The sequence below is a fragment of the Myotis nattereri genome (genome assembly GCF_964212035.1).
Source record: "Myotis nattereri genome assembly, chromosome: 2".
Taxonomy (NCBI): domain Eukaryota; kingdom Metazoa; phylum Chordata; class Mammalia; order Chiroptera; family Vespertilionidae; genus Myotis; species Myotis nattereri.
This window is the reverse complement of record NC_138076.1, coordinates 189,138,336-189,260,231: the sequence shown is the minus strand read 5'-3', so window position 1 is coordinate 189,260,231 and position 121,896 is coordinate 189,138,336. Positions and strand designations below refer to the sequence as shown.

General features: G+C 40.0%; 4 protein-coding genes across 6 annotated transcripts; 1 reads left to right on the top strand and 3 right to left on the bottom strand.

Annotated features, from left to right (window-relative positions):
• Positions 1-4,242: 4,242 nt before the first annotated feature.
• Positions 4,243-71,960, bottom strand: GUCY2C (guanylate cyclase 2C; the record flags this gene model as incomplete). The annotated part of the gene is made up of 27 exons (XM_081084147.1): positions 4,243-4,883; positions 5,979-6,055; positions 7,953-8,047; positions 9,512-9,610; positions 12,068-12,242; positions 13,998-14,190; positions 18,352-18,510; positions 20,972-21,063; positions 23,575-23,663; positions 24,883-25,020; positions 26,968-27,100; positions 28,906-28,992; positions 33,056-33,160; positions 33,613-33,684; positions 34,330-34,392; positions 35,284-35,389; positions 36,070-36,151; positions 41,117-41,228; positions 44,870-44,955; positions 48,844-48,979; positions 52,560-52,677; positions 55,190-55,286; positions 56,706-56,827; positions 57,898-58,113; positions 61,151-61,215; positions 62,629-62,741; positions 71,744-71,960. The coding sequence occupies 27 exons, from the start codon at positions 71,958-71,960 to the stop codon at positions 4,709-4,711; spliced, it is 3,222 nt and encodes a 1,073-aa protein (XP_080940273.1). The 3' UTR covers positions 4,243-4,708.
• A 14,513-nt stretch (positions 71,961-86,473) lies between these two features.
• H2AJ (H2A.J histone) lies at positions 86,474-87,150 on the top strand. Its single transcript, XM_081083819.1, is given in 2 exon segments — positions 86,474-86,953; positions 86,956-87,150. Coding segments are annotated over 2 exon segments (498 nt in total). The 5' UTR covers positions 86,474-86,586; the 3' UTR covers positions 87,087-87,150.
• An 8,856-nt stretch (positions 87,151-96,006) lies between these two features.
• WBP11 (WW domain binding protein 11) lies at positions 96,007-111,357 on the bottom strand. 3 transcript variants are annotated; one of them, XM_081083792.1, is made up of 13 exons: positions 111,200-111,357; positions 109,791-109,934; positions 109,021-109,052; positions 107,818-107,911; positions 105,442-105,638; positions 104,430-104,563; positions 103,802-104,001; positions 103,060-103,251; positions 100,411-100,512; positions 99,934-99,993; positions 99,703-99,841; positions 98,483-98,665; positions 96,007-97,008 (listed from the first exon to the last, which is right to left on the bottom strand). In XM_081083792.1, the coding sequence occupies exons 2-13, from the start codon at positions 109,852-109,854 to the stop codon at positions 96,858-96,860; spliced, it is 1,548 nt and encodes a 515-aa protein (XP_080939918.1). In that variant the 5' UTR covers positions 109,855-109,934; positions 111,200-111,357; the 3' UTR covers positions 96,007-96,857. The 3 variants fall into 3 exon arrangements, with proteins under 3 accessions (XP_080939918.1, XP_080939916.1, XP_080939917.1); XM_081083790.1 differs by having other exon boundaries at positions 99,703-99,993; XM_081083791.1 differs by having other exon boundaries at positions 99,703-99,993; positions 110,962-111,338.
• Positions 111,358-113,979: 2,622 nt separating this feature from the next.
• On the bottom strand, positions 113,980-114,657 carry SMCO3 (single-pass membrane protein with coiled-coil domains 3; the record flags this gene model as incomplete). The annotated part of the gene is made up of 1 exon (XM_081080814.1): positions 113,980-114,657. The coding sequence occupies one exon, from the start codon at positions 114,655-114,657 to the stop codon at positions 113,980-113,982; it is 678 nt and encodes a 225-aa protein (XP_080936940.1).
• Between the last annotated feature and the right edge of the window lie 7,239 nt (positions 114,658-121,896).

Sequence of the window (121,896 nt, the reverse complement as noted above, 5' to 3'; positions counted from 1 at the left end):
TGCATATTTGTTGTTCATAATTTGTATCTTTACCTTTTTCTTCCTCTTCCTCTTCTTAAAGGATACCTTTCAGCATTTCATATAATCCTGGTTTGGTGGTGATGAACTCCTTTAGCTTTTCCTTATCTGTGAAGCTCTTTATCTGACCTTCAATTCTGAATGATAGCTTTGCTGGATAAAGTAATCTTGGTTGTAGGTTCTTGGTATTCATCACTTTGAATATTTCTTGCCACTCCCTTCTGGCCTGCAAAGTTTCTGTTGAGAAATCAGCTGACAGTCGTATGGGTATTCCCTTGTAGGTAACTGAGTTTCTTTCTCTTGCTGTTTTTAAGATTCTCTCTTTATCTTTTGCTCTTGGCATTTTAATTATGATGTGTCTTGGTGTGGTCCTCTTTGGATTCCTTTTGTTTGGGGTTCTCCGCGCTTCTTGGACCTGTAAGTCCATTTCTTTCACCAGGTGAGGGAAGTTTTCTGTCATTATTTCTTCAAATAGGTTTTCAATATCTTGCTCTCTCTCATCTTCTGGCACCCCTATAATTCTGATGTTGGTACGTCTGAAGCTGTCCCAGAGGCTCCTTACACTATCCTCGCATTTTTGGATTCTTTTTTCATTTTGCTTTTCCGGTTGGGTGTTTTTTGCTTCCTCGCATTTCAAATCATTGACTTGATTCTTGCGCTCCTCTGTTCTGCTGTCGGGAGTCTGTATAATATTCTTTATTTCAGTCAGTGTATGCTTAATTTCTAGTTGGTTCCCCAATATAACATCGAGGGTCTCATTGGTTTTCTTGTAGATCTCATTAAGTTTATCGGCGGCTTCTAAACAGTTCTTGAGAGACCTTAAAAGTGTGGTTCTGAACTCTAGATCTTCCATTGACAATTTTGTCCTGTTTCTTTGTCTCCGCATTTTGTTATGCTTCCTTGGTGCACCCCCTAGTGGTCTTTGTTCGTGGTCTTATAGTTAAATCTTGATTGTTGTAGCTAATACCAGGGAGGGTTTGACCTCCAGGCCAAGTGGCTATGAGAATCAGCTGTGTCAGCAGTGAGAGAACTTCTGTCCTCTAGGGAGGTGCTAATCTGGCGTTTGCCTGAGGCTATCCAGCAAATGCCTCTGTGCAGGGCTTGGGCGGGGCGGGTCGCACAGGATCAACAGGGTGGGCCAGAGAGAGCAGTTATGGCGGCTCTCAGTCCTGTCCCCAGGGGCTCTGCCTCTCTGAGTCCCAGCACCCGCTGCAAAGCTCGGAGAGAAAGCTGCACTCGCTCTGACCGAAGCCAGGCAGTCCCGCTTCTCCCGTTTGAGTCTGGGTCCCTAAAGACTCGCCCGGATCTGGAGCTCAGAGTCTGCGACTCCCTCCCGATTGAAAACGCCAACCGCGCCCTCCGCCGCCAGCCCGCTCCGTGCACTCCGCACCTCAGAATTTGACTTCAGCACTGCGCCTCCTCTGAGTGTACGTATGCGTTTCTCTTTCCTCCTAGTTGTAGGACTTCCACTCAGCCAGCGTTCCAGTGGTTCTGGGTGATGTCCGTTCCATCTTTTAGTTTCACTTTTGAAGTAGTTGTTCAAAGCAGCAAACTCCGGCATTAACCTATGCCGCCATCTTGGTTCTCCGATAATTCTTAAAACTGATGATGACTATAAAGGGATTCATTAGCTATAGTCCTTCTAAATTTGTGTACATTTGAAAAATTCTATAACCAATCCTATATAATAAAAGCCTAGGTAGCATCATGCCCTTGTGAGACATCATCACGTCATCACAAGATGGCCGCCAGAAGATGGCTGGCAGGGGAGGGAAGTTGTGGGCGATCAGGCCAGCAGGGGAGGGCAGTTGGGGGCAACCAGGCCTACAAGAGAAGACAGTTGGGGGCAATCAGGCAGTTAGACGTCAATACAGCTGGCAGGGGAGCAGTTAGGAGGTGATCAGGCTGGCAGGCAGAAGTGGTTAGGGGCAATCAAGCAGGCAGGCAGGTGAGTGGTTAGGAGCCAGCAGTCCCAGATTGTGAGAGGGATCCCAGATTGGAGAGGGTGCAGGCCGGGCTGAGGGACCCCCGCCCCCCGCACGAATTTCGTGCACCAGGCCTCTAGTAGTTAAATATAAAGCAACTAGAGAAGGGAAAAATGGAAAGTAGAGGTTATTTGTTGAGAACCTAATGTGACCGACACTGTGCCAGGTGCTTGGTAAATTTCAATTAAAAAAATCTTAGTAACAACCCCTTGAGGTGGATATTATGATTCATGGTGATTAATGAAACATCAGGAGCTTGGAGACATTAATTAATTAACTCACAGCTAGAAAAGAGCAGTGCAAGAATTTGACCCTTGCTTGGGTTCCATTCTTAGTTGATGTCATCACTGGTATCCCATAACCATATTGCTAAGTGGACAAGCTGGACAAGCCGAGGCCACACATCTGTTTAAAGGCAGAGAAATGTTTCACAACCTTGTAGGTTCTGTAATAGAAGACAAACATGAGCCTGCTAGTGAGATGTTTTAGCAATGCCCCTTAGCTTTAAAGATGCTTTTGAGTTTTTCTTGTTGATGTTGAAGTTGCTAAATTTGTCTGCTGTCAAGAACATTGCTTTGTACCAAAACCTACTTATCTCTTTGATAATTCTTAAAACTGATGATGACTATAAAGGGATTCATTAGCTATAGTCTTTCTAAATTTGTGTACATTTGAAAAATTCTATAACCAGTCCTATATAATAAAAGCCTAGGTAGCATCATGCCCTTGTGAGACATCATCACATCATCACTGCCCTCCCCGTGCCCAGTTCCTGAAATAAGAAGAGATGCTCCTAAATGAATGACCAAGAATGCTCATGTCACAACTTCATCTCTATGCAGAAAATCTCCTTGTGCAAGATGCTGAGGCAGATTATACACCTCCAGACTCCAAGAAAGGACTCTTGCTGCATATTAGTTCTCAACCTGTAAATCAGGAGATAATTTATTCTATTACGATTTGATTTTCTGCTTTTCCAGGAGATGGAAAAGACGTTTCTGCATCTCTGAGTGGTTTCCATGGCAGAAGCCTGGGGAGGGGGAAGTGTTTGAAGTAGTTGTTTTAGTTCTGAAGGTTAACGCCAGAAGTGTTACAAGCTTGTCTTGCTTGCCTTTGCTGATTCCAGTTTGCTAACACCACTTGACTTTTCCATTTCCCCAGAAATTTCAAGCAACTGAGTCGTGCAGGGATGCCATAAGAAGGGCCCGAGATGGCTGATGGATGGCAGGAAAGGGATATCTGCAGAGTCTGAAGTTCTGTATCTTTATAGTTAAAGAGGATTTGACTTTATCCCAGACCTCAGATAGCTGCAGGCCCTGCCTCCCGTGGTAGAGGCCTAGACAAAGTCTCCTCAGGTGGGGCAGCGGTACGGAATGTCAAGGTTCTTAGCCCTGAGCAGCAATGCTAGCTTTGCTCTGCTTCCGTGTGGGTGGATTTAGGCAGCTTTTCAGGGAGCACAAGATGGGGCTGGTGCACTTCAGGAAAATGGGAGGAACAGGTGGAAACACATACACAGACTCAGTAAGCTTTCAACTATTAACTATAGGGTGCCCCCCAAAAGCATACACACACACTGAATAATTAGAAAGGCAGTGTTTATTAAAATACACTTCATTTTCAAAATTGAGCTATCAGCTGTTAAAGTGTATATATATATATGTATATATATATATATATATATATATATATATATATATATATATACATATATATATATGACACTCTGTATATATTAACCCTAATTATAGCATATCAATCCTAATATACAGCATATTTTCTGCAGAAATTATGAGTTAAATAAAATTTAATGGAAATAAGATACTTAAAATATAATTTACAATTTAAAATATCCTATCAATCATGAATACAGAAGAAAAAAGTGCCAGTAAAGAAAACAAAAACAATATAAATGAAATGAGAACAAAACTCCCCAACTTCGAGATAGTACATCCATTCCTCTTTCCCAGGTTGAAGCTCCCTGAAGCAAGTGATCAGGCTCCAGAGGGAAAAGTAATTTACTTTTCCAGAATGTTCCAGAATATTCTTATAAAATGTTCCAGACAGGCAGCCAAAGCTTGTAACTGGAACCCAAGTTCGGCTGTCTGCCACCACAAAAACCAAACTTGTGAGACAGATGCTGGTGAAAAAAGAAAGAGGTTTTATTCAAGTGCCGGTCACCTGAGGAGATGGGGGACTCTTGCAACAACGCCCAGCTCAACATCTCAGAGCAGGCAGGGGTTTTAACGAGGAGGGAGGGGCAAAGCAGAACAAAGAGACCAAGGGGTGAAAAGTTCTCTACGTGCAGGCCACACAGTCCATTCCAATAAGGACCTCGAAACTGGTCAAATGATGGTCTGTGTGTGTCACCCTGGTCTTTGTCATCCTGGTTCTATAGCTGAAGGTCAGCAAATCGCCCGGAACTGGGATGACTGAAGGTCGGAGTCTGTATCTGAAGTCAGTTCCTAGGATTCTTATACAAACACGCTTTTATAAGTTATAGATCAGGCAGAGTCAATATTTATAGAAACAAATAGAATGGTGGGTGGGTTAGGTGGGTTATGATACCCACTGTTAGAGGCTCAGTAAGAGGTATCTGAGTCTTGTGTTCCACTGAGGTCTCCGGGAAATGAAGGCTTCGGGACCCTGGAGGTCGCTGCCTGAGGGCATCTGTTCTTCATTTGCCTGAGTCCTTGGGCCTCATAGGTTTAGAAATAGGTGGTCTCCTTGTCTGTGGTGTTCAGCTGCAAGTATTCCAGGGAGCCTTTTTTGTAGCTGGCTACACGCATGGGCCTTCGGTTTCTTATCCCCGCAGTCTGTCTTTTCTGCAAAGAGTTGGCAATCATGTCTGAAAACTCAGCCTGCAAGCGCTGTTGATTCTCCCTGGGAAGTGAGTGGGGAGGGAAAATAGAACTTCTCAGCAACTCATACAGAATATTTCTTTGCTCCAGAACAATCCGCTCAGTTTACCCAGCACTTATCAAAGGCTTCTTCTGTGCTAGACACAGGAAGTCCAATAAACAGGCTTGCCTTGGATGACCATACGGGACTGTTAGCCTGCTCTGTGCAGTTGAATATATAGAAAAAGCAGAATATATTTCAAACTGAAAACTGTTGTTTCAATTTCAAAGTGAAACACCATGCTGCTAGAACTTGGAAGCGCTGTTAGGTTCACCCATGCCACTGCAGGGAGGGGGCCAGAAGCCAGAACGATGCTGGGCCCCTGCAACCCAACCCTGAAAACGTGTTGGTCCCACACATTCCTAGGAGTGTCTGGGGAGGACTTGGAAAGAATGGAGGGTTTCAGGAATTTGGAATGGACATGGAGCAATCCTAGGAAGAGGCCAGGTCCCCTGGGCCCCAGGGAAGACCTGGGTGGTTTTGGCATCTATAGGCTTGCCATCTGTCTGGGTCCAACATCTAGGAGTCTGCAAGACGGGGTTTCTCTACCACAGCCAATGCCACAGCAACAGCCACGTGACTGACTGCAGCAACCACTGTGCAACTTGGTGACCATTTGAGTCAGCTTTAGGGGAACTGAGACTGTCAGACCTGGAACCTGTCTTCCTCATCTCAGGGAGGACATACATTCCATGGGAAGACCCAGAACCACAGCCCCAGGGATGGGGTAGATCCCGTTTTCAACTTGTGGCCCAGCAGAGAGCTGCAGACAGGGGTGGAGATGCAGAGTGCCCCTTCCCCTCCAGCGTGCCTTACTCTTATCAGAACCAGACAGGCAGGAAGTGAGCTCTCAACCGTCCTCTGTTCTCCGGGGCATGCCTGGAATACCCAGCTTCTAGCAGCCAGAGAAGGGAGGTTTCTAAACTTCTCACACATGTAGTCCTCACATTTAATACATCATTGACACTGTCAAAGCACTTGCCAAAAATCAAGTCTGATTGATACGTTGGCTGTACGAAGCCCAACTTACAAAGCCAAGACCTCCACTCCCCTCCCCCGCCACAGCCAGCAGCTTACACAGTAGGAGGGGTTGGCAGGTTGTATTCTTGGTCCTTCATCCCAGTCAGCCAGTAGGTGGTCTCGGTTCCTTTTCCCTAGTGAGACGGGAGAGGTGAGAACCATGGAGGCCAATGAGACAGTTCAGTTCTAGCCCACTGTTCTGACAAGTGTCTGTTTCTAAGAAACATTTCCCCTCTGAGCTCCTCATCAGTGCCTATATTTCAGTGCAGCGTACCTTCCTGGTATGATCTGCCTTACATACGGACAGAGCTTATTTCCAAATGCCTTTTATTATTTTTATTTTGTTGTTGTTAATCCTCACCCGAGGATATTTTTTCCCTTGATTTCTAGAGAGAGAGAGAGAAACATTGATGTGAGAGAGACACATCGATTGGTTGCCTTCTGCACAAACCCTGGCTAAGGCCAGGATTGGAGCCTACAACCAAGGTACATGCCCTTGATAGGAATCAAACCTTTGACCTTCAGTCCACGGGCTGACGCTCTAAACACTGAGCCAAACCAGCTAGGGCTCCAAGTGCCCTTTTAAAAACAAGTCTCTTGCCCTTGCTGGTAGCTCAGTTGGTTAGAGCATTATTCTGATACGCCAAGGTTGTGGGTTCAAGACCCAGTCAGAGCACATACAAGAATCTACCAATGAGTGTATAAATAAGTGGAACAACCAATTGATTTCTCTCTTTCTCTTTCTCCCTCTAAAATCAATAAAAACAAGTCTCTCAATCACCAGACATGTTTCCTTCAAAGTAGAGTCCCCAAAGATTTTAAAATATCACTATGACAACATCACAAGAACTCTAAATTAAAAAGGAAGAAAATTCATCTAAAGTTCTGTTATGCCAACAAATCTGACTGGTTTTCATTATCCACATTTTCTTCTGGTTCATTTTGCCATGAAGTTTGCCACAAACGTTTTGCCACAGTTTCCCCACCTAAAGTGTGTAAACTATAAATACATGTGCATCATAATAAACACTTATTGACATTTTTCTGGGCCCATCTGGAGGCTATAAAATGAATGGAAACTTACTGAAAATCCTGGTTTTGCTAGAGCTGGTATTTGAAAAGGAAAGTGGATGGATATATATATATATATATATATATATATATATATATATATTTAAAATCACTCATCTTTAAAAATAGCGGGTTTTTTAATGTTTTTGAATTGTAGTAATCCATAAACCGCTTCTATCTGGGGAGAAATGCTTGGTGTAGAAAATGTATTTCTGGAGGATTAAAAAGTGAGTGTGATGTTAGGACCCTACTACATAAAAGGAGGCTTAAGTTGCAACCACAGAGTAAAGGCTAGAAGTGCTATGGCTACTGGGGACAGATGATCTTACTGGCAATAGTTGGCTGCAGACCAATTGTGAAAAGATTGTAATGACCTTCAGAAAGCAGCCTGAGAGCTAAGTGGAGGCATTTGGTGGCTTTGGAGGCCAGCTTGCCATCTCTTGTCCAGAGCTTTGAATGATAAAGCAACTGGCTGGAGAGGTGGCCTTAGAGCTGCAGCATCTTGAAGTAAGAGCAAGGACAGCATCTTGAAGTAAGAGCAAGAACACAAGAAGACAGGGACATTGACTGTAGTTAAATTACTCCTGGACGGGACCGTGCCTCTTGGGTATGAAGGAGGAATTGGGGGCAAAAGTTGGGTACCTGTGGAAGAAATGGTGGCAGCATTTTATGACATAGTGGTCATAGTTCAGAACATGAAAAGGGCTCATTGAAGTAAAGAGAGGCTGAGTTCATATTCTTTGGCGGTGGCTTCTCCTACATGGCATAGTGGGTGCCCATCGTGGGGATGGTCAGTGATCATTACAGGGACAGAGGAAGATCCATGCAGGGAGTACAGAAAAGGATTCTTCATCGTATGTTCCCCAGTATTACTGACCATTGGGTGTCCAGTCTCAAAGGAAGTGGCCCCTGGGGGTGTGTGAGTGGCTTTTCTGGGTACTGTCTCTGTGGGTCCCTCACCTTTAAGTACGTTTCTCCTCTCACTTCATACAAGAACTGGCACTCGGTTCTCTTCAGGATGGCTATGGTGGAGCCACTCACATGGATTCTCAAGGCTGGAAAAGCAAAACAGATCAATGAAAATCTGGTCCATTTGAAATCTGTTATATGGCCACATTTGTTTTCCCTTGATTCCGGACATTCACTTTAGTAAAAGGCGAAAGATTTATGCGGTCTGAAGAGAAACCAGAGCATCCGGACATTCACTTTAGATGTTCTTGACGGCTCAGATATTTTAGTGAAAGAACAATTAAAAACACACCCAGTGCAATAAATATCACACGTGGGAACAAAGAGGGTCTGGCACTGTCTCCCGGGTGCAGAGTGATGGAGCTCCTGGGTTGTGCTCCATGGATTCTCATTCCAGCTCAGAGTAATAGCCCCAGGACCCTGTTTTAGATTTAGCTTGTGGTGCTGAGCTTGAGAGCTGGCATGTGGGTCCCCATGTAAAAGTCCCAATAAGTAGCCAAAGTGTTGGTGACAAGGTAAAGATTCAGGAGACAGTTATAGGGTCTTGATTTTCTCAAATTTTACTCTTCTGGGATATTGTTATCTTCCTGACAACTAAGTGGTGAGGATTTACTTCCATCCCTCAGTCCATTGCTGTATATCACCTTTCCCATTACGGGTGCCACAGACAATAACAATAGTAAGAATAATAGCACCCCCATATTGTATGCCTACCATCTATCAGAGGATTGCTAAGTGATTAACATATATCCTCTCCAATCCTTCCAGCAAGGTTGGTATCCTATTCTCAAATTTTTGATGCCTAGGAAAATGAGGCAATTCCCCCACTACCTTAACACAGACAGTGATTTGCATAGTTATAGTTTTAACACAGGTCTTATAAACCTATTCTTTCCTTTACATCATGATTTTCCAGTATGAACCAGTATCAGATTGTCAGTAAATTGCCAAAATACTGTTCTAACACCTATATTTTTGCAATGTCTGGCCACATCTACCAATGCTTTTATTCACTCTTGTATATATTTCTGTTACTATCACTGTCATCAATATTTATTTAGCATCTACTACATGCAACACACAGTGCCTCTACCTTGCTAGGCAAATGCAATATAGGTTTTTGCAGATAACAAATACATTTTTCTTTACTAAAACCAATTCCCAGGAAAACCAAATAAAAGAGAAATAGGAAAATGAACCAAGTTTTATACTCCATACCTAGCCTACTGATTTTTTTTTTTTAACTTACATGGATCTCTGCTAAAGTTAATGACTATTCCAGGTAGAGCATGCCTGAATGCATTGCTAAATAAACCCAAACCAATAGAAGCGACCTAAAACTGAGCCAAAGGAAAAAATAATGATCAGTAAACAGTCGCAACAAAAGCAAATGTAGCAAGGCCTGGAATGACAGTCTTGTGGTCATTCAATGTGAAGAAGGGCCATTCATTCATCATCTCACTGGCACTTCTTGAGCACGATATCCTACAATTCCCTCCTGCTGAAAGACAGAATCTTTGTCCTCTAAGAAACGCAATCTCCCTTCTTACGGAGGCCAGTGGATTCCATCCTAGAGGCTGTGTTGACGGTGTCTCCAAATAGGCAATAACGAGGCATCTTGATCCCCACGACGCCCGCGGCACAGGGACCTGGAAAGGGCAGAAAGCAGGAAGTGGAGGAATGGAAATCACAGAGAGGAATGAAGGTGCCACCATGCTGAATACTCCACTTGATGGAGGCATGTCTGAGGGTGTGAATAATGACCTCGAATGAAGAATGTATTCAATGAGGGAGACATCATTATTCAACCCATGCATGCTTTCAGAAAGTATTTTGCTCTGGCATAGAAAAGTACATTTGCACAAAGCAAGACGGCATCGGATCCAGGCTGAAAGGTGGGAAGTCATTCTGAATATTTCCAATAGAAGCTGTAGGATGAAGACTATCCCAGTGTTTGCTCACTGTGCTGAGCCACACAGCCCTGAGCTCTGAACTGCCGGAGGTCCCAGTACACTTGAAGGCTCAATGGCCCAAGTTTGTCTTATTTTACTTTGATTTGGTAGGGTAGCATTTCTTGGATCAATGGCATGATGACGGAAGACCCAGAAGACAAGGATCTGGCAGAATTTTCCCTGAGCATTTCATGTGCCATGTGAATGCAGCGGATTGGGGGAGCACAAGAACATTCCAGCAAAAACAAAGCCGAGGAAGACTGTGCACTGTGTATACCAGGTGGGGAGGAAGGGTTGTTTATACAAGCATTTGTGTGGAATGACTGAATGCAAGGGGTTAAAGATTTTAGAGGTTAAAGATTAACTCAGAAACTACAAAAACAGGCGTTGGATAGAAGTAACTACTGGTTTTCTAGTTTGGCTGATTTCTAGTTGGGTTTTGATGTATGTAAGTTGAGTTTCTTTATAGATTTATCCTAAAAACGTTGTGTTTATGATTAAAAAAAAATACAAAATACTGGACTCCCCCTGAGTGCTGAGCTTTTCCCTGTTAGGTTGGGTATAAAATAAACAAAAGATAAGCAAACAGAAAAAAAGCAAACAGACAAAAGAATAACTCCAGCAGGAAAGGTACAGCAGAGGCAGCTGCTAGATGAGATTTCTGATCTGGGCCTTAGGTCTTGTCACAAGTGGCTCTTCAGAAACCGAGTGATAACACTGAGGAGGGCCTGGACATGGGAAAATCCTTGCAGATATTAGTTAGTCTTGTTTTCAGCTATTAGTATTTAACTTGGGCCCTTTCATTTCTTAGGGTTAAACCCTAGGATCGTACCTAGATAGTAGGTATGCGTGCCTACTATCTATCCTTATTTCAGCCCAATAAGGTAGCGCTGGGGCCCTGGTAGTCCGCTCAGACCTTGAGGGAGAGAGAAGGGGCCAGGACCCAGAGCTCCAGTCTCTCTGACTTGGTTCGGCCAGACCTGCTGCTGTTCCTTCCTCTGGCGATTTGCAATGGCTCAAAGCAGACAGAATGCTGTTGCTGGCTGAAGAGATGCCCAGCAAGTTCCCTCGTGTGTATATGGAAACATCTAAGACATTTGGCTGTGGACACATTCGGGGAAGGCTACAGCTGTGTCCCGGGCAGTGAACACGTGGTAGCAGTTCTTAACGTCTATTGACTGTCACTTTGAGAATCTCACTGATTTCTTAATCAATCAGTATTTACTGCCAGGCTTTGAGTCAGGTGCTGTGGATACAGGATGACTTTTGTAAATGCAGTTGTCTGGTCCTGGCCACAAAGCCTGGAGCGATCTCTCCGGTTTTCTATACTGTGGCTCTTCTGCAAGGCTTGAAGGCAGAAAGAGGAGCAATGACAAGAAATTACAGGGAGATGTGAGTTAATTTAACACAGGAAAGACTGTCTTCTGATTACAAATATTTAATAATGGAGTGACGTGGCTTTGGATGCAGTGAGTTTTCAGGAAATCCTGGAATTGTTCTAAAAGTGGATATGAAATTACTAGTACTTATCTTGGAACCTGTAAAGATAATCTATGTCCTATAAAGGATTAATCTAGATGATTTCTGAGGTCCTTTCCAACTCTGTTTTTCTAGAACAATTGTAACTCATCTTTTCAAATCTCTACATTCAAGGGTGAGTAACTTTCATGGTTTTTGAAGTGGCTCATGTGCTTTCTGTACCAATGACAGGGGTGGCTGTAGGGGGCATAAATGCCCTTTTATTAGAAGAATTTGACCAGCCATCCCCTCCCCACCCTCATAGACAGTCTAATCCATTTAAGATACCATAATATTTTAGTGGGGGAAATACTGAAGTTGGGAGCAGGGGAGAGGGAGGGAATGGGAAGGAGATAAATGAAACACTAAATATAGTGACTTAACCAGGAAATCTGGAGCTTGTTATTTTAGGACGTGGTGGTGTTTATCATTCTAGGAGTCAAAGGTGTTTCCTAGAACTCTCTAGGGATGGGTCTAATTATGTCAGGATGTGTCATGGACCTCATTTTTGGCAGACAGATCCAAGAGTAAACCTCACGCGAACACTGATCACATCTGAAGACTCCACACTTTCTGATTGAGTTGGTGCACGGAGATACATATGGTTCCCATTTGCTACAATGCTCAACCCCATACCAGAGTGAACTCCAATGCGAATCCAGATCGGGAGGCCGGGAAGATGCTCCAGCTCGAAGGTCCCCATGAAGCTGAGAATATCCAAGGCCATCTTGGCAATGTCCACTGCGTGCCGATTGCCGTTTCTCTTAGGCAAGCCGCTAGCTACCATGTAGGCATCACCAATGGTTTCCACCTGTGAAAAGAGTTTCTGATCTGTGAAGCTGCCCCTTCAAAAGGCACAAGAAATTAAACCTAAGCAGTTCATCACACATCAAATACAAAAAACCCCTCAGTATGAGCCCTGTACACTTTTTCTGGGACCAGTTTAAGAGCACTTCTATGCTCATTTCTTTAGGGTTTCTATAGTCTAGTAAAATGGATGATAAAATAGCTGTAGATGTTTTTATGTAAGTACTTCACAATAATGTAAATCACCCAGAGGTGTTGGCAATTCTACAAATGTTTAAATAATCTGAGTAGCTATATATTGTTTTAGAAAGACCTTTATTTACGAGAAAAGTCATTTTCAGCACTTTGCCAATTTTCACATACTATTTGAAAAAAAAAAATTGTAGTTTTTTCCAAGATAAAATACACATTCTTGTAGTATGGTGACTCTACACACTTTTCTTATAATAAGTAGTAGATTTATATTAACAGTACTGTATAAACATTATTCTTTGATAAATGTCCTCTCCTCCCTTTTAATTTTATTTTCACAATCATATGTATAGTTCACATTTATTGGTTAGTTAACTTCTTTTTGTCATATATCTCTAAAATGCATAATCATTTTCTGTCTAACAAGGGCTATTGTTAATATGACTTTCTGAGGGAGTCCTCTCTGTGAGTAATAACCAGTATGACAGCGTATTATAGCAATGAGTTCTAAGCTTTACTTAAGGATACAGTGTTCCAGGCATATTCTTTATCTAAATAATCTTTACAATAACCCACTGAGGTGGGTATTGTTATCATCCCATTTTACAGATAGGCAAACTGAGACCTGATGAAGTTAAATATATTTTAAGAGATCACATGGTTCGTAAGGGGCAAATTGGGATTTGAATGAAGAGAGCTATTTCTAAAGCTACTTGTTCCATATGGTATGCTGCTTTTCTAACATGAGAATGTGGGAATTCAATTCCCCTTTACTCTTCTGACTCAGACTTAATAGCCTAGAACTCGTCAGCATGCCAGTCATGTAATAGATCCAGTTGTGAACTTGTAGAAAGTTCTCTCTCTTCTTCTGTGGTCTTTTTTTTTATTATTTATTTTATTTTTTTATTGATTTTTTACAGAGAGGAAGGGAGAGAGATCGAGAGTTAGAAACATCGATGAGAGAGAAACATCGATCAGCTGCCTCCTGCACACCTCCTACTGGGGATGTGCCCGCAACCAAGGTACATGCCCTGGACCGGAATCGAACCTGGGACCTTTCAGTCCGCAGGCCGAGGCTCTATCCACTGAGCCACACCGGTCAGGGCATGTGTTCTTTTCTGAATGATGCTGCTATTTCAACAAGATATTCCTGTTCTACTTATTATAACTCCAGTGTCTTGCAATTAGTCTGAACACTATCCATTTTTTGAAGATGATTTGAGAGGATATAATTTTCTCTAAATTTAGTACCCAAAATTCATTCCTGCTGAACTTTATGTTGTTGTTTTTTTTCAAACTACTTAAAGTCATATGGTCATTTTGACTTCTGGCCCTTCTTTTTAATTTTTTCCTTTATTGTTTAAAGTATTACATGTCTTCTTTTCCCCCCAACTTTTCGCCCTTCTTATTCTTTTACTTCCCTTCATTTTGAGCTCAGATTCAACCACTGATGCATTAAATCATAATTTAGGAAGGACAAGATCTGAGAAGTAACAGGAACAACCAATTCTGGCTCTGCTGACCTGGGGCCTCAGGTTCGTCTCAGCCTGTTAGGTGAGGTGGTTACCTTGTACACGTCATGGTGATCGAGAATGTGGTCAAAGCTCTTATAGATGTCATTCAGCATGTCCACCACTTCCATGGGGGTGCTGTATTTGCAGATAGTGGTGAAACCTACGATGTCACTGAAGTAGATGGTAACTTCCTCATATAGTTCAGGCTCCACAATGCCTTTCTCCTTCAGGGACTTAACCACTAGCCTAGATGAAAGGAAAAAATTTGCCATCAACTTTAGTAAATATTTTTTTCTTCTCTTACATAAATATTTAAGACAGTAGTAATTGTCCACCAGGAATTCTAGAATTTGGGATTGCCAGTAAACTGGGTGGCTAGGAAGCAAAGATAAGTTGCATATACCATATATTACATACATACATACACATATAATACATGCATTTGAACTCAGATGACTATAAGCAGGTTCAGCATTAACTTAGTACTTGACTGTTGAACCTAATACACATATACACATGCTACTACATAACATTCTTGCCCACTTTTTACCTCTCTACTCATAGCTTCTTCTAGACATAACTCTATATCCAGAAGCTGAGAGGGAGAGTGTGTCATTAATGTAAGGGCTTGAGTGACTATAGCTATCAGATCTTTCTCATCATCAGAATCAATGGTTTTACCTCCTTGACATATTTAACATGACATTGTTTGTTATCACTATGAAGGAATATGCACTTAAAAATGAACTTGTATGTAGTATGGACCAGAATTTATTTGATATATTCTGAACCAGATTTGGGTTCTTTAAAAAGCAAAGTCAATTACCATGTAAACAAGTTAAAATTATGCTAAAACTGAAGAAGTCAAGTAGGAGCAACTTAGAATATCTTTGTTGAAGAGATATAAAGAGCAGTTTATCAGATTCAGAATTAAGAGAGAAGAACTACAAGAAGGGGCTGCATATTCCCTTATGTGCCAGGTGACTTTTCATTTCCCCCAGCCCCATCATGAGCTGCATGCTCCGCCCTTGGGGTCACTCTGTAAAGCAGCAGTTCTCAACCTGTGGGTCGCGACCCCTTTGGGGGTTGAACAACCCTTTCACAGGGTTTGCCTAAGACCACTGGAAAACATATATAATTGCATATTGTTTTTGTGATTAGTCACTATGCTTTAATTATGTTCAATTTGTAACAATGAAAATACATCCTGCATATCAGATATTTACATTACGATTTATAACAGTAGCAAAATTACAGTTATGAAGTAGCAACAAAAATAATTTAATGGTTGGGGGTCACCACAACATGAGGAACCATATTAAAGGGTCACGGCATTAGGAAGGTTGAGAACCACTGCTGTAAAGAATCTGAGTATGGGACCACTAGAACCAGAACCTGGAAGCTGGGAGGTACCATAGAGGTCATTGAGAAGAAATCCCTTGTGTTCACAGATGAGAAAGCTGAGGCTTAAAAGTATGACTTTTACAAGGTCCCACGGCCATTGAGAGCAGAGCCAGTCCAGAACTCAGCAACACCTACCCCTTCAGGGCTTTTGTTGCTTAGCACTTCCCCAACCCCACCCCCCAAGGCCTGGGACTGTTGGGGAGCTGGGGAAGGTCTGGAGCATGTTGACTGTGGTAGGAGAAGAATGTCAAGCACTTTCCCAGAAAATAGCCCATCAAACACAGAAACTACTTGGAGAACCTCCGGAGCTTGGAGGGAAGAAGTTTTTCAGCTGGTGCAGTGAGGGAACTCAGGACCTTGGATAAACAGCCGTTTGGTGCGGCCATTTGGATGAGCAGGGGCACCTCTGGGCTGGTTGTTCTTGACGTGCCCAGTGTAAGGGTGCAGATTATTTTTGGAGGCCACCTTGATGTAATGATAAAATTGGATATTTCCCATCCTCACACTTCATTTTACTGATTATATCTGAAAAGTCCTATGAGCTTGAAAAATAGCGTGCGCGTGAGAGAAACTGGTACTCAGATAAATGATGGAAGAACTATAATCTCACACGGTGAGCTTTCATACACAGGTTGTTGCTGACACAGAATTAGTTGTACAGAGTAGATGTCTTTGAAGAACTTCCCAAAGAAGAAAAACCTTCTATTTTAATCTGTTTAAGAACCCCAAAGGGAAGGGTTCAAATAAGTGTTAAAGTAGTGATCTGGTTCCTACATGCAGTCTTAAGTTTATTAATAATTTTGCTGTAAATATTTCTGTTTTATTCTTCTAGTTACTGTTGGTTTTCTTTTACAAATACAAAGAGTTTTTACATAAATGACGGAAGTGAGTTGCACTGGAGTCATGGTGTGTTGCAGCTATTGTAGAAATTTGTGTTCTATAACCTTGGCAATCCAATAAAAACATTTACCATCTCATGGTCAAAGTGGCACATTCAAGCAAAGGGAAGAAAAAAAAACCGAGGTGGTGAGCTAGTTGTTTGCCATCATTTGAGTGACGTTCTTGGTTAAAAACACACTGATGATGACACCCTGGAAAGGCAGCCAGGTAACCAGGGTCTTGTTTTTGTTACAGAGTTAAAGGCCAGGCAAAGAATGATGCGTTATGTGACTAACATTCATGGAGCGCTGACAGAAGTTGCCTAACAGGGGTCCAGCCTATTCCCAGGGTGCCATTCCCAGGCTGTTCCTAGGCTCTGTGAGGGCACGTGGGTTCTATATTAGGCGCTCTCGAGGTCTGGATGACTGAATAGAGTATGTGTGTAACTTACTTCTTCACTTATGCTGTAGAAGAGAAACTATGTATTTAGAAAACATCCCGTACAATCTGAAAATCATTTCTTTACTCATGTAGAACTGATATTTGAAATTAAGTATGGGATCAAAATAAAATTATAACTAATAGAAGTTACATATAAAAGTCAGAGCGACTATATGTAATAACAACAACCACGGACGTTCCAGGCACTGTGCTAAGTATCTTAAATCCTGCACCTTATTTCAGGGGATGTTTTGGAACAGCCTGTGAAGCACAAGGGAAACTGAGCTTAGAGCATTGAGGAAAGTGCCCAAGATCACACATCCACAGTAGGCGGTGGGACCATGATTTGAAGTCAATTTCCATGATTTTATCTAACTGCTAGATTCCCTACATTATCCTTAACCTAATAGGCCATTTTATCCTATTTTCATGAGAGGAAAACATAGCTTCTTGCTGTAACAGTCGTACCCACAGTGGTCTTGTCCTACGCCTATTTCCTAGCTCTTCACATTTTAATTTCTTGCTTATTAGCTGAGTACCAACACTTACAAAACTTTAAACTGTTTGGTGACCCCAACCTTACTTCCTTTCCCTTCTGTCACAGCTGTTGTATTATTTCATAAAATGGAGGCCAGCCTATACATGCCTAGGAGAGGAGATATCTGATGTGTGGCCTCACCTCCTCCACCAGAAACACTTATACTTCTTGTAATTTGGCTTCTACTTTGAGGTAGAAAGAAAGCAAAGAAACGAATACTTAGTGCCTGAAAGTGCCGTATAGCTCACAGATTCCATTGGAGGCTTAAATGTTCATTTCACGGAGGAGAGACCCTACTTGCTTAAGGTCCCAGACTTAGTAAGAGTGACACTCTTTCTAAGATGTTGGAATCCAGGTCATTCCAACTCCACAGTCAACGCTCCTTCTGTGGCACCACATGGCCACTTGAAAATAACCACTTTTTTTTTTTAAGTATTTAAAGTGCAAGGGAGCAGAACAAGGGTTAGTAAGATCCGTGCATTTTAAAACGCAATCTCTTAAAGAATATGCACCCCTATGTTCATAGCTGTGTTATTTACTATAGCTAAGATCTGGAAACAGCCCAAGTGCCCATCAGTAGATGAGTGGATAAAAAAAAAAAAAAAGCTGTGGTACATTTATACAAAGGAATACTAAACAGCTCTAAAAAGGAAGGATCTCTTAACCTTTGCAACAGCATGGATGGACTTGAAGACTATGTTAAGCAAAATAAGCCAGTTAGAGAAAAATAACTATCACATGATCTCACTTATATGTGGAATCTAATGAACAAAATAAACTGATGAACAAAATAGGTCCAGAGGCATAGATACATGGCGCAGAATGAGAGATCTCAGTGGGGAAGGGAGAAGTAGAAGAGGAAGAGATTAACCAAAGAACATATATGCATATAAGCATAGCCCAAGGACACAGACAATAGTGTGGGAAAGGCCTGGGGTGGAGCAGGGGCTGGTGGAGGGGGGCAAAAATGGGGAAAGGGGGATATCTGTAATATGTATATGAAACAAAAAAGGAATATGCAAAATGTAACAATCCTAAATAGATCAAGAAAAACGATGCTAGGCAAATATGCTGAAGCTTTCAGCTTTAAGTATGAGGCATAGCTGTGTTGTGAGAAACCACATCAGCAGGACCACTTGTCTTACCTTGGGAGCAACATAAAATTTAGTCTGTCAGCTCTGTCCCTCTCTGCCTTGTACAGCTGTGTTCTTTCCTCCACCAGATGTTCCAGATTTCGAGAGTATAGCTGTAGACGTCGGATCAAGGTGTCCATATAACTTTCACTTTTCTGGTCATGAAAAAGGCTGTGGGTAGTAATATATAAAGAGCTCTTCCAGGTTGTTAAGAAAACATGAACATCCATTATAACTATGGGCAAATATGATGAACAGGTAATTAAACAAAGAAAAAATAAAAATGGCTGACACCTACCGAAAACATTTAACCTCAGGAAAAATGAAAGAAATATAGAAATAAGATTAACAAAAAGAAAGAAAGAAAGGAAGAAAGAAAGAAAGGAGGAAAGAAAAACAAATGTTATAACAATGGTAATCAATGTAGGTAAGAAGAAGGCATATATGCATACAACCTTCCTGGAGGGATAGCTGGTAAAATGTGTCATAGCTTTAAGAATACACATACCAATCAGTTCATTAATTCTGCTTCTAAGAATTATTTTAAGGAAACAATCATGAATGTGCTAAAAGTTAACTACAAAGCAAGTCACAGCATTTTTTATAATGGCAAACATTTGAAAAATAACCTAAATGGGTAACAAAAAAGTAGTTAAAATATTATGGTACAATGGAGTACTAATGTAGCATTAAATATGAATTAGAATAGTTAAGCACAAAAAGATACTACTTCTCTATTGCTCATGAAAAAGTTCATATAATAGCAAAAATTATACTCTCATTTTTAATTTTTGAAAACTGGTGGCCATCTACTCACAACCAAATGATGTTTGTGCTTTCTTGTTTGCTTATTCATTTTCCAAAATTTTAATAATAAATATTTTACAATAAAGGAAAAACTTTCTTTTAAAAAAAGCTCTAGAGGTGATAAATGAAAGTATATGAGGAGAACCAAGAAAAGCAAAGTTGAGCCTTACATGATCTCCTCAGAATGGAAAGCCAGGATCCTAAAGCAAGAAACCTAGCTCTGAATGATTTTGTTAGACCAAGGAGACTTGGATGAGGTGCCAGCTTTCTGTGACATGAGCCTATGACAAGCCTTGGTGCCGAGCTGGCTCAGAGGTATGCTGAGTTCCTGCAGAACTGTTGTGGGGATCAGAGATGATGTTGGTAACACATATGGCACAATTGAAGGGGCTGAACAAATCATACCATTTTGTTATTACAACAACAGCAATTATAAATTATAATTTATACAGTCAAGGAGAAGATGGCCTACATCATCATCCCCTTGGGATGTGGAGGGATGATTGTTAAAAATTCAATCCATTCCTGAGTCCCACTGCAGACCTATAAGACTGGAAACTCCTAGGCTTGGGAATTAAGAAACAGAATTTTTAAACAAGTTCCCCAGGGAATTTACTAGAAACACCTAGAGTCTAGTTGGTAGAAAGGGCAAGGGAGCAGGTGTAAAGGATGAAGATGGATATCTTATTTCATGATGAATTGATTTAATTAAACATTTCCTCAACCTTGGCTGCATTTTAAAAAAATTGGCGGCAAGTTTTAATCATCTAAGGAGCTATTAAAACTCCCGATGTCAGCCTGCTCCCCAGATCAATGACATCAGATTCTCTAGGGTAGACGATCAGGGGCCCAGTTTATCTCCAAGAGTTTACATGTCATCTGTCACATGTACAAGCTCATCTGCTCTTAGTAACAGGTTTGTGAAGCGATGAAAAGTGGGCAAGAATTAAATCGCTTATTATTTCCGGCTCCTTTCCCCCAAACGACAGCTTAGATCTACCAAATCAATGACCTCACTTTGATTAACTTCACTCTACTTCTTCTCCAGCCTTGGGCTTTTAGCCTCGTTAAGTATCTGAATGACTTAATGAGAACTACAGAAAGTTAGAGCTGGAAGGAATTGTATAAATGATCCCGTTCAGTCCAATTTTACTAACAAGAAAATTGACACCCAATTAGGATAAGTGTTTTGCCCAATGTCCCACAGCAAGCTATTATTAGATCCTAGTGTAGAAACTGGGTCTCCTCTCTCACTCCAGTGCTATTTTTCTCACTCTGCACTGTCTCTAACAGAAAACACGAGAAATCTAGAATTCAATCTTACTGGATAATTGTGTGTTACTTTTTTAAAAAAATCCTGAATTATAGTCTGATTCATGACTCAAGTCTTAAGGACGTAGGGCCAAAGTTGCCAATCCTAAGATTTATTTATTTTTTTTAAGATTTGAAAAATTTAAGAAACTTGGTGATCTTAAGAATTATCCAGGGACTTTACAGATTTCCAGGACCCATAACAGACTTCTAAATTCTAATTACCTGCAGAAGGGTCAGGGAACTATATTTTTAACAGACATACTTATGATTAGTCAGAATATAGTTTTTAATCAGGCAAGTTTTGCCTTTGAGTATTTAACTTGCCAAGTGATTATTTCCCAGAGAAAATGGTCTGGTAGTCTCCATATCATTTTAATTTTTCTGAGATAGGTGCTCCAGCCTGGGGTTTTTCATTAGAATAGGCATTCTCATTCTTAGGTGCCACTGAATGTCAACTATTGCTAGAATAATCTGAAATCGGTGAGAAAGAAAGCAAAAATGTCAGCAATACCCAAATATCTTGGCCAGTGTATTCTCAATTTTCTTGAAATCTGGTCTCTTTTCTGGATCTTCCTCCCAGCAGTTTTTTACAAGTAGATATACCTGGAAGGAAGAAGGGGTGGATTAGCTCAGGGGGTGGAATCCTATCCTATTTTCTTCCAGGATGGGAGTAATTGAGGCAACGACTATTTTAAAAACATCTCAACTCTGACAATGAGGATGAGGTCGCCCAGTTGTCTGCAGTGTATCTCAGGCATCACCACCTGTACCGCCTTGCCTGAGCCGTTCCCTTCGACACTGAATTAATGAAAAAGGTGATATTGATTTGGACAAGGCCAGATTGATGGGAGAGAGAAAATCTTTACATGCATTTGGAGGGTGTGTGTTGGGAAGAACAAGAAACAGTTGGGTTCAGTGAGTATTGGGTTCAATGAGAGCGAGGCACTTCAAGCAGCATTTTTAACTGTGGCTAACAGTGGAATTGCCTGGGAGAGTTTACAAAATTTCTTTTGCCCAGGCCCCAACCTAGGAGATTCTGACTTAATTGGTTTATGAAGGAATCTTAGGGCTCTCGGATTTAGCAAACAAAAATATAGAATACCCAGTTAAACTCGAATTTCAGATAAACAATGAATAATTTCTTTAGCATAAGTATGTCCCAAGCATGGGCAAAAGACAATTATATATATATAAATATATTTACATATATATATATATGTATATGTATATGTATGTATATGTGTATATGTATATAATTATTTTCATTACATATTAATATAAAATGTTTATTATAGTATTAAATAATATAATTATATATAATTAGATTATAATTATAATGATATTATAAGATTATACTATAATTATAGCTATATTATAATAAATAATTGCATATAACGTCATAATTATAATGGAATTATTATGATACACAGTCTATATATTATTATTGCATATATAAAAGAGAAGTGAGGAAGGGGAGGTTCAAGGGAAGGTGAAGACATGAGGAAGTTCATGGAAACCTCATCTCACTATCAGTGGCTCGCAGCTTTTGTTGGATCGGAAAGCATGGTGCAAACCATTAGTTAGTTCTTTACTTTAGTCAGAAATAGGATGACAAACGGTATCAGGTGCAGTCCCTGCCCATGCTCCTTGCCTCGGGGCATCCCCGGGAAGAGCTAGCTATATGCATGACATAGCCTTGCCTGCCTGCATTCACCTCCAGATGATGCCTTTGCCTTGGTACATGATCTGCCGACGGCCTTAACGAGGCATGGACAAACCCAACCCACAGCCGGGCTGACGCAGCACCGCCCAGTGAAACGGGGGCACTGCCACGTCATCTAATTTCAGGCCTGTATTCTATTGGAACCAGCTACTAGATATGAAATCTTTTCTTGCTTCCAATTCCAGAACCATCTGACTACACGAGTGAATGGAAGAGGAAGAATGCTTTAGTGGAAAAGGTTTTAGGCAACATGTGGCTGTCCTCAGGCTAGAAAGAAGTGTTGAGAGGGGATATGCTGACGTGTGGGGAGGAATCCCAGCATCCTGAAAATCAGGGTTGGGGAGATAGAATGAGACCAGGATAGGAGCAGTTCTATTTTAGAACCTTGGGGATACAACCTGCCTTTAATACTGAAATAGAGAAAAGAAGAGTAAGAATGGCCCATACACACTCAGCTAGGCTGGCCATAAACCTCACCTGGAAGGATGCTTATAAATTGAAGGAAAATGTTTCTATCTTTATCCGACAAGGGACAAACAAAAGATTTTATTTTTAAGACCCTAAAAACTTTTAAAACACATTATTTACTATCTTTGCGGATTATAAAAGCTCAGATAAAATCCTAAAATAAATTTAGAAACTTTCCCCACAGGCTTTAAAAGCCTTTGCGAGGGATTATTAAAATAAATTAAACAAATGCAGAGACAAAAGCTCAATTTCCTTCAGATGAAGAATAAAAGGAGAAAAAGTACCCTTCCCTATTGTTTCCAGATGTTGGCATACTTATTTTTCAATCCCTAGGTGGTATTTACAAGCCTGGCCAGTGTATCACATGGGCATCTTGCTTTGTGAGCTCCTAGGGACTGAGAATGGAACGTGTGCTTGAGGAACCAGCTCTTTCCTGAGTTCAGAGAAGTGGAAACATATAAGGTTAGGGTGGCAGGCTGATGATGGTTCCCGGACATATGTCCGTGTTCTAACCCCTGGAACCTGTGGATGTGACCTTATTTGGGAAAAGGGTCTTTGCAGATGTGATTACCTTTAGAGTCTTGATTTGGGGAGATTATTCTGGATTATCTTGGTGGGCCCAAATGCAGTCACAGGTATCCTTATATAGGAGGCGGGTAGAGGGAAATTCGAAAAGGAGAGGAGAGAAGAATGTGACTACCACCAATCAGAGATTGGGGTGTTTGGGCCACAAGCCAAGGAATGTCAGCCAGCAGAAGCTTCTGGAAGTAGCAAGGAATGGACCCTCCCCTAGAGCCTTTAGAAGGAGCATGATCTTGCTGACAATTTATTTCAGACGTCTGGCCTCCAACAAATACATTTCTGTTGTTTTAAGCCATGAAGTTGTGTGTGGTAATTTGTTACAGTGGCCCAGAGAAACTCACTTCCAGCTCCTTCTCCTCGGCTGTTTCCAGGAACAGATCTGGGCGGAAGGGCTTCACTCCATTGGAACTCTCCACTCTGAAAATCTTCTCTGATGGGACGAGAGTAATTCAATTACAAGAGAGAATGCAGCATGCGGAACGTGGAGCAGCGGTCAGATTCCGAACTGGCTCACCGACTCCGATGGGCCAGCGAGAGTGCCGCAGTGCCTCGGCCAGCAGTCGGCAGAGGGATGCCGAATGAGCCACCAGGTTAAGGGGTCTCATACCCACCTAAACCCAGGAGGCTATCTCTCAAATTAAGGCCACTCACCCTATGAAACTCAACCCAGACACCACTGCCTTCAGTGGGCTTCCTCTGACCAAGACTAGCCTGCAATACTGACATCCCTAGTCACCCCTCCCCCCAGACAGTTAAGAGTTGGCACAAGTAAGTGCTCAGTAAGTGAATGGAATGAAATACTGAACCACCTCCCCCCTCCCCGCCCTGCCCCAAGGGGACATGTGACAAAAGCATAGTCAGTGGTGGCGAGCCTTTTGAGCTCGGCGTGTCAGCATTTTGAAAAGCCCTAACTTAACCCTGGTGCTGTGTCACATATAGAAATTTTTTGATATTTGCAACCATAGTAAAACAAAGATTTATATTTTTGATATTTATTTTATATATTTAAATGCCATTTAACAAAGAAAAATCAACCAAAAAAATGAGTTCGCGTGTGTGACACGCGTGTCATAGGTTCGCCATCACTAGTATAGATCTTAGTAGGAACTAAAATATGTATGTCCCACTTCGGTGATCTAGTTCAGGTGTTAGACACATGGCTGTTAGAAATCAAAAGGAAAGAGAGAAATTATAAGGGGAGATTCTTTTTTTAAAAAAATACATTTTTATTGATTCCAGAGAGGAAGGAAGAGGGAGAGAGAGATAGGAACATCAATGATGAGAGAGACTCATTGCTCAGCTGCCTCCTGCACACCCCCTACTGTGGCAACCTGGGCATGTGCCCTGACCGGGAATTGAACCATGACCTTAACCAGAGCCACACCTGCTGGGCGAAGGAAGATTCTTTAACTAACAATAACACTGATGGTAGTGACACCTGGCAGTGGTGTATTGTTTTACTCTCTTCAGAGCACTCAACATTCATTCATCTAATCCTTCCAAAACCCCTGTGAAATAGGTAGTGCAGATATGCCATTGCTTTTACAGCTGAGGGATTGAGATGCACTCACACAGATCAGGGTCCCTGTCAGCCAAGAAAGCAGGTTGGCCAGCTCCCAGGGGGGCAGATGAAAGGTTCAGACTCTTACCATTCTGGTCGCGGCAGCATTGCGTGTAGAAGGTTTCCCTTCGCATGATGATCTCCTGTGCGATGATCCCGTAGCTGTACACGTCCCCTTTCTGAGAGATGCTGGCTTGGCGGAGGTGCTCTGGGGCTGTCCACAGGTCTGGGCATTCAGCATGGAGATTGCAAAGTTAAGGGGGTGAGCAGCCCGTAGTCTCCCACCTGCTTCTGTTCTTTAAGTCCCTACACCATGCACCCTGAATATGAGTGGCCTTGAGTTTATATGGCCCCAGACTTTTGAGAAGTTTATGCTAATAATGGTGTTAAGGGTAGAACACACACCTTTTAATCTGACTATGTAATGCCAGGATTTGGGTGAGGTCGTATGGCAATGTCTTCCCTAACACTGCTAGGATCATAGTCCTAAACACCCTCAAGGTCTACGTAGAATAGCACCTGGTGTTCAGGAAGTGCTTGTAAAGGTTTGTAGGATGAATGCACTAGAATGAGAGGCTAAGAGGGTTTAACAGCTTATGGGACATAAGGCATAAACCAAGGAAAGCCTTTGTAAATGTTTAAAAATAAAGACAGCACATTCAAACAAAGAAACTACTACTGATATTTTCCAGATGTGACACACTGGCAGCCTCCAAGTCAGCTACTGCCCAGCGATGTGTGTTCTTGGATTCCCACCGTGTTCTTTAAAACATAATGCATACAATTTACTCCCATTTTACTACTGGGCCTGCCCCTCCTCAATGCTTCCCATCTGGTCCACTTCACAGTGAAGGGCTCCCGTGTTCCGTGTTTGGCTCCTGCAGACACTTGGGTTTTGGACTCTCATCACTTATCTCATTTGGTAATAACAGGGCATACAATTGTTCTCCGACATCCCTTGAAGTTTTTCCAGAATCACCTAGCTCCTTGTAAGCTTTTTGAGATTTGTATGTTTGGCAGTTTTGATGGAAAAAAATCTATAGATTCATGCTGTTGGGTACAGTGTTAGGCTTAGGACAAGGCACATTTTCCTCATGTGGTTTTTCCATCCAAGTATTCATTGCCTTTTTGAATTGATGTCTTGTGACTTTATGTGTCTTGTTATTCATGTGGTTTGGGGTTGTAGGAAAGGTACGTACAACTACTTATGCTAAAATTCAGGTGACCAACAGCACAGATAGGTCGGTGTAACCGAGTGCTGTCCAGGAGGATGAGATTTGACCTGTGATTTTCTGTCATGTTGGGTCATCTAATGAGGGAGAGTTGTTCCACTACATGATGAATCAAGCTTGGCACACAGTAGGTCTTCAACGAGCACTTACTGGGTTGAGTCCAATGTCTAGCATGCTTGATGTGACTGAAGAAATTAGGGGCAGAATTATAATTTTCCATTAAGGAAAAACTAAAGGATTGTAAAATAGAATTGAAGTGGAATTTATTGTTTGGACCTAGACGGTATTTTCAATCATATATGAGTGTTAGATGTCTGAGTCCATAACCCTGAGTTATAGTAAAGAATGGGTAAATGTTCAACACGAAAACTCTTTATACTTTACAAATCATTTTTCCCTGTTACTCTTTTTGACCTCTATCACAATCTTAAAAGAGATAAGAATATATTTTACTGATATGAGTTATTTTCCTTATCATTATCACAGATAAATAAATGATATCTAGAATTTGGAAATGGGTCATCTGCCTTATACTCTATCTACTTGGGCAAACCTCTTCACCTCTCTGAACCTTTATTCTGTTATTCTGTTTGTTTTATAAAGAGAGAAGGTTAGACCAGAAGATTTCTAAGGTCTCTTACTACTCTAATCACCTCTATTTTTAACCCAGTTCTGCTTCCGCAAGCTAACAAGTTCCTCGTGATTTCTCACTGATATCAAGGGACATGGATGAAGGAAATCCACAGAGGAGATTTATTAAGTTCAAGAAACACTTGTTGAAAACTGACAAGGGCGAACTGTTAGAGAATGAGCCCACTGTTGCCTTTTGTGGCTCCAAGTGTTAATTTTCTGATCAGTATCACTATTTCTTGAGAGAATTATGTGGGCTTGTGAGAAAAGAGAAAGACCAGTGGGAAACTGGTTAAAATTTCATTACAGACCTTTTCTTGGAGGTAAAATGGAATTGCAGCCAAAATCGGTGATCTTCACCACCATCCTACTGTCCACCACGCAGTTGGTGGATTTCAGACGCCCATGGACTTCTGTCTTATTGGAGTGCAGATATGACATCCCCTGCAATTTTTCAGATGACAAGAAAACAAAGAGATAAGACACTCTGCACCTGCTTATTTTAAAGAAAGAAATGACAGTTTGAACTCATTTCAGCATGCAGATAGAATTACACTAACAGATTTTAAACTTAGTTCCATTAATTTTACTTTAAAAATACTAAGGCCCTAATGTTTGCCTAAGCATTACATCTAGTTTTAAATCTATTTAGGTGACATATAAAAGGCAGTTGTCTAAAGACTTGGATTAAGTAATTATCTCTATATATAAAACCCTAAAATGCAAATAGACCGAACAGTGGAACAACTGAACAACTGGTCGTTATGACGTACACTGACCACCAGGGGGCGCATGTAGAACATGGTGGGCATTGGCAGCAGGCAGCAGAGCGTGGAACATGGTGAGCACTGGCCTCTGCAGGATGGTTGAGCAGGTGAGTGGGGGCACCAGACCAAGGTGGGATACCGGTTGCTGTCATTGGGGCTAGCCTGCTGGGCACTTGCACCCACTGCTGGCGCTGGCCCCACTCACACCACTGCCAGTGCCAGAGCTGCCACTTGCATCTGCTGCTGGTGCCCAGCGCCAGCCCCGACTGTTCAGCACTGTCAGCAAGTGCAAGCAGTGGCTGTTGGCCCTGATTGCCCCTCAGGGCTTTTCCACTTCCCTCTGCTCCTGAGGGGCGCTTGGGGCAGCTGCTGTTGCTTGCAGCCACTGCTGGCGCTATCCCCAATCACTCTGCGCCATCAGCGGGTGTGAGTGGGGCTGGTGCTGTCAGTGCATGGGAGCAGCGGTAGTGGGAGGAGGGCTGCTGGCAGACAGGGGACTGGGGGCCATGGAGGGAGGGGCCGGGCAGGGGCGTGAAGAATGTGCTGAGACCCTACCCCCCTATGCCCACCACAGCCTCACAGCCCACAGTTCCTTTCAAGGTGCACGAATTCGTGCACTGGGCCTCTAGTATATAATATAAAATGAAAGGTTGATCCTATTTTCTTAAAGTGTGTTCACTTACCACTTATGTGGTCTGTGACCTTGGGTATGTCTGGTCCTCTACTACCTCAATTAAAAAATATGCATAATAAGGCTTTGCTATTCTGAAAGGAGGGGCTAGGCTAGATTAGTTTCTAAAATTTAATGGATTTCAATCTATTATGAAAGGGGAAGCCTGTTTTTCACTGGTGTGCTTCCCTCTGCTGGCTAGAGGTGTCGTTGCAGACACTGGGTTTCAGCCTAGATCACAGGAGTGACATGTGGCAAATGAGGTATCATATAGCATTTTGCAAACGTATTCTGACGCTATGTGGAGGGAGATTTAAGACTGTATCAAATAGCTCACTCTTGGGATTGACTTTTCTTCATTCTTGAATGAGGCCCTGGTTACTGGTACTCCCATGTTTGGGGATATACATGTCCAAATTTTTTACAGCCTCATACACGATGGTTGCCTGTGCTTAATATTTTCTCTTATAAAGTTGAAGATTCAGTTGTTCTCTCTGCAGCTTTGTATTAGTTTAACTTCCAGCCAGTCTATGAAAACATGTGTCTCAAACCCAGAGTAGAAAGCATATAATCATCATAAGCAGAAGACCCAGTATATATTGAACATTTACTTGTACCAGGCCTTATGCGAAGCATATGCATTACTTCATAAAATACTCCGAACAAGTTTCTGACTATTAGTACTAAATAAGTACTATTTTTATTACCATCTTACAGATGAAGAAACCAACGCAGTGAAGTTGAATAGCTTGCTTGATCTATTTTCCTGGATTTAATTTTCTAGATGTCTTTTGTGTTTATAGTTCTCTTACCTTAGCAATGTCATACAAGACAGAGATCTTAAACTCCCAATCCATGAATGTACCATCAGGGTAGGAAATTGTGTCATTTAAAACTTCCTGAACAGGAGAAAAAGGAAAGGAAGAACATGAGTTGTCACAAGGAGGGAGAGTGTGGAGAGAGTATTGCAGGCAAATAATGATCTAATCATGAGGTCTTGGGCTCAGGAACACAGTGGAACTCTGTTGCCCTGGATTTCCTGAATGTATACAGGGTGGAGGGAACGCAGGTTTACAGCTGTGAGCACATGAAACACAGAGTTTATTCTTGTATTATTATTTATTAACTATTGCATTATTTTCCATACAAATAACTATAAACCTACTTTTGCTCCACCCAGTATTTCTTTTCTTCCCTACGTTAGAACCATTTGGTGGCTTTCATGACAAGGACATGAGCAGGAAATACCCAGAGTATCCAAAATTCTGGTCTTCCACCTGATGGGGGTGAAGGAGTGAGCCCATGAGCACACGCCTGCCTGGAGAGTGGGCTGGTGAGTCTGAATCACAAGTCACTGGGCTGCAGGTCCTGTCTCATCAAAATTATATGAGTGTTTTCAAACAAGGAATTGCTGTTAGGAATTTCATTCACTAGGCTTATGTTTTTACTCACATGATCAATTGCATCCATTAATTTTATAGCTCTAAGTTGTTCTTTTTTTAAATGTTTTTATTGCCCTAGCCTGTTTGGCTCAGCGGACAGAGCATCTGCCTACAAACCGAAGGGTCCCAGGTTCCATTCCAGTCAAGGGCATGTACCTTGGTTGCAGCCTCCTACCCAGCCCAGGTCTTGGTTGGGCGCATGCAGGAGGCAACCAATCAATGTATTTCTCTTACATCGATGTTACTCTTTGTCTTTCCCTCTCTCTTCCACTCTCCCTAAAAATCTATAGAAAAATGTCCTCGGGTGAGGATTAACAACAACAAGTTTTTATTTATTTTAAAAAGAGGGAGAGTGAGAGAGATAGAAACATCAATGATGAGAGAGAATCACTGATGGATTGCCTCCTGCAAACCCCTACTGGGAATCAGGACTGCAATCCAGGCATGTGCCCTGACTGGGAATCGAACTGTGACCACCTCCTGGTTCATGGATCAACACCCAACCACCGAGCCACACCGGCCAGGCTAAATTTTTTTTTTTTTTTTTTTAGTTTACTAAGTCCTCTGTCAATAAGACAGAGTTCCTGGATTTTGTGTGAACTGTATGACCTAGAATTTTGAACTCAATATTTTAACATGGTGATGGTTCTAACAAGATGATGGTTCTAAGCTAGTAAAAATTCTTCATAGTAAAGCTCTAATAACCTAACAATAGTTTCTTGTTTTGGGAAAAAGCACAATTTGACCTTTAGTTTTAAGTCAGGCACTATACCAATAATTTCAAGCGAAGGGTCCAAAGTCATAATTCATTTCAGATAAGGCTGGCTGGGCTGTAGGTACCACGCCAAGTTAAGGAAGGGGAGTTATGCCGAGACACACTCTAAAGTAATTCTTTCCCTTAGCACCAGACATATTTTATATTTTGTTTATGTTTATTATCTCTTCATCTCATGAACACATCGACTCTGTGATAATTTTTGTTCACTGCTGTTTCTGCAGCATCTCATTCAGTGTCTGGCTTGGAATAAATCTTTATTTAATAAATGTTTGTTGCTTGAATGAATCAATTGTTCCTACACAAGGTTAGCCGCAGTTATGGTATATTTAGAAGGCAGGAAGAAAATTGTCTTTACCCCATTTAGGTTGAAACGTTCTGATTTGTTTTCCTGCAAAAGTAGGTTCTGATGGGATTTGCCATGGTTGGAGCCTGAAGGATGACACAGGGAGGAGACTGCCCTTTGCCTTTGCACAGCCTTTGCTTTGAGGCTCATGGTACAAAGGTGGTTTCCTGTAGAAATTTCTGTTGTTGTCTGAGCCCAGGAGGACTCAGCAATGTCAGAAGGGGGGCCAGGACCATTCAGATAACTGAAGTTTCCTGCCTGAGGGTAGAGAGCCCCCCAAACTGTAGGTATGATACCCAAATGTTTGCTGGGCATTTTAGGGAGTAAAAGACTCTGTAAAACCCTTTGACCAGGCTTTGTGAACTGGTATTCTAAATTGCTGTCTCATTGAAATTAAATGAATCAGATTATGGTATAGCCCTCATATAATTGTTATCATTAGAAATGTTTTATTTAAATTATAATTTTTTAATTTAAATGTTCATTTTTAGTATCATATGGTCTTTATTTTTTTCTATGACCTTTTGATATGATGCATGAGAGTGATAGTTTTTGAATTCATAGAATTAACCATACCTGATTGTACTATGCTCCTTACATACAACTGGCTTAGAGTTACTAGTATTCTATTTATCATTTTTTAAATCAATATTCCTAAATATAAGTTAGCCTTTACTCATATTTTATTATCAACTTTATGCTAGCTTTGTTGAATGTTAAATGAATTTAGATATTTGTGTTTTTGGTTAACTTTAGAACAGTATTTATATACACACAGAGAATTATTTATTGAATTTTAGAATTAAGCCAAAGCTGGTATTTTTTTGTAATAGAAATTAGAATTTCTCCTATTGTTATTAGCTTACTTAAGTTTTTACTTTTTGAGTCAAACTTTCATGATTGTATTGCATCGAAAATTTTTCTCTTTTTTGGATTTTATAATTTAATAGTCTTTGAAGTATTCTTTCACAATTGAAAGTGTCTTTTTAATAGCTTTATTTTCTATGCCCACATTTGTTTGTTTTTATGCTTCTTTTAAGTCTTAATTAGAAATATGAGAGGCTTGTATACTTTATAGTTTAAAAAAGATAAACAACTCATAAATGCATTTAAAAACTCTACCTCTTTTGTAATGATTGAATTTTGAAAGTGTCTTTTCCTTAGGCCATAGTTATCCTTCTAAGTTTTATATTGACTATTTAGATTATTTTTTTAAAGACAGAATAACATTTAGGGCTATGAGTTTTTTCTTTGAGGATAGACCTGGGTTTATTTTGAAAACTACTAATCTTGTTTAGTTTAGTTTTGTTCTTTTATGAAAGTTTATTAAAAAATTAAAAATTTCTAAGGGGTTAAATTTCAAAATTATTTTTAAATGTTACTGCGTAATGAATATTTGGTCCTCTTTAAAGGTCCTGCTGCCGCTGCCCCCAATCTTAGGATTCAGGCTTTGGTATAGGGGAGAATATTAAGGTTATAAAGAAACACTGGGTCTGAAAATAGTCCGAGGGCAGGGTGACCACACATTGTGGTTTGCTTGAGGTCAGTTGCAATTTATGTCTACAGCTCCAACAATTATGACAGTACCCCCTTTACTCGCAAAGTATCCTGGTAAAGTCTATGGTCACCTCCCCAAAGGTTTTTAAAAGGCTGAAAGCCCTCAGAACACATCCCAGAAACTGCTCCAGGTGAGGTTCAAATATTTCAATGCTCTTTGAAACAACTGTCCTCGATTCCTTCCTTCTCCTACCTGTTCCCCATTCAGTCCCATTTCTGCTGCACACCTGATTTTGTTTCTCGTAAGTGGCTGTTTCTTGTATATGCCTGCCCTTCTGAACAATGTAATGATTTGCTATTCCTACTTGATGCGTGGTTGTTCCCAAGAAATCAACTTATTTCTGTCTTACTTTCTCTTTCTGCTTTGAACTTGCTCAGCCAGAGTACCTGACCCCACCTGGCAACACCTGGGCCATCCTCAATCCCTCACAAGGGAAAGGATGGTAGGAATTAATACAGTAGCAGAACCAGGACTTATGAATAGGTTCCCTAATTCTTGTTTGGTGCTAACATAACGGCCACCCATTTTTCTTTTCATACAAATCAAGTAAATATGCAAGGAAAATAAAATGAATTTAGAGGTAATTAGTCACTTTTCCAAGTCTGTTCTCTCAAGTCTACACTCTTGAAAATATATAAATATGTGTATATGTATGTATATATATATATTAAGACATTGACAAAATCTGAGTGCTCCAGTTTAGTAACATATGAACCCACCAACTTTTCCTGATACTTCTCCAATATTATTTCACTAGGTGAACATCTAAAACTTTATATCTACAGCTATATATAATTTTTCTATATGGGTGACCAGTTAGGAGATCGGAAATTGTCCTTACCCGGAGGGATCCTCGCTCGCAGTATTCGACCACCCCGAAGATCATGGTATCAAGCTTCACAGTTCCGTAGAATTTGGTTAGGTTGTAATAGTCAATCTGAAGCAACTAAGATAACATGTTTATTTACAAAGCAAGTCAGCCAGAAAGCAGCACCACAGTAAAAATTAATACGCTAATAAAACGTGTTTTAGGTCTTTGGGAAGATGATTTGGAATGTCAGTACATTTCTTAGTACGCATTGCAATGCATCTTACCAACCAGTCTTTCTTTCCTCAGCAAGGGGACTCGAATACAGACCTTTGACTACTCTCAAATAATATCAGGACCATTTTGTAGACATGCTATTAGATTTCCAACATGTTTTACACCATCAACATCACTCTCCAACATCGGTTGGTAGAATCTTCAACACGAATAGGTATAGTCACCCATTTCTCGGCCTGAGGGCTTCTCTGTCAGCATCCCCAATAATGCCTGGCTGCCCCGGGCCCTCAGTGCTTGGGAGAAATGCAGTGATACTATTTCTCACTTAAGGGTTTCAAGCAAGGGACACATACCTTGTTCAGTTCTATCTTCTGCTTCTCTGTGAAATTGCCATCGTTGTGCTTGAGATCTTTTAGAATCACTCTCTGCAAAAATCAATTGAATTAAGAAGATAAAGTTGTAGCATCACTATTTATACGTGTATTATAATATTTTGTGTGTGTGTCTATCTTCCCACTATACTGTAAGCTTTTGAGATTAGCGACAGTATTTTGTTGATGTTTATGTCCCTTGGATATGAGAGGCTCAGGTTTGAATGTTTCTTTAAGAATGACTAAATGAGAAGGAAGAAAAAAAGGTTGGAAGGAAGGAATGAATATAGGAGGAAGGAAGGAAGGAAGGAAGGAAGGAAGGAAGGAAGGAAGGAAGGAAGGAAGGAAGGAAGGAAGGAAACTCCATGTGGAATTGTCATATTCTTACTGAATGAGGCAAAATATATTAGGGCTGCGTGGACTGCTCTGACTCTCTTTTATTTTTCCCTTCGCTTCCTGCATTCCGCCTATCTTAAAAAATTGTATGCATTCTTTAATCTTCCCCGGACTGTGAGTCTGTAACCCTTGAAGCAGAGCCCTGCCCATCCCTGTGAAAGGCGCCTAGAGCAGCCCCTGGAGCAGCCCTGCACCCGCCCGCACCTTTGCGCAGCCAGCATCTGAAGGGGGCAGTGCTGAGTCAGCAGGCCCAGAACACACCCCTCACCGAGAGTTCAGAGAAGCAGGGGAGAGGATAGTCACCTTTTTGTCGTATTTGCACTGTCGCAGTCTCTGAATTGTATCTCGTCTCTTGTCATCATCGATCTGGCACAAGAAAAGGCTAATTATTCCAGAAGCTTCCGGTCTTGTCCCATCCACTGCCAGTCAAAGGCCAAGAGGCTCTGCCAGGTGAGCGGGCTCTACTCGCTCACAGCCTGCTGGGCAGACTCCCAGGAAAACAATTACAGCTGACTTGTGTTTCTCTCTCACAACTCGCCTTTCCTCTGCAACAAGATGCTAAACTCTGGGTTTCCCTCCCTTCCTCTCAGAGTTGCGCTGTCCCTCCCTCCTTCTTGGGTTCTACTTCAGCCAGGGTTTTCTTGCTTCCAGCTCCCCCTGCCCCCTCCTTGTGGGAATCGTTGCCTGTAGCTACAGACAGTTGCTTTTAGGGGAACATGTTGTACTTTGGAGTTGCAAACTCATGTCTAAAAGCCCAAGTGGCAATGCAGTGAGGATGCTGGGCCGGGTGTCTGAGGAGGGCAGCCCCATCAGCTCTGGGTGCAGCCGAGAGAGTTGCTGGATCATCTGAATTGTCAGAAGAAGCTGGTAATCTGAATTTTTCTAGCCAGTCCAAGATTCTTATATTTGGCAATTACTTTTAAAAGATGATAAATATTGACTAACACACACACACACACACACACATACCCCTGCAGGCCAGACATGGCCCTTGGTCCGCCAGACTTCAAAGGCAGAAGAAAGGTTGAGAACTATTGCATCTTTCAAGTTGATTCTCATAAAAACCTGTAATCTGTTGTAATATGGGTTAAAATTGACCTCTTAGGGGCATTTTAAACGGTGATTGAAATAACATCAAAGTCTTAGATTCTGAAAGAAATGATCCCTGCTTGGCTCATTTCCCACCATCTACCGGTGCCACCTGGCAAGCTGCACCAACTTTAGACAGGCTTCTTCAAAAGGTGAGGTGCGCCTTACCTTCAGGCTCACATGGTTGGTCTCATTGGTCTCCAGAGGAATGATCTTTTCACAGGGAATGTGGGACCATTTTTTCTGACGACGTTCATGCGCTTTTTTGTATTTTCTGTGGAAGGAACAGAACCAGTCAATAGTTTCTTATTAGTATTGATGCTGTTCAGCTTCTGAACACTGGGAGAAATTTCAAACCCTGGTATTCTAAGGTAGATACGTGGTGAGTGAGGCCAGCCCAATTACAACTCCCCAATCTGGCCAGTGCTGGCCATGAGCGAACTTGTAAGGATTCCCGATGGCCTTTTATATTATTTGCCCCCCTTTTTGTTTCACTTTCTTAGGTCCTTCACTAATACAGCCCTTCACTATAATAAAGAATCTGAACTGATGGCATAAAAAAAGCAGGGAAGAAAGAGGAAAGAAAAAATTTTAAATTGATAACCTTGAAAGGCAAAAACATTAAGTTTTAAATCACCAGAGAATACACCAGATTCCTAAGTAAGCCAGTTCCTCTTGTGGATCTGTGCCTTTGAAAACATATGTAGAAAGAAAATACAAAAGCACAGAGAATTTGTAATAATATGCATCCCAACATTCAAAATGTCAAAGTTTTGTCATTGTTTTCCCAGAGAGTGTGGATAAATTAGAATTATTGACCTTACACCTGTCTAGAGACCTCTTTGTGAACATACATCATCAGCAATAGCCATTAAACCTCTCCCTCCCTCCCTCCCTCCCTCTCTCCCTCCTCCCTCTCAAAATGAGGAGCACAGCCGGAGAGGGTGTGGGTACCTCAGCACCAGGAGCGCGGCCAACAGGACCAAGACCACAGTTCCGGTGAGAGTGAAGACAGCGATCATCAGGATTTGAGGTCCTGTCACAGGAAAGACAGTGCAAAACGAGTTAGTAAGGATCTCTGAACAGAGAATAAAAGCAGTTCAAAGAGTCTAGTTGTATGATGTAATTGGGGGAGGTGAAAGGGAGAGCCTTTTAAAAAATATTTATCCTTTATTCATCTCTTCATTGATAATGTAGGTCCTGTGTCCTTGGTCTCTGAAGAAAACTGTCTAGAATGTGCCCTAAGGAAGTGGGTTAATTTCAGCTATCCTTACAGTCTACACCTCTCACGTCTTTCTTTATGTGAGTTGCCAAATAAGACATAAAATAGCTTCCAGCACACAAATAATTTTGGTGGTAGAAGTCTCCCTGGTGTTCTTGAAACAATAGACCTAAGGAGAATTCAAAGTGGGAGGCAGAGACAAGTGTTTTTTTGTGTGTGTGTGTTTTTTTTAAATACAGAGCACAAATCAAAAGAAAAGTAAGCCAGTGCTGGAATATTAAACTACAGTGCTGCTGGTGCTCCTTTCCAAGCTCTACTAGACAACGGGCGGAAGTCAATGAAGAACGTAAGTGATTATATTTATGAGAACACTAGTATGTGGGTGGAGTTCTGTAGATGGGGTAATGTGGGAGACTCACAGAAGAGTAAGTGGAACCCTGGACAATGTGGATCCAACACAAAGAAACAGTGAAGCAGAATCTGAGTTTGCAGAGGACTAGCTAGATGGAGAAGGACAATAACAATTACAAACGACAAGAAACTCATGGTTCATTTAAGTCACAGTGAGTCTCTATGAGACTAAGAAGCTAGTGGGTTGAAGAAGGAATAAAATGGAATGGATTCCAAGCAATAGATGGGAATGTGTAAGAAGATGGAAGACAATAGCAATATGGTGAAGGAGACATGTTTCTTCTTACAGCAAAAATAAGAGACCCAGAAATTCTAGGGGAAAATGTTCAAATAAGACATAGTTTAAAAATGAAACAAAGTAAAATTTGGCCAGATTTTGAGAATTTGCAATTTAAAAAAGTTATTATTATTATTTTTAGTAGGTGTGGCACAAAGGGGAGACATTGGAGCCATATAGAAAAAAATATCATGGCATGCTATTTGACTTCATGTGAATGATAATAATAATAATAATGTTTTCAACTTATAGAATATCAACTTAAAGGTAAATGACAGAGTTCTTCATTGTGGTTACCAAATAAATATTATCACCCCCCGACAGATTAAAGAAAAATACAGGAGAATTTGGGAGCAGAGAAAGAGATAGAAGAAAAAATAGACACTAACATCTTCATCTTACAAAGTTGGGAAGCATGAAGTTTTATAGATAGTTAGTAGAACAATACTAGAAGCTCATGCATATTACAATGACAATGACAATGACAATTACAAAGATACCCAATAAATATATTGACAAAAAATTTCTACTAAGGGGAAACTTTTTAAAAAAAGATTTTTAAATTGATTTTTAGAGAGAGAGGGGAAGGAGAGAGAGAGGTAGGGGGAGAGAGAAAGAGAGAGATAGGTGAGAGCAAAACATTGATCAGATGCCTCCTGCATGCTTCCTACTAGGAATTAAGCCTGCAACCTGAGCATGTGCCCTGACATGGAAGAATCAGCAACTTTTTGTTGCATGGGTTGATGCTCAACCAACTGATCCAGACCAGCCAGAGCTAAAGGGAAACTTTTAACAGTGAAAATGTGAGCTCTGAATTTCTACTAGTATTCTCCCCAGGGCAGAAATAAATTAATAAATTGGAGTTGAAGTTGCATTGTGGGCACATCTAACTTCGGTGAATTCTGTTTATCACTATAATCACCATTTCCATCACCACTACCACCATTGTGGCAGCCATCATTCTCATATCCCTAGCCAGAAAACAAAAGCAAGTATGAGATGTACACCTTAAACTAATATAATATTGTATGTCAACTGTAATTGAAAATAAAATATTTAAAAATACCATCATACACTATTACAGATTAAGATTTGGTTATCCTATCTAATAAAGATGGAATATGCAAATTGACTGTCACTTTGCGACAAAGATGGCAGCGCCCACAGCCAATAAGGAAGGAATATGCAAACTGACGTGACAAAGATGGCGGCGGCTGAGCAGGGATACTTGCGTTGTCATCATGGTGATGATGCAGGCATTCCACCCCACCCTGGCTGCTCCGGGCCTCTGGGCAGCGGGCGCATGGAAGCGTGGAGTGGCTGGGGCGGGGCAGAATGCTTGCTCTGGGCGGGGGGGGGGGGGGGGGGAGGTGGGGATGGAGGGAGCTACAGGAGGGTGGCAGGGCCGGAGTGAAGGTGGAAGGTGGCTCCAGCCCAGAATGAAGGCAGAAGGCAGTGGCCAGAGCGAAGGCCCAGGTCCCAGGTGCTGAAGGGAAGCTGGTGCTGGCAGCCAGGGGAAGGAAGGCCTATTCTTGTACGAATCTTCATGCATTGGGCCTCTAGTTTTAAAATAAATTCCCATGCTTATGTTATTTTCAAAAAGTGAGTATGAGAAATATAATTTCAACAGGGCAGGTGATTCTACTCATCAGTCTTTTAAAATTACACATCCCCTAGAGCAGTGGTTCTCAACCTTCTGGTCCTTTAAGTACAGTTCCTCATGTTGTGACCCAACCATAAAATTATTTTCATTGCTACTTCATAACTGCAATGTTGCTACTGTAATGAATCATAATGTAAATATCTGATATGCAGGATGGTCTTAGGTGACCCGTGTGAAAGGGTCGTTCAACCACCAAAGGGGTCGTGACCCACAGGTTGAGGACTGCTGCCCTAGAGCATAGGTTGGAAGGCACATGGGGACTCCCATGTGCTGGGCCTTCAACCCATCTCAATTCCTATCTGTTTCTCACAGTGTGACCATCTCATGGCACTAAATATAAGATGTACATTAAATACAAATTAAAATGATTCTTTAAATTTTATGTAAAACTGACAACTGGCAAGCTGAAATATATTCTTACTCCATTTTAAAATTTGTTTAAAAATTTATATTTCAATTTCAGTTGACACACAATATTATATTAATTTCAGGTGTATAACACAGTGATTAGACCTTTATATAATTTAGGAAGTTATCACCTGGATAAGTCTAGTACCCATCTGACAACATACATAATTATTACAATATTATTGCCTATATTCTCCATTCTGTACTTAACATCCCCATGACTATTTTTATAATTGGCAATTTGTAATTTTTAATTCAACATACTTTGTAGTTTTGCTTGTTTGATAAGTCACAGGATCACATTAGCTCTAAGTTTAAGCTTCTGCTGCCTTCTGGTGGCTGCTAAGGTTATCACATTTTATTTAAATGGATCACAATGATAACTTTTATTGTTTTATTTTTTCTAGTCTGAGATGATTTTTCTGTCCAAATAAATACTTCAAATACATAGAATGCAAAGTTCAATGAATATTTCCAGTTTTTTAAATGAGCTTACAAAAATGACTATAATCAAATCTACTTAAAATTTTATTCTCTTGATTTTCTCATTTGCAAAGTGTGTATTAGAATAATAGTGCCTTCTTTTCAGTATTTGTATGAGAATCAAACAAAGTAGAGTTGTTCCAGGGGACAGAGGAAATAGAAGAGGGCAAATGGAGGATAAATGGTGGAGGAAAGAGACTATATTTGAGCAATGGGTGCACAATGCAGTATGCACCCATTGTTGAGTTGTACACTTGAAACCTGTATGGTTTGTTAACCAGTGTACTCTAATAAACTCAATTTAAAACTTCAAAAAAATGGGTCACAATGTAGATTGAGTTTATAACTCCAAGGTCATAGGACATGATAATTGGAAAGAACTTTGGGATTTGTTAAACCTCCTGATTTAACAGAGGAAGGTATTTATACTTAGAGAAGTACACTGATTAAAATTAACATTGTATAGATTATACTGACTAGAAACATATTTATAGTTTTCTCCTTCCTTCCTTCCTTCCTTCCTTCCTTCCTTCCTTCCTTCCTTCCTTCCTTCCTTCCTTCCTTTCCAAGGCATTGTGTTGAGGCAAAGAGATATAAAGAATAGACCCTACACATATAGTGTATGGAATAAAAATATGTGTAAACAAGTAAGTGTGATAGAAGTATTATGCTAGAAGCCTGGTAGGATCAAGGGCAAGATCAATACCCTCCTGAGATGCTAAGAACAAGCTTAGGAAAAGGGGAGTTCAAGTTACATATTAAGGATGAGTGGTTGTTTTCCAATCATATTGGGTAGTGACAACTTTTGGTCAGAGGGAGAAGCATCGATAAGGACACAGGGGCATGAAGTTGCAAAAACCTTTCTTAAGGAAGTAGGAGGAAGTTGAGAGAGTGGGGGAGGGATCCAGGTAAAATGAAACATAAGGCTGAAGAGTAGGAAGGGCATGGAAATTTTGTGCAATAATAAGTCATTTGGACTTTATTTGGTAGGTAAAGTGGAGCTGCTAATTGCAGTATTAGCAACCGGGCAGCAATGTGACTGGATTCATGCTGTCACTCTGGTGGTGGTGCTGGTTGGATGGAAGGGGCAGGAGGCAGGACTGAAGCAGGAAGTCTGGGAAAGCTATTATATCCCAGGAGGCAGGTGATGAAGGCTTGGAGGAGAACAGGAACCTACTCTGTGTTGTCCATTGCTGTGTCCCAGGTGCTTAGGACATTGCCTGACACTAAGTAAATCTTTATTGAATGAATGAAAAGACAGTGATACTTGTAATATCCAGAAGAAATGTTTTTATTATTATTATTTCTTTTTAAAGATATCCTCACTTGAGATATCACTTGAGAATATCTTTCCATTGATTTTTTAGAGAGAGTGGAAGAGAAAGAGAAAGACAGAGAGAAACATTTATAAACCTGGAAAATATTTTATTTATTCAGACAATAAATAAAACAAACAAAATAAAAAACACAGGCTAGTTGCATAAAAGAAAACACACACACAATTTTAAGAAAAGAAAATTCACTAAGGATACCTTACCCCGGTCTGGAGTATCATTAGGAAGCTTCCGGTTCTTCCAGATGAATGTGGGGCTGTCATTCACTGGGTTAGTGACATTTGTGTGGGTGTCATAGGTCAAAAGTACATTGTACTGTGTCAGGACATGAAAAAGAAGAAGGAAGAACAGAAAAAGAGATTTTAGAACAAGTTCTGATGAAATTGACCATCCTGTCCAAGGACATCTGAATTTCATAGTAGAATTCTCAGTGAAACAAGATAATGTTAACCAGCCATGGGGAAGCTTGGTAGGATTCATTATTGCTTCACAGCACAAATGTGGATTTAAGCTCCATGTGGGCCAATTAGTTTTATGACCATAATCTATGTCTACCCAACACAGGTTCTTTGGTCTTTAGAGAACTAGCTTGAGCCTTTCATTTTACAAATGTTAAAATAGAGGCTAAGACCAACAGACATATGAAAAGATGCTCAATGTCACTAATCATCAGAGAAATGCAAATTAAAACAAGAATGATATATCACCTCACACCTGATAGAATGGCTGTCATCAATAAATCAGCAAACAACAAGTGTTGGCGAGAATGTGGAGAAAGGGAACCCTCATGCACTGTTGGTGGGAACGCAGATTGGGGCAGCCATTATGAAAAACGGTATGAAAATTCCTCAAAAAATTAAAAATGGAACTGCTTTATGACTCAGTAATTCCACTTTTGGGTATTTATTCGAAAAAACTCAAAACACTAATTTGAAAGAATATATGCATCACTATGTTCATTGTAGCGTTATTTACAATAGCCAAGGTATAGAAGCAATGCAAGCGCCCATCAATAGACGGACTGGATAAAAAAGCTGTCTGAGTATATATATATATATATATATATATATATATATATATATATATATATATACTTATCTGACTTATCTCAGAATAAAACCCTCGAGGTCCATCCATGCTGTCACAAATGGTAAGATTTCATTCTTTTTATTTATATATATAATATTACTTGGCCAATAAAAAGAATGAAATCTTACCATTTGTGACAGCATGGATGGACCTCGAGGGTTTTATTCTGAGATAAGTCAGTTATAGAAAGACAAATATCATATGATTTCACTTATACAGAAAACAAACTGATGGTTTCCAGAGAGGTTGGGAGACTGGGTGAAAAAGGTGAAACGATTAAGAAGTAGGAATTGGTAGTCATAAAAGAGTCCCAAGTACAGCATAGGAAATATAGTCAATAATATTGTAATAACTATGCATGGTGCCAGGTGAATATTTGAAATATTGGGGGGGGGGGATCACTTTGTAAAGTATATTGTCTAACCACTGTGCTGTACACCTGAAATTAATACAAAATAATATTGAATGTAAACTGCCATTGAAAATAAAACTAAAACTGTAAAAAGGAGCAAAAATAATAAACTAAAATAAATAGAGGCTAAGATAAATTAAAAGGCTAGCTCCAAGTCACTTGAGAAGTGAAGTACCAATGTTTTCCACAATATTAAGTTGCTATTGAAAATGGTGTTTTGAGAAAATGCACCACAGCAAAAACCATTATTCATTTTGATACATGTCAAGGGGCTCTGAAATAATTCTACCTTGCTTACATTCTGTCAATTACAAAATTTTCTAATCTGTTCTATTCCTTTCCTCTAATGTGCTTTCTTGTACACAACACTAGATTTTTAAGAGAAAAGACTTCTTTTCAAGTAATTTGACAATGGGAATATTAATGTATCCTTAAATTACTTTTACACATATTAAATCAGCTTCTAAGAGACATCTAAAAAATAATTATCTTTCTGAATTCACCACTATTGCTTCAAAACATTCTGGACAAAAGTTTTACATTCGCAAAAATATACTCTTAACTTGAGAGCAGAATCTATAATTGCATTTGTTGAGAATAGGAAATATCCTACATATTAGGGTATTGGACATTGAATCTCTACTGAGACCTACTCTGGATATCTATAATAATAAAAGCGTAATATGCTAATTAGACCGGATAGCCCAATGACCTTCCAGACGTCATTTTGGATGTCCTTCTGGATGAAGCCCCAGTGGTGGGGGCCAAGGCAGAGGTGGTTAGGGGCAATCAGGCAGGCAGGCAGAGTGATTAGGGGCGATCAAGCAGGCAGGCAAGTGGTTATGGGGGATCAGGCAGGCAGGCAGAGTGGTTAGGGGCAATCAGGCAGGCGAGTGGTTAGGGGCAATCAGGTAGGCAAGCAGAGTGGTGAGGGGTAATCAGGAAGGCAGGCAAGTGGTTAGGGGGGATCAGGCAGGCAGGCAAGTGGTTAGGGGCAATCAGGCAGGCAGGCAGGCAAGCAGTTACAGATTGCGAGAGGGTGCAGGCCGGGCTGAGGGACCCCACACCCACTGCCCCCAGTGCACAAATTTCTTGCACTGGGCCTGTAGTAGAATAATATATCTATAGCCCCTGGTTTCCACATATACACACACGTATTACAAAGCACAATTGGTGACATTAGATTACTGAAAATTTCAACTACATTTACCTTCAGAGAGAATAAGTGCACAGACAACATTTTTTATTTTGAAGAGCAGTCCTGAGGCTGACTAGGATCTTACCACAAGCACCTGCCTCTCACCCCAGGGGCAAATAACTTAGAGGGGGTGTAATTATCTTTGTTGTTACTATTAGTAATTGAAACACGGAGGGTGTCTTTTTTTTAAGGTATTGCCATTGAATATATGCTCAATATTGGATTATATATTTTTTAAATTAAATCTTTATTGTCCAGATTATTATACTTGTTCCTCTTTTTTCCCCCCATAGCTCCCCTCTACCCAGTTCCCACCCCACCCTCTGCCCTTACGACCCCCCCCCCCCCCAACACACACTCTGCCCTCAATATTGGATTATATTAAAAGTCTAATATAGTAACTGAAAACTTTGGGTTTTGAGATAAGCACTACTTTGGGTGACATAAAAACAGACATTTTGATTTTGAAATTAAATGCTAATCAGCCATCAACTGTGTGCCAGATAAGAAGCTAAGCACTGGAGACATGGAAAGGTAAGACCCACTCCTTTCCTTTAAAGAACCTACTAAGTTGGAGAGAAGAAAAGACATACATAATGTGAATAAAAGCATAGCATTATAAGGCTGTTTATATGTGCCAGAGGGATTCATAATGATTTTCATGAGAGTTCAGATGGAGAGAACAGGAGAATGTTTTATTGAAATTTTTAGTTGTGGAAATGAATAAATAATTCTTAGAAGAGAACTGTCATCCTCTCATTGATATCCTATCAATAGTTTGGTCTTTTTTATTTTTTAATTTAATTTTATTTTTTAAATAAATCTTTATTGTTCAGATTATTACAGTTGTTCTTATTTTTTCCTCCCATAGCTCCCCTTCACCCGGTTCCCACCACACCCCATGCCCTTACCCCCGTCCCATTGTCCTTGTCCATAGGTATAAGATTTTTGTCCAATCTCTTTCTGTACCCCCATACCTCCTTCCCCCCAAGAATTGCCAGACCACAATAGTTTGGTCTTTTTATCAATATATTCTGGGTAGCATATTTTTATATATTAAGTAGAGTGGATAAAAAGTGGGTCAAAATGCTTCAGGAATGCTTTCCTAAGTGGAGCATAATTGTGAATTGGACATAAACTAACTTCCAAAAGTTATGTTTACATACTTCTTTAATTCCTTCACTATTACTCGCCTCTCAAGTTATCCCTCCTCAGCCAATCACTTTAACCCAAGTTCTTAATAAAAGTCAGACATACTTTGTTGGTCTCCACAGAGGTATACAGAAGCACCATAGTATTGTCGATGTCCCCATAGATGTCCAAAGTCACAAGGCCCTTATACCCTAGAGCAAAATCAGAAAGAGTTAGAGGCATCTGTTAACTTACTTACTGAAAGACCAATTAGATCCTGACAGAGAGTATGACATAGGTTCAAATTGCTTTATTGTACTGAAAAATAGTTGATCTAAATGATCTAATCTGAGGGCACCTGGACTGGTCCTTGGCCCTGAAATCTCTGAAGAATATTTTTATGAGTGGTGTTACTTAGTTAGTGGCTCTAAATATAATAGATTCCTCTTGATTATTAGTGAGAAGCTTTTGCTAAGAATGTTAACTAAACTAGTATCACAGTGTGTAGGCCATTGCACAATCTAACTTAAGATTGTAAGAAGATTAAAATCCATTCACTATCACGTAAAGTTTGAAGACATTGAGAAAATTAAGTTCTCTGTGTCTTGGTTTCTCATCTATGAAATAACAACAGTACAACAAACTTATGAAATGGCTGTTTAGATAAGAATATGATCAAATATCCGCAAATTCATATAGTTTAACATAATAGCTAATATTTATTTTGCATTTACTATACCAGTCTCTGTGCTAAGTGGTTTATATACATTTATCATTTTATTCTTCCTAAAATACCATGATGCAGAAACTATTATCTCCACCTTATTGCTGAGAAATATGAGGTTAGAGGTTTAAATAACTTGCTCCAGGTTGTACAGCTAGTAGGTGGCTAATTTAGGACATAAATATCTATTGGCTCTAAGCCTGTGTTAGTGCCCATTAAGATGCTTGACCAAGATAACGATATGATAAATTAATTAAGAATGTACATAGCCCTGGCTGGTGCTCTCAGTAGTTTGGGTGCTGTCCTGTGTACTGAAGGGTCACCAGCTGCATTCCTGGTCAGGCACATACCCAGGTTGCTGGTTCGATCCCTGGTCCAGGTGTCTGAGGGAGGCAACCAATTGGTTTCTCTCTCACATCAATCGGTTTATCTCCCTCTCTCTTCCTCTCCCTTGTCTCTCTCTAAAGTCTATAAAAACATCTTTGAAAAAAAAAAAAAAAAGAATGCACATAGGATGATACTGAGAAGATGGTAGAGTAGGAAGCACCAGAAATCTATCTTCCCAACCTAGACAACAATTGCACTGGCAGAATCTGTCTGATATAACTATTCTGGAACTCTGCGCTTAGATGGTAAGTTGTGATTAATTTTCATCCATTTTGGCTCTTAGCACAGCAGCAGTACTTTCCCCTACCCCTCAGTCCTGTGGCAGACAGCTGTGCATGTGTTCCTACAGCAGTTCACACACCACTCGCAGGAGCCAGGATGAGCAAAAAAGAAAGACCCTGTTGTCCAAGATATTGGGGATCTGTGCCCTAATTGTTGATTGTTGCTTATGATTACAGAGGTGCAGACAAAGAGGTGGTGGCCATTGTTGCTGCACCGCCTCCCATTGTTGTAAACCCCACCCCTCTACTAACATGACTTTTGGGGGGTGTAAAGGGTTAGTGACCCTTATACTCTCTTTCTTTTTCTTTTTTTCCCTTTGAAGGACAGACAATGATGGCTAGGACATTCAAGCAACTGCACTGGGAGTTCATTCCTCAGCATAGAGACAGCCCACAACAATAAAAACAAAAAGCAGAAATGAAACCCAGCAAACCCTGGGGAATGGGAAATTAATTCCCCATGTGGTTTTCAGAATTATCAGGTTATTATATTCAAATATCCAGTTTTCAATGACAACAGCAAATCACAAGGTACTCCTTAGCTGGTTTGGCTCAGTGGATAGAGCATCGACCTGTGGACTGAAGGGTCCCAGGTTCAACTCCAGTGAAGGGCACACATTGGGTTACAGGCTTGATCCCCAGTAGAGGATATGCAGGAGGCAGCCAACCAATGATTCTCTCTCATCATTGATGTTTCTAACTCTCTCTTCCCTTCCTCTCTGAAATCAATAAAAAATATATTTGGAAAAAAATCACAAGGCATACAAAGAAAAAGGAAAATCTGGCCCATTCAAAAGAAAAAAGGTAAGATAACAGAACTGTCCCTGAAAAAGACATGATGGTGGATCTGTTAGACAAAGGTTTTAAAACAATGAACTCAAATATGCTCAAAGAATTCAGAAGACATGGATAAATTCAAGAAAACGATGCATAAACAAAATGAAAATAACACTAAAGAGAAGAAAATCTAAAAAAGAAACCAAAAAGAAATTCTGGAAGTAAAAAGTACAATAACTGAAGTGAAAAATTCACTAGAGGGATTCAGAGGCAGATTTGAGCACGCAGAAGAATCAGCAAACATGAATATAGGACAATGGAAATTACTGAGTCTGCGGAACAGAAAGAAGAAAAGATTGAAGAAAAGTGACCTGTGGAACATTATCAAGTAGACCAACACAGGCAAAGAAGGAAAAGAGAGAATATTAGAAGTAATGTCCAAAAACGTCCCAAATTTGATCAAAGACAGGATTATAAATATGCAAGAAGCTCAATAAACTTTAAGTAAGGTGAGTTCAGACACTCACACCAAGACGCATTATAATAAAACTGTCAAAAGCCAAAGACAAAGAGAATTTTGCAAGCAGTGAGAGAAGCGATTTGTCCCATTCAAAGGATACTGAATAAGATTGTTAGCTGGTTTCTCATTAGAACCTTTGAAGGCCAGAAGGCAGTGGGATGATAGATTCAAAATGCTAAAAGAAAAAACTATCAACTAAGAATCCTTTGTGACATTTACATGAATTAAACCTCGAGGACATTATGCTAAGTGAAATAATATAATCACAAAAAGAATAATACTGTCTGATTCCACTTATATGAGATATGTAGAATAAAGTCACAGAGACAAAAAGTAGGGTGGTGGTTGCCAGGAGGTAGGGGTAGGGGACAATGGGCAATTATTGTTTAATAACGATAGAATTTCAGTTTAAAAGATGAAAGTTCTGGCAATAGGTGATGGTGATAGTTGCACAATGATAGGAATGAACGTAATAACACTGAACTGTATATACTTAAAAATTATTAAGATCGTATATTTAATATTATGTGTTTTACCACAATTTTAAAAACTTGGGGGAAAATAATGTACATAAAGTGCCTATAAGAACTTGGGACACAGGAAAAAAATCAATAAAACATTATTCCTCCCTGTCTCCCTGCTTCTTCAAGGGTGCAGAAGTGATTTCTTCCTATCCTTGTCATATCCTATAGACACTGATGCAGCCCTCAAGCTTAGTGTTGGGTGTCTGCCACCTTCTGAAGTCAAGAGAAGACTCACTCTGCAGTAGGATAAAAGTTTGTCAGAGTAAGGATTTAAGGCAAGTTAGAAAAGACAACTATCATTTGTCTTTTACTTAATATACACTAATCTAAAAAGACTTTTTTTCATGGTAACTGGATGAGATCTGGGAAATAAAAGGAGCTTCAATAGAAGCTTGTGTGGAAAGAAAATGCTGATTCCTATAGTTCAGAAGGACAAGCGTTGTGAAATTTTGGATGGTATTGCTATGAGAGGTTTTGAGTTGGAGGGGTAACACAGGCTCCCTCATTTTGGAAGGACAGAAAGAGAAGTATGGAAGGACCAAAATCAAACTACAGGCACTTTTCTTCTTGCTAGTCTCCAAGCACAGTCAGGACATCATGGCTCAAAATGATCTGCGATGAGCTTGTTCATAACTCAGGGCCTGAGCTACATGCTCTTTCCTTGATATTCAAGGATTCTGAAATTCTAAAGCATAAACTGGGGTCTAGTTATTGATAACAGCACCCCCAAACTCTATACAATGATGTCTACCTCCCATTAAGTTCAAAGGTATTTATCTGTTGATCCATTTATTGCCAAACCCCCTCTTTGCTCCCCAAAGTCCATATTTCTTCAGCTTTCTGTAGAGAGTGTTAAGTGTTGTTGTTTGCTCTTAGGTGACCAGTACCTTTGAAAGTGAGGTTCCTGAAAGCATGAGCAAGTTCGTCGGTGTCAACTTCTTTTCCTTTTCCAAGAAATGTCTCTAGCACATGTCCAAAGAGCAAGATTCCATTCAAATAGGCAAGAGAAAAGTCATTTAACTCCTGAACAAGAAAGAAAAATCTTAAAATGAGCTCTAAAAAAGAGATTATGGTCTTGAGCCAGGAGCAAAATGTTCTTGGGGTCAGCAGGGTAACGGAATATTGGGGGAATTGTAGAAACGGAGACTTTGGGGTAATATTTCCTTGGGGGGGGGGCGCTCTGTATTATCACTATGTCACAATTCTGTCTTGGGATCAATAAACCGAGAACACTGCCTTCAAGGAAGTAACTGGATGCAGTTGTACTTCTTTCCCATGAGGATAAAATATCTCATTTCAACCAGGAAAGAAAACATACAGCATTTTCATAATCCTTATAAGATTTTACAGAAAATTAACGCTTGCAGTTTAATGTTCCCCTTAAAGAGTAAAAGCGAACAACCACAAAAACATGTCCCTGCCTTTGAATATCCTAAATGGCACAGGAGGAGTTTTGATTGGAAGGTATTGAGCTTGCTTTGAAGGCAGTTCTTTTTATTTTTTGAAAGAATATATTTTTATTGATTTCAGAAAGAGGAAGGGAGAGGGAGATAGAAACATGAGAGAGAATCATTGTTAGGCTGCCTCCTGTACACCTCCTACTGTGGATCAAGCCCACAACCTGGGCATGTGCCCTGACCAGGAATTGAACCCTGACCTTCTGGTTCATGGGTCGACACTCAACCACTGAGCCACACTGGCTGGGCTGAAGACAGTTCTGATTGGGTGTTACTTCAGGCCATAAATGTCTGCCCAGGGGAACAAAAAAGAGAGGGTCAGGCCCTGGCTGGTGTGGCCCTGTGGGTTGGGCATTGTCCTGTACACTGAAAGGTTACTGGTTGGATTCTGTGTCAGGGCACATGTCTAGGTTGAGGGCTGATCTCTGATAGGGGCCATGCAGGAGGCAGCCAATTGATGTTTTGTTCTCACATCGATGTTTCTCTCTCTCTCCCTCTCCCTTCCTCTCTCTCTCTAAAAATCAATTTTAAAAATCAGATAAATAAATAAAAGAGAGGGTTAAAACTCCCTTGCAACAATTATATGCTGGTCTTCACAGAGTAAGGCTATGGATTAAAAGCTCTGTACTCCACTGAAGCCAAGTGAGTTCTGTCAACTTGGGTATTTTGGATTGCACACTTTTGCCAGACCTTAGAAGCTATGCAAGTGATACCTGAATACTATACCCCGAAGAATATATGTTAGAAAATATAACAGGGAAAAAAATAAAACCACCTCTCATTGGTTTCAGTGCTTTTTGCTAAAATCATCATTTCATGAGTTGAAAAGAATCCAGTTGAGACCCAGCCCTACCCAAAAGGAGGTGTGATCCTAATTTTGGCAGGGTTGTAAAACAGAGGGCTTAGCACTGCTAGTGAAGGAAAAACTGTGATACTCCAAAGATACCCAACTTGCTTTATAGAGCTTTTTGGGCCTGGCCTTTGCTTGCCAACCCAAAACTGTTCATGGTCCTCAGGACTGCTCCTTCCCTCCTCTTCCCACTCCAAAACTGCTCTCAAGTATCTCTGAGTGCAGAATACATCTGATGAATTTGATCACATTAAAGTGCATTGTCTGACCAAGACCAAGTGGTATTAGTGTCAGGAGCCCCTCATTATACTCAGGTGACCATGATTTGATATCCAAATGGAGCATCTTTTTTTTGGAGACAAATGCTAAACCAGATGAAATGCTTGGATAAGAGGCATAAACCAGGACTCTTTTGGATAAATGTGGACAATGGTTAACCTAATCACATTAGATAACAATGTTTTTACTTAGGAATACAGGGATGGGCAAAGTAGGTTTACAGTTGTGAGTATGCAAAACACAGATTTTATTTAGGTACTAGTAGCCCGGTGCACAAAAATTTGTGCACTCAGGGGTGAGGGTGAGGTGTGGGGCCAGACCCCTCAGCCCGACCTGCACCCTCTGTCATGTTCCTGGACCCTGGCCACTCCTGGCCTAGGCACAGGCCTACAGGCTTGGGGTGGCCTGGCTCCCGAGGCCCCATTCTATCAAGAGAACAAAGTCTGCATTAGTTACAGCCCTCACCGAACCCAGTACAGTGCATCTGTGCATACAACTGCCTCCTTCATGTGCCCGCTTCGCCCTACTGAATTACTAACATCTTGAGGACATAGCTCTGTCTTATCCTGCTTCACCTTCAGTGCCTGGCCTGGTGCCAGGAACCTGAGAGGGTTTGCTGAGTGAGTGAATGAGTGAATGAATGAGCGAGTGAATGAGTGAATGAATGAGCAAGTAAGTGAATGAGCAAGCAGCTACCGGTCGGGATAGTTCGCACTCCGCTCTGGGCTGCCTGACGCAAACCCCGGGCAGTTCCTGCCCTGCACCCAGTGGCCCCACTCCCCTCTCCCAGCTGCATAGTATGCACAGGGCAAAGGCGGCCCGGGTGTGCATGTTGGCAGATCAGTGCATTAGCACCCGCCAACCCAGGATCCCCGTGGGCGGGCCGTTTGCGGGCGCAGCTGGTGGCTGATCGGTGCATTAGCACCCACCAACCTGGGATCCCCACGGAAAGGCCATTTGTGGGCACAGCTGGTGGCAGATGGGTACATTACCACCTGCCAGCCATGGATCCCCTGGTGGGCCATTTGTGGGCACAGCCGGTGGCTGATTGGTGCCTTAGCACCCGCCAACCCGGGATCCCCATGGGAGGGCCATTTGTGGGCATGGCCATTGGCAGATCGGTGCATTAGCAGCCACCAACCCAGGATCCCCATGGGAAGGCCATTTGTGGGCGCAGCCAGTGGTGGATGGGTGCATTACCACCTGTCAGCCAGGGATCCTCGTGGGAGGGCCATTTGTGGGCATGGCCATTGGCAGATCAGTGCATTAGCAACCGCCAACCTGGGATTCCACGGGAGGGCCATTTGTGGGCATGTCTGGTGGTGGATCTCTGTGGTCCCGCTGGCAAGCCCTGGATCGGGTCCCATACAGGCTGCCTGCCGCCTGGGTCGCAGATAGCAGGCCCGAATGGCAGCGGGCCAGGCGGGATGGCACTGTCCTGCCTGCCTGTAGTATGCAAATTGGCCGCCATCTTTGTTGGCAGCTAATTTGCATATCACCCTGATTAGCCAATGGGAAGTGTGTCAGAGGTACGGTTAATTACCATGTTTGTCTATTATTAGATAGGATTATTGTTTAGTAATTGTTGTATTTTGCATATGAACAGCTGAAAACCTACCTTTGCCCACTCCTGTGTATATCTCTAAAGATAGAATTTGATATGGGTGCCAGCAGAAAGTTGCTTTAGGATGTAGGAAAACTTCACTTATTTTACATTGTTTATTTCCACCTCCCCTAAGTTAGCAGGGTGTCTTCTATCTTCCCACACTATCACTTCCATTCTGATGTTACAGAAGTGCGCACTGCTGTGCTGGTCTAGAGCCTAACACACTGACCCATAGTAAGAGTTTTAGTAGCAGGAATCTTGCAATTACACCTAGTAGGTCTCAATTAACACTTGCTGAGTGAATTGAAATGAGTAAAAAAATAATGCTCATCTTAGAATTTGAGTCCCAAAGAGTAGAATAATATCTTAACCTTGAAGAAGAAAATAATAGTATGCATATATGAAGCTTACCAATGATAAGTCCTGGGGAAAAGAGCTATCTGGGATGGGCTCTTCAGGAGGCAGTGTCAAAACAAGGACATTTTTCATATGGTCAGGGGCTGTGACATTGTCCATGAAGTAGTGGTTACTGCAATAAAAGCAAATTTCTCATGAAAATTAGGTTCCTCCAAATAGAGAGATAGAGCTCCTACAATTTCACTCAAACTAAAATAGTAGTCTTGAAATAGTTTAAAACATGTTCTTTTTTCCAGCAACCTGCAAAGCTGTCTACTTTCTCCTTATAGGCTTAATTCTTTCAATCTGCTAAGTTGAACAAGAGAAATTAGGCAGCTGTATGTAACATACACAAAAGGAAAGGAAGATCAGAAGACATATACCACTTTCAGGGAAATGTGTCTGAGCTCTGGACACGTGAGCTAGTGGTTGCTTTCAAGACTTAATGACCCTTGGTTTATATCTGGGAACATTCTTTTCCTTGAGTGCTCATAACAATTTAGAGATATTAAGATATGATAAAAAATTAGGAGTGAAAATTACTTTTCAGATGGCAAAACATAAGAATGGAAGGGCTAAACATTGTCTCTACCACTACTGTAAACTTCTTGACATGAGCTTATTGATCCTTGTATCCTCAACTCCAAGATAATTCTTGGCACATTGTGGACTCTCAATAATGTCTGAGACTGTTTTGCAAATGGTATCTAGCTTCCCAACCATTTGAATGTTTTAATAGGTCAAGAATCTAACATGTTTGAACTGCTATAACTAGGCTGACCATCATTTAATATTCAAACAGGAGGTGAACACATCTATGAACTGAGAACTGTTTTGAATCTTTTGCTCATATTAGCACATACAATTCTAAAAGTACCCCAATACAGTGGACATTTTTATTCTCATTTTACAAAGGAGTAGATTAAATCTCAAAATACTAAGTAATACCCAAGAGTCAAATGAACCAGAAGTGTCAGAATTAGAATTTGAATCCAAGTTATGTATGTCTAGTTCCAAGTGAATCTCATGATTTTCCTAAAACATAGTCAGGTGTCCTTCAGGAATAGCGACAAAGGATTGCCAACACTTTGGCAGTTGATTGAGGATTTGCTAAAAGTAAAATTACACCAACTAAGTTACACTGAGGACTCCTTCCGGAGGGCAAAACAGTTACTGAAAGAAGCCATCAATGTGGTTGTTGGGATGAAATGCTGATGATGTGCCCTCCTTCCTGTGTGCTGCAGCTAAAAAGTTACATTGGTTATCTTCATGAGCAACTTGTGGTCAAACAGGCCTCCAGTTGATATGCTTCGCTTCTCTTAACACTGTGAAAGGTACATTTAGTGTGGGTGAAATGACTAGGCAAACATAGGAAAGAGCTAATGCAGTAACATTTTCTGGTCTGAACATAGAAAGGTAATGATTAATGATCCAGTCAGATAAGTGAAGTCAGATGATCTAGCTGATGGGGCAAAGGACACAGCCATACCAGTGAAACCCTCTTTAAGCTTATTCTGACTCACATATTACCTTGACACAGTTAGTCTGTGGGTCTCCACATTAAAAGATGAGTGGTAAAATGAGGAATGTGATAAAAAGTAGTTCTATTGCCCTGGCTGGTTTGGCTCAGTGGATAGAGTGTTGGCCTGTGGACTGAAGGATCATGAGTTGAATTGTGGTCAAGGGCATGTACCTTGGTTGTGGGCTCAATCTCCGGCCCCCGTTGGGGTGCCTGAAGGAGGCAACCAACTAATGTGTCTCTCTCACCTTGATGTTTCTCTCTTTCTCTCCCCTTCCCTTCCACTCTCTCTAAAAATCAATGGAAAAAATATCCTCAAAATAAATAAATATTATCTAAATAAATAAATAAATGAAAAAATAAATGTGATTTCTGTTTTTCTCTCTCTCTCTTTAGTTCCAGACAAATGCAAAGGAAAAGATCACCACCCAGTGATGATTCACAGTAGGCAAAGGATAACTGTATAAATTAAATTCAGTTAACTAGAACTTTCCTCATACCAAAGGTGGCTGAAGGGAAAATAATCTAGGATCAAAGGCCATTAGCATTTGAAGGCACAGATATGGCACACATGCTCATAGATAATATTATTGGGTTATAAGCTGATTTATCACTACCTGAGAAAGACCTTAAAGTCAGGCTGGACACCAGGATAAATAGACATGTAGGTTTAATGGGATTTTCATAAAATTTTGTTATTTAGACATGATAGTGATGTCAAAGGAATACATCTCCACTAAGGCCATGATTAATTAAAAAAGAATGAGGGCATTAGAAAAGGAACAAGACATAGATTAAAATATTACCATCATGCCCTAGCCGGTTCGATTCCAGTCAAAGGCATGTACCTTGGTTGCAGGCTCCTGGCCCTGGGCATGTGGAAGGCAACCAATTGATGTGTCTCTCTCACATTGATGTTTTTCTCTGTCTCTCCCTCTCCCCTCCATTCTCTCTAAAAATCAATGGAAAAAAATATCTTCAGGTGAGGATTAAAAAAATATATTATCATCATACTGAACCCTATATGAGGCTTTGCAAAACAAAGGAAAAGAGAATGCGCCTTTTGGAAATCCTTGGAGTATTTTCTTTCTGAAAGGAGAAGAGCTCTTCCAAATATTATACCTACTTAAATAGATCCACTAGAATAATGACAGTGTCTTCAGCCACTTCCCGGTCACCCTTGATGGAGGAGATGATGTCTGGTGTACCACACACAATAATCACTGAGGAGAGAGAGTAAGACAAAGAGAGAAATATACAATGGTGTACACACAAACAGAAAGGGAACCCGGTGCCTGAATTTGAACTCAGTATGTCCATGATATGTTTGTTTTAAGACTAATTCCTCAAATTACTATCTCCCCTTTTCTTAAATTTACAGTCACAGAGTCAGAGTAGAGCTAAATGGAATCTTAAAAAGAATGATCTGGTCCATTCCCTTAATTTTGTTGATTTAAGGAAACCGAAGCCAAGATGTCAAAGGGTTAAAAACTAGTAGATGACAGAGGTAGCTCTACTATTCAAGCTTTATGAGTCTGAGTTCATCCTTATTCCATTACACCACACTGGAGTATCCCAAAAACTATTTTCATTGGTTACTATTTTCACCTCACCATATGTAAAGTGGTTGGAAAAGATATAGAATAAGTTAATGTGAGAATTTATGAAGTTTTCCTAAGCAACTTTCTTTGTGGGCTTTGTAGCCTCTTAACACAGAGCTTAGTCTTCGTGATCTCAGTGATGGAGTCCTATCCGATTCTATAACTGCAGCTACACTTCCCAAATGCATGACTTTATGAGTAAGAGGAGTTGGGAGATACTTCATTAGATTTTTTAAAATATTGTGTTGCCCAGTTGAATTGTAAACCCTGTAGGGACACGAATAATTTAATACTTCATTTTCCCCCTCATATCTTGGTCAATGTTTTGCAAATGGTAGGTTCTTAGTTTGGTAAATGCTTAATAAGTATGATGATGTAGATAATGATTTGAGTGACACCAGGAAATCCTGCCAAGCAAGGATTTTCCCATAGGAAACTCCCACAGTTGATTCCTTTACTCCTGATATATTCTAATTTGTAAAAAGAATTCTATGGAAAATGAAGCAAATCACCTAATAACTTAGAAAGGATGACTTTATCCCACTAGTGTTTCACACTTGACTTGTAACTCAGAGATCATTAGGCAGGTGATGTATTTTGCTTACTTTTACAATTTTACATGAGGCTAGATATCAGTAAATATATCCTCTTAGTCATGAGTGAAGCAGGGTTCAGAATGTTTGAGGAATTGTCACAAATCCAATAACATATTGGATTGAGGTGAACTTAAAAGCCAGTTTACTGTGATGGTGGGTCGTGATGTCATTTTGGTTTATAAAAATTGGATTTTAACATCATCATTACTTTCATGAAGTTAATATATTTGTTCAATGTCACTTTTCTAATTTCTCCCAGAGGATAAAGTTTTAATCAACAAAAGAAACAATATAATGGAGTTGCATGCAACTACAGATCTCCCAAAAGATAAGAAGTAAATTGAGGTAATGACGACAACTCTGTCTGATAGATTTGTCAAATGACTCATAAGGAAGTGGTAGCTGTGAGGAAGAAGTTGGCAAAATTATCTTCATGTCTTCATACCATTGCTTTTCCTATCCTGGTCCATTAAGATTTTCTGAAACTCAGCCTCTCCTCTCAATACCTCTTTGAAGCTAAGTTCCTGTGAAAAATAAGAAACTCCAGCCTCTAGAGCATTGAGGTACCTAGAACAAAAAAAGAGAAACTATAAGAATCCAGCTTTGTTTCCTCATGGCATTCCATGCCATTTGTTCATTGCTTACAGATCTGTCCTGGATTTGTTAATCAAAAATTCACGTCTGCTATTAACACAGTAGATAATACACCCCATGAGTGTGAACATCTAATTTAGTGAAAGTATTGGGGAACTTTTAGGGGATCTTCATTACACATAGTAGAAAATTTGGTGGGTCCCTTATAATGGCTTTCTGCTATTTGCCAAAGAAACCAGCCCCATTATCACAGATAAGTTGAAACCTTTGAATCTACAGTACAAAAATTCCAAGTTGATAGAAATAATTTCTCCTCCTGTGTGAAATGAATTTATGTGTGTTCTAAGTTCACCCCAAAGTTTCTAGGACAAGGCCTTTGGGTTGATTCTTGTAGTTCCGTAGATGTGCAAACCCAGTGGTACCCTACTTTTAGTCTTCTGAGTACTTACGTAGATAGAGACTACAGAACTGAGCAGCATCAGCATTGTGGTTCTGTAATAACCTGATCAAAAGATCCTGTCTGCTATCTTCGCTGAAGGAGAGGGAACTTGCAATTTTATTTTGGCAGTGGTGCCCATTATCCTGTTCTCTGTCCACCTCCCAACTTATTCTTCTGAAAAAACTATGAGAGAAATGGTTTCTAACTAATTGTAGGTATAGGCAGAATGCATATTCTCTGGTATCATGTCTTGCACAGTAATGTGAAAGCATAAACTTCTGGTTTTCATTTCCTTATCTGTAAAATGGGGATCATAGTACCTGTTCTCTTTTCTTCAGAAGGTTTCCCATGGGAAATCAATAAAACTATCTTAGAGGTACTTTGAAAACTACTAAGAGTTTGAAAATGCAACACATGCTGATTATGTTTATTATACTATGTTTCCTTTGGCCCCTTTGCTTTTATTTGTAAGAGACTGAGCTGATGTCCACTCCCACTGCTGTAACAGATGGAAAAGGTGCGTCTGATAATAACCAGTGGCCGGCCATGAGTCTATGGCTTCTTTCTGTGGCAAGTGCCAGAGAATGTTAATAATTCTGCTTACCATAAACAGTCCTCAGATTCGTTATTATTCTTGAAAACATATGCAGTGGTCCAGGGAGAGGTTTTGAATGACAAATTATTAATCTTCCAAAAGTCAACCAAGAAATGTGTCAACTTCCTAGCTGGAGACATCAATCTGGTTAAATTTTCTTTGAAGTCACATGACAATCCAAAACTTCCAGCTGAAATCATGGGATATGTAAAATTTGCATCAAGGCTATGCCAAGAGGTAAAAAAGGAGAAATAAATATCAGGGTTAACTTAAGTAGCACAAATAAGATCGCTCTTTAACCTGTTTCAGCATGTAAAGAAATACAGGTGACCCTCCCACACAGGTGAATTTTAAAACAACATTTATTAAGCATATGCTAGGCTTTAAGAACACTTTAGGTGTCTTCATGTATCTGTGACTTAGTTACTTAGATTTATTCTAAAATAAGTTGTCATTTGGGCTGTCATAACATGCAGGCTGGGACATATAAAATTTGGGGAGTAGGGCTAAGAAAATAGAGGATGGGCCTCTATAGCTACCACAATTGTAAAGTCCAAAGGATGCCCTCTACACTTTTTTCTCTATTCATTGCCTTGCTTCTGAATCTTCTGTGGATTACATTTGAGATAGACATCACTGAGGATTTTAGAGTTTTCCTTCCTCTGCTCAGCACATAGACCTTCTTATAGTTCCTTAAACATAACAAGCTTTATTCTCCATCAGGGCCTCACAAATACCAAGAATGCTGTTGCCCTGTCCCTTTGACTGACTCTTACTAATCCATCAAGTCCTAGATTAAATGTCTCTTTAGTCATCAGGAAAATTTCCTTGATACCTAAGACCAGGCAATTATTTGGATGAGTATCTGTCTCCTCCACTAGATTGCAAGCTCCATTAAAGCCAGGGATCATGTCTTGCTTGTTCACCTCAGCATCCCCAGTCAGCCTGGTCCAGATGTAGGTGCTCAATATGTATTTGATAAAGGAAGGACAAAAATACCCCCTTCCATCTTCAGTGTTCCACTGAAAGGTGTCACTGAGCGTTCTGCTCACATCTCAAACTCCCCACGTTCACAGCCAAATTTATTTTTATTTCTCAAAATGGTTCCTTATCCTGAATCTCCATTTCTTTTAGTGTTTTGAGATCTCAAAGTCTTTTTGACTACTTTCCAGTCCTCACCCCAACATCCAATCAGTTATTAAATACTATTGATTCCACCTTTAAATATCTTTAAAAGTTACCCTCCCTGTGCATGTCAGCTGCTTTCATGCTGAACAGATCCCCTCTTCTCCCCTGCTGACTTCTCTGCCAACACTCTCTCCTTGTCTGCCCCAGTCTTTCCTGTACACTGTTGTCAATTATTCTTCCCAAAGTTAAACTGCTTCCTATGGTACTTCCCTGCTCAACCTTAGTGGTTAATGAAATAGAACAAAATCCAATTAAATATAACAAAGCATATGCAACTAATAATCGAATTAAATATAACTCCCCCAGAACTCAAGACCTCCCAGATATGGCCCTCCTTCATTTTTTCTAGTTTTATCTCTATTATTCTCCTCTATATCTCTTGCATGCCCATTAGTACAGAGTTTAACAAGTTTTCTGCACTTCACTGCTTCTTTGCTTTTACACTTACTTCTTTCTCTGCCTGGCTGGGGATACTTAACCCCTTAAATACTTTACCCATTAAAATATACCCATTTTTCAACATACAACTTCTACTATATCACTGCCTTCATGAAGTCTTTCCCTTGTCGAAGCATAACTCTTCTAACCAGAGGTGACCATTTCCTTCTGTGCACCCAGAGCGTCTTGTTTGTTTCCTTCTCTGATTGAACCTACCTGACTCTGACTTGTACTGGTCACCAGCGTCCTCATCACCTTCTCATGTCACCAGGCAGGGGCTAGGTTTTACTTAATTCTCTCTATTCCAATAAAATAAAATGCTTCTTGCCTGTATGGTATGGCTGAGTGGCTGATCCATGAACCAGGAGGTGACCCATGAACCAGGAGGTGATGGTTCAATCCCCGGTCAGGGCACATGCCCTGATTGTGGGCTCAATCCCAGTAGGGGAAGTGCAGGAGGCAGCTAGTCGATCATTCTGTCTCATAATTGATGTTTCTATCTTTCTCTCCCTTTCCCTTCCTCTCTCTCTAAACTCAATAAAAAACATATTTAAAATGAAAATGCTTCTTTGCACATGGCAAGTCCTCCTAATTGGTGAGTTCATTTTCTTAACCCCCCTTTTCTTTTGAGCATACTCTATAGCATTGTCAATAAGTAGTCAGACAAGACGACAACCAGGAACGAGTGCAAGGAAGAGTGAGATTTTGTATTTGTCTGCATTTTGGTATGGAAGATGAGCTAAAAAAAATGCTTCTATGGTGTGTCTATAGAGTGCATTGGCCCCGAGCACCTGAATCTGCCTGTGGAGCTGGTGTAAGGTGTGAGAAGAACAGTTTGCAACAGACATTTCAGAGGCCTAATGTTTACCCTCCAGAGTCTCTTGCAAAGGGTTTTTCAGCACAGTTCTCTCTGCGTAGGCGAGGGCTGATCCTTGATTCAGGGTAAGATTGTAACAGGTGAGAGAAAGGCATGTGGGAGGGATTTTGACTGGGATCGGTGTAATCTGGAAGACCAAAGTGTTCGTGGTGATGAGATTTAATGAATGGAAGGGATGAGGGCGACTGTCCCAAAGAGAGGTATTTGCATTCAGGAATATATTGAAAGCTTCTTTCTAAGGTGATCAGGGCATTGTGCAAAGTACTGTAATGTGTTATTTAAAACCTTCAAATAATGCTATGAAATAAGTACCTTGCTCCCTTCCTTACTCTTGTAAACCCAGAGCTAAAACAGAGCCCTGCTCATGCCCTTCAGTGCTTCCCTTTTCTTTGTGTTTCCATACACTCTGCTTATACTTTTGTGAGTATTTCTTTGATTAAGCCCCTTCAAATTATCCAAGTGCATGTCTTCCCTGTTTCCTACCAGAACTCTGACTTTATACCATGTTTCTTCTCCAGCTTAGATGTTGGTAACTGCACCTGAACAGCTACTGTGACTCACCCCACTCTGAGCAAAGGTAGAGTTAACTCGATAAGGGAATTACGGTTGTAAGACCAGTGGCAATATAGGAGGGCCCCAACACCCCCCATTGTGTCACCTTGACTAGACTGCTGTTTGATAAACTCTTTTTAACATGGATGTCATGTCTTGATTACAATTCATAGTGGCATCAAAACAACAACAAAACAAAATACTTACTACATCTGGAAGGTGGAATATGTACACGAGGGTCCCATGAGGACACAACCCACCTCTTTTTTATTCTGTAGGAGAAAAAAAGAAAGAAAAAAACTAATGCCTAAAATGGAAACCACACACACACACACACACACAACAAAAAAAGAAAACAAAACAAAGGAAAGAATCAATAGACAGAAAAGAAGTGGCAAGGGAAGGCTCCCAGAAGGTTAGAAAGTGGACCACTTAAGATGTTAGAATGCAGAGCAGAAGGGGGCAACATGGGGTGCCTCTTGCTGGGCAAGGGGCAGCTAAGGGATGAACTAGTCTGAGAGAGGCAGTGCTATGGGTAGAGGGAAAGGTATTCCACTGAAAGGGAGCTGACTGCAGGGAACCTGCATTCTTTATCAAGAGGGAGATGCAGAGTGGAGGAAGGACTGGCAGACCGGCACGTACATAGTAGTGTCTGTCGGCCACATTAGAGAAAAACTAGATCTGGAGGTGCTCTGGAGGGAGTGGGCAAGTTTTAGGAAGAGCTACAAAGTAGGGCTAAAGAGAACAAATGTAATGTGACCAGCTGGGCAATGATAGATCTTATTTTCAACTATATCTCAAGGGGAATGTGATTAGGAACATCCCGTCTTTGGTTTTAGAGAACCAGGTCATACCTTCCTCTGTAGAGATCCAGGGAGGAAGCACCTAAACTTTTCTTCCTCCCCCGCTATTCCTCCCCCAACCTCCCAGGACTGAGGGTGACTGCTGTAATCAGCCACTCCTCCTGGCCCAGGTGGAGCCTACCTCAGCATAATAACGAATAATGTTATTGATTGAAGCTTTGGAACCATGCACAGCTCTGTGCTTGGTGCCCTGTTTCATGAGGGCCTTTTCAAAGATTTCTGTAGTAAAGGGGGCATCTCACACACATACTTGCTTCTAGAGAGCTGGAACACTCTTTAGTGTTCCAAGACCTGCATGGGGGGAGGGGGAGGTACGGGGCACAGTTAGGAGTAGGGATTAGGCAAGAATCTCTCTCGCCCAATTATCTTCCCTTTGATATGACGTTATTACGTTAAAGTTAGGTTTCAGATTCAGATCTCATGTAGTCACATATATGGTGATGACTTGACACAGAGATCTCTGCTGAAGGGCTTTAGAATATATTTTTAACAGGGCACCTCAGGTATTTCTTGAGGGATACAAAGGCAAACAAGTTAGGAACAACATTTAAATTTTTAAAACGTGTTTAAAACAAAATAATTCCACTCCCTAACATGGAAAGTTCACAGATAGCTAAGGTTCTTTCCATTTCCTGGAATCCTGGCGGGCCCTCATCACATGGGAAAGCTATAGGGATAAAGTTAGAGAATCTTCCGTTGACATCGCTCAGCATGGCTGGAGCTTGGACATGAGAGATGCTCGTGGACAGGTGCCCAAGGTTCACACTATGATTGTCCAGTGACAAGAGGGTGTGAGCTATATCTACCAAGGCAGATACTTACGAAAATTCTCCTGAGTAGGTCAAGGCCTTCACAGGTGCTACTCCGACAGTCATTTGACTTATAAAACGCATCCTCTGTACGGATAAAGCTAGCACTCACAGTTGCATTTATTCCTATTATCCAGAAAGAAGCAAACAGAGAGAACTAGTGTTATTTTTTAGTAGTTCATACCAGACATAAAATTTACCTTTTGACAACTGATCCTGAGGAAAAAAATGGAGATCCATTTTCAGACCTAGGGATATTTGAGTTTGGAGTTCTTATATTACTCTCTGTCACTTCTTTTCTCCCTCTATCTCTTTCTCTCTGCTCCTATCTCTCTCTCATCAGCTTTTTTGAGGCATAATTTACCACCAGAAAAAAATCAGTCATTTTAAGTGTACAATTCAATGATTTTTAGAAAACATATATTTATATGTATATATACTGTATTTAGCACATATATATACTATATAGGGTGGGGCAAAAGTAGGTTTACAGTTGTTCATATGGAAAATAATACAATAATCAATAAATAATAATACAAGAATAAACTCCATGTTTTGTGTACCTACAATTGTAAACCTACTTTTGGCCCACCTTGTGTGTGTGTGTATGTGCGTATGTGTGTGTGTGTGTGTGTTATGTATGTATATATATTTGCACAGCCATCCCACAATCCAGTTGAGAACATTTCCTTCATCCCGTTTTTTATTATTGTAGACTCAGCAAGTTTCCTATGTGGGTCTGGTAAGTGTTAGGAAAGCAATGACAGCCAAAGTGACTTGTGCCCACCCATTCTGGCCCAGAATCTTTGGATAATGGGTCATCTTCAGATGAAGGCAAGAGTATCGATGCCAATATATCTGGGTATTGCTAGGCATCACATTTTGGAAGACAATAAAGAGAGAGCAGAATCATTTGACCAAACTCTTTCTCTTGCATTTTGTTTTCCTTCCAATAAAAAAAATATTCAGGCCTTAACCAGTTTGGCTCAGTGGATAGAGCGTCAGTCTGTGGATTCAAGGGTCCCAGGTTTGATTCCGGTCAAGGGCATGTACCTTGGTTGCAGGCACATCCCCAGTAGGGAGTGTGCAGGAGGCAGCTGATCGATGTTTCTCTCTCATCAATGTTTCTAACTCTCTATCCCTCTTCCTTCCTCTCTTTAAAAAAATCAATAAAATATATTTTTAAAAATATTCAGGACAAATCCCTGATACCTAAGCAGAGATATGTCATTTTGTGAAGCTCTTATTTAGGAACCCTGGAAACCTCAGTTGCTAGTCTGGCAGTATGAGTGACTTTCTATGTGTTCTTGCACAAGCCATTTTAATTTCTCTACTTGATTCATTCACATGTAAAATGATATTAAAACCAGGTTTGTCAAATGTAATAATTTTTAATTCCTTTAAAAGAGAATACCAGCAATAGAAGTTATTGTTCTTCTGAACATCCAAATTAGAATATTTTAAGAGATACAGATTTGTTCTTTTAGAAAATGGAAACATCTTTGCTCTTCTACAGACACCTCAGAAATATTTCTACAACTAGGAAGCATTTTATCTCTTGCCTTTTTAGTTGTTGTTGTTAATGCAAGGATATTTATTTATTTATTTATTTATTTATTTATTTATTTATTTATTTATAGAGGAAGGGAGAGGGGCAGAGAAAGAGAGACACCACTGTGGGAGAGAAGCAGCCATTGGTTGCCTCCTGCATGAACCCTGACTGGGGATCGAATTCACAACCTGGGCATGTGCATTGAGGGGGAATGGGATGGTAGAACTTTGGGTGCATGGGATGCCACTCAACCGACTGAGCCACACTGGCCAGGACAAGGATACTTATTCTGCTACTATACTTTGTTTAGTAAGATATCTAAATAAGAGATGACAGCATTTTGTTCATACCAAATAGGAGAGGTCAGTGTAATAAGACCAGTCAGAGAAAGTTAATGGAAGATGCAGGGTCAGTGACCCATGTGCCAGCCCTTTATACCTTTTATCTTATTGAGTCTCATAAAAATAGGGAGAATACAAGGCACATGAAGCCAGGAGAATAGTCTGAGTGAGGCTGTGGTGGACCTCGTGGAATGGGAAAACGCATGTGGGGAGGAGTAGAAATTTGGGGTGGAGAAAGTCTAGGAAAGTAGCAAGAGGAGTCAGGAAATGGAGGCCAGTGCACAGTCACATGATGAAAACGGGGCATTGGGAAGATAGCCACACTTTCCCTGTTAATGTATAAGACAGCTCTTACACCTCAACTACCTGTTGCTATGAGGGACACTAAAGATGATCCACTCAAAAATCCTAGGTTCAAGGCAGCCCATGATGGGCATGGCAAAATCCAGGCTTTTACTGTACAGGGTCTGGGAGAAGGGGAACCGATGTCTATTGAGTGTGATCTTGTACAAGTGATTTCGCCTCTGGGGCCCCAGTTTCTCACCCATTTATTCATAGATTAGAACTGGATGATCTCTGTTATTATATGCCTAGCGTTGGGCTATGGATTTTTGCATGCATTCTTTCACTAAATTCTCTCCTGAATCCTATGAGGTTAATTAATAATTTACCTTCCTAATTTAAAAATGAAAAGACAGAGGTCCAAAGAAGTTAATTAATTTACATAAGAAGTGAAGCTGGGTTTTGAACCAAGGACACTGATTCCAGATTCTGCTGTAGAAAAGTAGTTCTCAAAGTGTGGGACCATTGACACCTGAGGTACCCGGAGACTCTTTCAGGAGGTCCAGGGGGTCAAAACTATTTGCATAATTATATTAAGACATTTTTGCTTTTTTTCCCCACTCCCCTTCATTCTTGATTATATAGTGAGAGGTTTCCAGAGACTACGAAATATGTATTATTATAAGACACTAGTGCCCTGGTGCACGGATTCATGCACATGGAAAGGAAATTAATTAGAAGGTGGCCGGTGGGCAGGACTGGGCAAGATGGGCTGGGCATGCCCTGAAGCCAATCTCCCGCGGTCCTTCCCTGGAAGGCTGCACCTGGGATGGCACCATGGCTCAAAGGGCATCTACGGAGTGAGCAAGGTCCTTCTGGAAGGTGGGGTCCCTCAGCCTGGCCTGCGGTGATCAGGCCGAAACCAGCTCTCCGACATCCCCCAAGGGGTCCCGGATTGCGAGAAGGTGGTTCTCGGGTGACACATCCTGGAATTGGGTTCCCTCCTCTCTGGTTCCATGGTGCATCACCCAAGAACTGCTGCTGCCAAGTCACCACAGCTTGGCAGCTCCTGCACTGAGCATCTGCCCCCTGGTGGTCAGTGTGTGTCATAGCTACAGGTTGGAGCATCTGCCCCCTGGTAGTCATTGCGCATCATAGCTACCAGTTGGATGGTTGGATGGTTGCTTAGCTATATATATATATATATATATATATATATATATATATATATATATATAAAGTGCAGAAGCAGATATGAAAATCCAGCCATTTTCTATGAAGCCTGACATTAAAGATTTACAAAAATGTAAATCAAAACCACTTTCCCACCTACTTTTATTTTTTGTTTTGATAAATATAGGTTTTCCTTACTAAGAAATATTATCTGTTAACTGATAAAGTGTCTATAGTCGTTATTTAAATGAATTGATAAGAAAATATTTAAAACATTTCTGTTTTGAGGTACAATAATCAAAACAGCATCGTATTGGCAGAGAAACAGATATGCAGATCAATGGAACAAAATAGAGAGCCCAGCTATAAAAACACATGCATATGGACAGATAATTTTTGACGAAAGAGCCATAAACACACAATAGAGTAAAGATAGTCTCTTCAATAAATGGTGCTGGGAAAACTGGAAAGCCACATGCAAACAAATGAAACTGGATTACAGTTTGTCCCCATGCATAAAAATTAATTCAAAATGGATCAAAGACCTAGTATAAGACCTGAAACAATAGGTTACATAGAAGAAAATATAGGGACCACACTTATGGACCTTGGTCATGGAGAACATTTTATGAACTTGACCCCAAAAGCAAGGGAAGTAAAGGCAAAAAATAAATGAATGGGACTATATCAAATTAAAAAGCTCCTACACAGCAAAAGAAACTGACAACAAAGCAAAGAGGCAGCCAACCAGATGGAAGATGATATTTGCAAACAGTAGCTCTGACAAAGGTTTAATTTCCAAAATATATAAAGAACTCGTAAAACTCAACACCAAACAAACAACCCAATCAAAAAGTGGGCAGAGAACCTAAAAATACACTTCTCCCAAGAAGACATATAAATAGCCAATAGATATATGAAAAGCTGTTCAACTTCACTGGCAACTAGGGAAATGCAAATAAAAACTATAATGAGATACCATCTCAGACCTGTTAGAGTGGCCATTATCAATAAGACAAGCAATAACAAGTGTTGGAGAGGTTGTGGAAACAAGGAAACCTCATCCACTGCTGGTGGGAATGTAAACTGGTACAACCACTATGGAAAGCAGTCTGGCTATTCCTAAAGAAATTAAGAATAGAGCTATCATATGACCCAGAAATTCTTCTCCTGGGTATATACCCGAAAAACTCGAAATCATGTATTCCCAAAGATATATGTGCCCCTATGTTCATTGCAGCATTATTCACAGTGGCCTAGACATGAAAACAACCAAAGTGTCCCACTATAGCAGATTAGATAAAGAGGATGTGGTGCATGTACACAATGGAATACTAGCCCTCCATAAGAAAGAATGAATTACTACCATTTACAACAACATGGATGGACCTTGAGAACATTATGCTAAGTGAAATAAGTCAGCCAGAAAAAGCTAAGAACTATATAATTTCACTCATATGTGGAATATAAAACTGAAACTCATGAACACAAACAGCAGTGTGGTGATTGCCAGAGGGAATGGGGTGTGAGGAGAAGGGAGTCCTAATATAAGGTGACAGGAGAAGATTTGACTGTGGGTGGTGGGCACAGGGTGCAATACACAGATCTTGTAACCTAGCAACTCATACCCGAAACCTATATGTTCATGTTGACCAATGTCATCCCAATAAATTTAATAAATAAAAATAAAATAAAATAAATTTAAAAATATCCCCAGGTGATGATTAAGAAAAAGTGATAATAAAATAAAATTTAGCCCTAACCAGTTTGGTTCAGTGGATAGAGCATCAGCCTGCAGACTCGAGGGTCCCAGGTTCAATTCCGGTCAAGGGCATGTACCTTGGTTGCGGGCACATCCCCGGTAGGGAGTGTGCAGGAGGCAGCTGATCGATGTTTCTCTCTCATCGATGTTTCTAACTCTCTATCCCTCTCCCTTTCTCTCTGTAAAAAATCAATAAAATATATTTAAAAATAAATAAATAAAATAAAATTTAAAAAGAATAAAAACATAAAAATAAAACATTTCTGCTTTAAGTTCCAGTACAGTACCTGCTGATAAATGTAACTGCATAAACAAAGCTCTTCAGATTTCACCATTATTTTTCAGAGTGTAAAGAGGTCTTGAGACCAAAAAGTTTGAGAGCTACTTCTATAGAACATACTGTAGTATGGTGCTACTTCTCAACATTTTATAGTTATGTGAACTATTTTTGTTTTTTTATCCCTTTGATCACCGTAAATTCCAAATGATCTCTCAAGAATATACTGAACATTTTTCAGACAATGGAAAGACGTCTATGGAATGACAATTCAAAGCTTAACTTTTAAAATAAGCAATTACCCCAAGCACTATTTTTCATTCCTCTCTGGCCTGCTCTCTCACCATACCATGGAATCTCAGTCCTGGGAGAATGAGTGGAATGCAATAAAATTCAGGGTGATCTCAGAACCCTCTATCTCCTATCCAGGCTTTCAGAATGGGGTTGTACCAAAGTGAATCTGCATATAGTGTCTGAGTCTAGGGCATGACAGTACATGGGCCTGGTGCGTTTAGCTATGGAACATACACACTTGAGGAGTTAATGTCCTAAGGTTGAAGCAATCTTTTTTCATCAAATCCTACCTATTCTTCAAATGCACAAAGGTTTTCTAAGTACTAGGAGAAAATATTGCACTCTTCCATTTACACATCACCCACAACATTTGAATTTCTTCTATTTAGCTCTTCATTACATTGTATTAGATTTTTTCCAAATAATAAGGCTCAATATGTTTAAAACATGAACCTATCTTTTCCTCACAACTTGCACTTGTTGAGTTTATTATACATCAACACTCATCCAACAAAATGCATCATCAAGTGCAAAAATTCGGCCATCATTGTTTATTCTTCCTTCCCCCTAAAATTTTCTACTCATTTAATCTATTTTACAACCTCACCATTAACAACTCTGTTTTACAAATGAGATGAGTGAAACTTCGAGAGAAAAAATAACTCATTAGTAAATGATGGAGCAGGAATTCAAATTCAGGTTATATGAGTTCAGAGATTAATATCTTACCAATAAACTTTACTGTTCATTTCATATGACTGGTAACTTGTTCTCCTAATATCAGCAATAGCCTAGCAACAACTACAACATTAACATTTTCAAGAACAACAATATGTAGCCCTGCCAGAGTCATTCAGTTCATTGGACATTGTCCTGTGCTGGGAAAGGTTGCCTGCAACTGATCAATGTCTCTCTCTCACATTGATGTTTCTCTCTCTCTCTCTCTCTCTTTCCCTTCCGCACTCTCCTTTCTCTCTAAGCATGCCCTCAGGTGAAGATTTAAAAAAAAAAAAAGAGTAAGTAACAATAATAAAAACAACTGCCACTTACTGAGTTCTTATTATTTTCAGTCAGTGTATTGCATAATTTAAATGAATTTTCTCATTTAATTCACACCATAGCCATATGAGGTAACTGCTATCTATTGCAATTTTATAGGTGAGGGAATGAGGCTCAGAAAACTTAAATAATTTGCTTGAGGTCACTGGTGATAAATGGTTGCATAAAAGGCAAGTATATGAACCAAGACCTGTTTGATTTCAAATCTCTACTTCTAACCACAGTGTTCTACTGTCTTGTTTTTGTTTGTTTGTTTTATTTTGTTAGTCCTCACAAAGGATATTTTTCCATTGATTTTTTAGAGAGAGTGGAAGGGAGGGGGTGAGAGAGACAAACATGTATTAAAGAGACACATTGATTGGTTGCCTCCTGCACGCACCCCAACCAGGAATGGAGCCTGAAACTAAGGTACATTGCCCTTGACTGGAATCAAACCTGGGACCCTTCAGTCCGCCAACTAACGTTCTATCCACTGAGCCAAACTGGCTAGGGCTGCACTGCCTTGTTTTAATGAGAAAGTTCGTGGTGGGTAAAGATCTTACAGCGGCAAGATTCACTCTTTGGAATTAGACGGATATGAGTGTGAAACTCATTTCAAACAGACAATCTGTATGACTTAAGCAAAGTTATTAAACCTCCATTGTGAAAGTGTCAACAATGACAGTCTAACAGAGCTGTGATTACAAAGGTTACATATCTTACCCAGCACAGGAGAGGTATTCAGTAAACAAGGAAAACAAGGCTCGGAGAGAAGAAGATAAATCACTCATCCAGGATCACACAGAGAGAAAGCTCTGAGAAAGAGACTCCAATCCAGGTCCTCAGACTTTAAATAAAATGTTCTTCCCATTACTACACACTGCCTCAGTAAATAGGGAATTTTATGAAATGACCTCTTAGTTTCTCTATTTATATCTGAATCCAGCCTCAGGCTGGATTGAAGAAACGTATATTGCAGAGAAAGAGAACTTTTTACACATATGTATAATATCTGTTGGTATTTTTACCCGACAATTTTGAATAGAGAAGATTAAGATATACCCTCCTCAAAACCATCAATAACCATTGAGATGCATCAAATTGCATTGACTCAGTAATTATACTTCCAGCAATCTAGTCTCAAAGAATAGAAAAAAAAAAAACTATATACATGAAAATGTTTAGTGTAGTCTTTTAAAATAATTATGCAAAATTAAAAATAATAAAATATCTTACATTATTATTAAACTAGAGGCCGGATGCACAAAGTTCATGCAAGGGGCTTGGGCCTCACAGCCCTGCCTGCCTTGTCAGCCCTCACAGCCCCAGCTGCCTCGGCCAGCCCTCCCACCCCCTGCTTCGTCAGGAAGGTCGCCCGGAAGGTCGTCTGGACAGTTGTTCTGCTGTTCGGTCTAATTAGCATATTAGCTCTTTATTATATAGGATGATTTGGGAGAATATCTACTCCAAAGGATATTACACATCTATTCTCGGGATGCTATGAAGATTATGCAGTTATAGGAAAGTTACTTTTAGAATGATGTAAAGTGAAATCAGAAGGCTAAAAAATTGTTCCTATGTGATCCCAAACATGTTCTTAAAAACAAGAAACTGAGAAGCATATAAATATCCAGGCTGCTAGAAATGATCAGTGGTGATTTTTTCCTCATATTTTACCTAATATTTTATTCTACATGTTTTATCTAATGTTATAAAGTTTATTTTAATAATTAAAAGATACAATGAAGAACTGCAACACTAAATTCTATTGGAAATTTATTATATTAACTATGTTTTATTATAATAGCCACCAGAGAAGTAAAGAGTGAACAGATAAATTAAAAATCCCAGAAAAAAATTCAGCATCTATATGATTTTTACTCCCTAATTCATCTTCTTGACTGGAAACCCTAGGAAATCTCAGGTCCAGAACAAATTTTGTTCCTGAGCAGTTGCAGGAGGAAACATGATGCCTCTCCGAAAATGAGAAATAAATCCAGTTTTTATTGAAATGCTATCTGGGGCATTTCACTGCTGCGAACACCTGGCATCCCCTGAGTCAGGCCATCCCCAGAGCAAGGTAGATTATGTGTGAAGTCTAGCAATCTAGTCTCAAAGAATAAAAAAAAACCAAAACAACTATATACATGAAAAGGCTTGGCGTAGTCTTTAAAAACAATTATGCAACAGTAAAAATAACATAATATCTTACAACAGGGAATTATTAAATGTGGTCGGACTCAAATCCTTCTGTCTGAGAATCTACTGCCTTGAAATAAAAAGGGGTTGTGGGACAGGCCCTTAGGAAAGGTTGGTGATCAGGCAAAGAACACAAGATCTTCACTTAGCAACCCTTTGATCCCAGAGGTTGTAACAGGGAGGAGGAGGATTCTGTTACCATATTCTTACCAGAATTCTTCAGACACTGATTCACGATTTTCACTCCATGTCTCACTGCACTTTCCAGCTTTACCGGGGGCTCTGGGAAGGCTGAGTTTTTCATTATCAGGACGCTGATCTCGTAGGTGCCATTGTTGCATTTCTGAATCACCTCGTTGTTGAGACACATCAGCCCTGGACAGAGGAGCAGTAACCACAGAGTCAAGCCCAACAGTGGTTTCTTCATGACCTCGCTCACCTCAGAACCATACTCCTTGTGCTCAGCTGCTTTACTCTGGGCTTTTAGGGAGACAGGAGCTCCAGCTGGACAGCCTCTAGCTAGGTCCCTCGGTCTGCTCTGCCGCACGTTTCTTTCTGGTCAGACCCCACTGGTCACATGAGCCATGGAATACAGCCTGCTCGCCAGTAATAAGCAGCTACATTATGGTAGGAGATAAACCAAAGTTCACTTTTCGTGTTTGCTCACAGAAAGGTCAGAGTTATAAACGGAGATTACCTGGGCCTCACCCAATAAAAATACATCAATTTATGACACATCATTGGGAAGAGGGAAGTATAGTATGTACATAAAACGTTTTGTAATGTGGAAAAAAAAAAGTCAAAAGGCTTAACAAAAGCACAAATATGATGGACTGCTAGTGTTTAGGTTATAACTGTGCATTGAAACTGAATCCTTAACTAGGAAGAACTGTTTTTCAACCACTCAGTTGGCAACTATTTATTGAGACCTGACTATGTGTTGGGTATTGGCAAAACACTGGGCATACAGATATGAATGATATGGGTGCATTAATGTCCTTATGATACATGCATTCTAGGAGGGCAGATAAACATTAAACAAATACTTATGAATAAATTCAACAATGAAAAATGTGCAAAATGTTGTGGGAGCATATGACAGATTAACCTAATCTATTCTAGGAAGTCAAGGAAGTGTTCCTTGGAAAGCATTCTTTAAGTTGAACCCTGCAGGATCCATAGGAATGCAAAAGAGGGCATGTGAGGGAGGGAGACAGCTTGTGCAAAGGCCCAGATATGGGAAGTGGTATGGATGTTTGAAGAACTGAAAGAGGTGCAGAATGGCTGGCATGGAGAGAGGTATGAGTCCAGTGGCAATAAAAGATGCCAGAGGAGTAGCCGGGTAGGCCATGGGGTTTCCTGTAAGCCATTAAGGATTTGGAACTTAAGGATAAGAATCAAGACAAGGATGCGATCAGATGAAATTTGTAAAGTGGTCTTGAAGAGGTCTGAGGCTGCTAAGGGAGGATTAACTTGGAGAGAGGCAGGAGTGGGGACATGGAGCAAGTCAGGAGGCTGTTTCTATGGTCCAATTCAGAGGTAAAGGAGGTCTGGAAGAGGACAGTGGCAGTGGAGATGGGATCAAGAGACAGCTATAAGGTAAAATGGGTTAGACTTGATATTGTATTAGATTTGGGGCATTTGAGTCAGAGAAGAGTCAATGGTGACCGCCGATATGCTCAGCTGTCTAGATGGGAAAACTGTGGACTACGTTCTAGAATTCCGCAAAAGGAGCAGCTCTGAGGGAGAAGAGCATGACTTCTGTTTGTGGACATGCTGATTTTAAGGAGACTGTGCAAGTGTGAGAATAGTCACCATGGAGTTTAGGAAGAGGACCTGGATCTAAACAGGGTTTTGGGAATAGAGTCACAAGTGTGATATGACTGATCAAATAATGCCATTGTTTGGGTCACTGACTTGATGACCACTTGTGGCAAAATTTATGTTCTAAAGTGAGTGACATCAACAAGATGGAGGACTAGGAGGTCCCAGCCTTCATCCCTCCACGAAAAGAATAAATTAACCATCACTCACTGATAAAAATAGCTGTGGGAGAGCTTTGGAGTACAATGAAGGAGCTGCAGCAACCAGTGGAACACAAAAACCAAGATGGTCCCACCAGTTTGAAACGCAGTTCGAGGGGGTAGGCGGTGGGATCTCGCCGGGTGTCTGACTAGTCCTTTCTCTACCTTGCTTTTTTGAGCTTCAGCAGAATTGGCTGGCAGTAGGGCTGGGAGGAGCTCAGGTTTCCTGTCAGTAGAGAACTAGTTTCCAGTGGGCACTTTATTCACACCTGAAATCTAGGATAGCCAGCCATGGACGTGTGGGCGTGACTGCTGCTGTACACGACACAGTAACCTAGAGTACTTCACCATCGAGGTACTTGAATTGGCAGGAAATACATCGAATGATTTTTTTTTAAAATTGATTTCAGAAAGGAAGGGAGAGGCAGAAAGAAATAGAAACACCAATAATGAGAATCATTGATTGGCTGCCTCTTGCACGCCCCCTGCTGGGGACCAAGCCCACAATCCCTGCCTGTGCCTTTGACCAGAATCGAACCTGGTACCTTTCAGTCCTTTCAGTCCGCAGGCGGAGGGTCTATCCACTGAGCAAAACCGGCTAGAGCAATGTGGAAAGATTTATTATTAGTTATTATTTATTTATTATTTATTAAATAATTTATTATTTACTTATTAATTATTATTTATTTATTATCCCTTGTCATTTGCAACTTGTTATTCGTGGAGATACAAGGCTGGCTATTCAAGGCTATGATTGCTGGTAGTGGTCATATTCTACACATCTACAAATCTGTAATTGGGAAGAAAGGATAACAGAAGATTATGTAAAGGATGCCTAGATTTCTCTTATGTCAGGACTCTAAATTCTCTAACAACTGTCCAGTGTTGGTGATTCCAGTGGACTGTATCTCTGTGAAAAAAACTAAAAACCCCACAATTTTGCCTTTTTGTAATTCTATTTGAGCACGTTGGAAGTTTAATTAGCTTTCCAACCAATCAAATTTCTGCATTCGACTCTTAAATATGATTAAACATATTTAAATATTACTGTGGCTTCAAAAAACTATTGATTCTGAAGTAGTGGGTTTTGATTGAGTTGACTGTTTTGTTTGTTTGTTTTTAAACACTGGATTTCACCTAACGCCAGATAGTCAGGTGACTAAAAGGCTTTGGTGTTGCTGAGCACTCAAATGGGTTTGGATATGCAAACCTTCTGAGTTAGGCATAGAGAAACATAAATTGCTTTATATACATGAAGAAAATTTGAAGTTCCCAGAGACCATCAGGAAGGAGGGAGTGAGGAGGAGAGGTGGAAAGAGAAATAGGGAAAGAAGTGCCAAGATGGCAAGAGGCTGGGAGCTACGTAGAAAAAATGGCCAGTGACAAAGGCCTGGTGAGATGCGGGCTGAAGACTTTTAAGAACAATATGAGGTTGCTTGTATTTTCCCTGAGGAAGGAATGCCTTACTTCATCTGTACAACAGCTATTTATTGAGTGCCCTCTACTTGTTCTCAGCGTCTGAGTTATAACATGAATGAACACATTTCTGCCTTCATAATTGTATTCTACTGGGAATTTAAAACTGATGAAACTGGTCAACTCTTCCCAAATACTCAGTCAAGTCTGTGCCATATACAACTTGCCTAATTTGTGGGAAGTATGGAAAGATGCTCAGTCTGTGTCAGATTGGGGGTTGGGGAGAGGAGGTGGGGAGACAGGAACGGGATGGCTAGAAGCAGGAGTTTCAAGACAGAGAGATCGTGGCAACACAAGACTTCAGGATTTGAAGGAATATTGGGGAGGATTTTTGGACTTTGTACAAATATGTAATGAGATTCAATGTAATCTTATCTAGAGCACAAAGTAGGGTGACCCTACTAACCCCAAATCGCTGTTGTAGACTAGGGCTGCATATCTAGATCTAGGATGCTTCCGAACTAACAGGTTTGTTTCTTTTCCTTAAGATACCTATTTCCTGGAGTCTTCCCCTTCCTCAAGAGAAACGATATTTAATCCCTGAGCAAAGTCTTCCTCTCCTTCCTTCCCCAGTCCCTTTTGTATAGTATTCCTATGTGCTCAGGAAGAGCTGGGGGAGGTGATGGTCATGCACTTGCCAGAGGTCGCTGGAAATCTGTTAAGTTTCCTAGTGACCCTTGGTTTCGCTCTTCTGTCCAGGTGGCTGTGTTTAGATATGATGGGAAGTATGGGTTGGAGACAGTAGTAATGTATCTCAGCTGTAATAAAGTTCCATGTGCTCTGAAACAGAAGGAAGCAGGCAGTCAGTCCATTCCCTGTTGTCAAAGAGTGGTTAGTGGGGCCGATAGTTCAATCCTGAAAAATGAACTCTGTTTTCTTGAGCCAGATATTACTCTTGTGTGTGTATGTGTTGTTGTTGTTTTATTTTCCTCCTGGGAGGGCTGAAGGATTACTTCCTCATACTGTAGTTATCTAGATTAAAACGATAGCTTGGGAAAGAAGGAAAGAGGACAGTGATATCAGTTCCTTGGAGTGCAAACTCCTCCTGAATGAAGTAAATGTCAGTGTTGTTTATTGAAACATCCTTAGCAGGTAGTTGGAAAGGCAGGGCACGCATTAAAAAACTGAATGGTATACCTCGAGATAAAGAAGAGCTTGAGTTTCCAGAAGGCAGTTTGATATTCTTAAACAAAAAACAGAACACACAAAACTTGGAGTTAGATTTGAATCTCATTTTAGCTGTTTGCTAAGCATATGGACTTGGGTAGATGACCTAAATTTGCTGATGTTCAGTTTTCTTATTTCTTTTTTTTTTAATTAAATCTTTATTGTTCAGATTATTACATTTGTTCCTCTCCCCCCGCCGCCCCCATAACTCCCCTCCTCCCAGTTCCCGCCCCACCTCCGCCCTCACTCCTCACCCATTGTCCTCATCCATAGGTGCACGATTTTTGTCCAGTCTCTTCCCGCATCTCCCACACCCCTTTCCCCCCAAGAATAGTCAGTCCATTCCCTTTCTATGTCCCTGATTCTATTATAATCACCAGTTCATTCTGTTCATCAGATTATTTATTCACTTGATTCTTAGATTCACTTGTTGATAGATGCATATTTGTTGTTCATAATTTGTATCTTTACCTTTTTCTTCTTCTCCTCTTCTTCTTAAAGGATACCTTTCAGCATTTCATATAATACTGGTTTGGTGGTGATGAACTCCTTTAGCTTTTCCTTATCTGTGAAGCTCTTTATCTGACCTTCAATTCTGAATGATAGCTTTGCTGGATAAAGTAATCTTGGTTGTAGGTTCTTGGTATTCATCACTTTGAATATTTCTTGCCACTCCCTTCTGGCCTGCAAAGTTTCTGTTGAGAAGTCAGCTGACAGTCGAATGGGTATTCCCTTGTAGGTAACTGAGTTTCTTTCTCTTGCTGCTTTTAAGAGTCTCTCTTTGTCTTTTGCTCTTGGCATTTTAATTATGATGTGTCTTGGTGTGGTCCTCTTTGGATTCCTTTTGTTTGGGGTTCTCTGCGCTTCCTGGACCTGTAAGTATATTTCTTTCACCAGGTGGGGGAAGTTTTCTGTCATTATTTCTTCAAATAGGTTTTCAATATCTTGCTCTCTCTCTTCTTCTGGCACCCCTATAATTCTGATGTTGGTATGCTTGAAGCTGTCCCAGAGGCTCCTTACACTATCTTCGTATTTTCGGATTCTTTTTTCATTTTGCTTTTCCGGTTGGGTGTTTTTTGCTTCTTTACATTTCAAATCTTTGACTTGATTCTTGCGCTCCTCTGGTCTGCTGTTGGGTGTCTGTATAATATTCTTTATTCCCGTCAGTGTATGCTTAATTTCTAGTTGGTTCTTTATCACAACATCGAGGGTCTTATTAGATTTCTTGTAGATCTCATTAAATTTATCGGCAGTTTCTAGAAACTTATTGAAAGACCTTAAAAGTGTGGTTTTGAGCTCTATATCCTCCATTTCTGTCATGTTTCTTTGTCTCCACATTTTTTATGCTTTCTTGGTGCACCCCCTTGTGGTCTTTGTGCGAAGTCTTGTTGTAGATAAGCCTTGATTGTTGTAGGTAATACTGGCAGGGATTTGACCTCCAGGCCAACTGGCTATGAGAATCAGCTGTGTCTGCAGTGAGAGAACTTCTGTGTTGGATCTCTAGGGCAGCACTAATCTAGCCTTTGCCTGAGGCTACCCGGCAATGCCTCTGTGCAGGGCTTGGGCGGGGCGGGTTCTGGGGGATCTACAGGGCGGGTGGAGTGAGCAGTTATGGCTGCTTTCAGTCCCGTTCTCAGAGGCTCTGCCTCTCAGAGTCCCAGCAACCGCTGCAAACCTCGGAGAGAAAGCTGCCTTCGAGTTCCGACTGAAGCCAGACAGTCCCGCTTCTCCCGTTTGAGTCTGGGTCCCTAGAGACTCGCCCTGATCTGGAGCTCAGAGCCTGAGACTCCGTCCCGATTGAAACCGACAACCGCACCCTCAGCCGCCAGCCTGCTCCACACGCACCTCCGTACCTTAGTATTTGACTTCAGCACTGCGCCTCCTCTGAGTCTCGGTATGCTATTCTCCTTCCTCCTAGTTGTAGAACTTCCACGCAGCCAGCCTTCCTGTGGTTCTGGGTGATGTCCGTTCCATCTTTTAGTTGTATTTTTGAAGTGGTTGTTCGAGGCAGCAAATCCCGGCGTTAACCTATGCTGCCATCTTGGTTTCTCCAGTTTTCTTATTTCTAAAATAAATTTAGTTTCTATTCTAGCCAATAACCTGCGCTGCCAGCCTTGTTGGAGTTTGGACATGGGTAGATGTGTCAGATGATGGATAGGATTTGCCCAAATGATATCCACTTATCTGGGGTTGAAGAGCCACATTGGAGGCAATTCATTCTTAGGGAAAAGCCAAGCATTGCACTGTGGAAGTTCAGTGCCCCATTACTGAAATCTGTCTCCAGTCCAGCCCATCTATGCATGTCTTAGTTCAAGGGAGAAAAAGATCTGGAATAATAACTGAAAGAACAACTCAATAAGGGACTCAGTGGAATAGTAAGTTGTAGACATCATTGCTTATGAGTCCTCTGACAGGTTTTATCACATTAAGGAGAGGGATATTTTTCCCCACTTGGTCAAAGATTGACACCCTGCGCTGGCACTGTGAGGGTCCTCCACAGTGGTGCCAAGGCCTGCTGGTGCAATGGCAGCACCCAGGGGGCAGGGGTAGGACTGCAGAATATTAACATATTGTACCTCCGGGGAGCAGAACCTGCCGGAGACCCTCATGCTCAGTGGGCGCATACCAGTATGCAGTACAAATAGGTTTAATGGACACTATTCGACATGCCTAGTAACTTCTAGAAATATATGCTCACAGGAGCAACAGCAAGTGAAAGTTAGGTTACTCTTGTTGCTATGAACTTTGCAGATCCCCGTGAGGGGAAGTTGGGGTTAATGAAAATAGAAAATGGTCTTATAAAGTTCCTGGTACCCAGTAACTGATCAACAACTGTTAATTATTGTTATTCCTCAATGCCATTCTCTAAACAGCAGCATCGATTTCTCCTTCCTTAGTGCATAGTAGGTATGTCTTTTCTAATTTTTAATTGAGAGATTATTTACTGAAATTAATTTAACTGAAAAAACTTAAGCATATGCTAATATTACTATTTTAGAAAAGAATGAGAGTGGAAGAAATTTTAGTTGCATTCAAGAAATAATTATATATACCTGAAACCTATATAATTTTACTAACTAATAATTTCAATAAAAATAATTATATGGCTAAATGTAATTTAAAAATTACCCCTAACACAAATATTTGGAATCTACCACAGGAAAAAAAATTTAAAATACATTTATTTAGATATACTTCTTTATTGTCTGAAACATATTTATAGTGAGTCAGTAAGATATATCTGAAAGAAAAAAACAAATTTCTGAAATGTAGAGTTGGTAGAGATATTCCTTTTCATATTATGTATAAGTTAGAAAAAATTAATTTTTCAAATGCTTAAAACGTGGCAAAATTATTTGAAGGATGAACAAATGTCTAAAAAATAGGATTAGAATTAAACTGATAAAAAGACATGGGGAAGAAAAGTTTTCTTAGTCCTTCAAAATTGCAAAAACTGCCTAAAGACACATTATATGAAATGTATTAAATGGAACTACGTTCCACACATATCACTTTTCTTTTAAAAATTGACTTTGTAGTTATCGTTTTGTATTTTGGAGCCAAGACTTTTTTTCAGGCCTCAAACGTCTTTATAAGCTTTTAAACTCTCAGAGATATAGGCATGATGGAAATACCCTAATAAGTAAGGATGTAAAATAGTGGGGGGAAAAGCCAAGCCCATTCACAGATTGCACCCACAACATCCCTGTGAAATAAAAATCAAGAGGATTTAAATTAAGGCAGCTGCCAGAAAAGCAGAAGTTAATAAAAGGCAACAAAACAAAGTACAGAGCTGTAAATTCATCAGGAAAGATGAATTATACTGAAGTTGTGAACCGAACGTGGAGGTTAGTGAGAGTCCTTAACAAAAATTTAGAGAGAAAGCTACGAGGTTGGATTGTAACAAACATGAAACTAGCAGGAATAATAACAGTGATGCAAGAGGTTTGAATTCTGTCAGGAGAAAAAGCAGGAAGTCATATCCAGAAGTTTCTGGTGTCAATTTCCCTGTGTCTCATGCTGTACAGCTGCCACTGGGGGTGCAAGGTGCTTGTTTGGGGACTTTCTGCATGGCTCACGTAGGAAAAACTGGAGACTTCAAAACAAAACCGGTTATGCACTTGATCTTGAGAGAAGAAGGGTGGGAATAACAAAATAGTTTTAGAGTTTAGTGCTTTTGAGTTTAACTTTAAGAAGGGAGGAAGAGATGACAGCAGTTGAAATGTAAGTTTCAAATTTTCCTCCAGTTGAAGGGTTTCTACAAAAGGTTCTCAGATGAAGATTGTCAATGTAAGAATGTCCAAACCTGTGGAGAATTTTTATAAGAGTTTAGTTGAGGTAAACGGACAGCATGCTGGTACACAAGATCTCAAAAATGCTTCCCAGAATGACAGTTGGTAGTTTTTTTTTATACATTTGGAATTAAGGAGGGAAGGTACCGAAGATGACATGAAAGTGGGAGAAAGCAAGGCAGGGAAATCTCTAGGGTTGGAATACAGGATAGTTCACAAGATCATGGGCCCTGGAGGGTGGTTACGCTTCTGAAGGGTCTGAAATAATTTCCCTCTCCCCTCTGAGTTCTAGGCTGAGACGCCTGTCATAAAAGACAGATTAACAGAGAAAAATAAACAGAAGTTTATTAACATGGATACCTTATGTAGACAAGGGAGATACCCAGATAAAGAGGTGGCTTAGAATTCAGGGTTAAATACCATCTCAACAGGAAGAGGAGGGGAAGTGTGTACCACTTAGGGAAGAGTAAATTATTTTTATGAAAGATAAATGGGTTCTTAGAAGAACAGATGGGAGGTGTTATAGCTGTGACAAAGTTTATCTGGGTGTGGTGTCAACTTCCAGTCTCCTCTCCCTTGATAAGAGTTAATTTTCCCTGGTTAATGAAACTCCCTGGGAGATCTAGTTTTTTTAGGCAGATATGAGGAGTTCAGAGAAAGCCTCTCCCTGCATTTGTGGTTGTTCTAGTGCCTGCAGCTCAAAATGATCATCATATTAAAGCAGTATATTTGCGGGGGTGGGGAGGGACGTTTATTCTGCTACTCATCTCTGTCTACACTTTTTTCCTAGGAGACTTCATATATAATGGCTTTATATAATCTCTATATGGTGATTGAACTTAATTTTATATCATGAATCCTGATCTCTTCCTGGACTCCAACTCAAACATCCTACAAATGAAGAATATAACTACTAGAATAGTTTGGCACCACTGCCTTGATTTGTGGCTGAGGTTATAATAGTTTTACCCCACCATTGCTTTTCAATTGTGAACACAAATGTCAACGAAGAAGAAAAGGCAAATAACATTTTAGTATTCTTATGAGAATAGTTTGACTTTGCTGACCCCTTAGAATGTCTTGGGACCCTCACCCAACAGGTCTATGGACCACAGTTTGAGAACCATTACTCTACGTGATAATTACCTTGCCACGTTGAAGGTCTTATCTCTTCTCACTCCCTGCCTTGCTCACAGTTCCACCCACTTAAGGACATTTTTCTCAGCTGTTCTAACTGCTTTTAACTCCCAGACACTTGGTGTCTTTATTGTTACCAGATTTCAGCTCAAATGGCACCTCCTAGAGCAGTGATGGCGAACCTATGACACGCGTGTCAGAGGTGACACGCGAACTCATTTTTTTGGTTGATTTTTCTTTGTTAAATGGCATTTAAATATACAAAATAAATATCAAAAATATAAATCTTTGTGTTACTATGGTTGCAAATATAAAAAAATTTCTATATGTGACATGGCACCAGAGTTACGTTAGGGTTTCTCAAAATGCTGACACGCCGAGCTCAAAAGGTTCGCCATCACTGTCCTAGAGGCATTTCTTGTGATCATCCAGTTTAAAGAACACCTCTTTCCCCCAGTCATTCTCTGTTAGATTGCCCTGCTTTATTTTCTTTATAAAAGTTACCATCATTTGATATTACACTGTTAATTAATTAATTAATTAGCTTGCCCCATTAGAATTTAAGTTCTATGATATCAAGGAATTGTTTTGTCTTACTCCTTTCTGTATCTCTATCTCCTAGAAAATAGCAGTCAAAATTCAATAAACATTTATTGAATAAAAGGACCATGAGGAATTAAAAGAAAAAGTAGATGAGTGGCAATAATTTAAAAAGTACAAAGACTTATAAGGTGGTTTATTATAGTTTTCCATATTAATCTCCCAATAACCATTAATGTTCCTGACAATTATTTCCCATTTTTCTCATAATATAACCAGACTTTAATATTCTCTCCACACCAATGGAGAATGTGTACTCTTCCATTTCCCTTTCTTTTTAAAAAAAATATTTTTATTGATTTCAGAGAGGAAGGGAGAGGGACAGAAACATCAATGATGAGAGAGAATCATTGATGGGCTGCCTCTTGCATGCCCCCCAGTGAGGATCGAGCCTGCAACCCGGGCATGTGCCCTTGGCCAAAATCGAACTTGGGCCCTAACCGGTTTGGCTCAGTGGATAGAACATCAGCCTGCGGACTCAAGGGTCCCAGGTTCGATTCCGGTCAAGGGCATGTACCTTGGTTGTGGGCACATCCCCAGTAGGGAGTGTGCAGGAGGCAGCTGATCGATGTTCCTCTCTCATCGATGTTTCTAACTCTCTGTCCCTCTCCCTTACTCTCTGTAAAAAAATCAATAAAATATATTTTTAAAAAAGTCGAACTTGGGACCTTTCAGTCCGCAGGCCGGTTGGTGTTCTAGCCACTGAGCCAAATTGGCTAAGGCTCTATTTCCCTTTCTGATTATCAATTACACTTGGATGGAGTGCACAATATTTTAGGATACAGATGAAGAAGCTACAAAGGCACTTAATATAATAATTCTCCTTACTTTAAAAAATAATAATTTCGTCTGGCCAATGTGGCTCAGTGGTTGAGCACTGACCCATGAACCAAGAGATTGCCTGTTCGATTCCTGGTCAGGACACATGCCTGGGTTGCAGGCTCAATCCCCAGAATGGGTTGTGCAGGAGGCAGCTGATCAATGTTTCTCTTTCATCAATGTTTCTATCTCTCTATTCCTCTCTCTCTAAAAAAAATCAATGAAAACATACTTTAAAAAACAAACAAAAAACCCAATAATTTTTTCTATAGTGTCTTTAGAAAACAGTGTAAAAGTTAAAATCTATGATCAATTTGTAGATATTTGACATCTTTAGTATATTGAGTCTTCTTATTCATGAACATGGTAAGTCTGTCCTTTATCCAAATGAAGTTTTCTATTATCAACATAAGTGTATTGTACATAATTTATTAGAATTACTCACAACTACTATATATATGTGTGTGTATGTGTGTGTGTGTTATTGTAAGTAAACTATAAGTTGTATTTTAAAAATCCCTTATTGTTTATAGAAAGACACTTATTATTATTATTTATTTTTATTGTTGAGAATATTACAGATATTCCCCATCTTTTCCCCTTTGCCCCTCTCCACCAGGCTCCCGCCCCACCCAGCCTTTCACTGCACTATTGTCTGTGTCCATGGGTTATGCATATATGCATATAAATTCTTCGGTTAATCTCTTTCCACCTCCACCCCTTCCCTTCCCTCTGATATCTGTCAGTCTGTTCCATGCTTCCACGTCTCTGGATCTATTTTGTTCATCACTTTACTTTGTTCATTCTATTCTACATATGAGTGATACGTGTCTTTCTCTGACTAGCTTATTTCGCTTAGCAAAATAATCTCCAACTCCATCCATGCTGTCTCAAAGGGTAAGAGATCTTTCTTCTTTATAGCTGCATAGTATTCCATTGTATAAATGTACCACAGCTTTTTTATATTGACCTTGTACCTGGCAACCTTGCTAAACTCTTTTAGCATGCACTAATAGTTTATAGCTTAAAAAGTTTTCTGTAAATGAAAACATTTACTGATTACTTTTCTTTTTCCCCCTTTCATTGTATTGTTTTAAATAGGAGTAGAAAGATTGTGCATCTGAGTTTGCTTAGCTGGGGAGTTAAGACAATTTTTAAATTCTTATCATTCCTCCTTTCTTATCTACTATTTTTATCTAACAGTATATATCTTATATTTCTGATTTTATTTTTTACTTATTTTAAAAAAATATTTTTTTTATTGCCCTAGCTGGTTTGGCTCAGTGGATACATCATCAGTCTGTGGACTGAAGGGTCCTGGGTTTGATTCTGGTCAAGGGAACATACCCAGATTGCAGGCTCGATCCCTAGCAGGAGCTGTGCAGGAGGCAGCTGATCAATGATTCTCTCTCATCATTGATGCTTCTATCACTCTCTCCCTCTCTGAAATCAATTAAATATATATATTTAAACCTTGGGCTCATCCTTGGCTCCTCTTTTTTTTTTAAATTTCATTTTTAAGATATATATATATATATATCTTTATTTATTAAGGTATTACATATGTGTCCTTATCCCCCCATTGCCCCCCCCCCCCCAGTTCATGCCCTCACCCCCCTGGTGTCTGTGTCCATTGGTTATGCTTATATACATGCACACAAGTCCTTTGGTTGAACTCTCCCCCTTACCCCCACCCTCCCCTGCCTTCCCTCTGATGATATATATGTATAGGTATATATATATATATATATATATATATATATATATATATATATATATATATATTAAACCTTGGGCTCATCCTTGGCTCCTCTTTAAAAATATATATTTTAATTGATTTCAGAGAGGAAGGGAGAGGGAGAGTTAGAAACATCAATGATGAGAATCATTGATCGGCTGCCTTCCACGCCCCCTACTGGGGATCATTTGGCTTTTCCATGTTTTGAATGATATTGGTTTGTAATTTAACTTTATAACACGAGAAAAGGTTTTGGTGTCAAGGTTGTACTAATTTCTAACATAAATTGCGGAGTAGTGTTTTATTTTTCTTCTATTCTTTGGAAGAGTTTGTATAAGATTGAAGCCATCTGTTCTTCAATTTTTTAAACAAACACAAAAGTGTAAAAATTACAAAGGGAAAGCTAATTTTTTCCTCCTGCATTAGAATTAAGAAGTTCTATTCCTTAATATAATATAAAGAGAGTGAAAATATAACTAAGAGATCATTGTAATATGTCTAATTGGCAAAGGACTAACATGTGCAGATTACCTTAAATTTTCTACAAATCACTAAGAAACAATCAAATATAAAAATGATCTACATAATTTCATCCTAATTATTGTTCCACTTATCCTATGTAGATAATAATTTTATTAATTTCATTTAAATCACTCCAGTGTAGTATTTAATCTTGTAGATTTTTATTGTTTATTTAAGCAGTTTCTTATTTTATGAATATGGATTTTCCCTAATTTTTTGCTATTTAAAATATTGCTACGGGGCGCTCTCCCTCCCAGGAGCACACATACACCCCCCCACCACCCCTTTCTTTTCCTTTTTCTTCTTCTCACCCTCCCCCACCCCCACCCCACCCCCAGGCACTTTACCATTGGTTTCCTCACTCCAAAGCTCCAACGACCCAGAGTCATCTGATCTAGTTCACGTTCAGATGGACAACTCCATCGGAAGCTTCTCTTCGAGCCAGTTGGGTGATCAGCTGGAGCCTTTGGGTTTGCAGGAAGCAAGGCGCTTGTTTAAAGAACAGGCAACGTACCCAGTACTGGGCCGGCCGAATTCGGTAGAGAGTTTGTGATTTCGCTTGAGGACCAGTGTTGTCCACCAGTGCAGGCTCTACCTGGCTAGGACGCTGTAGGATGTGAGAAACTCCGCTTACGGGGCACAGCGACGTCTGACACACCGTGCGCGACCTCAAGGGACATTTACTTCTTGAGCTCTTTGTACTTATAGAGTATCTCTTCTTCTGGATCTTCCTTAATAGTTCATCCTACCGGGGATGGGGAGCAAACCCGCAACCCAAGCACAAGCCCTTGACTGGGAATCGAACCTGCGACCCTTCCATTCGGAAAGTGGGGGGGGGGGGGGATGGCGGAGGGGGGGGGAAGAAACAGAGAGGGAGGAATGCTCTAACCACTGATCCACCGGCCAGGGCAAAACCTTAAGACTTCATTTTGCTGAGTGGGAGCGTGGACTTTGAAATCTCGGGACCCAATGCATTCAGAGGAGCCCCCAAGGCAGACCCTTCCCACGGACGGCTATGTAAATGAGAACTGAGGTTCGCTCTTTTGATTGGGGAGAACTGGAGAAGGCGGTCCCCCTGCCGGCGCGTTCATTGGGAGCGGGGCCTGCCTATCACCGGTAACCGGAGCCGAGAGCGTCGCGGCGGCCAATGGGAAGGCGCTGCCGAGCGGCCGCCAAGTGCCGGTGGAGGCAGTTCCGGGGTGCGGCGTCGCGCGCGCCCAGACCCCGACGGGACCGCGGCTCTCCTGCTCCCGCTGGAGTGTGAGGCGAGAGGCGGACATGTCTGGTCGCGGAAAGCAGGGCGGCAAAGTGCGGGCCAAGGCCAAGTCCCGGTCCTCCCGCGCGGGCCTGCAGTTCCCGGTGGGCCGCGTGCACCGGCTGCTGCGCAAGGGGAACTACGCGGAGCGGGTGGGCGCCGGGGCGCCCGTGTACCTGGCGGCGGTGCTGGAGTACCTGACGGCGGAGATCCTGGAGCTGGCCGGCAACGCCGCGCGCGACAACAAGAAGACCAGGATCATCCCGCGGCACCTGCAGCTCGCCATCCGCAACGACGAGGAGCTGAACAAGCTGCTGGGCAAAGTCACCATCGCGCAGGGCGGCGTCCTGCCCAACATCCAGGCCGTGCTGCTGCCCAAGAAGACGGAGAGTCAGAAGGCGAAGAGCAAGTGACCCGACGCCGGCACCCGGGAGCCGACTGCCAGAGCAGAGGCCCCTCTCAGGGCCGCCCCGCAGTGTGTGTGAATATGCCGGATGCCCAGGAGGGTCCCGGCGCCATCTAGCGGGGAGGTGGGCTGCGGAGGGGCCCGCCGGGGTCGGGGGCCAATAAAGTCCGTGAAAATCGTGTGGTCGAGAGAGCTGTGTAGTCGCGGGGCCTGCCGCCGGGGAGCTCGGGAGCAGGTACCGGTGGATCGATCGGCTCTGGCCCGCAGGTCACTCTGGAGGCGCTACGGGCGGATCGGGAGACCTGGGGGCACCCCCGGGCCTGGTGGGGCAGAGTTGGGAGCGCTCCCCGATCGCCTTCAGGCAAAGGAGAGGGAGATCTCCGTAGGTGTGGACGCGGCGGGGGCAATTATTTGTATGGCCTCTTCCCACGCTGCAGCTCTCTTGCCCTATCTGGGCAGTTCAGAGACCGGTTCTAGAAAAGCGACGGGGGGACCCAGCTGGTCTAGGGTAGGAAGTTGTCTATCCGGTCGTACTTTTCAAAATGTGGAGTAACTTTCAGTCTTGGAAGAAGGACTCTGATGACACAGTGTCAACTTATATTTTTCTTGACCTGTTAGCTGTTGTTGGCATCCTCTGGATATCAGGTATTTTTATACACATGCTTGTGTTCACATTTCTTTAAAATGAAGGAAACACCCAGTATTGTGTGTAATACAGAAGCATGAGTCATGAGGTTGGAAAATTGTTCCCCTGACACTCGTGTTGCATAACAGTGCAACGCCTTTAGTCATGAGTAACATATGCTTATGAGCTTTTAAAATGATTTCCCCAAGTTTCTAGCTTCACGGTGGTCTTGTCTCCATCATATTATACCCCTTTGGAAATGTAGTAAGTTTGATTTTGCTTTATAACAACAAATAGCCTGCTTGAAATCCCTTTTGCTCTTCCACTGGCCTGAAGTAATGGCCTCATGCCAACCATGCCTATGTAAGTATGTTATTAAAAATGCAATGCTTTAATAAACACGTGAGATGCTTTAATAAACATGTGAGATGTGAGAAAAGGTAAGGACAGATGATTTAAGTGCAGGAGCAAACACATCTCAGGTCAAGAATTCACATTTAAAAGTTAAACACTAGCAATCCTATTCTGTCCTTGGTTAGCCCTTCCATTTCATCTTTTTTTCCGCAAGCTTCATGCTGGCCCCTAGGGCCCATAACAGAGATCCCAATTTATATTTCACTTCTTTGAATTCATCTTTCCTGTGAGTCAGGGTTGAAAAGTTCCTGGGGTGGGGGAAAAAAAAAAGAGTATGTCTTCATCCTTAGTAGTCTTTGGCCCATTTTCCCATATGGACTTTCTCTATTCTTCCCCAGTACTTGCTGAGCATCTTTATATGCCATGTTCAGTACTAGGTGATGGGTGATGGGAGTACAGCTGTAAATGAAGTCAACTGCTCTCTTGGAGTTCACTTGTTTTTGTTGATGACTAAAGACATTACAATGAACAGATATCAGAGAAAGGATTCGCTGTCAGCTTCTGTTTACAGTACTTGTGTCACTTCACTGCTGTGGACCGAATGTTGGGATTACTTTTCCTATGTGGTCATCTTTGAGGTGTACAAAGTCCAGGCCACACACACTTAGGTTAAACAGATTATTGCCTCCTAATTCCTGGGGAGATTAGACCCCAAGGGCACCATGCACAGGTTCCAGATGTCCACCTACTTACCCCACTCCTCACCTTTCATCCAGAAGGCTTCCTCATGTAAAATAGTCATAATACCCCCTTGAGGACTGAGACTCGTCACTTACTACACACACTAGGCATATATTAGGCACTCAGTAAGTTAGAAGAAGTACCATTTCCTACAGGATATGAGTTTACCCTTTTAGGTTAAAGTATAACTAACCATCACTAATAAGATTTTTTGGTTTTGCTTGAATATTACTGCCCAATTGTTAGGATAGTTCTCAGTGTTGCCACTTTGGGGACATGGTAGGCAGTGGAGAAAAAAAAAAAATCAAGTGCTGGTTGTGACATTTAAGTCTTCCTTTCCTGAAACAGTTGAGGTTTATTACCAACATGGTGAAGAAATAAGGATGAAGGCCATCAAGACATTTATAATAAAAAACACACACCACTTTTCTTTCCCTTCTGAAGATTCACAGGAGTCCGTCCATTGAACCCTGCTATTTGAAAGGTAAGACAGGCAAGATACAAGGTACAGTGACTGCCACCCCACCTCCACTTGCCACTGAAATTCTTAGGTTCTCCTGAACTACTTCCCCTGCTGCAAGGTTCAATCAATCCCTCGTCATTTCTGTTTTTGAGGTTTGTTTGTTTTTTTAACCCGAATAATTTATTAACTGAAAAATGCATACCTCCTGCCAAGTCAATTCAGCCTGTGACCCTTGATGAGCAAACGGCTCTTGCCAGTGTATGGTTGCTTATTTAAAAGGCCAATATTTCTTCAAGTACAGGACCAAATGGAAGAAATCAGTACAAAAACCGATGGGACCTGAATTCTGATTTGTAATAGATTTGTAACCCACAGTTGTATTTATAGATGCACGTAATCTTTCCTGCAGAGATAAGCCAGTCAGTGGGGCAGGCTGAGACTTGGGCAGAACCTATTTGTTTTTCTGCAGGGCCCTCTGTGTCTTTGTGTCTCTGAGAACTGGTCTGTTTGGTTTTGTGTGCCTGGAATCAAAAGGTTTAGTCTGTCTTCATAATTGCTGATGACTGGCCTACTACATGCAAACTCTTCACAAATCCCCTTTCAGTGGTTGAAAAGTCATATGCTAGGGTGTTTAGGAACTCAAGTTCTCTGGAATGAGACAGGTTCAAATACATCCTGTTCCTTACTAGTTGAATGACTTGGGGAATGTTACTCAGTCTCTTTCAGCCTCAGTGTCATGTATTAAGTGAGCATAGCAATACAGCTTACCTTAGTGCCGTGGTCGGCAAACTGCAGCTCGAGAGCCACATGCGGCTCTTTGGCCCCTTAAGTGTGGCTCTTCCTAAGCCTTAGGAGTACCCTAATTAAGTTAATAACAATGTACCTACCTATATACCTATATAGTTTAAGTTTCAAAAATTTGGCCCTCAAAAGAAATTTCAATCGTTGGACTGTTGATATTTGGCTCTATTGACTAATGAGTTTGCCGACCACTGCAGTGGATTTTGGAGAGGAGTCAATGAGACAATGTGAATGAGAGCAATAAGTGTTCCATATAGAACCGTGCTGAGTGAATAGTAACTATTTTTATTTCTTTGGGAAAATGGATTTAGAGTGAGTAGCAGTAGTTATGGGACCTATTGATATAAACATGTCGTTCTAACAATCCTGTGACTTTTCTGGTAGAAAATCATAAGTTTAGTGGCTGTTTTATTAATTACAGGATGTCCCTAACTCAATCTAAATAGAAAAAGGTGCAATAAATAGTTGACGCTTATGAACCTTAATTTGCATCCCCCCCCCCCCCCCCCCCCGCCCATGACAATCTAGTTTGGAATTAATGGTTTGTTAAGTCACCATGCAGATTAAAATTGGAACCTGTTTGCTCAACAACTTATTGTGCATATGTGTTATACCTATGATTGATAACCACTGTCAAGAAAAATGGGGTTATAATACAATAAAAAGATGATTATAATCTAGAAGGCTACATGTAAAGAAAGGGAGATACCTAGGGTGTTAGTATAACAGGGAATAGAGACACCTGTGTCCCTCGGCCTGCTAGGAGAGTGGCATCTGTGTAAAGTCTAGATTTAAGAGTTAGCCTGACCTGACAGGGTGTTTTGGGCAGAGAAGCAACATACACAAAGTCACGGGGGTCAAAAGGCAATACCTGCAGCTGGATGTGAATGAATCCAGGGGAAAGGTCTGGTCTGGAGATAAAAATTTGCGAGTCATGATTAAAAATGGTCAGAGTGGACAAAATCATCTAGAGGGCATATATGTATATAGAATATATGTATAGATACGCAAGGGAAAGTATAAAAAACGGGATGTGAGGATCTGTGAGATCTAATTGGCAGAGGAAGAGGAGTCACTAAGGAGATGGGAGGACATGGCCTGAAGGACACCAGGGGACAGAGTGTGAAGGGATATTTTTCACCATTTGGATTGCTGCACTCCTTGATAGCCCCTAATTTGCTTATACTTTGACATATAACTAGAAACCTTTCTTTAGAGGTTATTACATTTTCCCACACAGCAAATGCTGACAAGCTGGCTCACTTTACTAATGGCATCGGGATGGATATATACACTTTTACTCTTTACAGAAATACATGGTGACAACTAAAACTGTCTTTTAATAAACGATGAGATTATTCATAAAAACCATTTTAAAATACATTATTATCATTCCATGTAGTTGAATATATTTTTTAAACATTTTAACGAAGTTTAATTTTTAAAAAAATTATAGAAATAGTGGTAACTTACTAAATCATAAAGGCACTGTAGGTATTTTAGAATGCTAAGCATTCTAAAACTAAATTTTTATAAAGCAGATAATGTTTATTACCTCAATAGAGGGAAATGGAGAATAAGAGGAACAGAAAACAAAAACAAGAAGAAAAAACAGGAAGCCAGCTGGCTTCATGCAGATATGAAATTGTCACTGGTAAAGCTTTATTTTGTGTTTTTCTCCAAGGAGAGGAAGAAAATTTTAGATGTTGAAAAACAGATTTTAATCTATATATATCTATATATTTATATCTATATCTATCTATCTATATCTATATCTATCTATATCTATATATATAAAAGGCTAAGTGACAGACCGTCCATCCATCCAACCATCCGACTGACTGATTGACTGGCCGGTACATATGACATGCACTGGCAATTTAAAAATAAATGTTGACTCGTGCATGCACAATATATATAAAGCTCTCGCTGACTCGCATGCGTGTGTTTCAATCTGTCATTGTTGATCATGAATTTGACACTTCTATTTTAGAGAAAGGGTGAATAGTGATATTAAAATATTTCTTCTAATTTCAATGTGCATGAATCTGCACTGGGCCACTAGTGCATGCATGCAAGAGAATGACAGCACATTTGGATAGTAACTTGGGTCCTTGATAATTTTATCAAGCCATGCAATTAAAAAGCCAGTGCAACTTAATTCCAGTTATGGAAACAAAGGAGGGATAAGCCCTACATTGAACAAAATTATCTTTCTTTTAAACGAACCAGACAGGCAGTCTGCTTATGAGGGCTTATTTGCTTTTGCTGTTAAGTACTTTTCAAATAAACTACCTTGTTCATGTCAAAAGCTTAAGTGACCATTGCAGTTCCAAAAGATCCCTGATGAAGTTGTGCCTATTTAAGAGATAGGTGTACAAATTACTGTTATAATGAATAGACTAAAGGAAGCAGGTGTTTGGCCTGGAAGAGGTGCAGTTTTAGATTAAAGGAGAAATAATAGTGTCTTGTAAAGATGTGTAATTTCTGATCCCCAGAACTTGGCCAATGGCCAGTCATTACCCATGAGTCCAGGCAGAGAAAAACTAAACAAACCAGTTCTCAGCAACAAAAAGACAAGAGTGAGGAAGAAGTCTATCAGAGTTAAAATGGCCACCTGAAACAGTTTGTCCTAAGGTCACTGGTCTGAGGAGAACTTCTGAAATATTCAGCTCTTGGAGATCAGCCAGAAACAGGCTTTTCAGGGCTATGTCCATCTTCTTCCTACAGATTTTGCCTCTTACAGACACTAAATATTAAACAAGCTAACAAGCAATGAAAACGGAAGGGAAGACTAAAAACAGTTTTACCAAAGAATACTGGTCAGACAAAAAATTCTGGGAGATCTTATTCCTAGGGATACATAATAAACTCAACATTGAAGTGCTTCAACAAAATACAGAAACTCAATTCAGCATGAATTTAACCTCCCAGCCCTGAGCATGTGGTACCTCATACAGAGATTCATGCTACTCATGAGTTGAGAGTCCTGGTCCCAGCACTGAGTGCTTTAGAATCAGTGGTTCTCAACCTTCCTCATGCTGCTACCCTTTAATACAGTTCATGTTGTGGTGACCCCCAATTTCACTGTTACAAATTGAACATAATTAAAGCATAGTGATTAATCACAAAAACAATATGTAATTATATGTGGTTTCCGATGGTCTTAGGCGACACCTGTGAAAGGGCCGTTCGACCCCCAAAGGGGTCACGACCCACAGGTTGAGAACCACTGCTTTAGATGAATCTGTTTTCATCAATGCTTTCCATCCAAAGAGCACCATGAACATGCCTGTAGTTAAAACAAGTTGGGTTTATTGCTCTTTGCAGCAAGAGAGAATACATACTGTGGGGAGATGTGGTGTGTTTCACTAAGGGGGTATTGGGATTTTATTATAGGTTTTGGGTTTGTGTTCACTAACTTTGGGGCTTTGCCCAGGATTGCACGCTGTTGGGAATAGAGGGAAGCCTATAATTTGGGTAAATACCTCTAATAAGATGCAAGAAATGGAATGAGGCTAAAGTTGTAATTGGTGCATATGTTAATGAATGTTGGCCAGCATAGGGGTCTGTTTGGTCATTTTTATAGTTTGGACAACTCTCATATTTTTGTGTTCAGACATGATTGCAGAGTGCTTGTTTTGATTTTTCACAGCCACAGAATGGCCTTGTCTGGTATTGGTGTTCTGTGGAAATTTCCACAATAAACCACTGTGTAGCTGTGTCAGGCCAACTCCTAGCAACAACAGTACCTGGCTAACAGTCCAGGCCTGTTCATGGGCTGCTTCCTCCTTTCTCAACAGCTAAAGGAAAACCTGTGACATGGAGAAGAGGGCTTGCTGAGCAGTGGAAGTAGACAGACATCTCAAAGCAAATGTTGCAGTGTCTGAGCACCATGTAAGAGAGCTGCTGTCCATGAGTATTTCAGTTCCACATTTATATACTTTAAATATCCAAGTCCTCTAACATCCCCTTGTTTTCATGTTCATCAAGGGACTTTTCATCTTGATTTTATCTTTTTGTGTGTCTTCATATAGAGTAACAATATTTTAGTTTAACATGGTAATCCATATATTTCTAATTTTAATTTACATACTTATATATATGACTTATTTAAATGTATATATTAAACAAATGCGGTGGCCTTACTTTCCTCCCTTCTTCCAATATCCAGCTTCTCATTTGCCCAGTCCAAATAAAAATCGATGTTATCCTGATTTGAACTTGCCATATAATTAAAAAGATTGTCATAAAAAACATTCAACCCAATAAAAATCTAGACATTTATGTATGTTTACTAAGCCTTGGTTTTCTTTCATAAAAGCAGGGAGCCATAGCCCATTTGGCTCAGTGAATAGACTGTTGGCTTGCGGACTGAAGGGTCCCAGGTTCGATTCTGGTCAAGGGCATATGCCTGGGTTACAGGCTCAATCCCCAGTAGGAGGCATGCAGGAGGCAGCCAATCAATGATTCTCTACTCATCATTGATGTTTCTCTCTCCTCCTTTCTAAAATCAATAAAAATATATATTTTTTAAAAGTAGGGTAATAATTCATTATTATATAGCAGTTAGTGACTCGTGTATGGTAAGAGCTCAATCACTACTATCAGTGATTTTTCTAATTTCTGCTTCACTTTTCTTTCCCTTTGGTATTTTCTCTCATCCAGTGTTTATGATAGTATCCTCTACCCGCCTCCTGAGCTTTATACTTCACCAGCCTACGCGAGATTTCCATGAGGTTATCTCACAGGGATCTGAAATGCAGTCTGTCCCAGACTGGGCCCATTCCCTTCATTACACCCCTCAATTGACACATCTGTAAAATAAAGGAAATGATGGGTAGCTACTTCACAGGGTTGGGTAAGGATTAAATTAATACACACAAAACACTTTGTAGGATGCCTGGCTCACAGTAAACACCGTATGTTAGCGGTTCTACCATCCTTTCCCTCTACAGCTTCACACCTTTTATTCCCTACTGATGCTACCCACAACCCAAGCCCTAAATTGGAGACCCTAAATTACTCTCTTCTGCCTCACTCCCTACATTAAATTGATAATCCAGTCTTGTGCTTTCTAGCTCTGCAATAGATCTTTCAACTCTTTTCCACCCTCCTGTGCTGTCTGGGTACTCTCCATCTTCGGCTGCAGTGGTCTCCTCATGTGTCTTCCCACCCCTGGTCTTCCACCCTTGAGTCCATCTATCCCCTACCCATAGCCACAGGTCTCATTCTGAAGTGCAAATATAGTTCTAAAAAACATATTTACCATGTGCCAAACACTATTTTGAGTTTTACAGTATTAACAATTTATTATACATATATTCAATGACTTCTCCCTCTTTCATACATTATTCAATAAATATTATATTTTTTATGTTATAGGTACACATGAAAGGGATCTAAGATATAATGGGAAGTAAGAATAGGTATGCCTAGCCTAAATGCAATGCATACATTGTTTCATTATGTGTATGTGTGTGCAGGCATGTGTGTGTCTGCCTATGGAATACACTATCTATTTGGGCCACTGGATTAATCACTAGTGTTTCAGCTTTGATACTCTCATCTCTAAAATGGCGAAAATATCTTTTAAAGTCATTTCCCAGAATTACAGGGTAGATGAGTTAGTGATTAAAGCACTTTGAAAATAAAATATTATCAATGCAAATTAACATCATTAAGCATTCTTATTCATTGTATGTGCTTAATAAACTCAACACATTCAAAAAAGAAAGTAACCTTTTCTGATTTTTTAATAGTTTTGAAAATGTTTCAAAAGGTTTGCCATTTAATCAGGTCACAAAGCTCTGGGGGAAGTGTCATCTTTGAGGATAAGACTAAATATGTTCTTAGCAATAAATAACACCTCTCAATTTTTTTAAAGTCAACAAGGTAGTTCTGAGGGAAAATAATTATTTCTCTTCTTTATCCTTTAAAACTTAGTTTAATCTCATTTTCAATAAGATTCTCATTCTGTACTTTTAAACCCAAGGTACTTTTCTGATCATAAAAAAGATAACATGTTTATACATTATTAGGAACTCAGAGGATCTTGGGGTAGAACATTTATTTCATGAAACACTCAAAAGTTTAGGTCAGTGGGAAATAATTTTAATTAAGGAATTGTACATTTTCTTCCCACATGTCTTGCTTGGTATTAGGAAATGACGTTGTGATCCATTTCACTACAATATTACAAAATATTTACAAGAAAATATTAAAAATAAACACAAAAGGCAAGATGGAGTAAAAGAAACTGTTTCCTCCCCCAAAAAATCTCTACTCCAGAGCCCACAGCACACAAGAGAATCAAAAACAAATATGCCCCAGATCACAAGTTCCAAAGGATTGGAGGGGAAGAAATGGGACAAAAGTGGTGGTATGAAAGGGAATGGACGTTTGCAGCAGAACTGCTTCAGTAACCAACCTAGCCTGAGTGAAATACCCTCTCTCGTATGCAGTGAATCCCAAACAAGGCTAAACTTTTAAGATATTCCTTCAACTGAAATTAGAAAATACCCTGACAATAAAAGTAGCTCTTTTGCCTAAGTTTCCTAAGAGCCTCTTTTTCCACGAACCAATGATATGAACAGAAGTGTGTTCGGGCATCAAAAGTTGTCACAGCAGCCCTTCCATTTCTTTCATAAAAGCTTCATATACATCATCCTTAGTTTGTACTGAGACGGGAACAGTTGGACCAGATTTGGGGGCTGCTTTGGCAAGAGGCACAGCAGAATCATCCTCTGACTTTCTCTGGGGAGCAGCAGTAGCCCCTTTATTCTCCCGACGGACCCTCAGTGCGGTGGGCACGAATCGAGTAATCTCTGCCTTGGGATTAGTGATTTGTGGCTTGGCACTGATGGTTGCTGTGGCTTTCTTCTCAATGGTGGCTGCACTGGTGTCATCCGCCTTGGGTCGCTGAATCAAATTGGGTGGAGCACTTAATACTCCTGGGTTTGGCAAGGGAGCCGGTGGGAAAAGCCCAGGTGGGGCAGGTCCGAGTGGAGGCACCAAAGGTGGGCGCATCATGCCAGGACGAGGTGGAGGGATACCTAAATGAAGGAGAAAACAGGCTGATGAACACGACAGGAACTAATAAAATATAACTGCGACTAAGGTGTTAAAAACAGGCTGACAACTTTTAAAAAAATGGAAAATTTACATAAAATAAGCTGAAATCATGCTTACTATTTGAAACTTGAATATATTCTGATAATAAGGAATTTATTTATTATAAAACAATATTCACCTTTAGTCTGTACTTTATACTTATAGTAGTGCTTTCTTCTCTTAACAATGTACTACTTTAAAATATAAAGTAAAACTGAAAACACCAACTAGTTTCAAATATGATTTTAAAATAGTTAAATTTAAAATTTGACAGTTCAAGAGTCTATTCTAGCTGTATAGTGCAGACAAAGTTGGGGTTTGATCTCCACATCACTCCTCTACCCGAAATGGTAACTCCATGAGTGGGAAATAAGATACTGTAACTGATCACAATATGTCACCATTCCTGGAAAAGAATTGAAATTCCATTGACGGTTCAGACATACCATCAACATTTTACCAAAAATAGCAGGTTTAATTTTCTTCAGTTGCCATTTTTATGAATGAATATTAAGTACCAATTTTTGTCAAATCTAAGATGCTACGGCTTATGCAAACTCATAAATATTCCATATACAACTAAGAGAGGGAAAAAAAAATGTCCAAGCTGGGGGCTTAAAAGACCTTCATATTAAACTGGGACGGTCAGTGCCATAAACCAAAATTACACTTGCCACACATAATAACACAGGAAATGCATATCTAGCACTGATACTGGGTTGAGAAAAAAAACACCACCACCCTTGTGATTTTGAACTTTAAGTTGGTACTGATGTAGATGTATGGAATCACTTCAATTATAAATGAAGAACTAAAAACTCAAATGGAGAGTTTAATCCAAAGTGGTCTCTGGCTGCAGAGTCCCTCAAGTGACAGGCAGAAGTGATGCAAATCCTCTATGAAAGAACTCAAGTTCAACCCAGGATAATAGCAATTAAAATCACCATTTTAAGATACCCCTTCATTTCAGGTTATTGAAATGTGGAAATATGTCCTAGAGCAAATAAAATATACCGAGAGGGGCAAAAGTAGGTTCACAGTTGGTTGAATAGAAAATGATACAATAATTAATAATACTACAAGAATAAACTGTGTTGCCGAGACCGGTTTGGCTCAGTGGATAGAGCGTCGGCCTGCGGACTGAAAGGTCCCAGGTTCGATTCCGGTCAAGGGCATATACCTGGGTTGCAGGCACATCCCCAGTAGGAGATGTGCAGGAGGCAGTCGATCAATGTTTCTCTCTCATCGATGTTTCTAACTCTCTATCTCTCTCCCTTCCTCTCTGTAAAAAATCAATAAAATATATTAAAAAAAAAAAAAAAGAATAAACTGTGTTTGCATATCACAACTGTAGACCTACTTTTGCCCCACCCTGTATAGTAGACAAGTGTTCACTCTGGAAATCAAAAGCTTTACCTGGAGGTGCAGGGGGAGGTAGCCTTGGTGGGGGTCCCCGAGGAGGAGGGCCAGGAGGCAGACCTGGAGGCGGACCTGGAGGAGGGCCAGGGGGTCGGCCTGGTGGTGGTCCTGGAGGTAAAAGTCGGGGTAAAGGCCCTCGGAGTCCTGGCATTCCAGGTGGTCTCAGGAACGGAGGAGCTCCTGAAAAGATAAAAATAAATTCATGTCAAACAAATATATATCAAGCAGTAACCATGATATAAATAAAGGTAACTCAAATGTGGTATGATTTATCACTTTAACCTGAAATCAGATAACTTCAAAAACTGATTGAAATGTGTGGAAGCAGAATTCATCCAACAAATATCTGAGCACCAGAGACAGGGTACTGAATTTCTTTCGGATCACCTCTTTATTTCCCAGCACTGACTAAAAGGATACGCAATCACAGCTCTGCTGGGCTGGAAATATATGAAGGTGAGAAGAATTTTTAAATGGTTCCAACATGAGCTGAAAATGGACTATAAAGTGCTTTAATGACCTCCTGAAACTCATTAAGATAAAGACAAGGACCACTGAGAATGACATAAGATAGGTCATTTTGCTTTGGACCATAGGAAAAAGATGAACTCAATTGAAGAAAACTTAATTGGCTGTAGAGAAGGAATAAAATCACGAAAAGCCAAGAAGTTCTATACGTTGTTTCATATTGTAAATAAACTTTTTATATTTTTAAGCCAAAGACCTGGTTAACACTTTCGTCTCTAACTATAAAGATTACACTGACATCCAATAATCCCCAAACCAAAGGATATAAGATAATATTTACTGTGTTCTAGTACCACTGGCTAACAATTTTAAATGGGGTCAACTTGTCATATTAAAAAGTAGTATTATTCTCGCTTCTCGGCCTTTTGGCTAAGATCAAGTGTTAAAAAGTAGTATTAAACAAACTCTTGGTTAAATACTCCAGATTCTGCCTGCTAGAATCAGAACTAAAGAATGATGAAAAAGGAAGATCTTGGGAGAAAAAGATGGGTATCAGGAAAACTAAGTTGCAAACAATGCTGGAAGAATAAACCAGTTGCACTTATCTATCCTTTGAGAATCCTTGATTTCTTAAGGAATTGCGCTAGGATAAACAAGAAAACATCAATACTAATGATATATTTTTTGGAGTAACTTCACTCTAACCACATGTGGACTTAATTATTTACTCATAATATGGAAATGCTTACCTGGAGGTGGTCCAGGAGGAAGGCCCGTAGGTGGTCCAGGTGGCCGTAAAGGTGGAGCAGGAGGAGGACCAAGAGGAGGTGGTCCTGGCATGGGAGGTGCTTGTATCTGAGAAGGGGGAACAGACTGTGGGGGAGCTTGCTGCTGTGAAGAAGCAGATGTGCCATCAGAAAGAGATTCTTCTTTATGCTGCTTTTGTGACTGCTTTTCTGCTTCAGAATCATCAGAATCACCTTCATCATCGTCCTCTGAAAATTCCTCTACTTCTCGTCCCTCCTCAGGGATTTCCTGACCTGAAAGAAATTTGAAACCAGGTAAATGGAGTTGACTAATTTTTTACAGCCTGTAAAAGAGTGATGCTTGAAGACATATGCTCAATAAATGCTTTCTTAAAATTTACAACCAAAATAGGCTTCTTCAATAAAATACCTAAGATGTGGAAGAATCAAGTGGCATTCTACTCATCTGTGCTGGTGCAGCATAGTGGAGCAGGCTTTAGAACAAGACGGACCTGGATTTAAATGCCAGTTCAACCACTTACTAGCTGTGTGTAACTTTGGGCACCTTAATGTCTCCAAACCTTACCTTTTGTAAAATGAGGATTTGTTACTTATTTCAGGGTGGATGGGATACTAATTGGGAAAACGTATGTAACGAAACTGGCATGAGGAAACACCAAAAGGTGATTCACTACTCTTTCCCTACCTTACCTGCCATTCGAAGCATCATGGCTTGAAGAGGAGTCAGCTCCTTAATGTTCTTCTTCTTCTTCCTGGATTTCCCAGGCATATCTGCAAATCGTACACTCAGACCTAAGGTGCCAGAAGAGGGAGAGAAAGAGGGGTGAATTGGCATCAACAAAATTCAGTAAATGCTTACTAAATAACATATGCCTTAAATTACTAGACACAAATGCTGCCTGTAAATTTCCTATAAAACTTTGCAGAAGATAAGCACAGATAGAGAGAGCCATATTAAAGGTAGTATATAAAGTGCCAAATGCTGGTAAATACATGCTATAGTGATTTAAAAGTGATTAAAAAAAAAACAAACAACTTCAATAATACTAATAACATCTTTATGCCAATAAAATTGAACACCCAGATAAAAATAGACAATTTTTAAGAATATAAGTTACTAAAATGGGTAAAAGAAGTGGTATGACCAGACTAAATAAAAATGAAATGGTAGCCAAAACCGGTTTGGCTCAGTGGATAGAGCGTTGGCCTGCGGACTGAAGGGTCCTAGGTTCGATTCCGGTCAAGGGCATGTACCTGGGTTGCGGGCACATCCCCAGTAGGAGATGTGCAGGAGGCGGCTGATCGATGTTTCTCTCTCATCGATGTTTCTAACTCTCTATCTGTCTCCCTTCCTCTCTGTAAAAAATCAATAAAATATATTTTTTTTAAAAAAAATGAAATGGTAGTCAAAGATTTACTCACTAAAAGGCACCTGGCTAAAATGATATTTACAAAGAAATTCACCAAACATTATGTTACAAAAATTTCCTGTAAAAGGGCACAGGAAAGGATGGAATGCTATCCAGAACTCATGAAACTAGCATAATACTAAATGATATCAAAATGATATAATAAATGATACCAAAACTAACATACTAGCCAACATAAAATATAAGCAAATTGAATGACAGTTTAAAAAAGAAAAAGAAATTGTAAACCCATAAGATTGGTCCCAGAAATGCAAGATGGTTTAACATCACAAAGCTATAATGTAAATCTTTTGCCTTTTTCCCTAGACAAGCCATAATGCAGTTCATTACAATAAAAAACGTAACATTCTGACAGATGCTTAAAAAGTATTTAATATAGTTCTTAGAAAACTAGAACTAGAAGGAACTTCTTAACTGACAAAAAAGCTATTCACTAGACACTTTTCAATGTCTTATGAAATGATGCAGTGTTAGGAGCATTCTTGGTAAACATTTACAAAAGGATAGGAGTTCCATGCGGGTGGGCTTTAGTTTTGTTTACACCACATCCTTAGTGTCTGCAAAAATGCCTTGCATATAGTAAAAACTCATTAATTATCTGAATGAATGCACTGATCACCAAGTATGCAGTGATAAGTACATGTTAAAAAAACCAGTTGTCAGAAAGAGGAAAATAAGGCAAAGATCACAAGGTCCCAGGAGAAATGGAAGCCACTGTGGCTCTAAGGCAGTGGTTCTCAACCTTCCTAACGCCGCGACCCTTTAATACAGTTCCTCATGTTGTGGTGGCTCCCAACCATAAAATTATTTTCGTCGCTACTTCATAACTGTAATTTTGCTACTGTTATGATTCGTAATGTAAATATCTGATATGCAGGATATATTTTCATTGTTACAAATTGAACATAATTAAAGCACAGTGATTAATCACAAAAACAATATGTAATTATATATGTGTTTTCTGATGGTCTTAGGAGACCCCTGTGAAAGGGTCATTCGACCCCCAAAGGGGTCGTGACCCACAGGTTGAGAACCGCTGCTCTAAGGGCTTTCTACTTTCTAGTACTAGCTCCATAGTAAGGGTGCTCCATAATTTTTCATTACCAGTTCTCTCTATCCACCCTTTTAAACTAGCTTTTTCATTTGCAACCATAATTCGTAAGAAACAGAAGAAAAAATTGTCATTATTATAAATACTAATATTGGTAGTCTTATTAAAACATAAATACAGAAGTGTAGGCTACAAAAATAATTCCAAAAGAAGCTCTAAGACTACTGGGGTGTGATGCATTATAGATTTTATAATGCTCAGAACCTATAACAATGGCTGACATTTTCTTGATGAATGTCAGTTACTTTTTAAAATCACACTTAACTCAGTCTGAATTTATAATAATCAAACACATAACATACATTATGGATATATCCTGTTTCCATTAAATCATAACTCCACTCAAAGGCCTATTTGTATAATTATGGTTCTGGTTCATGTAATATACCATGATCACACATAATTTAAAGGGCTTCAAATGTAGATATTTAAATAGACTTAATAGAAAACAAAAATGTGCATGTGGTTTTCCCAATACAGTTATGTGGTTTTTCTCCTTTCTTTCCTGTACATGCCCATGAGTACATCTTTATGCTGTTGAATAGCTATTATCTTTTCCCCCAAAAGTGAACTTTATTACATAGACATTTTTATTATATACACGGCTTAATTGTTTTTACATCCATTAGTACTTAATATGTGTCAAGAACTTTGAGATAGCTGAGATATAAAGAATACAGCTATGATCCTTCCTTGCAAGGAGCTCACAATTATTTCCACAGATAAATTAATAAATCAGGACCTTCGGTCTGTGTCCTGATTATTGATCAATACCATGGAACTTTCATCTGCACATACCTGATTTTTTTTCTTCATTGTTATTTCTTTCATTATCATCTCGGTGCACAAATTCATCTCCATCACTTTCTCCATCTGATCTGTCAGTGTCGCTATCATCAGTACTGTCATCATGCTTATCTTGATCCATGTCCTCAGGATAGCCATCATCTTCACTGGTGCTGGAAACATCATCATCATGACCTCGTTGAGCTGAAAAGGGAGGAGGGAACAGGGAACAAGTAATATGTCTGGATCCTCCTTTACCTGATACTCCGAAACACAGAAAATTATGCTCATTATGTAACACAATTATCTAATTGTTTTAAAAATTTGTGTAGATCTCAGCTATTCAGATGGTCTGACAATATTTTCATTTGGCAATAGTGAAAATTCAAATCTGAAAATAAATTACACTTAGAAGGTTGTATACATACACAGATACACAATCACTGTGACTATACAATAATACTCAGCGCAGATGACAAAGCTGAAAGGGAAACAGATAGCTAAGTCTTAGGGAATTGGTAGTAAGTGGTATTTCTAAGAATAGCCCAATTTGAAACACAATAAACAGTTCTATGCTGTGTTATGTTTGATGCTTTTACTTGGCTAGATCCTATGATTTATCCATCCTTTAGTATGTATATTTATTTATTTCCCAAATTCTGAGGGTGGTGAACAAAATGTGAAACGGGGCCAACAACAACAAAAAAATGATAGTGGAAAGGCTGTAAGAGCAAAAGGAACATTCACGCCTTACCAAGTTCAGGACTATATAACATGTCTTCATCTCGTCGGCGAGGGGGAAGATCCAGGGCAAAGCCCACTTTACGGCCATACATTTGCAAGACTTGAGGAGGAGGTGGACCAGGGGGCGGACCCGGAGGTTTTCTACCAGGGGGCAAACGTGGAACACCATGCCCAAGAAGAGGAAGAATAGAAACTGCCCTAGTTGGAGGTCTGTAAAGAAAATTTTATAGGTATCACATTAACAGTGGTATTTACTTCCTCTTCTAAACAATTTCCAAGGGACTTTAAAATTTCATTTTTAATCAATTCAGATGCTGCTTATATTCACATTGTCTTTTATTTCCTGCTGCATTAATTTTGGCTCTATATCAGCGGTTCTCAACCTGTGGGTCGCGACCCCTTTGGCGGTCGAATGACCCTTTCACAGGGGTTGCCTAAGACCATCCTGAATATCAGATATTTACATTACGATTCATAACAGTAGCAAAATTACAGTTATGAAGTAGCAACGAAAATAATTTTATGGTTGGGTCATAACATGAGGAACTGTATTTAAAGGGCCAGAAGGTTGAGAACCACTGCTCTAGATAGTCCAGAGGTGCTTTTAATACATGCAATTTGATTATGCTACAACTTACCCATAGGCTGAGGTCTTCTTAAGGATGGAGGGTGGCTGGGCACCAGGAAGTGGAATGTCCTGGATCAAGATGTTGGAAGGAGCATGAGGCATATCTGGCAAAGGGATACTATCCACTTCCACATGCTGAGCATTCTGCAACAGAGAGAATCTGTTAGTTGAAGGGTAAGAGTAATCCACAAACTCGACACTAAAAATTCAGTGTCAGCTGAATAACTTGGGATTTGCTTTTCACCTAACAGAAATGTCACAGAATAATAACAGTTCTAATCAATATTTCCAGTCTGTCAATAAATTGAAAAAAATCTATCTCCTCTAAAAGAACCATACCCAATTGTTTTTCTCCCTGTATCAATGAATTCTTTTTGGTTTTGGTTTGAAATAGCTGCTGTTTAGAGAAGTCCAATTGTCTAAGTGTCTAGTACTAAAGTCACTATATTTAATATTCTGGATGATAAATAACACATATGAATTAACAGTATACTTCCAGTGGCAGAGCTTGGGCTCTAAAATTAGTCTGCCTTTGATGAAGTTCGGTCACGTATTAGCTGCATGACTGAGCAAGTTATCTTAGTTTTCTTTTTCTGTAAGTGGGACCCAAACTACCTACTTTACAAAAATTATAGCATTTGGTTTTTTACAATTTTATTTTGAGGCAAAATTTACAATAACATTTAAAATTCAATGAGTTCTGACAAAGGCATGTTTTCACACTAATTCCCAGTTAATCCCTAGTGCTATCCCAAAACAATTGCCGCTACAATTTATTTCCTGTGCTACAATATCATACAAAAGTTTGGTATGTTTTGTTTTTGATATTTAAAAATACCCAAGCAATTTCCAGTTTTTGTCTATTACTGTGTTGGCAGATGGATTAATTTTTCTTGTATATGTTCAGTTTGATAAGAAATTGCCAAGAGTAAGAGGTTCAACAATCAATTCTCCCATTAACAGGTTTAAGTGCAAATCTAAATATAACACTTTAGTTTCTCTTTCAAAAGAAATTTAATTACCTTCACAGCATCAAAATATTGGCTAAGTTGAGCCCTTTTCTGTTCATAATCTACTTCTAGCTTTCTCAATTCTTTGTAAGTATCTGGATTCTCTTTTTCATAGAGTCGTAGAATACGTTCAAAGGTTTCACGCAGCTTTTTACGCTTGTCTTTAAGCACCTTCTCATTTAATTGTGGCTGTTGCACTGGGTTAAACTCTGAGAGAAAAGAGCAGATTATGGAATTAAACTCAAAAAGGTAACTTCATTTAGGTTGTCAACATGATTTAATAAAAAAATTTTATGCTAACATTTTTAAAAGAGAGCTAGGCACCAGATATATTCTACAATTTCTAAAGAACTGCAATAGGTACTTGTGAAAATTACACCTTTTAAAGAGGGCCATTTATTGTATGTTCCTAAGAAATGTCACCTAATTAATTTCCATCATCACTGTAATAAAAATCAATTTTCACTCTTCTATGCTAATGACTTGATATAGGTAAGTGTCAGCCAGAGAGACCTATATCCCTGGCTCTGTCATTTAATTCTGAGATCTTGGGCACTTTCGTGTCTGGCTCATCACTTAACTATGGTGTTCTTTGTCTCGCTGCCATATAACCTTCTCTTCCCAAGTCGGCCTGGTCAGTCAGACCTGCCCCCCTCCATCACCCTTGCCAGTGACTGACTCAGAGATCAAATGGTACACCATCCAAACTGGGGCCAGTTCCCTGTCTGAGGTTTAAAATGCAGATGTGGGAGAGAGAAGCTTTCACAAGCAGAGATGAGATGAAATAAACCTAGAGCTATCTGTGTGTGGCCTTGTCTTCCAACCACCATTCATTTCCCATACTTATTCTACCTTCCACCCCAAGAAATTCATTAGCAGTATTCTGAATAAAGATAACATACAAAAGACCAGAGAGAGACGAATAGGCTTGATAATGATATCTGGGTTTTTGAGGTCAGCAGCCCCCAGGGATTTCCAAATTATGGGAGTCAATGTATAATTTCTTTTTTCTGATTAAATTAGTTTGTACTGAGTTTTCTAAATTGTAATTAGAGTGCTGATATAGTGTTCCCTTCTCCCTTTTCCTTAAAGAATAACAAGTTTAATTATCTTCTTCCCTAAATCTCATTAACTATTAACCTTGTCAATTTATTCAAAACCAGAGGGTATTGTCTTACACCATAGTATTCCTGGTGCTATTAAACTTCTTAAATCAATGCAGGATCATTTAATAGGTAATATCCTGATACTGGGAGGACAGCATTTGTCCTTACTGGAATTTAGACCAGAGGCAACAAGTGGATCAGTTACAACTGAACTGGGAAAGATTTGGCATCATGCAGCCTGGCCCAGAACTCTTGCCCAGGTTAGTGCACAGGCTCTGCCAAATTACTTTAGAATGCTTGTAATACTGCATGCACATAAAGCTGGATTTTTTTGGGACCCCCATTTAATGCATCGTCAAGGAGATCCACTGCAATTCTTTAACATACCGTTTTTGGGCAAACACTGAAATATTTTGGGTACCTTTGTAAACAAAACTTATAAAGATCACTTTAATATGTAATTAAAAAGTGGCAGAGGAAGAAGAGTGGCAAAAACCCGACAGCTGAAAAGCACAAAGGAGTTGACTAATTTTGCATGTTGGGAAACTTCTATTAAAAAAAGAAAAATTAAAAACCCCATGTTCTAATATTAAGAAAATACGTATTTGTTATTGGAATAAATTTCCAGTGGCAGAATCACACATGATTCTCTATCTACCTTAGATGCAAGGAAAGATAACATCTAGGTACCTCATGTGATTCCAGTTATGACAAAGCAGTGATAATGAAGATTCCTATAGAGACTGAATAAAAATATGAAATGTGAAAAAAAAAGGGGAGGGACCCCAATATGGTAATTGATATTAAGTATTTGATGATTTCTGCTACATCCTTACTAAGTAGTCAAGTATCTATGAATCATCTCATTGGAAAAAATGGGAAACTGATATACTCATGGGGCCTAATAGATTTACTCGGCAACTGTGTCAAAATTAAAAAACAAAACAAGACAAACATAAAACCCCAAGGTGATTTCAGAAGCCAGATTTCTGTCTTCTCTCAAAAACAATGAGCTGGCCAAGTGGGTGTTTATTACCTCGTAACAATAAGCGCAAGCTGAATAATGGCTTCCCTCTTATTCCAGATGATATCTTCAGTTTACAATGAACTCCCCACCAGCCCATTTTGTTGTTGTGATTTTAAAACCAAATTCAAAGGTCAGATGCCACCATACTTTAGTTTTTCTTATGCCTGCTCTGCTTCACTCATCATCTGTTTGCGTGCCTTTGTGTATCAGACTGCTATTCCTGCCATAAAATCTAGCCCTTTAATAATTTCTTACCCATTTCATCCAATTTCTCCATGTCCCGGATAATTTGTTTGGGATCCTTCATCTTCAAAACTGCAGCTCGTACCATCATGCGCTGTTTTTTGTTCTTAGGAAAAGGAAAGAGCAGTATGTCAAGCAGCTGGACACTCATGAGTTTTTATTTCAATCTGCTTTAAGGATCTATTTAAACTGGGATTGAACTTCTTGGTTTCTGATCTGGTTTCAACCACCAGAAACAGAACTATGTAACTTTTTACTCTAAAGAAATGTTTCAAATTTAGACAAAGAGGTAAATAATTGTTATGTATTAGATGTGCTTTCTGAGGCAAGCATTTGTGAGACCTAAAGCAGTCACTTAAAATATTTTAGCTTTTTAATTTAATAAACAAAGGTTTCCGCTACATTCTAAAATTATACACCAGCAAAGTTTTGCAGGATTTTAATGCTAAACAATGCAACAAGAATACACAATTGAAACCAATTAAAATCTTAACATTTTCTCAACATGCTAACGCAGGATACTAACAAGTAAATCCTTCCTTATTCTGGGAAGCACTTTGTCACAAACTCATCATCTACAAAACCAGGAAAATGAACAATTCAGCATCACATTTATTTTCATTCACTAGTTCAGTAGCTATTAACAAACTAGTATATTAAAATAACTAACAAAGAAGTTACTTCTTTGTTAGCTCACTGGGAAAGGCAAAAAGTAAACAATGTGCCACATTGTGAGCTATCTGCAAGGTTACTTACTTCAGTTTCCAAGTACAGATGGTCCCTGACTTCCCATGGTATGACTTGACCATGGTGCCAAAGTCATATGCATTCAGTAGAAACTGTACTTCAAATTCAGATCCCTTCCTGGGCTAGCCGTATGCAGTACGATACTCTCTCATGATGCTGGGCAGCAGCAAGATGATTTTGCCCAACTGTAGACTGATATAAGTGTCTGAGCATATTTAAGGTAAGGTAGGCTAAGCTATTAAAAGCATTTTTACTTAAGATATTTTCAATTTATGATGGATTTATCAGGACATAACAGTAACCTCATCTTAAGTCAAGGAGCATTTATATGATATTTCGGATAGTAAATTTTATGGCTTATTATAAGAAGTATAAAGTATATTTTCTGGCAAATAATTGAAAATGTCATATTAAAATCCACTAATCCCAAATGTAAGATGTGACAAATTTGATCATCTGAAATCATACCTTTTTTAATTCTCTTTTCCGGGCTTCTTTTCCTTGAGAAAGAGAAAGAGAGAATACAGACCTTTCAAATCGTGACCATTATGACAGCATTTTCTCAACACACATAATTCATATTGTGGGTGGCTGTCCTGTACACTGTGGATTCTTTAGCAGCATCACTCGCTTCTACCTTACCGGATGCTACTAGCACCCTTCTAATTTTGCCAACTAAAAATGTCAACATTATTTTTGTTTTCTTAAGAATTAGGAACACAAAGAAAAAAGATGCCACGAAATATTAAAGAACCTGCAAAACTAATTTGTTCAGAATTCTGAATACAAAAAGAAAGCTTTAAGCCAGGGGTTCTCAACCTTTGGGGGTCGAACGACCCTTTCACAGGGGTCGCCTAAATACATCCTGCATATCAGATATTTACATTACAAATCATAACAGTAGCAAAATTACAGTTATGAAGTAGCAACGAAAATAATTTTACGGTTGGGGGTCACTGCAACATGAGGAACTGTATTAAAGGGTCGCGGCATTAGGAAGGCTGAGAACCACTGCTTTAAGCTAATTTTACTGTGCAATTCAATCAAATTAGAAATAGGGGTGTGAATTTTTTTTGTATGTTTCAAGTGTTAATCATGTGCCCACAAGAACACTGGATAACGTCACACAACTGACTCCTAGCACTGCTGATCTTGTAATTAGGACATCATGAAACAGATTCCCTAACGCTTACAATTCCTACCGCTTCTCTTCAACAGCCCCATTAACGGATACTTACGGGCTTGGTCTGTGGGGTTCATAAATTTTCCACTCTTGGTGGATGATGTGGATCTTCGTCCCATGTTGACAATCTGTATGGTTCACTTGTATATTAAAAAAAAAAACACCAAAGCTACCAGGATCAACATAAGAATGTCCAAACCTGTAGAAAAGTTGTACAAGAGCATATTAGAGTTTATCTGAGCCAAACTGATGGCAGCGAGATCTCAACATTGCTCTGGGTAATGACAGGTTTTTTTTTTCTTCTCATAACAATTTTTTAAAAAAATTTTGTTTTATTGCTTAAAGTATTACAAAGAGTATTACATATACATATGTCTCCTTTTTTCCCCCATGCAATGACAGTTTTGCAGTCCCTTTTATACCTTTGGAATTAAGGAGGGAATGTGAGCACCAGGACATTGAGGGGGGAGAAAGCAAAGGGGGTTGGGGGGGGGGGCGAGGAAAATACCTATGATTGGGTTTCAGGATAGTTAATGGGATAAGGTGGCCCCTCGAAGGTCCTTAAGCTTCCGAGGGGCCTGAAAAGGCATTTTAAAAGTGTGTTAACCTAGAAGCACACATACATACACACACACAGTGGCCAGGGCTCGCTTAGCGAAACCATAAACCCTTTACGGGGAACGCTACAGGCCAGAGGTAGAGTTTTTAGTAGACCTTACAACGACACCTTTCCTTCTTTATACAGATGTTATCAGGGATGACCAGTCAGTGCCTCTTTCAGCAAGTGTTCAATTGCCCCGACTTCTGCCAAAGGTTGCACAGCGCCCCGGCGGCACCGACCTTACCCGGGGAAGGGTTCCTCCTCCGACCCGGGGCCGCGGAAGCCAGCAGCGCGGGGACCAGCACCCGCTCTCCCACCTCGGACGGCCGACCTGCGCGGCTTCCCTCCCTCACGCCTCCCCGGGCTCCGGCGGAACCAGAAGGCTATTCACGGTCATTTTTACAGAAGGCAGCGGAACTTCGGTCTGCGCACACGACTGTTTCGTCTTAAAGCACAGGCGACGGGGAAACCGGGCCACAAAGCCACGAGGGACCGCTAACCAGGCACAGCGGCTCCCGGGGAAGGAGCCCGCTCCCGCCAGCCGTCACCGCGGCGGCAACTGCCGCAACCATAGCGACGGTTGACCCCGACTCGAGGTGCAGACACCCAGCCCAAGGCCACCTACCGATCACCGTGGACAGACCGGAGGCGGCGCTAACCCACCCGGGCGAAGTCCGCCGCTTCACCGCCGGTCGCCGCTCCGCCCCAGGCTCGGGGATCCCGCCAGTCCGTGACCCGGGAGACCCCAGCCGCGGAGAGGAAGAGCGGGGCCAAGGGGCCTACCGGACCCGCGGCCACCGCGCGGGCCCCTGGAAGGGACGGGCGAGATGAAGAACCCGATGGGGACGATCCCGCACACTCACGCTTCTGCTGGGCTCTGGGACTGCGAGAAGCCGGGAGGGGAGGATTCTCGGCCTCTTTCCCTTCGTACGGGCCTTCACCGCGGCTCCCGGTCAGCTATCCAGCAACCGCCATCTTGAAACCTCGCGCCCCGCCACCGTCCCTACGTCACTTCCTCTCCCCGTGGGCCCGAGATCTCAGCGTTTCTCGGCCCGGGAAATGTAGCGCGTAACCAAGGACTCCACGGCTGGAGTCGCTTCCGCTCCAAGACAGAACCCAATTGGTTGGTTATCTGCTAAGAGCCCGCCCTAAAGTTACGCAGTACAAAGACGCCAAGTTGATCGACACTTCTCTACGCCAATAGGAATAAGAAAACGAGCCAGCTCGGATATGATTGGCTGGTGAAAAGACGGCCCTGTCTCTTGGGCCCGAGGTATTCTAACCTAATTCCGGTTGCTTAATTGATTGCTTTAGACCGGCGGATTCCACACTGAGAAGTGTGTTGTGGTGTTTCTGCGTCCCGGAGTTGTATTGGGTCTGGGACTCTCTTTTTTTTTCTTTTCATGACGTAAGCTAGTGTGATCTTTTAGGAGTATCTGTGTGGAAACGAATCCCCGAATATATATATATATATATATATATATATATATATATATATATATATATATATATATGTATATACATTTGCTACTGTGTTTTGCCAGCGTCATGTCCGTCCTGAAGTTCAGTAGTTGTTTGTAGACATGAGCGAATGAATCAGTGCCCTTATCGGAGTCCCAGATTGCTGGTCTACAGGATTACTTTTTGGAAGGGAAGTGTGGGGATACATGTACTGTCAGTTTTAAATTTACGACACCGGCCCCCAATCCTGTGTGATGTCACTACACGTAGGCGGTTATTCCCGTAGTTGTTGTGTTCGAAGGTTCTTTCTTTCTCTTCCATCCGCTCTTTCTCTAAGACTCCTCCTCTGTCATTTCCTCTTAAAGGTAATTTTAAATACTTAAAAAAAATTCTCCCCTTAAAGAATACACTTGTTTATTTCGGATCTTAATCTGAATATTCCTTATAGGAAAATGTTAGATATAGGTCAATTCCGACAATCCGTTATCAATATTCTAAAATACTGGTGGAGATGTTAATGTTTAGTAGAATATTTAAATGTGCACTTAGCTGTTTAAGATTGGTCCTTTATCTGAACTAACCTTCGTTTTAGGAAATTCTTGATTTTGTTTTTGACTTGAGTCTCAGAAAGAACAGTAAAACGATCTTATAGTTTATAGCTTATAAACCAGGTAATAAACAACAAAAATATTTAACATTGAAGGTGAACTAAATTGTGATATTTTGGAACTAATATTAAAAATCAATGATAGAAGAGAAAATGAATATTTTTGAAAAATTAATGTATTTCATCTAGCTTTTACTTTTTGAGATACCCTGAGGCTTTTAAATTTCAAGACATTTCTTGAATTTGGAAGCAAGAATCAACTGTAACAAACACATTCTTGCATCAGCTTATTAATAATTTTGTAAGTATAATCTAAGAGTCTCAATGGGAAATTATTAGTTGGTGCAGGATTTAGAAAACATTTCCGTCTGCAGAAATTTAACTGAAGCATTAGGCCTCCATAGCCTCTGGATATCTCTGAAATTAATGTAATTAATGAAATGGGCTACCCAAAGCTTTACATAGCAAGGGCAACTTCCTCCATTCTGCTAGCATTGAAAGTGAAATATTTTTTTTTCTGAAAACTCAAAAGATCAATTAGGATTTTTCTTTGAATGACAAATTCTTTTTCTTTTAAAATATGTTTTTATTGATTTCAGAGAGGAAGGGAGAGGGAGAGAGAAAAAAGCTCAATGATGAGAAATAGTAATTGATGGGCTGCCTCCTGCACGCCTCCTATTGGGGATTGAGCCTGCAACCTGGGCATGTGCCCTTGATGGGATCGAACCTGGGACCTGTCAGTCTGCAAGCCGACACTCTATCCACTGAGCCAAACTAGCCAGGGCTGAATGACAAATTCTTGAAAGAATTGCTACTTCCTCTCCTGCACTCTGAATGCATTATATGCAGGTGTATCTTGGATTTGCTTTTTTAAAAAAAGTTCCAGAGTGTTCAAACATTTCACTTGAGGGATATTTAATTATCATAGAACAGTTGATCAGGGTTGATTATACTTATAGAAACAAAACCTTTTTTTTTTTAGTTTTAAATTTTTATCCATTAAAAGTCCATTCAGATTATAGTGTTTAATTAAGAAGTTTACAGAACCATGACTCTTCATCATAGAAGTAAGAAGTTACAAACCTTATTCCAATTTTTTCCAGTTTACAGAAAATTGGATTTAGACTGATGGTTGAAATTATGGTAGTGTTTTCTATTACATTCAAAGGCCCAGGATTTGTGTCCAGGCAGAAATTACAAAGTATGTCCTCTTAGAACTAAATGATGTCTGAAGTGTTAGGAATAAAAATCGTTGCATTCAATGTACATTTTAAAGATTTTTACTTGATATTAGAAAGGAAAAGGCAACCCCTACACCTGCTACTCTACATTAGCATGTACCCTACTATTGAGCTGGTAGAGGAGAGTTAGAAGAATCCTGGGATTCTCTCCCACGGTTTAGCACCAACTGGTCCAGGCATTTGTTACTGATGCAAAACTCAAGGAATCTTCCCAATCTGTTACCGTATTTATGTCTGTGTTGGAAGCTTATGGAAAATGAAGCTAATCCAAGAAACCAAACACTATTATTGAAAGAGAAGCAGAAAATATTCCAGTGGCGAATAAGGTGGCTGTTTATTTCATTTGGTGTTTCACTGTATTGGTGACCTCAGTAATGGCATGATGATATTTTTCTGAGGCTGACTTGAATTCCACCAGATGCTTCTCATAACTTTTGATGGCTGCTTGTAGCTGCGTTTTCTCCACTGCTCCTAGGATGGCACGGAAGACCATATCTATGCCAAGGCCAAGAACAGCAACTCCTATGCTACCAAGGAGAGAAGCACCAATTTGAGCTAACACAGTGACCAACTTGTTAATTATGCCAGTTGTGACACTTGAGCCCACGAGTTTAACAGCCACTGCACTGGCTGCAGAAGTGGCTTCTCCCAGGATGACTGAAATAACCTTTTGTACGATTGCAATTTTCTCTGTTTCCCTTTCCTTAATATCCTGAAGTTTTCTATAAAGGGTTGGCTCTAGTTTATCTTTTAGTGCTTCATCAACCTTTTGCAATTCCTTTTGGATTTTCATCACGGCTTGGATAATGGTATCACAGTTTTCTTTGATAGTCCCATTTCTGTTCATCTCAATGGAGGCCAGCCTGCACCCCAAATGCATATTTAAAACTTCAATCAGCTCATTGGTGGCACGGAAGCTGTCCGATAAGCAGTCAAGGAGCTGTTGGTGAAGATGGTGTACTTCTTCCCGCCTCCTTGGGTTCTCTGGGTAGAGGAGGTCACTCTCAGCCATATTTCAAATATGATCTCTGAAAAATAAAATGGTGAATTTTTCACTAAAAATCTTTAAAGGATATTTGCTGTTTACATAGATTTGACCAGGAAATCTTTTATTTCATGAAAAGCAAAGTAGCAATATGCTATGTAAGGAATTCCTCAGGAAACTCAACAGGTTCTTCAAAACAATTATTTTTATGAAACTTGAAGTCAGTGTATGGAAACATAGGTAACAGAATACAACCTATGGATGCATTAGGAATTACATTTTGTGGTGAGGGGAAGTCCTAGATAGGAAATATTTATGTTTATGAGGCATCTGATTATTAATAAATAAATGTGATTATTTTCAAGTAATATTTAATAACATATTTGAAACACTGCAGTTTGAAATGGTTAGTTCTTGATAACCAGAGCTAATGGTTAGCTCCTTTATTTCTCCAACCTCTAGTCACCACACTGAATAGACCTATTGGGTTGATTTCCACAGTATTTGGAGTTAAATTAATAGGGCCAGAAGAATATTAAGATCTCTGAGTTTACAGGGCTATTAATATATAATTTTGTTTATATACTCTGTTATCTTAATTTACAATATTCAAATCACTTTATATAACTTTACAGGCAATTTCTCTAAACCTAAGGGACATTGAAAGGCAAATATAATAGACCTTTACAAAAAATCCATGTGATGAGAGTATAGATTCAAGATTCCTTTCATTACAATCTCACTTGAGGATTAAAGACATGGTGCAGGGGACAGCAGTTATGACTATTTCTCTGATTCTCTATTTTCAAAGCTTATAAAATAAATTATTTAGAATCTATATTGTGGTTGGCCATTATTAAGATAAGTTAGAGTTACTGAAAGAAGATAATGCCATTTCATGAAAGTATTAAGGAATAAGTAGAAAAGCATACCATAGAATGAATAGAATAAGTCTGGTAGGAGCCTTCCTATGTTTGCACTTCTGGCTCAGAGTACCATGAAGAGAAAAAAGGAATAAGCATGTTCTTATGAGTTATTTGTCTAACAGCTTGAGCCTAGTGAAGACCATTACTCAATGTGCATACCTTGAGTAGGATTGCTATGTCATTTTATTTTTCACTTAAACTCTTGGAAGAAAAGAAAGAGAAAATGGAGTTCTGTATATCTGTGTGGTATCTGGCACATTCATTCTTTGAGTAGATAGTATCTTGGGCCCTCCTTTAGGACCATGGTTTTTAGGCTAGATAGGGCAACCTGAGAAGTATGGGATGAAGGACGTGAGGTATTTTTCTCTCAAGAAAGGAAACATGAAGTCATAAAAATATAATTTGGAAATGGAGAGGGGAAGATATTTAAAAAATGGATAAGGAACACAATTACCTATGCTGTTAAATTTAGAAAAATGCACTGATACCCCTGGTGGCATAAACTTTATCATGGTCAAAAATTCATTTTTATCTTTGATTCAGATCCAGTAAAACACACACACACACACGACACAAACGTCTCCAAGACAGTGCCTAAAAAATATCCATTTAAAGAAATTGTTTGCTGAGGGTCTATTAAATAGTCCCCAAATTCACCATCTGGTTGTAAACAGAAATTGTAACTATAAATGTGAACTTTGATTTCTCTTTTTTCTTCTAGGAATTTTCCATTAAACGTTTTTTTGGGGGGTGTCTTAATTTTCAGATCTTATCATGAAATGAAAACTCTACTTTCTGACTTTGAATTCAGAAGATCACCAACTACATCCCTATTCAGATATTTAGTTGAGAGGAGTTTTTCTTACCTTGAAAAAGTAGAAATATATCTAACAACTACCATATGCCACTATCTGAAGCCCTAACCTCCAGAAAAGGTGTGTGGTTCTACTTGCCCCAAGGTAAACAAATGGAGAAACGAATTTTCCTCTGGGATGGGAGGTCAAATGCTTCCAAGTGATCAATTTCTTCTTAACAAATTAATTATTTTAGCACGCTCTTAACAAATTAATCATAAAATATATCCAAAAGACTGAATAGGTGAGACTAATCTTTTCAGGAAAAATAATGATGGGACTTTTTCCTTCTCAAATATTAAAACACTCAAAATACAATTAACCAGTATTGTACAGGTGAAAGAGTAGATGGAATTGTGGAACAAAATAGTCCTCAAAGCAGACCCTTCTATACATTTGATGTAATATATGATAAATTTAGTATCTTAGATTGGTGGTAATTGAGATTATTATTTCATAAATTATTCTGACATAATGGGGTAGTTTTAGGGGTTAAAGGTGATTTAAAAATGTTATTAGCATAATATATGTAAAAAATCAACTAATAAAATAGAAGAAAATGGATAATTTTCAAATGTCAATATAAAAGACTTTATAAACTTAAAAACATTGAAAAAAGACAAAAATTTGTTTAACAAAGATAACCATGTAAAAGCAACTAAAAGCAAACTGAAAATACAAGAAAAATTAAATATTAATTTTTAAAGAATGTTATTAATAAAGTAATAATCTGATACCTAAATTAGCAAACAACTGAACAGGCAGTAAATCCTATAGTAGCTAACTGATGAGGAAAGTTCAATCTTACCAGAAACCAAAGACAATATTTTTTCAACTGCAAAAGTAATATTTTATTTACATACTGACTCCCTTGCACGTGAACTTTTATACCCAGATGATCCAGGCACCAATTCATAATTTTGTGCCAATAACAAGTTTGAGTAAGAGACATCAAGAAGTGCTGAGAATTATTTTTCAGATCTAATAGAAAAGGACTTTTATTTTTCTCAGATCTAATAGAAAAGGACTTTTATTTTTCTAAGTCTGGCTTACCTTCCTAGCTCTTTTCTTCTTGGGGAAAGGCTTTGGGAGGGTTCCTTATCTTCAGCTCGCCTGCTCCTATACCTGCTCCAGTATTGACCACACAAGATTAGTTCTGTCCCAACAGTGAAATAAATGCTAGAGAATTAGATGGAGGAGAGGTGGGGTTTGAAGGTGAAACTAATGAATTATTTCTTAGGTGAAATTTGAAGAGCCCGATGAAGGGAGCAATTCAATAATTCAGTAACAATTTATCTAATTGAGTAGCACTTTACTATGTATAAGGTGGGATGCTAGGCTCTGTTGAGCACACAAAAATGAAAAAGACATGGTTCTTGCTTTATGGGAATTCTAGTTAACACATTGCGGACGGATCACGAGAATTCTCGTTCATGTTACACAGTGTTTTACGAAGTATCATACTTTAAAAAGATATTAGCTTGTAAGAACGTAATAACTTCAAAATGCAATTGATATTTAATTTTAAAGCATGCCTTTAACATTTATGTAAAACGTGTTTTTTTTTCTGTACTCGTTCAATAGAAACTTATCTGGCCACTGGGTAAAGCTAGCAGTAAAACTACTAATCCGCAATGTGTTAAGATGGTAAAATTACCTGTCATCTTGAAAGTAATATGCCATTCAAAATTGTAGGTAGAGGTGGTGCTTGACTTGTGCAAATTCAAAATGTTAAACAAGTCACTCTTTAGTATGCATTGATACTGAGTCAATATGGAGCCATTCAGTCATCCAAAGATGATTAACAATTTGCACCCTCTCAGCTTGTTACTGATAAATATATGCTTGTTATTTAGAGGTCAGGTTATATACCACATGGAAAACCACAGTTGGTAATGTATAGCGTCTCCACTATTGACCATGACAATTTAGCTCTGATGCTCAAATTGCTTACTTCACTCAGCAAAACAAAAGCCCTTCAATTAATTGGAGTCACACTTCTTAGAGATCCTAGGTATTAGGCATGGCTAAGTGATGTCTTATTAAGAATATATAGTACTGTACCTAAAAGTAGTTCTGAACCATATATTTTCCTCTATCTTATTAATTTTTCATGGATCACCTTTTAAATATGACCTTTTAAAATTCACTCTTTAAAAAATTATTTTAAAGTAATTTAAAAATGACTTTTAAAGATTGGTACTAGCAGGTAGCTAAGTGGTCTGCTGATTACCTGCACCTTTTGTATGGTAAATTTAAATTTTTACATTATTTGTTATCACATGATAGGGCTCCCTATCACTGAAAAATTCACTCTGGACTGTTACTATCTACTTTGCACAGCAGAATTTGTGCTGTTTTATCTGTACTTGATTATAGTGGTTCTTGAAATAGATACTAGCCCAGACAGTCTGATGGGGAATTACTAGCCAGTAGGGGGAGCGCTTGGTGTCTGGCTGCCCATTTCACCCCAGCCTATGCTGAAGCAACTGTGCTTTTTTGTGTTGCAGTGTTTGTGTGGTGGGCGGGCAAAATTGTATTTGATGAGTGCTCTGTTGCTAAAACAGAGTTTGGAAATCACATGTATTTTAACTTGTTATTTTGTAAAAAAAAAATACATTTGGGAACGCCAGTGATTAGCATTTGGAGTGGAAACAAAGACTAGCTTCATTCAGATGAATTCTTACTGAATCCATGCCAATTTTATTGACTTGAGAAGTAAACATTCAAAAGCATATAAGAAGTGGTAGAAATATTTCGATGATTGTATCTAAAAGTTAGAGTTTATTTAGTGATATTATGCAATTGTTTTAGCCTTTACAGGAAAGGAACTACCTTACAAAATGAAAATCTATTGATTATCACATATTCAAATAAAAATTCCTGAGGATACTTTTGTGAATAAGAGTAGTACACTGACTGTCAAATAGTATAGAAATTTAAAGAGAGAAATTAATATTGATGTGATTCGTGACATAAAAGGACATTTAACAATTCATGTGAACACACAGTGACACAGGTGTCATTTCATCCTTCATCCTTTCTAAAATGGATTTCTTCACCACGTTGTCTTCTCTGACAATCAGTTATATAAGCTATAAATTTTATTCTTTCTCTAGTATTTTCAGAGAAATAAATAATCACAAGGAACATGCCATGATATCCTCTGAAAACAAAGTTGTTTTGTTACTTTATTATATTGATGGCTAGGATTTAGGACTGACATGTTATTTCAAATTACCTATAATATTGATGAACAATATTAGAAACACCCAGATTGCTTACCTTGCCGTGTTTCTGAGTTCAGTAGTCGCAGCAGTTGTTTAGTAGTGTTGTTGAAGTGCTGTTTCATTTGGTTTCAACTGGATGTTTCTGATGGAATGTGATGACTTGCAGGCTTTGCTCGTCTCTGCTGGGTCCCTCTGCCTGTCTGGTTTATGGACTATTTTTACATGACTTAGTTCCCAGAATTCTTCTATTTCTTATATTAATATAAAAGTAGTATATATCAAGTAATTATAATTTGAAAGACTAATAACAGGGTAAAACTTATTTAGTTTTATGTTCTTTAATTGAGTTTTTATTCTTGAAAAGGGCTATATAACTGAACTAATTCAATTCAGTAGAGTCGATGGCTCTTTGATTGCAGTGCTCAGATTTTGGGATTTCATCTTGTCAACTAGTCTAGGTAGTATGTTTCCTTTAATTCTGTTGCATTTGTACCTCCATCTGTTGCTGACTGCTTTGTTTATGTTCCTAAGAGGTATAAATTCAAATATATTTCCAGCCAAATATGAATTTTTTGATGTGCTATTAATTCCTCTGACATTTATCACTATCTTTCTTGTTATCTTGGTGAATGTCTTAACCAGGGGTCCTCAAACTACGGCCCGCGGGCCACATGCAAATACAAATATTGTATTTGTTCCCATTTTGTTTTTTTTACTTTAAAATAAGATATGTGCAGTGTGCATAGGAATTTGTTCATAGTCTTTTTAAAACTATAGTCTGGCCCTCCAATGGTCTGAGGGACAGTGAACTGGCCCCCTGTTTAAATGATTTGAGGACCCCTGGTCATAGCAATATAAAAACCTTAAAGACCAACTTGACTCTTTTAGCTTAAAGTTTAGATCAGAGTCTTCCATCTTCTTCTGGATTCCCCATTTATTTCTCCTGAAGCAGGAGAATCACTCAACCCAGTGTAATTTTGTGGAGAGACTTCAGGCTTTTGAAAAAGTCCTGATTTTGTGTACCCAAAGTGCCACTTCCTAACCAAGTATCCTTGGGAAAGTCACTCTCTCTAAATATTTTCGTTGGTGTAATGTGAGTATGAGTACATAATTTATGGATTGTTATAAGGATTGAATGAGATAATGTTTTAGATAATGTATGTGAAGCAGTTGGCATAGTGTCTGATCTATGGCAAAAGCTTACTAAATGGAAGCTCTTCTTATATTAACAATAATTTCTGTTATTGGGTGGTTGGAGGGAAAAATGCTAGCTAGGAGACATAAAATCTAAGGGTGCTGCCTATTATAGTCCTAAGGAAGGACTAAGTGAGATATTATTTTATTTTTATTCCAATGGGTCAATTTGTAGTGGATGTATCCTAGGGCCCCACCAGGTAGGGGCATGGTGAAAAAAGCAAAAAGCAGATGCAGTCATTGAGTCTGAACTCAATATGGAAGGATAAGCAGGATTTCCACAGGTGTGTAGGAGCTGGGGTATGGAGATGGGTACTGCTGGTGTCCAGCCCCAACAGGTCCAGGGGTCCTCAAAGGTGTGGACGGAGTCGGCGAAGAAGGAAGGACATGGAGGGAGCGTTCAGTTGATCAGCAGCCTAGCCAGGATCTCTAGCCAGGATCTCCAGCCAAGTTCTGTCTACATTCTCTTGCCAGGTTCTGTAGCCATGTTCTCTCGCTAGGTTCTCCAGCCAGGTTCGGTCGCCAGGTTCTGTCTAGGTCAGCCGTGGGCAAACTATGGCTCACGGGCCGGATCCGGCCTGTTTGAAATGAATAAAACTACAAAAAAAAAGAGACCAAAGCATTTTATGTAATGATGTTTACTTTGAATTTATATTAGTTCACACAAACACTCCATCCATGCTTTTGTTCCGGCCCTCTGGTCCAGTTTAAGAACCCACTGTGGCCCTCGAGTCAAAAAGTTTGCCCACCCCTGGTCTAGGTTCTCCAGCCAAGTTCTGTAGCCAGGTTCTGTCCAGGATCTTTTGCCATGCTCTCCGCTAGGTTCTGTCTCTAGGTTCTGTGTCCTGTTGTCTTGTTACATCTGTATTTATACCAGTTGATTCCAATCCTATCAATCTCTATTCCAAAGGTTAGGGCGTTTCTTATCTCCATTCCAGGGAGTAAAGATTATGTAGCTTAAGCGTGATTGTTCTTAGTTCAAGTGATTAACTACCCGCCTGGCATTTAGTTAAGGGGTTTTATTCCCTCCCTAACTTCAGGGGAAAATCCCTACCTGGGGAA

Bases quoted from the DNA above. Each gene is read 5' to 3' on its own strand.
- WBP11 (XM_081083790.1), bottom strand. From the start codon at position 109,854: ATGGGACGAAGATCCACATCATCCACCAAGAGTGGAAAATTTATGAAC. The intron at 104,002-104,429 runs GTAAGTTGTAGC...TTTTCTTTACAG, and splicing joins AAGAAGACCTCAGCCTATGG to ACCTCCAACTAGGGCAGTTT. The intron at 98,666-99,702 runs GTAAGCATTTCC...TTATCTTTTCAG, and splicing joins TCCTCCTGGACCACCTCCAG to GAGCTCCTCCGTTCCTGAGA.